Source organism: Stigmatopora argus, chromosome 4 (genome assembly GCF_051989625.1).
Source record: "Stigmatopora argus isolate UIUO_Sarg chromosome 4, RoL_Sarg_1.0, whole genome shotgun sequence".
Classification (NCBI taxonomy): domain Eukaryota; kingdom Metazoa; phylum Chordata; class Actinopteri; order Syngnathiformes; family Syngnathidae; genus Stigmatopora; species Stigmatopora argus.
Window position 1 is genome coordinate 6,141,705 of NC_135390.1, and position 144,179 is coordinate 6,285,883.

A 144,179-nucleotide genomic window follows, 5' to 3' on the forward strand; every position below is an offset into this window, starting at 1 on the left:
CGTGGCCCCCGCTTTCTCCTCGCGGGCTGCCTGCCCGAGCAACTCCTCCTTTCCGCCTTCTCTTTATACGCCTCCATCCTCTTCTGGGTGCTCCCACGGCGCCAAATGTTCCTGTCCTCCTCCTCCTCTCGTGCTTTCTGCCACTCGCCTGGCCTCTTCTTGCTGCCACCACCTGCTACTTTGCACACTTTAAACTTTGCGTTTTGGTTTTATCCAACCATTTCCTCATTGACAGCTCCCTTTGATGTTATACGTGAACGCTTCACCTCAAGTTGACAACTTAGCCGCAAGGGCACATCGATCTGGATGGATTTGTGGATTGATTGAGAACAATCAAATTAAATCAATTAAAATATGTTCAGATGTGCATCTAATTATAAAGAATGGCTTTCAATCAAAGGCCTAAAATGTTTTACCAACAACATTGTCAAAAACATCAAAATGTTTTTGTATTTTTTTTTTATTACTTATGGTACTAAAATGGAACTGAGTAAAATGTTTTGTTTGTACAGTGGTACCTCAAGATACGAGCTTAATTCGTTCCGGGACTGAGCTCGTATGTTGATTTTCTCGTAACTCAAACGAACGTTTCCCATTGAAATGAACTAAAAACAAATTAATTTGTTCCAACCCTCTGAGAAAACACCAAAAACAGGATATTGGATTGGAAAAAATGTTTAATTTGTTCTAATTCGCCATCTATTAACAAAGTAACACATAACTAGTGGTTTAATATTACTAAAATGTGTTTAATAGTTCTAAAATTATACGGATTTCGAAGGGGGAGAGAGAGAGAGACAGACAGAGAGGGGAGGAGCTTTGTGCAGGGCTACGCGCTGGTAAAATAACATAAACAAATTTAAATGAACTTGGATTACAATGCAGACACACTCAAAAATAAGTTTAATCGAACCTAACACTAAACTTAATTCCAATTTTGTTTGACATTTTGATACCTTTCTTCTCCCGGGTTGGCTCTTTTTGCCCCGCCTCCACACTGACTTTCAGTCAATATTGAGGGTTGTATGAGTTTGTATTCCCTTCAAAATATTCCCAAAATGATGCACACAAATGTCCTCACAATAGGATAACGCACGACCACTTGCCAACGAGAAGTAGTATATACGCCATTCGCACTGGCTAACGGGAAAAAAAAACACTGAAAGACATTACAAAGAGGGAGTTGCGACCAGAGACATTACACGAGGGAGTTGCGGGTAGAGAGACAGTGCCCATGATGTTCTTATGAGCTGCATCTCGTGTCCGCTGTCTGCTTGTATATCAAAATTTGTCTCCTATCTCAAGATAAATATTTGCCCGAAATTTTACTCGTATCTCAAATTGCTCATATGTCGGGGCACTCGTATGTCGAGGTACCACTGTAATGTGTAAACCTCATTCATTGACTTTCTAAGATATTTTATTGTTACGGTACAATATAGCTAATATTTTTTAATATAAATGTATTTTTTGGACAGAAAATTCAAACATTTGTTTCATGGCAACCTTATTCATTCCCAACTGATGTGCAAAAAACACACCTAATGTTATTATTATTATTATTATTTTATAACTACAATCAATGAAATATTTTCCCTCACTATTGGCAGATCAGCTGACTTGGAATAATACGTGATTGAAACATCTCAAGGTAAATGTGTACACAATATTGAATTAAATCAATCAAAGGCCCTTGAATAGACCCCAAATTGTAGCAGACTTTGTAAAATCGGCATATATCGCATCCTTCTCCTGATATTTCATTGTATTTCAATGTAATTGTGCTTTTATACCCCTATTTAGCTGACAAATATTATTGAAATAATAATTATCCTTTTGTTACAGTGCATGGATAAAAATGCACCCAAGAGACATATTTTTACCATGACAATGTTTTCAGTCAAGTCTCCTTTAAAAAAAAAGACTTAAAATTGTCATCGCTGTTTATTGACATTATCCAGTTGACCCATTTTATGACAATGCAGCCAGAGTTTGATCAATCAGTCTGCTCTACACAACATGGTACATTTTGGTCACACATACAATATTTACATGAAACAAGTAGAAGTGAGATGATATGAAACAATTTCATGATATTTTGGGAAATCTGGTCCAACTGAAGGAATGGTTTCAAGGGGTTAAACCACCACAACAAAATCGTTTTCCCCTTTTCTGTCAGTCCCTCTTTTGAAATGGATAAAATCTTAGTTAGTTCACCACCACACACAAAGCTTTTTGTTCAGTTTCAGTTTGACATTCCCCTCAATCCAACTCTATTGATGCTACAAGGCCGAGGTTAACATTAAATAAATTTTACAACTGCATAAAATGTACATGAATATTATAAAAAATCATTTTTTTGCGCCCATTAGCAACTGATTGCAATGCTGAGGGAGCTTAAACATGAAAGCAGTACTTGATCAAAACAGCAGAAGTTATGATCCTAAAAATGCTCGGAAGGATTCACGACCGACAATCAAGCCATGTGATGCTCACAGTCAATCATGGAGGAACAACTTAACAAAACAATGCAAACATATTGAGATGTTATCATGACGCATCATAATAATAATAATAAAATGATAGAATTCATGAACAACCATGAGTAACATTTTTAATTGTAAGATTTTGCAGTATTTCAAAGAGTACAGGGTTTATTTCCAATTAATTTGTTGTATTTAAAATGTGTTAAATCATCCTATATGCCCCCAAAATACAAATTAAAAATACAAAGCCGCACATTGACCCTTTTACTTCACATCTCAAATATTAGAAATATAGCCTAATGTAATATTCCCTAACAGATAATACATTGTTTTCACTATTACAGTCAGTGAGCATCCAGATTACTCTCAATGAAGATTATTTCCATCAATTGTTCACTTGATAACATTCACACATAATAGTAACATTCACCTCCCTACAAAATTAGCATATTGCGCTGCACAAATGCTATTAAAAAGTATTCCATAATTCAAATGAATACTTATTAGTACCAATTTATATAGCCTATTTCAACTCAAATAGAATCACCTACTTCAACCTTTCAGCTATACAAAAACAAGGTGAAAACAAAAATTCACAAGTGCAAAAATAACCTCTTTTCAGAGCTATAAATAAAACATTAATAAAAAATATATATATCTATTTGAAATATAAGTTCTTTTTCAAATAAAAATAAAGGTGCACTGTTGAAATAAACTGCAAACATTTGTTTGATTGAACTGTAGTTGCACTTGTTAGTGGTATGTATGCGAAGAAGAACCATTATTGGTTTGGGGCTATTGCCACCTAGTGGTCATTTTATTAACTACAGCCACGCTGTTCCTTTCATTTTGGCCAAATTCAACGCTCATAAAACATTCATTCATTTTCTGAACCGTTCACCCTCACAAGGATCGCGGGTGTGCTGGAGTCTAACCCAGCTAGCACAAGGCAGGGGGACACCCTGAATCGGTGGGCAGCCAGTCGCAGGGGCACAAGGAGACGGACAGCCAATGACCCTCACACTGACACCAAGGGGCAATTTAGAGGGTTCAACTAGTCTACGCTGCATGTTTTTGAGATGGGGGGAGGAAACCGGAGTGCCCGGAGAAAACCCACTCGAGCCCGGGGAGAACATGCAAAATCCACACAGTGAGGACCGACATGGGATCGAACCCTCGACTACAGAACTGTGAAGCCGACGCGCTAACCACTTGTCTACCGGCTCGCACTCATAAAACAATTCAATAAAAAACATTGTAGCTGGCAAAAAATATGCTGGATTTTCATCCGGCCATTATGGCAAGGATCATGATAGACGCGTACATGCATACATGTAATATGTAGACATCCATCTAGATAGCCTGAAAACAAATAACATGACAAAATGTGACCGCTAAATCTGCATAGCTGAGGCATAACAGCTATTCGTTTTAGCCACCTGATATATCGCAATTTGTTAGAATGGGATTCATCTTTAAGACAAATGGTAAAACGGAGCTTTGACCTGCACCTTCACGAGCTGTTTACTTGTTGCTCATCACACACAACTTCTTCTACCACACAAATAAGGCAGAGAAAAAAATGCCACTATGAACGTTGTGACATTTTGGGAAGGAACAAACCAGACAGTAAAATGTAGAGAGATTTTTTTTTCCTTACTGTTCCTTTCAATACCCACTTTGTCCAAAAGGAAGCTGTACCGTGTTGTGGATTCAAGACAGAGTTGGAACAGTAATTCTGTTGTTCCCTTTTGCATGGGTCGCTGTGACAGCTGTTCCACCCGCGAGTCATCCAGCATCCATCTGCCAGTTCTATTCACGTCAAACTTCCAGGTCGGGCATGGCTTCCTCCTTGAGCTGGGTTTCATTTTCCGACCCGGTGCCCACGTCCGAGTCAAAGAGCGAGTGGTCAGATTTGGGTGTATGTGTGTGCGTGTGTGCGGCTGAGTGACTGCTGATGTCGCTCTCGTCCAGTGTGTCAGTCCTGGAGAAGAAGTCCAGAAAAGCCGTGGGAGAAGCCGTACCGCCACTGCTCTCGCTGTCTCCGTCGTAGTAAAGGTCCTCCACCTCCACGAACCATTCGGGCCAGAACTTCCTGCGCATCCGCTCGCAGAACATGGCTAAGTTGATCAGCTCCCCTAGGAATACATGTAACAAAGTCACTCTGTGAAATATGGAATGTATTTCTAATGTATTCTTTAATTCTTTGAGCAACTAGAATAGAATTTTAGTGACACCTACTGGTCAAGGCCTGTCATCACTTTGTATATAGCGCCTCCACTTGTTGTTCCCGCCTAAAGTTTGTCTCCGCCTACCTTGAATAAAAGTGCTTGTGGCCCGCTTTCGGACGTGTATTTGGCAAAGCAGAGCTACCAGATCGACGTGGGCTATGTCCACTCGCCCCCTCCGCCTTCGAAGGAGCGAACAAGAGACAAAGAAGCGAGCGAGCCGCGTCCATCTTGGAAAGCGGCCTGCCATTCACCACTCCGGAAGGCCGACGGAGTCTAAAACTATTCCATGTTTGATGCCTCCTCTGCTTGAAGATTATTTTGATGTTGGGGATTTAGCCCTCACACACTCATTTATTCCCTGTACCGCTTATCTTCACAACGATCATGGGGGGTGCTGGAGTCTATCCCAGCCTGCTTTAGGCACCCTGAATGGGTGGCTAGCCAATCGCAGGGTACATGGAGACAGACAACCATTCATACGTAGGGGCAATTTAGAATGTTCAACCATGTTTTTGGGACATGGGAGGAAAACCAAAGTACCTGGAGAAAACCCACGCAGGCGAGGAAAGTCCAAACCTGGGATTGAACCTTCGATCTCTGAACTGTCAGGCCAACGTGCTAACCACACGCTCACCAAGGAGCCATAACAAGATCATATTAGTTTTAATCAGAGGTGAAGTAATGCAAGGTTGAAATCTGAACATTTATTCAATTTTGCTACTGTATATCATTGTCTGGTGCCACGGGGAAATTACCAGAAGTCATAAATTCATCAAAATCAACTTTTGGTGACATCAGATTGATGTGAAAAATTAGATTTCGGAATCATGTTGGGGTTTATTTGATTCCTGGTGATGAAACTTTGATGAAAATGACTGTATATTGTTAATGTATCTTAATGCAGCTGGTGCTGTGCGTTAAGATTTATTGAATGCAAATCATTGCAACTGTTTTATGTCATACAAACCTTTAATGAGCTGTTCTGGCCTCGTACCAGGCAGAGTCCACATGGCCTGAGCAAGATGTCCAAACACTGTGGCATCTAACGTGGATACTTTGGAGCCCATAAAGTATTTCTTCTCTCCTATTTGTTGCAGAAGATAAAAGACATTAGCTTACATTTGAAGAGTTTTTGTGCTTTAATGAAGAAAAGGGAAAAATAATATGCATTATCATTCCGGTATGATGTCACCGCGCAGACCAAATTAACAGTTTGTGCAGAACTTTAAACATTATTTTAAGGCTATAAGCTTATTTTTTAGAATAGGTCTCTTTTGAGGATTTCTCTGTTTTGAAGTCAGCCTCTAATGCCAATATCCGATACTGCAGTGTTTTTAAAACATATCTGGGTATTTAGCTCCCAACTCTGCTCCTTTTTACTGGTTTAAAAAGTTGTGGGTATCGGATTGGCAAAACATATCTTGAAAAAAATGGATCAAAACAAAAAAATCTGCATCTGGACATCACCACTTGTATAACAAAATATACGTGGGAAGCGAAAATGTTTAGTGCTTTTGAGATCAACATATTACCATCCGTTGGCCTTTAAAGGTGAAACGCTTGGTGTGTGATATCTATCCTAATAACTATCAAAAATTTCAGTGTATGGCAGGCATACAAAAAAACACTTTGCTTTGCTTTTGAACTAATTCTTCTTCATTTTACCTTTTAAAAGATAGCATTACTGCATCTGACCCACAAGAGAAAAAGTCCCTCCTACCCAGCAAGGTGGCGAGAGTCCTCATGTCCTTCTCCATCAATGTGTAGACTTCTTCCGTGGAGAAGCGACCGATACCATGGCCGTACATCTCCCTCCATACCATGCTACCATTCAGGCGAGTCAACAACCATTTTAGTGTGTCGCTAAGAGGGCCACTCATCGCTAGGAGCTTCTGGGTTTCTTCCAAGTTGTCCACCCACTGACAGTAGGCAATCGTCCTAGAAGAATTACAGTGTTATTTATTTTTGCAGGAATAGTTTGATACAGTTGTAAGATTATATCAGTTTTTGTGAGTATAAAAGCATCATTCTCATACAAACTGTGAATGGCTGACATGTCAGCATAAACACTCAACTGTCTGACTGATTAATCAATCATAGTCTTGTGATTGGGTTGACATGTCAGCACAAACACTCAACTGTCCGACACTGATCAATTACTTTTTGCCCTGCAAATGACTAAAACGTATCTGTTCAAAGTCCTGCTGACAACTGTCAGTTTTGCCTGTATATAAGACTAACTCACAGGTCATTCGGAGAGAGTTTCAGGACAACAGACTGTGAGCAGTTCACACTGTTCGAGCTCTCCCTGTTCTGCAGTCTGGTAATAAACTGAATCTCCTTTAAATTGGTCTCACTCTTTCTTAACCTGCCTCCTTACGTTGTTTTTCAGACCCATCAACAGTACACCATTAATTGTATACCATTTCCCGTGACCCTCGTGACCCTCGTGAAGATAAGCAACACTGAAAAAGCATGAATGAATGAATAGTATTGTAATGAATGAATAGCCTGACTTCCGTGCGGGTAGGTGCGGGCTCGATTCCCGATGGTGGCGGTATGATTGAGTGTGAATTGTCATATATGTCTTTCTGTGTGCCCTATGGCTGACTGGCGACCAGTCTAGGATGTAGTTTGCCTTTTGTTCCAGCAGCTCCTGCAGCCCTTATGAGGATGCGAGGTACGCAAGATGAATGAATGTATTAGGTTTGGTTGGGTTTTGTTATTCCTTTACCCTGCGTGTGCGTGTTTGGTTTTTGCCTCTTCTGTCCCTCCTGGCTTCCCTTTTCCCCTCGTTGACCAGGTGCGTGTGGTTGACAATCAGTTCCTCGTTCTGTCGATTTAAGCCTGTTGTGTTTGTCAGTTCATTGTCGGATCACCTTCATGCCACGCTGCTTTGATGCTCCATGTTTCCACGTTCCATGTTCCTCGCTTCCCCGTGTCTTCTGTTCAGATTTGATTTTGTTATTTAATTCTAAGTCGTTAAGTTTCATGAAACCACTCCTTCCTAAAGAATTAAAGTTTTTTTAGAGCACTCCATCCTTTGCCTGCTTCCCTGCATTTGGGTCCAACCACTCGACGTTTCCACTCTCGACGTCGCCAAAGACGTAACAGAATGAATTACTAATAGCATACCATCCACCCAACACACACGCACACACATTAACGAGCTTTATATATTCCACAAAATCGATCTGTTTATACAAAAAAATGACGGGCATACAGTTTAGGTACTGCTCAAAAAGCCTACAATGCATGTTTTTGGGACGTGGGAGGAAACCAGTGTACTTGGAGAAAACCCACGAAAGCCTGGCAAGAATATGGAAACTCCACACATTGAGGACCGAGCTGTAATCGAACCCTCAACCCCAGAACCTAACCCCTCGCCCACCGGCCCAACTTCCTTTCACCTTATCTATAATATTTCATTCTCATGCTGAGCATCCCGTCTTCTTTGTCTCCCTCTAGTGAAAATAAATCAGAGACTACAGCACCGTTCAACGACCCTTTCATTTCCTCATTTTGTACAATCGTTAAGTGCCATGACAATTATCACATGCTTCCAGAATTTAAGCAACATGCAACTCATTCTTATTCCCATTCAGCTCTTTGCACCCAGTAAACTGTTTTGCGTCCAGTCGGATTCACCCACGATCAAATCAATAAAAGAGCACTGTTTCCTCTGCCATTCTGCTCTGTGTGTTATCAACTTTCCACTTAAGCATATCGGCACAATCCATCATGCGCTGGGAACATGTTGGTTAGATTTGTTCAGCTTCAAAAATTGACCCAGACATTAGAAATAGTGTTATTATAATGCACTTGTCTGGCTTGCCGATTACGTGGAGACTTGGATGCTGTAAATCAGAATGACGGTTTGAAGGTTTCCATGATTGACATAGATAATAACAATAGAAACAGCTATTTTCAATTTCGTGCATTTATGTTGAAGTGAGAGTGTTTTAAACAAGGTTTGGGGCCCCCAAATTCGCTGAAGGTTGTCCTGTGTGCAGACACTAACAAGATTAAGTCTTAGACATTTATACTTCCTTCAAATAGCCTTTGCATAAACAGATTAGTGCGTGACCTCCCCGTTCAGTCCGCCTGTGAGGTTAGGACGTAGGATGACATAATTCTATAGCTAGTCAGGATAGCCACAATAACCGTGTTATCAAGAGCCTGCTCTTCTGCATCCTCGATGGAAATGGGATAAAAATCTCTGTCTTATCTGACGCCTCTGTCTGGTTGCTCGACAGGGCCAGGCACATCTGTCTGGTTATTATCTTTGGTCCTGAGAGCATGTGCTGTTTTTTGTTTGCAGATTTGAAAAGGCCATATGAGTGCAATTTAGACAACTAAAAGATCAAAAAGGGATTTTGCTGAAGGGGAAGTAGGTTGCTTTTCTACTCCTGGTTTACTTTGTACTTCATTAGACCTCTAAAAAGCTGTACCACTCTGATTTGAAATGGCAAATATTTTATTCCTTGATAAATGTGTTTTTAGCAATTAAATGGACTGCTTGGGTCCTTTTCCCATCTCTCCCCCCAAAAATTGTGAAAATCAATTAAATTGTGACATTGTATAATCCTGCTCCACAAAGAAACAAAAGCATTAATACAGTCGTACATCTACTTACAAAATTAATTGGTTCCAGAACTTTTTTCGTAACTTTAAAAATAAGTAGAGCAGTACTTTATATACACGCACATTTCCCTATGACCCGGCGGCGTCAGAAAACCGTCAACTTTGTAGTACAATGAATGAATGAATGAATGAACATGTGGTCTATTAGCACTGTGTGTGTATTTGTAAATATGTTCCGCGTTGCATTGTGTGGTTTTTATCGCTTAATAAGGGGAATTGCAATCATTAAAAAGAGGAACATTTAGCCGGGGTGGTTGTTGTGAGACAGCCAATGAGAGCCCAGTAGAGTGTAGTGAGGTTCAATAGCGAGAATCAATGCATCTGCACAATATTTTGAAAATAAAATAACGGATAAGGAAATGCATTTAGTTTAGCGGGGATTTCGTAACTTGGATCTTTTTCGTACCTCGAGACACTAATTTTCATATGAAAAGCTTTCTTAACCTGAAAATTTCGTACATGGAGACATTCGTAAGTAGAGGTATAGCTGTATACCCTTTTTGATAAATAATAGAAGCAATTTTCAAAATCGGAGGGATGTAAAACAGGAAATTGCTGTTTTATAAACATTGAGTTTTACTGTAAAAAATATTTTGTGCAATTTTTTTATACCACTAAACCAGGAATTTGAACATGGGTGTGTAGACTTTATAACTACAGTGGTACCTCCACATACGAGTGCCCCGACATAGAGCAATTTGAGATACGAGTAAAATTTTGAGCAAATATTTATCTTGAGATACGAGTAAAATTTTGATATACGAGCAGACAGCGGACGCGAGAGGCTGCTCATAAGAACATCATGGGCACTGTCTTTCTGGTCGCAACTCCCTAGTGTAATGTCTCTATGAGCACTGGGCAGATCGTTGCATTTTTTTCAGTGTTTTTTTCCCGTTAGTCAGTGAGAATGGCGTATATACTTCTCGTTGGCAAGTTGTCGTGCGTTATCCTATTGTGCAGACATTTGTGTGCATCATTTTGGGAATATTTTAAAGGGAAGACAAAAGCAAACAACCCTCGATAGGTTGCATCCGAAAGCCAGGGTGGAGGTGGGGCAAATAGAGCCAACCCGGCCGGGAGAAGAAAGGTATCAACATTTAAAACAAAATTAGAATTAAGTTTAGTGTAAGGTTAGATTAAACTTGTTTTTGAGTGTGTCTGCATCGTAATCCAAGTTCATTTAAAATTGTTTATTTTATGTTACGAGTGCGTTGCCGTGCAAAAAGTACCCCCCCTCTCTGTCCGTCTATCTCTCTCCCCCCTGCGAAACCCATATAATTCTAGTACTATTAAACACATTTTAGTAATATTAAACCACTAGTTATTAGTTACTTTGTTAGTAGATGTCGAATTAGAACAAATAAAAATGTTTTTCCAATCCAATATCCTGTTTTTGGTGTTTTTTCAGAGGGTTGGAATGAATTAATTAGTTTTTAGTTCATTTCTATGGAAAACGTTCGTTTGAGTTACGAGAAAATCGACATACGAGCTCAGTCCAGGAAGCTCGTATCTCGAGGTACCAATGTATTATATTTGTATCAATATTTAAAAGAACAGACAACACCCAGTATAATTATCTTTCATCTGAATGATGGATACTCAAAGTATTTAAATATGCAGATGGTGAACTTCTTAGACCTCTGATAATGTATAAAGTCTTTTTTTTTTTTAATGACACTGGCACAAGCACAGCCATTTTGTGATGTCAGCTAGACACATGCATACAAACTAATAGAGCACTGCAGTGGGGGTATTAATGATGTCACAAGGACAGGCGGCAATCTAGGAAACTCATTAGATTAGCTACAATAGTACCGACATTGATAAAAAGTCCACCTGCACTAAGGGTGGCCAGTTACTAAAAGTACTATGTTTTATACGTATGCATTTTTTCCACAATTGCGACTCAGACAAATGAAATTCCATTCTATTTTACATTTATATTTTTTCCACTGTGATGCACATACGAAAGGGGGCATCTGTCCCTCCATTATCTTTGCATTATTAATTTTCCTATATAAAGAAAGCCCTAGCAAATGTTTCATGTTGATTTTTGTGGGACGCTGTGGTGGCCAATTAGTCGAGTCTTTGTGTTTTTTCATTCACTTCTCCTAGAAACGAATCTAGCGACCAAACAGCACTGCCCTGCCCAGCTCTAAATATTTCATCGAGGAGGTGAGCATGTAAGTCTCAAGATGCCACAGGATTGACTAAAGAGAGCAAGGAAATATAAGACGAGCATCAACCATAGAGCAAAGTGGGTTCCGGTCAAAACATACTACTGTAAGTAAAATGGATGATCTAGGCACGTTACAATAAAATAGACAGTGGGAGTGGGTGCATGTTTGTGTGCACGATCACGTGTGTGTGTGTGTGTGTGTGTGTGTGTGTGTGTGTGTGTGTGTGTGTGTGTGTGTGTTGTAGCTTTTAAAGTAATGGAAAAATACTAAAGGCTTGGATGTGCAAAGTGATTTCTTCCTCACCCAGTGACTCACCACTGGAATGTTACTGAAGCATCCTTATTTCACTAGACTCTTTTGGTTATAATTTTGAGATTACAATTTAAAAAATGTGAGTCGGTACAGTGGGAGGAAAAATATGAACTTATATGAATTTCAACAATCATGGATGAATTGTTCATAAAATGTTGTATGAACTCCATCGAAGCCATAAGAATGAAGAAACATGGTCTGTTTAAACTAATACCACTTAAAAGGTTAAGACTGTAAAATGAATGTAAAAAAAGAGGTCAGGGAGGGAAACGAAAGTGACCCGAAGGACGTAATAACTGGTTGACCCTCTTTTCCTAGTAATAACCTCAAGCAAACGTTTTCAATTGTTGCAGATAAGACATGCGCGACCATCAATATCATTTCTGGACCAGTCGTATTCTAGGCTGTCTGGTATAAGGATCATGTTACAGCATCTTTTTTTAGTTCAGCTACGGACTTGGAATTTAAAAAAAAAGATGGAGAGGCGTATGAAAGTAATTGTATCTTTACGAATTTTAGTATTCATTTGTTTACATGAACAAATTAGTATGTTTATAAGTCTGAGACTTAATTTTTGAATAATTATCTTGGAAAGACGTGTTCTTCTTCTCCCGTGCAGTTGCACGGAATCTTATGACTGGGGATTAATTAACATCTCCAGTCAAAAGTCATATCCAAAGCTGTACCTTACCAGTATAGATGTTCTTCAACCATTTTGGTGACAGCTCGAGAGACGGCTCTCTCCTCCGGCGTGAGGTTGTGGTTGAGGTTGACTCCCAGTTTCTCTTCCAAAAAGTCTACGATGAACTCTGACCCTGAGACCTGCTCATAATTGTACTCCAGCCAAGGCATCTTGCCTTGTGGCGACAGCTTCCCATCAAAATAGTTCTATGGAAAAATGCATCGAATGCATAGAATGTCATTTTAAGGTAAATTATCTGGCATGAATACAGAAGATAGAACATCATTATGGTTTTCAGGCTATTTGTTTACTATGGTGCAAAGACAAAAACAAGCACCGACCTGATAGGGCAGATCCACCATTCTCAGATAGGTTTCTATTTTGAGGCAGAAAGGTGAGAGGCTGGGAACACCATTCTTTGGTCTGGAGAACTGATGAAGGATGATGGCATCTTTAGAGTCCAGCTCCTGCTCCTTTCTGCACACACATTGAATTTTGCATTTAAATTTGGTAACATTTGTCACTGTATAATATGGTGAGTCGCAATACAAAATGAGTTCATAATGTGATCTAATCAATACTTGAAAGACTGAGTCATCACTCTGTTTTCAAGAATGGCTGGACAGTTCCCGTACCCTGCCATGCAGTCATACAGTATGTGCTTAAAATCCCTATTGGCTATGGCGTCCTACTGTATTTCTAGATGTAAATGAGCCTGATATGATTTTGATTTTAGGTCAAAGTCATCATGGATGTCCTGTGCATCTTCCAACATGATATTCTACAATGACACTATCACGTAGAGGGCACTACATACAATATGAGGTATCTTTTTCAGATTTTTTTTTTTACCTCAAATAATACAAAAATCTCTTAATACAGGGGATTCAAAGAGCTGAAAATGCATTCATTCATTCATTCATTTTCTGAAACGCTTATCCTCACAAGGGTCGCAGGGATCCTGGACTCTAAACCAGCTAATTACGGGCACCCGACAGGGCACACCCTGAATCGGTGGCCAGCCAATCGCAGGGCACAACCATTCACGCTAGGGCAATTTAGGGTGTTCAACCAGCCTACCCTTCATGTTTTGGGATGTAGGAGAAAACTGGAGTACCCAGAGAAAACCCACGCAAGCAAACTCCACACAATGAGGACCCACCTTGGATCTAACTCTCAACCCCAGAACTGTGAGGCCGACGCGCTAACCACTCACTCACCGGGCTTATCCAGATGAAAATTTAAAATTATAATATGTGAGCAATTTTAATATTGGGCGGCCCGGTGGAGCGAGCGGTTAGCGTGTCGGCCTCACAGCTCTGGGCTCTTGGGTTCCAATCCAGGTCACGTCCACCTGTGTGGAATTTGCATGTTCTCCCCGGGCCTGTGTGGGTTTCCTCCGGGTGCTCCGGTTTCCTCCCACATTCCAAAAACATGCATGGTAGGCTGATTGAACGCTCTAAATTTCCCCTAGGTATGGGTGTGTCTGCATGGTTGTCCGTCTCCTCGTGCCCTGCGATCGGCTGGCCACCGATTCAGGGTGTCCCCCGCCTCTGGCCCGGAGACAGCTGGGATTGGCTCCAGCACCCCCCGCGACCCTAGTGAGGATAAAGCGGTTCACAAAATGAGATGAAATGAGAAAATATCTAATAATCTAATTGAGTTAAGCACCTCAAATACCACCTCAGCAACATTTCCCCCAATATTTAGTCTCAGCAATGTTACCCTAATGAGGATAAAGCGGTGCAGAAAATGAGAAAAAAAATGAGATGAGATTTTAATATTTCTATATATGTTCGAAAAGAAAAATCACCTGACAAACTTGTACCTTAAAGTTGTATTTGAACAGAACAAAATTGCCCTCCCAAGGTAATTTGTCTGAATAATGCCTTGTATTTGGAAAAATCTGAGTCGCTCCTACCTCAAGGCAAAATTATAAATAATAAAACTCCCCAAGTAGAAATATAACAATGATGTCAATGTCGATGGAAATCTACAGACTAAAAATCCAAATTTGCTTGCCTCGGTGATTGGTTCATTGACCGTGAACACAAATTCTCATCTCAGTACGAGCGTGCTGTGTTTGTGTCTCTGTCCAATGCCCTGTGGTGCTGAAACTGTTCCTCGAGCACTCACCAAAAAGTGCAAACGTACCGTTTCAAATCCAAATCCCCGACCTGTGATCATGGACACTACATGAGCGCCACCATCAACAAAAACAACAACAACTGCATTCCAGCAATATGAAATCACATGTCCCAAACAGATGATGCTGGTAGGCTGGCGTCAGCCTCTGTCGGCTGCACGTGATTCTGCGGCAGTGCTTTTACGAAATGCAAGGTTACGAAATTGCCATGGAGGAAGTGAAAACGCCACAATTTAGACGCAAGGTATTAACACCTGGACTCATAAAATCCCACCATTCCTAGCTGTGCACACTAACTATAGTCCATTAATCTGGTTGGCAAAGCAAGGACTAATCGTATCACATTACACAAGTAGAGGGATTTAAAAAAAGTGGAGTACTGTAAACAATACTGTGTGTGAGTGGCATTTAAAGGTCGGCTGAGGAGTATTTCCTTTCTGTCACGTTCAGGTGCCGACGGGGTGGGCACGTGAACTAGCAGGCGAGCGGACGCGTGACTTTAATATCATTTCGAGATATATTTTCGGCAGCACTCGTGGAGAGGAAGCAGACAGTGAAGCCTGTGTTTTCACAAGCCTACCTGATGGCGAGCAGCTCGTGCAGTAAGTAGGCTGCAGCGGCCAGGAGGGCCCCCCCGGTAATGTAGAGGGTCTTCTTCCACCAGGAGTCCGAGCCCAGAGCCGACATGATGCCGCCGTAGTCCTGCAAAGGGAAGGCGATGATGTATCCATACAACGACTGGGGCTGCTCGGACACACACAGCCCGATGGGGAGGCTGTGATTCCGCCCGAGATCCACCACGCACGGCCGGGAAGAGGCGAAGCCAGCAGCCCAGTACATCCTCCTTCCTTCCCTCCCTCCCTTCCCTCCGTCGGTCACAACCAGCCCTCTTCCTCCACGGCGCCGCGCTCCCTGCTAGGCTTCATGTGCGGGCCGCTCCAATCTACGACATTATGGCCTTTGGGGGGTGTTAGTGCTGTTCCGACGAACCAGATGGAGTAAACACCTCGATTCACCCTCCCCAGGAAGATGAGGATGCTCAGCCCCCCGGCCCCCAATTCCCTTTGCTCTGAAACGGCTGTCACAATCGGGCTCAAAGGAGGTGCAGCAGCTTCATTTCCCGATCCGGATTTTCAAAATAAATACCACCCATTTAGTCTAGCAACACTGGCCCAAGAACATTGCCTCACACTTTGTCTCTATTCCTTTGATTTGACCAGAGCAGTGTTTCCCCATGACAAACAACACATCATTTATAAACAATACATTATTTTCGATCTTAAGTAGCACGCGTTGACTTAATAATGACGATGCCAAATAAAAGAATATATTTGAAATTGACATCAAGCTGCAGGATAGGTTTTATGTGTTTTTCAATTCAGTGTTATCAACGCTAACTCTTAGAAAAATGCTTTAACATAAATGACTCAAATACACCGTCTTTTCGTCGTCAATTCCCACAGTTCTCATGAAAAATACAACCTATCATAGTTATTAAAATCCCTTGCCTTGCTCAAGAACACTTCAACAGAGGCAGCTAGATATTGCTGGGCGACTTTTTTTCTTTTTTAATTGGGAGTCTCGGGCCAAAAAAGTGCACATAACTATTTTCAAGCATATAGTCAACAGAGGCGACCCGGCGGCTTGAGTGGTTAGCACGTCGGCCTTAAAGCTCTGGGGTTCAAATCCAGGTCGGTCCACCTGTGTGGAGTTTGCATGTTCTCCTCGGGCCTGCGTGGGTTTTCTCCGGGTACTCCGTTTTTCTCCCACATTCCAAAGACATGCATGGTTGGCTGATTGGACACTAAATTGCCTCTAGGTATGAGTGTGAGTGTGAATTGTTGTTTGTCTCCTTGTGCCCTGCGATTGGCTAGCCAGAAATTCAGTGTGTTTCTCGCCCCGTGCCCAAAGTCAGCTGGGATAGGCTCCAGCACCCTCCACGACCCTAGTGAGGATAAAGTGGTTCAAAAAATGAATTAATGAATAGGCAACAGACAATGAAATATCAAAATAGACTGCATAAACATGAAGAATCTGCACGTGCACAGTAACAAATTATTATTTCCCTCAAGATGTGAATGTATTGCAATAGCAGTTAAATTAATCTTGTCTGTTTTATATATTTAGAGTCAAGTCAACTCTGAGGATCCTGTGTGCAGGATAAGCGTTGAACTGTGCGTATGTATTGAAGGATAAACGGCAATTATTTGACATTGCATTGCTTTTATTTTGCGAATCATAGCTGGAATCCGGTTGGAGTGTAGCAAATGCCGCCTACTTAGCAGAGACGGCCTATTGTGTGTTGGAGTGGAAGGGCCGGCTACCCCGCCCTAGCGAGTCACTTTATCCCATTGAGACCAGTGGGACAACAGAATCAACTCAAACCAGCGGTACAAATGAAGTTTTATGATGACCTACCTACACTTTTAAATTGTATTCGCCATAGAAAAGTGACAATCTAAAGACAGCCGATATTTGTGCAACTGCACTTAAAAACACATTTCTTCAAAATGTTTTGATTAAAATGTAATCATTTCACAACAATAACATTTGTTTTCCGTAAAATACGCATATTATATACGCTATTTGAACAAGTGGCTACTATTATTCAAGATCCTTTATTCTGAAACGTTTGACTTCAACATCGCTTAAACGGCGCCTGTAATAAATTATGTAATCATATCACGTTCATTATACATTTGATCTTCTGTTGGTCGACGCATTTGACAAGTGATAGCCTACTGCGAGAATATTGTCTACTACTCACTCTGGAACAAGCTCGGAAGTACAGGAGGAAATTCATGTTGAAGCCCCCGATCATTGCGTCTTGCTGGACAATGTTGGCCGGGCATGCCTACAGATGGCTGCGAACAACAAGCACTTGCACACTCAAAGAAGATATTGTCAAGATCCTTCCAACAGGTGGCAGCGTGTCCGGCTCAATCACAAAATCGCCTTTAATGGGAGCAGCGGGTTGTTTTGCTTTCGTGTGCCGGGAGTACGCACCGCAACTTACTTGCTCGCTCCCGCGACATGCGCGCGCGCGTACGCAGGATGGCAGCAGGACACCAACAAAGGGAGGGAGGAACGGGTCGCCTAAGGATGAGATTGCATTGTCAGGGCCTGCAAAGCCTTCTCTGCTGGCCTAAAAATATCTGAATGATATAGACTGATAGTAATTATATTTTGCCCATCAATACTTTTAAATTAATTAAATAATTCCAAATTGTCTGTTAGCTTCCTTTCATTGCTTTCCCGCTTGTTGTACTGCTTCCCAATGTGTGTTTTCATATTTAAGTATTTAACCAATCACATTTCAGCCATTATTTGTTGCCAGGGTCAGAAATCTACCTGGATGCTTTCACAATCAGCTCTGCAGGCCCTGCAGCATAAAATAAGCGTTGATAAAACTGCTGCTTTAACCAATCAGATCCGACGCCTTCTTGCAGGCGTAGAGATACGTCATCGCGTTCACAAAATATGATTGGCTAGTGCACATGTGTCAAAGTGGCGGCCCGGGGGCCAAATCTGGCCCGCCGCATCATTTTGTGTGGCCCGGGAAAGTAAATCATGAGTGCCGACTTTCTGTTTTAAGATCAAATTAAAATGATAGATATCGACTTATACTATATTTCCTGATTTCCCCCCTTTTAAATCAATAATTGTAATTTTTTAATCCATTTTTTTGTGTTTTTAGTTCAAAAACAATTTTGTAAAATCTAAAAATATATTCAAAAAAGCTAAAATAAACATTGTTTTAGATCTATAAAAAACTGAATATTCAGGGATTTTAATCCAGTTCTTTTAATCCATTTATTAAAAAAATATCTAAATATTATATCTAAAATGGTCCGACCCACTTGAAATCGAGTTGACGTTAAAGCGGCCCGCGAACCAGCCCGAGTCTGACACCATTGGGCTGGAGCGAGCTGCATAAGCAAATAGTATATTGTTCTGTTGATTTAATAGCGGTTTTGTCAACCCACAATGGCCGAAGGTGGAGAATAAGTGAATACGTTTAAAAAAGAAGGATGGATTTTTTGTACAAATAAAAATGATTTTGGGTGAGTAAAATGTGGCTATTTTCCTGAATAATATTGTATGAGGTTATTATTGATGCTTTTTTTGTGTCGCAGCTGTAGCAGCAGTATAGGTTTTATAGTCATAAAATAGTTGGTGAGGGTTGGATTGATGTGTATTAGACTAATACAAGTTATTATGAAAACAATGCATTTTTTGTGTCTATTTTTAATGCGCATGACCAAGGTCAGAGGTCAAATGGCGGATGAGCCAGATTTACCGAAGAAAGACCCGATAAAGTTCTTACAAGTTAATGCAGCGCATTTGGAACGTTGTCATTTGGGGATTTCGAAGCCCCAGTTCTCATTTTAAGAGTGCTTTTTTAGTGGAGCGTGCCTCGTTGGCGTGATGTAGCCCTATGTGGATGGACGCAGGCAAATGTTTGAAAACAAATTGGCGACATTGCGTTACCTATAACTCTTTATGTTCAAAAAGAAATCATTCCATTGTGTATTTCAGTTCCTCAACATCGAGAATGTGGCCAAAACGACCAAATAGGAGCAGCTTGTCGACGCCATAACGAGCTGTTTGTCAGCAAAGTGAGTCGTTTTTTTAAATATTAGTTTCTCCCTCCGTGTAATAATTAAATTTCAGCGTTCAAGGCTTTGCTCAATTAGCTTGTTTTTCATTATGATACATTTAAATTTTGAATGAAAACTGATCTGGTGTTGATTTTTAATAGCAAGAACCTGTGTAGATAACTCACACCTACATAAGTGCCATCAGTGGAGGTGTAGGAAATAAACAGTACGCTTATAGAATATATACCAGTGGTTCTTAAACTTGGAGCTACCGAACCCTACTATAGTGTGAAATAAAATATGATTTTTTTGGTTTTCAATTTCAAAATAGTATATAAATACTTGACAGCACTGATTGGCCAAGTAATTTCACGTGACCATCTGCAGCCAGTAATGGTCATGCAGGGCATGTTATCGTGGATAGACATGATGAATCGATGTGTCTTGACCTTCGTGTTAGAGGCTCCACCGAACCCAGGTTAAGAACCACTGATATATACGTTTACCCTGGGCTTGGACCTTTTCATTTTTAGTTTTAAATGTGGTTTTGACAAAACCTAAGTAAGACATTCATTCAACAATAGCACAGGGGTCAATTTTGATTCAAGTTTAAACAACTTAACTAACCATTTGTCCCCAGTATATGAAGAGAAAAACGGAAGCAATGATGACTTTGGAATATATATTTTTTAAAATGATTGCCTGAAAAACTCATCCAGGATAAAATAACATGGAAAATGAATGTGAATCATTTGTGCATCCAAATGGTTAATTGAGCAATTATATAATCACGCTGTGGTGTTTTGTAGATGTTTAAAGCTGCGGAGATGGTGGAGGAGGTAGGTGAAAGCTGTCAAAATCGACGAAGACCAAAGTCAAGGCAGAAGTTGTGGATGAGGTAAGACCCAAGTGTTTCAGGTTATTTATTTTATTTCTTATTTTCATGTCATGTGTACAAAACATACTCATTTTGTATCTTGCTTCTCTGAAGGGTCCAACCAAGTTTACCAAATCAACGCTAAAGAAAGGGTGACACTGTGAATGGCCGACTTTGACACCAACATCCCCTCACTGGTACTTATCGTTATAGCGCAGGGGTCTCCAACTCCAGTCCTCGAGGGCCCCTCTCCAGTATGGTTAACATATCTCCCACCACATCTGAATCAAATGATCAACTCATCAGCAAGCTATCCAGGGGCTTGATCACAATCACGATCATTTGATTTTGGTGTGTTGGAAGACATGGAAAATAGACTGGATAGGGGCACTCGAGGGCTCGGATTATTTTTGAGTCTCTCTGCCTATGCGGCGGACAAAAAAAAAAAGCAAACCAAGCCACTGAGCTTCAAAGGCATTAGAGGGGTATGTCTAATATTTCCATTTTTTCCCCCGTCCTGTGGCTTTAATGTTGTTTGACTTTTGCAGTGGGATGAAGGTCTGCTGACTGAGCAAAGGAGCGATGGCACTTGAGTGAAACCTACCATGCATGTCTTTGGAATGTGGGAGGAAACTGGAAAACCCACACAGGCCTGGGGAGAACATGCAAATTCCACACAGGTGGACCGACCTGGATTTGAACCCAGGTCCCACACTGAGGCTGACGCGCTGGCCACTCAATCGCCGGGCCACCCCTAGACTAATAAATGTCGACCATAAAAGTTGTATATTTTTCTAACGTTGAAAAATGTTTGCTAATGTGTAGAGAAATTATTATTAGCAAGCATACAAGATCTTTTCTTTTGGCGTTGTTGATTGGAATTTTAATTGGTGCAGACAGTTGTTCTGACAACTACAATAATCAATTTAAAAAAACTGGAAATTGTAGGTATTTTTTGGCATGAAACAAATACAGCAGGGCACTCGTCAATCCTTCCTCTTCCTTCCCAGAGAATAAATTGAGCGTTGTTGAAAACATACTCGCCTTTCCTGGAGACAAATGCGACTTATTCTTTGCCATTGCCTTTATTCCTATTACATAATAATCACACGTGAAACCCTTTCCAACCTCGGAACATGTGACTACCCCCATTTCCTCTCTTCGCGCTAAAAATACTTGAGCCCCGTGGCTCCAAACTCACAGAATATTTTACTGTTAGAATTCCCAACACACGTTTAGACTTCAAATTAGAAGCATGACAATTCGATCAATTACAATGTGGGGCTGCAAAATCTCCTTTAAATAATTGTTTGCTCTATTGACGAGCAAATAAGTGATTGGCTCAACTTTTTTGAGTATTCTCTCTATAATGTTCAGTGGCTGCGGAGTTGTCTGGGTTGCCAGTTTGGGGATCTGGCTCAGACTCTTCGGCCAGTTTGACACAATGCAGGGCATAATTGACAGCGGTGCTGTTGATCCAACTCCAGGCTCCTGATATTGGATTGTACATCATACCTTGGACCGACTGCACTGAGAAACCATCTGGTAGAAGAGAAAATAAAACATAGTGGGCTATTGACGGCGACCGACGACCACTCCATTTGAACTGGAATGTTCCCAGTTCAGATAGATTCGACAAAAACAAGTGAATCACCAATTTCAATTCACAGAGGAATCAAAAGAGCCACATGATTCGGCATCTATCATTGACATCTCCACTGAAAGACTTCATGAATAAATAATGATGGAATGGAATTTTGTATTTTTGCTTGGGTTGTCTTTGAAAAATATCAAAATTAACTAGAAGTTAAATACATATGTACAAAATATATAATCAGAAATCATTCATTGTTTACATGTTCTGTGGCCACAGATTTAAGTCACTAAGATTCTATTTGGTAACTTACTAGACTCTAGATGGCGCTCCAGTTCTACTGGGCTGATGAACTTTTCCCATTCATGTGTGCCTCTGGGAACGATCCTCAGAATCTGCTCAGCCGCTACGATGGCCAGCGCGTATGACAGGTTGGTTTGATTAATCGTGGTGATGAAGAGTGAGCCACCTGGCTACACAGAGAAATCACGATTATATATAAAAGGGTCAATACTGAAAACCCTTGATGCCGATTCGGGTACATGTAATACCATGGTTTTTGTCTTCCCTTGTAAGACAATTCAGCGCAATAATATTTCTTCCAATATTAGTGCCTGTTTTGGCCGATTGATATGACGCCAAATTGGTGATAAGGATATTGAAACAACTTTGATATCGTTGATCACAAATAACTACTCAAAATATTTGTTATTGATAAACCATAAATGATATATAAAGTTAGAATGACATCTAATTAGTCCAATATCCATCTTAAGATTTAATGATGTCCCATAAAAAGTTTTGCTAGGAGTACTAGAAGCACGCAGGCAACAACTGGTGAGTAGTTCTGGTGCAGAAATAGTACACAGTATTTTTTTTTCATTCATTCATACAACCCTTTTCTCCTCATTAGTGTCGTGGGGGGTGCTGGAGCCTATCCCAGCTGACTCCATGCCAGAGGCGGGGGACAAGGAGACAGACAACTATTCACACTCACACTCATACCTACGAAGGGGCAATTTAGAGTGTTCAATCAGCCTACCATGCATGTCTTTGGAATGCGGGAAGAACCCAGAGCACCCAGAGAAAACCCACACAGGGAGAACATGCAAACTACACAGGAAGGTACGAACCTGGGATTGAACCCTCGATCTAAGAACTGTGAGGCCGGCCCAACACAGTGACAATGAATGATAAACATGAATGAAGGTCGGGCAGACAGAGTTTTGCTTGAGTGCTAAATAAACCTAAAAATAATACTTTATGCTAACATATTCCCATTGAGGCTACCTAGCCAATGTCACCATATGCGCCTCAGAAGAGCACGCACACTGGGATACAGAAATGTAACAGAGTTGAGGGAGCAGCTGGAAGCAAGCACACACCTTCAGCACATGGCTGCAGCAGAAGATGAATGTTTCCAGGTCGGCCAGATGTTCCACAACCTCAGACGCTATAACGGCGTCGAACAGGACGTCTCCCTGGCCCTTTTGTCCTTCTGCCACATCTGCTGATAGGTCCTCCAGGGTGCATGTCCGATAGCTGACCTGCTCGGCAAGATCCGGGTCATACGACGAATGCAGCTGTGCAGTGCCAATACTTTCTTCTACTGGATCTATACCCAACACCGTGGCTCCCATGCGACCTAGAGGCTGGGGAAGGAATGAAAGAGGTGGGATGCAAGAGAGGATTGAGATGTACCTTTTATTATCATTGCATATGGACGTCAGAAAGAAACTATATGCCCAAAATGTTGTATACCACTGGAACTTAATTTGAATGCCACTATATAGCGGAGTGGGGGACCAATGAGCACATACACATTGTATCTACACTTGTGCCAGACAAATGTCAATCAAATGAGATTCTCCTAATAAAGGTTTTTCCACCATCATCATTTTTTCTCAACAGCTATGGAAGCCAGAATTAGAATATCGCAATGCTTAGTAGTATGTGGATCTAAATCTGTAATCTATATATATATTTTTAAATCAGACACATAAACAAGAATGGTTTGCTGTTATATAAACATCAGATTTTGAAATTTGCTTGCATCCTGTTTATTTTTTTTAATTGAATTGAATTGAATTGGTGTTATTGTCATGATACAAGTATAATGAGATTAAAAGCTGTCACCACATAGTGCACAAATAACAACAGCAAACAGACAAATAAGTATTATTTTATATTAATTAACTAAATATAAGATAAAATATTGCTTGAAATCTTTTTAGTTTTATTACTAAACTGGATAAACTTGTCTCCTCAGTCCCTACGCATTTGCAGATTATTATAAGGCGAGAAGATGATAATAACCCAACTTTTTGGAGATTTGTTGGCACCATAGAATTTAAAAATCAACAGTTTTTTTCCCAAGACAACATAAATATAAATAATTCTGAAGAGAATGTTAAAATTCGACACATGCACATCGTTGCTGTCCTTTTTTATTCACAATTTGCTCCCCAAATTTTGGGGAATTTGGATTGTAAGGAAATAAGTTTTGTCATTTACTTTTATTGTATTATATTTACTGGTCTAAAAATATGGGCATTGGGAAAAAAATATTTAAAAAATCAGATCGGAAGTGAGACAAAATTGGGATTTTCCTAGTTACTAACGAACAGTGCGTCAATTTTGAGATGATTATTATTTCAGTATCATGTACAGCAGTATACAGACGCTCCCCTACTTACGAACATTCAACTTACGAACAACGGTACATACGAACATGTCTGCAAATTGCGTTTAAGTCCAAAAATGTTCGCAAGTCCAATTTTGTATTTCGCGTCTTTTTCGGAGTAGTACTTCTTTCCGCCGCTAATACCGACGCCTGGCGCTGTGAGAGCTCAGCTCACCCAGCATCTACCTTCTTCGTTGCAATGCGGAAGTGCGTGAATGTATCTCCAGTGTGCAAAGAACCTTTTTCATTTGTATCATTAAATATCTCATGCATCCAATATTGAATATGGTTGGTAAAAAGCTAAAGGCTTCTATTGAGGGAGTTGCAAGGAAGAGGCAAGCCATTTCATTTGAAACGAGTGGCAATAATAACGAAGCTTGATGCGCGTCAGAAAGTGGTGAGCGTTGCACATTCAGTACCATTTATAAACAGAAAGATCGAGCAGCAGGACCCAAATATTGAACGTTGCACAAAGTTTGCAAATCAATTGAATGATGCCATACAGTGCTACTGCATCATTTATGATGAAAAAAAGAAGAAAACTGTGCAATCGTCATTAGGTCGCTTCTTTTGGCCAGTTTCTAATACATAAATCTATCTCTCTCTCTACAGTACTGTACATATTCTCTCCATTTTATTAATTTTTTTTTTTTTCAGTACAAACCAATGCGTGTTACTTATACAAGCCTTAAACATACAAATGCACTTATATAAACCTTCAATATACTTATATAGGCCTTAAACATAAATTATAATACAAAATATAGCACTAAATCAACTTACAAACAAATTCAACTTATGAACAATCGCTCGGAACCAATTGCGTTCGTAAGTTGAGGAGTGTCTGTATCTACTTAAGAAATTAATTGGTTCTAGAATGTTTCGTAAATTGGACTTTTCGCAAGTAGAGCAGCATTTGACATGAATTAGCATAATTTGTTCCACAATCTTTAATAGTAGCCATTATGAACCCTTTTGAAATGATAAAAGTATACCAATTTTGTATGAAATGCATGTATAAATGCAAGAACAGAGCTTTTTTTTTTTTTAAACTATTTATTAAGTCATTAAAATGACGACCCAACACCGAACCAAGCAAAAACAAGTCCATCTTTTTTGCAGTTGCTACTTCTTTCTCTCTTGCGCTCTCTCTCTCTCTTCCTCTTCCTTTCTCTCTGTCTCTCTCTCTCCCTAACTCTCTCCCTCGCTCTCGCTATCTATCTCTCTCTCCCTCTCTCAGTCTCTCTCTCTCCAGCTCTCTCTCGTCACTAATACAGAGTGGCAAGAACATTTAAATCAACATTAGAACCCAATTCTTTACAATATGTAAACAAATTATTTATATAATAAACAAACACCCCAATAATAAACCCACAACTTCAAATTATGTTAGGCACACTGAGGGAAAACTCATGAAACAACTCTTGTCCAATAGCTTATCCTCAAAAAGGTTGCAATAAGTGCTCGAGTAGCAGTGCCACTGTACTTCATTTCTGTTCCCTTGTGTGCGCTGAGATTTTGTTATGTTTAATGTGTGCCTTGATTGAATACAAATTGGGAGCATGTAATAAAAGTGATTGGAACAGCGTATTAGTGTCCCCTTGCGGAGTAGAACTAATAATGCATCGTAGTGTGAATGGCTTGCCCAAGGCCAGTGTCTTTCTCCCACAGATGATCCCCACTGATGGGAAAGATTCCCTTGACAAAAACCTCTAGAGACAGTTTCCCTGTTGCAATTCCCACAGACAGACTTTTTGGCTTACTCCCGTGTCGGCATCTTAATGACAGTCTTTTTGAGCTGCGTAAATACAGGACCTGATTTTGTCGTCCCAGATCACGCCGTGCAGCTCGTAAAGCTGTGGCTGCGGTGAAGGCTGAGACAGGCGCTCGGTCCCTACTGAGCAGCGGCAAACACATAAACAATTGTAAACGACCGACTGTCCACTCCACCAAACTGAGACCAGTCAAGTCAACAGAAACGCTGAATTGGACAAACGTTTCAATGTTTATTGGTACATGTGAGTGCTGGCACGGGGGGCTGAAAGTAACAGTCTTAAGAAAAGACAACCTGACATGAAAGACAGTCATTTAAAGAATTGTAGAAGATTGTGTTAAAGGGGGAGTTTTGTCTGCTTATTCTTTCTACATCAGTTCTGCACATGCAAAGATTACCTCCGTGAGTAAGCCACCTCCACAGCCAACATCCAGTAGTCTCAGTCCTGCAAGTGGTTTCCCGGGATGTTGTGCTTTGTGTGCATTCAGCAAATTATCTCTGTCCCCAGAAAACAAGCAAAAATTAAATAGAAAAATCCAATGGGAACATGCTGAATCAACCCACATTAGGAATTTTGTATGGGAGGATTTAGCCATTAACTTAAGTTATTAAGTTTAGTGTATCGTAGCAAAACAGCGAGAAGCTGTTTTGCATTGTGCAGTACCGACACATTTAAATAGAAATATCGTTAGTTTTAGCCTACGGAGAGGATCAAGGCAACTGAGTTCTCAGTCTCAGCTAATTCTATTTTTTCATCTCATTTTTCCTAATTTTCTGAAACGATTTATCCTCACTAGGGTCGCGGGGGGTGCTGGAGCCTATCCCAGCTGACTTCGGGCCAGAGGCGGGGGACACCCTGAATCGGTGGCCAGTCAATCGCAGGGCACAAGAAGACAAACAACCATTCACACACACTCATACCTAGGGGCAATTTAGAGTGTCCAATCAGCCTACCATTCATGTCTTTGGAATGTAGGAGGAAACTGGAGTACCGGGAGAAAACCCACTTAGGCCCGGAAAGAACATGCAAACTCCACACAGGTGGACCAACCTGGATTTGAACCCAGGTCCCCCACTGTCAGGCCGACACGCTAACCACTCATCCGCCGGGCCAATTAATTCAATTTTTTTTATTTAACATTTTTAAATGGTGGTTGTGAGCTGCAATTACATCAAATATTCCTGTTTTCAAAAGCAAAGGGCAATAGCAATGTATAGCTATTTTCCAGCCAAATTTAAGATGCAGATTATAGCCAAACTCATCACACCGTCTCCATCTTGACTTGCCTCACCATGTCAACACCTTCGTTTAAGCAGGGCGTCACGATTGCGTTGCGGTCTTTACAGCGACAGCTTGGAACCCTTTTGTGCCCAGAACGCAAATACCAAGTAGTTGACAGATGTGAGCTAGCTATCAGAGATGCTAATTATGTAATGTGCATTCTGATTAAAATTGTTGACTATCCCTAAACAATGGGGAGTCCCAATTGTGCATTATATTATTATAGAGGAAAGCACCAAAGCAGCAATAAGAATATCACAGTTGGAATGTCAGAAGGTGACAATCCAGCAGCAATAGTGCAAATGATGGTGAATCCTGTTCAGACATGTCCCCAGGGTAGAGATGCATCAGGCAAATAAGCTATAAACAAGACAGGGGAACTGGATCTGTCATTCTGTCACCCTAACGACACATCAATGGCACCAAAGGGACCTCGGTGGGGGTGGACGAGAACGACAACGGAATCCGCGCTGGATGGTTCAAGTAGCGATTACCATGCTCAGCCTACAGAGCAGATCTTATCAATCAAAGCAAGCACACATGCAGCACTGGGATGACTCAAATGCTACTGGCTGAAAATGTATCCATGTGTGCTGGAATCCTGCCAACTTCAATCAGAATCCTAGGATCTAAGAAACCACAAGAATACATGTCCCCAGGTTGTGCTTGCAATAAACTAGAGCAATATCTAGCATTGAAGCATTTAAAGACTATTTATTAGGGTTGTGGAATGATTAAACGTTTCAATTGAAATCAATAGCATTTAGATGCTTGTGGTTAATCACACTCAAATACGCAATCCAATAATAAATTGCAAAGGAGCTGGTACACATTGTTATATGGGTGTACTGCAATGTGGAAATATGATTTTTCTTGTTTTAATAATAATAAAGTTGCCTTTGTGGCTAGTACTGTTTGGAACAGCACTCCAATAGAAAGGTCTCTGAACAGAAACACAATGTTCTTAACTAAAACTGTACAGAACACAGACTCAGAAGTCTGAGAAAGGTCTTAATGTTTTCTTTGGCGGCTTTGACATTAACATGCAATTAATAGAATTAACTTTCTTAATGGGCGGCCCGGTGGCGCGAGTGGTTAGTACGTCAACCTCACAGCTCTGGGATCCTGGGTTCAAATCCAGGTCATGTCCCTCTGTGTGGAGTTTGCATGTTCCTGCGTGGGTTTCTTCCGGGTACTCCAGTTTCCTCCCACATTCCAAAAACATGCATGGTAGGCTGATTGGACACTCTAAATTGCCCCTAGGTATGGGTGCGAGAGTGCATGATTGTCTGTCTCCTTGTGCCCTGCAATTGGCTGGCCACCGATTCAGGCCCGGAGACAGCTGGGATAGGCTCCAGCACCCCCTGCAACCCTATGAAGATAAAGCGGTTCGGAAAATGAGAGAGAAGTTTCTTAATGAAGATAACGCAGTTACCTCCTCAATGTGTCCAAACAGTAGTACAAACACACACCTTATGAAAGGTACTCTGAGGTCATTCATGGCATGAAGGGCCTTGAACTCTCCATTTCCATTCCACCATTTGATGGCCAGCGATTGAAAACGTTTCAGCTCAGCAGGGTCCACTGTCGTGTGATGGACTGATCGTGTACTTAAGAAAGGGAAAAATGCACAGACATTACACATAGGAATAGTCATGAAAACCATTTCTTTAGTGAATATGTCCATCCTCTTATTCTCATTGGGAGTCACGGATGAGCTAAATTGGGAATCCCTGTCGAGTCATACACATCAATGGGGTACACCCTGGTCACCAGTCAGTCAAAGGGCAGATACAGAAAATTCAGGTGAACAAACAGTCAAGTTTTAGAAATGTGCGACATGACTGCGGAACTCTCGGAATAACAGAGAAAGCATGCAAAATGCAAAAACGAATGTCAGGACAATTCAGCGTATTGAAAATACTGTTATTTTGAATGTTTATGGCCTCCAGCACAGTGTATGTCTGCCTCACAGTTCCGAAACCAAGGGTTCGATTCCAGGGTCCGGCCTTCCTGAGTGGAGTTTGCATGTTTTACCCTTTGCCTGCATTCCTTTTACTCTTGGTACTCATGTTTCCTCCCAGAGCCCCAAAACACTCATGGTAGTTGAATCAATATATATTCTATGTGCCCTGTGATTGAGTGGCAACCAGTATAGGGTGTACATGTCGCTTCCTGCGAGTAGTTGTCTCAAGCAGGACCCCACCAACATTTTGAGAATAAGCAGTCCAGATGATGGATGCAAGACTTGGGCATTAGAATTTACTGTACAATTAGACCATTAAAAAATACAACATCGCAAATATTGCAAGCTCCATCTAAGACTAAGTAAATACACTTAGCAGGTTGGTTAACAGACAGATGGTGGTACTACACTTTATATCCACACTAGATCACCTTCAAAGACTAAATTCAACACCAGACAAAACTTAGTCGAGTTTTTCAAGAATCAAGACATAAGATCCTATGATTGCACACATATAACATGATACATGAGAGCAAATACATGATGTAATGAATTACTACAACATTTCTAGTAAATAGAGCACTTATTCTCTATTGAAAGTCTCAAGGTCCAGACACAAGATAAAATAAGAAAACCTTCATTGGTGGATGTCATGCGAATTGTTTTGCTCGCTCGCCCTTGACGACCATAAACGTCCACTTAATTGGGCAAGAAACAAAAATCATTCACTACTAAAACTAAGAGACTAATGTACACTTACATTCCTTGTTGTTCAAATGCATTCCCTCAACACCCAGGTAACGTACCTGACTTGATGGTTCGTGGCGTGCCGTTGTGTCCGCTCCTCTGTATTCATTTGGAGCCACAGTGATCGCTTTTTACAAGCCACGGCCCAGCTGATTTGGTTCCGACCCACGTTACTCGGGTCCACACCGCACGCGGGTACTATTATGCGGCTGTACAAGCCTAACGTAGCACGGCCAAACTTATTGACGAACATGTTTATGACAAACTACTTGACATTTGATATTAAATGATACTAGATGTCTAAAGGCGGATTCGGGCACGTAAGAGACTGGCATCCATCTTGGGTCGGAGTCTAGCGGGCTCTACGGTAGTGAATGTATGGTGAGGGATTTTCTCCACTAAAACAAGATTAGTCGCAGATTATTTTTAATTTACTTACAAGTGCATTCATAAACTGATTTATAACAACGCACGTTAGCGTGGTTGTGATTCAGGTTGGATAGATGAATAATATTTTATGATTAAGACATGTAAATCGGTAAAATGTCCCCCATGTGACGACGCTTGTACCCATTGACTCACAGAGCGCATAAGACATGTAGTTATATATAAATGATAGCCATAAGGACTGCCATGCAATGCGGTACTCAGGCCATCGCTGTGCGGCCAGAAACTGTTTTGCAGAAAGGTTCCTGGTGCTTGCATTTTTGATAGACGCCAAGTATACATATAAATTGATACCCCTGTCGCCCAAGAGAAGCATATATTTTAGCCTACTAGAAGTAAGCCCCCCCTTTAAACATCTGAATCATTGTTCGAACAAGAAACGCTAAAGTTTCAAGCTTCAATTACTTTCTAATAAATATCCTACAGCCACTTACTACAAATAATGAGATGATACCAATGAGATCAGACGAGGACGAATAATTTTATTGGACATCTTACAATGTTGTGTGGGAAAATCTGTGAATCCTGTTAAGATTTAAAACAATACATCTTCAGCACTTGGCATCAGTGGGCTTTGTCAATGACACAAGAAAAAAAATCTAAACCATTGTCTTCCTGCTCAGACAAACTTTAAAAAATAACATATTTACAATGAGAGAAGAAGGGTAAAGGGATGACCACCTACACAATTGCCTCTATAATGAGACAAGCCACTTGAACTCATGGAATTTAGTGTCGGGGGTGGCAAATCCTTAGTGTCTGCCATGACGATTAGGGGATGTTGACCTGAAAGAAATGCATGGAAACATTAATAGTGCAGATACATTCACTTGGACTTGAATTTAAATAGAAAAAACAATACACAATCCTAATGCTTCACCCATCATATATAAACAGAAAAAAAAACTTTATTTGCAATACATATAGTGGCATAAAAAAACTATTCTGTACAAGCATGCTGCGAGACCATATGCGTACATTCACTTTTGTCTTCAAAATTGCCCCCAAAGGCCCCTAGACTTTTCTTTAGAAGCACTATTTCAACATGGGCTCACTTCATAACTGAACATACACAACTGCAGTTGTGTATGTTAATAGCAAGCTTCTCAAATCATTTGTCCAACAATGGATTATTTCCTAAGATTTAAAACATGATGGTTAAAGGTAACCTGTGAGAAATGACAGTTAGACATACAATGAGAACACATAACAGGAATGAGTATAAGAGAAGAAAATGAATACTACCTTGATCGTGACTTAGACTTGTGTTTGCGGCTTGCCTTCTTACCAGACTTGTGCGATTTTTCCACTGATCGTGAGCGACTACGTTTGGATTTCTTAGATTTCTTTTCCTTATAATGATCCGGCGTAGGGGATATGCTTGAATCAGAGTTTGACAATCTCTTGCTGGCTTTGGCTGAGCCCTTATTGCTGGATTTGCTATCCTGCCTGGAGTACCTGTCAGCCTGCGAATCGGCATGAGAGTCCATTTCTTTCCGTTTCTTTAATTTACCATTTTCCTCATTAACGGAAGAAGTGGTCTTTTCTTTAGTCCTCAGTTTATCCTTCTTTCTTTCAAACTCTCGCTCCTTATCTCTATCCTTTTTTTTCTTGTCTTTCTCATGGCTACGGCTTCGATCTCGCTTCCTCTCTTCATCTTTGCCGGAGAATTTCTGCTTTTGTTTGCTGCTGTGACTACTGTCCCTGTGCTCCCTGCTCCTTTTCCTATCTTTGTCCTCCTCTCTGCCCTTGTCTCTGCTGCGACTGCGGCTCTCCCTGTCCCGGACCCTGCCCCGCTCTCTCGATTTGGATCTACTCCTGCGACTCCTTCTTTCTCTGGAATCGCTGTTGTCTTTCTTGTGGTGTCCCGCTCTTTGCTCCGCGCTGCTTCTCCTCCTGTCCCGAACCTTTTCGCTACGTCTACGAGAGCTGCCGCTGCGACTTCGCCGGCGGGCCTTGTGGGACGAAGATCGACTACGTCTCCGCTTCCTCCGAGGTGAGGAGGATCGCGAGGAACTATGAGAAGAGGATGTTGAAGATGAAGAGGACGATTGACTGCTGCTACGACTGGAAGAAGAAGGAGAGCTGCTGCTGTGACCATTGTTTGGTGAACCGCTAACACTTCTGCCTGACCTTTCCTTTCCCCTGCCCAAATGCCTTACCTCACTACTCTCAATCTCACTACGGGACCTACGCCTCTCTACCAAGAGTTCTGGCTCCCTCGCTTTTATTTCCTCTTTGTGATAATTTTCTGACTGGCCTTCATCATATTCAACCCTTTCTCTAATTAATCGTTCTTTGACGAAGTCCTCTGTGGAAACAAAAGGAGGAAAAGCCCATTGTGAGTGCGCGAGGCAGTGACGTTTTAGCAAATGTGAAATTAAACATTTGGAGGAATTCTCACCACGAGCAAGCAGAGCATCTTGCGCATGTTTTTCTTGGAGCTGTTGCATTTCTCGCTCCTTACGGTAGAAGGCATCCAGCTTCTCCCGGATACGGTGGCGCAACTCCTCCTCATCAGTGTCGGAGGATTCTGACCCACGGGCGCTGCGGTCATCCTCGTCTGCACTCTCCTCCGAACCATAATCCCCCAGCCCACCTGCCACCACAGAACCCCCAAGATTTAGATTGGGAAATGGTTCTTAGTATCCCTAACTGAACCACAAAATCTCATTTACAAACAATTTCCTTAACTAACCATAGTGTCTCGTGTATAGTATGCAGCCACACAATCTCCCTTCAAAAGCTAATTTTTTTATAGTGCTTCTATGGTTCTGCTGATAATAATGCAAAATTTTTAAGTATTTCTACAGTATTTTCATAAATTAAACTGAAATGTCTTGTCTTCATTTATTATTATTTTTGTTCTGAGGTCTCTTACCTTGCTAATAGTTCCAACACAAATGTTGCAGCAAATGAGCATTGCTGTGTGCCATTGCTGAGTACATGTGAGAATATGCACCCGAGTGATTTGGCACCAGTGATCACTCACTCTTTAAACCAGCAACCGAAATTTGCCATTTTGTGCTGTTCTCTAAAACACAAATTGGCGGTGGAGTCTTTTTTTTTGCCATCTAACTACCTCTAAAATGCTTACTCCCATGCCGTGCTATGTCAGCTGCACGGGGTAACAGAAATATGAAGTCACTATATAACTACTATTGTCAGTGAGAAGCTAAATTTATGCATTAGGGAAAAATATGTGTCCTATACACGAGAAATTATGGCAGGTTTATTATACAATTAGGAGCATATACAAAAAAAATAGGTAGTGTATTGCATGCTTCTATCATAAAAAGGGAGAAAACAAAAACCCTAGAAGTTCACTAACATCTTAGAGGTTAAATTGAATATTTGGGTGATATTTTTTCCCTACCACTTTACCAAACTATAGTAATAACTTAAAAGATATATTCCAAGCCTCCCACCCACTGTAAAAAAATGGATACTCACTGAGACCAGTCAGAGAAGCCAGTGCACTTGACTGTGCCAGCTGTTTTGCAGGAGCTTTGATTCACATCAACAACAGGAACAACATGTTAAAACACATATTGCCATTCTCTCAAAGGCAAGAGTCGCTAGAGAAGGGATGGGGGAGAGGAGGGAGGGTCGGGTCACAGATAAAGCACTATTCACATGAGCTGCCGTTGGTAACAGGAAACAAATAAAAAAATAATAAAAAAATTGGGAGAAAAGAGAGAGTGTTAAAAAACTTCCAGACATTCCAAATCAAAACTGTGTGAGAGGAGGGAAAGAACCAGACTTTACTAGTGCATCACATGGTTCCAGTCCTAACCTTTTGGAACTGCTGGGAAAGAGGACCTTAAGCACCATGTATAACACCACTGGGTTTAATTGCTCAGCTCTCACTGATGCATTAGCAGAGAATGGTTGTAGATGCCAATTATATCAAATACTCCCTTTTTTGCAGCCAGTGCTGCTACACCAGATATGAAGATAGAGCACTTCTTAGATTTTCTTTTGACGTTTACATAAAAATAATGCGTTAGCTGGACTAGACAAGAGCAGAGCAGACCTCGTGTTGCTTTGCGGTGGACTTCTTTTGAAATGTGCTGGATCTCTTCATTGGTGACCTCCAGAAGGATCTCTGTGAGAATGGTTTTTGTGATGACCATCTAAAACAACAACGACAAAAAACAGATTAGCAGTCAGTCACCCACAACCTAAGATGTTACATTATTTGAAATGCACGACAGACCAGTTGGAATTCCTTTTCCTCCTCAGTCATTTCAGGCTCGCTATCTTCTGCTGGAGGCGATGGGCTCCGCATGAAAAACTCTTTTTTTACCGGAGGCTTTTCTTCATTCTCTTCGTTAGCTTCGTCATCGCTGTCCTGATAATGACAAGTACCACAAACTTTATTTATGACCGCCAACATACTTAGCAAACACACGACAAAAAGTTTTTACAAGAAAATTTTAACTTATTTAAAATAATAATTATGTTCAACGCTGGCCACACAATGGTGCAGTGGTTCTTCCGCCTGACTCCGGTGCGGCCAATCTGTGTTTGATTCCAATTCACGCTTGGCTGGGATAAGCTCCAGCATCCCCGCGATCCTTATGAGGATAAGCAGAATGGAAGATGAATGAATAAATGTTAAATACTTACAAATTTACTCTTGCGGGGCACACGAGGCCCATCAACCCCATCATCAACCTCATGGTGTCTGTCATCATCCTTTGACATTTCTGCACGCTCTTTTTCCATCCGCTCTTGCTCCAATCTTTTCTGATTTTCTCTGTCCCGCTTTTCAAGTCCCTCTCGGATCCAGGCGGGTAGTGTACGCCTTTTCACTGCATCTGGAAATGGTAAAAGGTCCAAATAAGCATGCAACATATTACTACTGTATTTTAAGGACTATAAATCAGACTTTTATTCATAGTTTGGCTGGGCCTGTGACAAAAACTCAAGTGTGACTTACTAGATTGATTCCTGGTTGTAAAACTTTGATTTGAACAACTTTATATTTTTAATGTAGGTGACAGTTTAAATTTTGAAGATTTTCAGCTAGTGCTGTGCCTTGAGATTTTTTTCAATGTAAAAGTGTACAGCAGCTCACAAAGGTTGGGAAACACTGTAATAATAAACATTTCGTTCAAAGAATGATAATCAGGAAATAAAAATGAGAACATTTACCTTTAACTCATTGGCTATGATTGAAGGTAACAGACGTCCAAGCCATTTGAACTGGGAGTGTTGGCAGAGTGTGGCAGCTCAAATGGATTGGACGTCTACTAGTGGCAGACCAATTTAATTCACAGCAGCAGGAGGAAATGGGCCACAATATTGGATGTTTATATTACCGTCAAAGCCAGTGTAAGAATTTAGGTGAGAATGGGCTTACCAAGTGGTGCTGGGACTTCCTGTTTCATAGGAAGCTGCATAGGCGATCTAGGCCGGTCTCTGAAGCCAGGTGGTCGGGCATCTCGTCTGTTCTGAGGGGGACCCTGCCAGTATGAGGGATGGAAGCCAGAGGGCGGCGGACCAAAAGATGAAGCAGCTCCATGCTGTGTAAAAGACAGTACAAATTTAAAGTTATTTTAAGCAGTCATATCTCTGAATTGCTAAAAGTGTCCTCCTCTTGAATGGCGGGAGCCAAAATGGCTTATGTTTTTTTGGCCCAAAAGCTATAAAACGAAAACCAAACCATGCTGGATCCTCAACATGCCAATAGATTCCTTCAAGTGCCTCAAGGAGGCAATGAGTGACACACCTAGGTGATTGGACCTGGCAAAGATTCTATGGAAAACCCAAATGCTTCAACATTCTTTACTGCATCATCTGCATACCTGATAATCAAACTGGTTTATGGCCATGGGGGCCATGGCGTAGCTGTCGGGCTGTGCCCCATACCCATGGCTGTTCTGGGGGAAAACCCCACGCCGCGCTTCAGAGCTGAACTCTGGACTGTCTGTGCTGTTGCCTTCTTCGCTGGGGTTCACGACATCCATCTGGGCTGAGCCAGGAGGAATCCACGTTTGTTCAGGAGGTGGTGGAGGAGGCGGTGGCGGTTGGCCATGCATTCCCCATTCTGTTTATGACAAAATACTGAATGAAAGGCTGGTATTGCTTGGCGTACCATAAATAACTAAGTGCATGCATATTGGATTTGACGCCACAGATTTTAATCAATAACCTGTTATCGCTACTTGAGTGATAGGGCAAATTAACCCTGTCGTCAGAATACACTAAACTTGGCTAAAAATCCCCATATTGTGTGGGACAGAACCACATAGATCAGAGCTGCCAAACTCCGCCGCCCCCATTTCAGGAGTACCCTTGTCCCATTTTTGGAGTTTTATGTTTTCCCCATGAGTGAATGCAATTCGCGCTAAATCGATATAAAATGTAAAAAAAAAACATTTTATATACAATTTAAATAAAACTATTATCATGTTTTTACATTAATTGAAATATTGTGTTAATGCAAATTATTGAAAAAGTATAAAAAGTGAACAAAGTATAATTTGTTCATCATTGCAAATTCAAATTTCCACAACATTAACACAAGTTTTTCAGCTGGTCCCTAACCTGCACTTGCATGTTGTGCAATGTGCAAATGTCAGTCCATTTGGAGACGGCTTCAACATGGGATATTTCGTCGAATACATACCAATAAACTTCTGCTATTGTCTGGGTTTTTTTATTAGAAGTTTCATCCAAATTGCCATCAATTTTGCGCTTATCCCGAGAAGGCATATTGGTAAGACTTACCAGTGCTGAGTGATCCTATTCCCTTTAGAACAACCCCGGAAATGATAGAATTTGTTTCAAAACAAAAGACTGGTGGTTTAGTCAGTCTTAATAATACTTACTTATGAAAAAACGAAAATGTTAAAGTGATAGAGGCTACCTATGCAATCGATTCCAAATCGATTGCCACACTGAAGTCGGACAAGACGAATCATTCGTCAGAACTTGTACTTCGGATAATTCACACTGCACTCGCGTTACCGAATTCATCCGGTTTACGGAGCAGTTGAATCAAGATGGCAGCAGCCGTAGCGAAGGAGTGAATTTCCAGATATTTAAATTGGAAATTTGGTACTTTTCCAAAATGGTTGCTTGAAAAGAAATTTAAGTGGCAATTTTTTGGATTTCCGGAGTTTAGGGGGGTTGTCAGGAGTCCCGGAGTTTACGTTACTTGTCCAGAGTAAATTCCGGAGAAGTTGGCAACTCTGGTAATACATACATATAGGACAATGACATTTCCTCTCATTTCAGTGGGGAAGTAGAATTTGATATAAAAGTATTTTGACTTACAAGAATGGCTGCGGAATAAAATAAAAGTGAATCTCAGTCATAAGCATATTATTGAAATTAGCACACTAGCTTGATGCACAGTATATTTTGTATATATTCTATTCAGTTTCAAGTTCGGGCCCTTTTTCCTTTTGAATTTTACACCAGCAGATTCTTTCTGCCTGAGCTGACTGCGGTCAACTGTCACATCTGTTCGATTAAGGGTTCAAACAGGGCTCCAAATTGCTTCCTTGGGGAGTTTCTGGTAATATCTCAAATGAGTAAATACATTAACAAACTGTATTAGGATTTTGTCATATTAATAAGCAGGTTGGAGAATTTGGGATACCCTTAAAAGATATTTCATGATTTCCCTTCTCAAATACCATCAATGGCCAAAGACATCCAATCCATTTTGACTAGGAGAAACTATCACTGACAGCCTGCCAGTCAAAATGTACAGAATGTCGATCCGCAACAATGGCACTGAAACATGATTGTTAAATGCCACCCATTCCAGTTAAAACGAATTTGACGTCTATCAATGGTACTCAATGAGTTAAGCATAAGCGCTTAACAAATTCAGAGCAATGTTATCGCTTTCAAAGACGCACCGGGAGCTCCAGCCAAATTATATCTCTGTTAATTTAAATACCCTGGTCCTTACACTCCGTACATTATTTAGTACTTATTGTGTCAGGATAGTGTGTAGGGGCAAACTCCACACAGGTGGACCGACCTTGATTTGAACCCAGGACCCCAGAGCTGTGAGGCCAACACGCTAAACACTCGCTCCACCGGGCCGCCCGTGTCTTCCAATTAGGCTGCCAAAATTAATCCATTAAAGAATTGACAGCTTTGTAAAAAAACACTTCTGTGTGGTGTGCCAAATTTAAGACATTTTCTTTGCACTCAACAGGTTTTCTAAAAATGGTAATTATGGAACAAAAACAGTTGATCAGTCAAACAAGTAACCCTCACTTGGCTAACATACCCTATAAAGAAAAATATACTGGGCATCGTAAAAATTATACTACACAAAGCCAATATTTTAATTGCTCTAATGTTTACAAATTGGTACCTGGCTGCCACATTCTGCCAAAAGAAGAATCACTCTGGAAGGACCCATGGTTGCCCTGTGTAGGCGGTTCATGACCTTGGATGTCCGGCCCATTTGGTTGAATGTTAGGCTCTGATCCAGTCGTTTCCTTATGAGCAATCCAAGCTTGTGCAAGGGCAGCCCAATCCACTTGACCTATGCAAAGACAAAAAAATAAGTATTAAAGGCAAAAACCTGGTGGCACGGCAGTCATTACCTGGCAGTCCGGGTCCAGACCCAGAACCAGGCCCATGTGGACTTGCATCTAAAGCCAAGAAAAAAAGGGTTATGATTTTCATACCTAAAGTGCAAGCATATTAGCTTTACTAATCGCATAGACCATTGCATGTGAGGCAAGCCATCCAATGTGACTTGACTCTGCTAACCGGGTCTGCATTTACAACAGTACTCACTGGCTGCATGCAGAGCTGACAGAAAGATAAAGAAAACAGCGGAGAGAAAAATATCTCGCTGAAAACTGAGTTTAAGACGGAGAAAATATGAAACTTCAGAAAATGACTACTGTAAAATGGCCAGGAGGTGTAAAATGCGAATGGTTCCGAGTGGCCTGACAAGAAATGAGGAGCATCGGCAGTTTTTAAAATGGTATGGAATTAATTTGATTTCCGTAAGGTATGAATCACACGCAGCTAAATACACTACGACCTTCCGGACCTTTCCGCCGAGAAATATTCTCAATCATTACCGATTTTAAATTTTAGTTGGATACCAGTGCTTTTGCTTACCTGGATCTTGCTGGTGCTGGAAGGACTGCATCCACTGCTGCTGGCTCAGAGGCCACTGCGGCCAGGGCTGGCCTCCCTGATCCCACATTCCTTTCGGAGTTCGAACCTGCAAACAGACGGACTCGATTTCACCGTTCTCCCTATCCAAAAATATTGCTGGATTGAGCGAAAATGGCTAAAATGTTCAACGGAGTCGTATGGAAAGAACGTTAGCATCTTGCTAAAGTTAGCTGGCTTGCGATGTAAGGGTAGCCTGCGCAAAGTGAATATGTTTATTATGCAACGATCCGATGCACCAAACGCACAGCACAGCAAAGTAACAAATTGAGTAGAGTGAATATTTTAAAATGGCCATACAATTTGAGCTAAGAGACTCGGACATGCTAACAAGAGTTCGAGCTAAGCTACGCTAAGAATGACGGCAAAGTAAGTCGCTGCACTTACATCAACCTGGAGGGCCAATTTGTACTTCTCATTTACATGATGTCTTAAAGGCTGCGATGACACCGGCACAAATGATAGTATTTAGTGAAAATGTAGTCTTACCTTTTCCCAACAATTGAGCTCTGGCGTTGGTGGTGCAAAATGGCTGCCGCGGGAGAGAAAGCTAGTGTGAGCAAATGCGAATGACACTCCGTTTCCTGTCAACTATCCACAGTACTGTTTGACACAAGCCTTTGGATTTAGGCATGTCTTTTTCTACTTTAAGATCTCATGCTTAAATTATGACAGCCTTCAACAACCCTATCAATAAGGTCAATACAGACATATATTAGTGAAGAAGGTTTAATTTATATCCCTAAATACCCTTGATCAGGGGTGTCAAACTCATTTTTTTGTCGGGGGCAACGTTGTAGTTTCTCTTTCATCCAGATCCAGGGGGCCGTTATGTCTTCCAATTATCTAATCTCATCGCATTTTCTGAACCGCTTTATCCTCATTACGGTCGCGGGGGGTGCTGGAGCCTATCCCAGCTGACTACGGGCCAGAGGAGGGTGACACCCTGAATCGGTGGCCTGCTGAACGCAGGCACAAGCCAAGGAGACGGACAACCATTCACACTCATACCCATACCTAGGCTCAGGAGAACATGCAAACTCCACACAGGTGGACAAACCTGGATTTGAACCCAGGACCCCAGAGCTGTGAGGCCGACACGCTACACACTCGCGCCACCGGGGCCCCTGTGTCTTCCAATTAGGCTGCCACAATTAATCCATTAAAGAATTGACAGCTTTTCTGATCATGGAGAGATTATTTTTGGACATTAAAGTTTGTAGAAATCTTCTCTTTGAGCCTCTTAAAAGCAAATATTCTCTTGTAGTGGATTTTTAAAATGTATAAAAAATGATCCCAAAAGAGGTTCAAATATTAAATCTATTATATGTTTTAACCTGGGCGGCCCGGTGGGGCGAGTGGTTAGCGCGTCGGCCTCACAGCTCTGGGGTCCTGGGTTCAAATCCAGGTTTGTCCACCTGTGTGGAGTTAGCATGTTCTCCCTGGGCCTGCGTGGTTTTCCCTCGGGTACTCCGGTTTCCTCCCACATTCCAAAATCATGCAAGGTATGCTGATTGGACACTCTAAATTGCCCCTAGGTATGAGTGTGAGTGTGCATGGTTGTCCGTCTCCTCGTGACCTGCGATCGGTTGGCCACCGTTTCAGGGTATCCGCCGCCTCTGGCCCGGAGACAGCTGGGATTGGCTCCAGCACCCCCATGACCCTAATGAGGATAAAGTGGTTCAGAAAATGAGATGAGAGATGTTTTAACCTATTGTTTTTTATTTAAAAATGAAAAAGTAAATATTGCTTTTTGAAAATTCTGTTTATGCACAGTAAAAAATAAAAGGGATAGATGAAACATTTTGGATATATTTGGATATTTAAAAAAAATGATTAAAATAACTAGATCGAAATCCCTAAATATTAGGTTTGTTATAGATCTAAAACAGGTTTTAAAAAATGCTTTCTGAACTAAAAACAACACAAAAAGAAAGAAAAATATTTTTTTGTATTTAAAAAGTTGCAATTATTGATTTAAAAAGGGGAAAACAGGAACTATTCCCTATACATCTATAATTTGCATTTGATCATTAAACAGAAAGTCGGATGAACCACTACAATGGAGTGGCCTCCATTAGTAAGTGTATTTCAAAGTATACCCTATCGTTTTCTTCCTTTTTTTTTAATCAATGCGTCCAATTATTTTTGGTGGGCTTACTACCTGGACCCTTAAATCTCCACATGAGCAAAATTTGAATTTTTACTATTGTCAATAGTGGTGTTAATTGCAGTTGATGACACGTGGAGTGTGCATGTGTGCCCATTGCTTGATTTCCAATGCTTAATACGTTGACATTTTACCATGCTAATTAATATTAGCTACATTTCATACATCATTTAAATCGTATTGTTGACATGATGTATACATGCTGTGGTAAAACCAACACGCAAGGCTTTACATGAAGTGATTTGTATCTTATCAATTTAGGTATTTAAATGAGATGTGGCGTTAAACTGGGTGAGGCTTGCAGACAGGATGGCATGGGGTGAGAGCAGCAACGTTTAACCTGCACAGCTGGATGGCAGTGATGAGCCCTGGAGCACCAACCAGTTTATTTCTTATAACCTTCTCAAAGGAGGTGGGGAGCATTTTTGTTAACTGAGATTAACTCATGTCTAATGCATCAGCACCATGTCCATCAGCCAAAGGCCATGCCAGCCACCCTCATATTTTAAAAATAGCCAAACACATTTCAGAAAAAATAGCTTTCCCATTGTTGGCAGTTTGACAATCTGTTTTTATGTTCCAGCAGTGTGACTTGTGTGTCACAGTTTGTAGTAAGAAGAGGATGCACAAGGCAATGTTTGTAGACATTGCCCTTTTCCTGATTCCACACCCACCTCCTCTTTACCAGCTCTCGACATGTTGTGGAGCAGTGCTGCTTTGCACCTGTCAGGCTACATCAGCAGGGAAGATGGCTTGAATGTAGCACCATTGGATACACACTGACAGTCAAGAGATTTTTTGTTGCCACAATTTCAGAGGAAAAACAGAATGACAACAACTGCAGCGCCCAGACAAAGCATCCTTTTCATTAAGCCCAGCTTTTACTCAAGGCTATTGAGGATTAAAAAAAACAGACAGGCTTTGATAAATATTCAGTACATAAATGTAATTTATTCACATGTATGTATAAATCCATATTTTCAATGTATGTATGTCATATGTGAAATATTTTAACATGATACATTATCTTCGACAAAACAAATAATAGCATTCTCTTTAAGGAAAACCTTGCATGCCTTGCATGCCATAAGCACCATTATCTTGCTTGATTTTTGTAAAATTTGTATATATCTGTATACAATTCCATTACAGTATTACAAACTACAATGTACAGTACCAGAATGTCACATTCATTCATCGTCGAATATATTAATTCATTCATCTTCCATACCACCCATCTTCGAAAGGGTTGCGGGGGTTGCTGGAGCGTAACCCAGCTGTCATCAGGCGAAAGGCAGACAACACCATAGATTGGTCGCCAGACAGTCGTAGGGCACAGAGAGACAAATGACCATCCGCACCGAAGTCAGGTGAGTGAACCTCTATACCACGAGGGGGCTGATCAGAGAATATACAACCCCAACTCAAATTAATTTGGGACATTGTTTTAAACATAAAAACACAAGCGATTATTTACAAATCATGTTCAACCTATATTTAAATGGATGGACTACAAAGGAAATATATTTACAGGTCAAACTGGCATACGTTAGTTTGTAGCAAATAACCAAAAGCCTGTTCATCACTGTATCACTTCACTTATTTTATTTAAACAACATTCATGAAAACGACATTGCTTGGATGGTGTTAGAATTATTATGAATATTCTATATGTGTTGTAAGCATTTTTCAATAAGTAATAAGGCTATAAACCAATTCATGGAACCATGGACACTTTTCCTCCACATCGTCTCCTCAAGGCCCCACAGCTCGAGGACACATTGTTTTCACACACGCTTTTCGGCAGAACACAACGGGACTGTTTTGACGGGACTCCAGCAGAAGATGGCGATAATCGCATTATTGTTTGAAAATACGGCTTTGCTTTGTTTACCTTGAAAGCATTCCTCACACTGTTGTTTTTCTAACCAGCGAGGGTGTTATTGTACTGATTACATAACCATGTTTTTCGAGTGTCGCGATTAAATACAATGATTCAGTTACTGCAATTCAGAATGCACTGGGGGCTAAGACGACGCCACATTGTATCTCCTTGCAAGTTCGCCGCAGAGTTTGTTGAAAGATGTTTTTCCTTTTTTAATTAAATATTACTAATAATGATTTAAAAGGTTTGAATCATTATTCCAACATTTGGTCCTTCGAGTAGCCGGGGTCAACAAACCGATAGGGAATCCAGACGCTGCGGTTTAATATCTGGAGTGACCGTGCACGGCGAGAATCCCTTTTCCAGGCTGGACTATTTCTCAGCAGCGCCTGTTTTCTAATCGGTTGACGACTATCCTCTTGGTAAGCATCTTTCGACATTTCTGCCGAGTCCGCGTGTGATGGCTGCATATTGTTGACGGGTTCCGAGTGCGTGAAGGGCATCACACGCGAAGGCCTTATTTTGAGAAGTAAGGCTCGCATCCTGGGGATAGCGATTTTAAAAAACCCTGTGGATACTAGTCACTAGCAGGTAGACACGGTGTGGTCTATAAACGTCTGCCGTGTACAAAAAAAAAGGTACTACGGGGGCACACAAATCCGCTCCAAAAATGGGTAGTGGAGACAGTAAAGCGGCTATTGACGATCCAAAGATGCGTCTGCCGTGTAAAGATTGGAAATTTGTTGAAAATCAAAGCGCTACAAGGGTTAAACACCTAAACTTATGGATAAATAAATATGGATTTGCTGGCCAGCTTAATATGCATAAGATATTGATACTGCAGGATAAAATACGTGCTAAGCATGGGGGAAACCTTAGCAAAATGGAGCAGGAGGGATATAAAATGATACCTATTATTGGTTTATGATGGCAAGGGAACGGAGTGATGGATGCGTTAAATCGGTTGATAACGGTGGGACTGGAAACACAGAGGCTGTGTTATTCCACAGAAAAGAGGACATTAGATTTTATCACCTGAATGGGGTGGAAACGCAGCAAATTTGGATGATAGACAGGCCTACGGGCACGCTTGAACAATACGTAAATCAGGCGGTCCAGGCTGAAGAGGTTTTAAAAAAGAAAGGGAAAAGAAAGGGGGGGGCACCCTCTAACGAGGACGGGATTTTTGACCAAAATAAGGGGTGTGAACGTAAACCTTTTAACAGGGATAATGAAAAAAAATACGCAGGGAAGTTCAACAGAAATCGAGGTAACAGAGAGAAAATCTGTTGGATCTGTGGGAAAATAGGTCATATATCCCGCGATTGCCCAAATAACAGGGCCTCTAAAAGTGAAGGCAAATCGGCATGACTAGTCGGGGGGCCTGCTCAAAACGAGAAATGGATTTGAGCAGAGGGAAGTGGAACTAAATTTAGCGGAGATATTGGCACTTGATACAATTAAACCTGAAAGTTGTAAAATGGCAATTAAAATGGTTATTTCAAAGAATGAAATGGCTTATTGTGGCTTATCCTGGTGTCGTCCCCGTCTGCTAGCGGGAATATTTTGGTTAACAGAAATACAAAACAGCAAATTAAATGTTTAGCGGGGTTGCCAAAACTGCGTTTTGGTCAGACTCTAAACTTGCCGAATAAATGCTTTGATTGCGGGGGGAGCGCTCTGTTTTGATGCGGCTGAATATTACAATAATTGGCCTTGGGGGTGCTGAAGCAAACTTGAGGGCAGAAATGGGTTTTGCTATGATATAGTTGTGCTTGCAGCATATTGTGAGTATGGGGCTTGGCAAACTACGATGATATGATGATATAGTTGGATATCGGGAGAGTAATTAATTTAGTTTATTAATTTAGTCTTCTCTAAAAAATAATTGCTCACAGGAGGCACAGGAGGGGAAGCAGTGGACACAAATAAAAAGAGAGCACTTTGGAATTTGTAAACAAAAGATAAGGCTGCTGCTTCTGCAGCGAGCGTGAAGGTCACAGTCAGCGGGTAAGGGCGCGCTTCCGTTTAAACATTTCAGAATAAGAACAAAACATGGTCTGCAAGGGATGCAGTGTTCCGCGATTATCTTCGCATTTATTTTTGGGATTTAATCAGAAATGTCTTTCGAGGTGATAGAAAATCTGTTTGGCAAAGATTGATTTGGGGAAAGCTTTGGAATTGGGAATAATACTATTATTATTATTTTATTTTCTTTTTTGTGAAGTTCAAAGGGCTCTTAATTGAAGAGAGCTAGTTTTGGAGGATAAAACGATATTATTACTGTTTTTGAATGGTTGGCTGGTTAAAGAAAAATGAATGGATTTTTTTACAATATTATGGCATATTGGTTACAATTTGTGGGTCCTTTATTAAGCATTGAAAATTGTAATTAGGAAATGCCTAGTAAAAGGTGGATTTCACTAATTTAATTATTGTAGATTTTTCTTGTGGTAACAGGGAGCTATAAGAAATGGCTCTTATCTTAAGTAAACATAGTATGGGGTGATTTGCAATTTATGTCTTAGGTATTAAGGGTTATTTGGTTGTTAAAGAAATCAGACATGAAATTAACAATGCGGAAATGAGAAATTTCATGGCATTCGTCCAAATTGTTAGGTAAATTGAACCTGGCTGGGGTAGATAAGATAATTGGTTAAGGATAGGCATAGTTTCCCTAGAAGAAACATGGAGCGTCTTTAGGTGCACAAAAGACTTTCCTTGTTTGACCTGAAGGGGGCGTATGCTTTGGTAGGTCATATTGATGACTATTGGGACGTTATTACTGTCTATTGCTTTAGGGGCATACAAATTAAGAATTTAGCCAAAACTTACTGCATTGCAATTATGGGGTTAATACAACTGAATGTTACGGTGATAACGATGGGCAATAACAAGCTTAGATAAAGGGGAATATCTACAAACAAACAAAAAAATCTAAATTCAGGTAGGGCCTTCCATGGTGTGAAACAAGTGATGAAATAATGTCTATGTTTTAAAAATAACATCTCCAAATTATAAAATATCAACCTTGGGGAAATGCTTTAAGTAGATGGGTTGATTAGAATGGGCAAAATTCGATAACATTGAAAGGGGGTGAGATAAAGTTTTTACAAACGGTTAAAATACAAAAAGGGGGTGTGTGTGTGTTTCAATGTGTCACAACTTTTCCGTTATTGCCTTATTGGCGAATAGAATGGGGTAAGGGGCGGTGGCAATTGAACAAATTTCTATTTTTAGATATGTGGCATGTGAATCTAATACATTAATTATCTAGTTTCTTCAGGCATCAATCTTGATGATTGGGGGAGCACTCTAAATTTCTTGATTATGAGTGCCAGCATGGATGAGTGTCTGTCTTTTGTGTTTCAATTGGCTAGCCACCAAGATATATCAATATTCTAATATCAAGGTGGAATATTTCTGAAATCGCTGATAAGCCTTTCAAGGACGGCGGTGGCAGAGTAGGACAGAAACAAAAAGAAAAGAATTTCGCCAAATGAAATTTTTAATTTCTGTAATGGGAAATTTTGGGAACCTGGGGGACTAAACAAAAACAAAAGACTTATCTGGGAGGGCTGCCATTTTGAGTCATGGTAAATTTCATGCCTCAAAAAAGGGGGAGGTTATATATTCAATCTATATGCAGATATATGGCAAAAACACGGGCGATTCCCCCTTATGTCAAGCTACAAAAGCTACGTATCCATTTCAAAGGATACACATGGAATATGTGTGGTACATAACAGTCCTAAAACAGATTGGGGAAACCTTGTTGCAGAAACTGGTCTAGATTGGCATGCTTGGATGACACACGTGTGCGAAAAACCATCAGGCCTTCGATAAAATTAACCCATACGGTGGGGGCATTACAAATCATAATTCAGACTGACAAATTAACTTGTGGATCTTTGTCTGACGTTTTTCCTAAGTCCATGGGTAAGAAGGTCGTCGGAGATGGAAACACCCGGATCCGCCATAGTAAAATTAAAATCTGAGATGACCAGAGAATTCATTTCTGCAACGGGGAGTTCCCAAACGGGAGGCGGTAAGAAATAATTGGTTATTGTTGATGGAAAATGCAGCTATTATAAATCAAACCTGTATCAAACCTGTATAACATGTATGGGGGGGCCGACCTCTCTTAAGAGTGGTACCCGCGCAAATTACCCCTGATTGTGTAAAGGAGATAATGCAAAATTTTTAGTGTTATATAAAGGTCTCATACTACAAGTTCTGTTTAGAAGTGTTACACAAAAGAGGAAATAATTTATAATTAGAATTATACCAATATTTATTACAATAATTTATACCAATTATTGTGGCATAAAGGCTCATTGAACTGTACTCATATATTGATCTTGGATTGAATCGAATTTTGCCAGACTGTAATATCTGTACATACTGTATCGTTTTTCAAAGAATTGATATTGACAAAAGATGTAAGCCCAAAATGTATGAAATGGAATAATGTCTACCCAGTTACAACGGCAGCAAAGGACAAGCCTAACTTTTCAACACATGTCGCGTTTAATCATTTTACCTGCTTAGTCCTCACAGGGCACGGACCGGCACTGGGAGCGATAAATGTGACGTGGTGTGCCCACGTCCTAAAACAGACTACACCCCTGATTCCACGTTCTGACCTATGGTGGTGGTGGGGTCAAAACAAATTATACGACTCCTGCCAAAATGACAGCAGGACTTTGTGCCTTGGTCTCACTGCTATTACCAGTGTCTGTTTTTCCATCTACAGTAGAGGAGATACAATTGGCTGCACAGAAATCCGGTATGATGGCGGGCCCCTCGCGACGGCGTCGCATGGAGAGGGTGATACATTGATGCGATTGGCATCCACGAGGATGAGTATAAGTTGGCTAATCAGATCGCAGCAGGTTAGGAGTATATTTTTCTTTTAATTACTCCAAACAAAAATGTTGATTGGATAAATTACCTGCATCACAATGTCCAAGAACTTGGAAATTATACTGAACAGGGATTTGTGGCGATAAAGGAACAACTGGCAGCCACTAGTCTGACGGCGTTCCAGGATCGTGCAGCGGTTGAAATGCTTCTTGAAGGAGCAGGGGGCGTATGCAACGTTTGAAAATGTTGCACTCAACAACACGCCCCCCACTGGGTCCCACACCAGGGCCAACGATGGCCTGCAGACCCTAAACCGCAAGATGAAAAAGCATCCTGGAGTAGAATAATGTCCGCTGACAGATTTGTGGCCTCACTAATAATGATTTGGCCTAATTTGTGGTAGCCCTTTTTGCTACGATTTTGACATTATGTGGGTGTTGTATTATTCCCTGCTTAAGATCTTTGATGAGCCGACTTATAACCACTGCGATTGCCCCTACAAATTCCAAATTGCATGAATTATATCTCCTACTGAAGTGCTGACACTAACAGTGAATTCCAAGAGCATGGTAATTACGAGGATGGATTGGACGAAAATGATCTTATTTTCTGCCGAACGAGTAGAGCCTAAGCGGGTAAAATTAAAACAGCCAACGGTGATATCCCTCTTATTTTGAATTTGTCATAAAATGAATAACAAACATATAGTAAAAGGAGGGAATGTTAGAATTATTATGAATATTCTATATGTGTTGTAAGCATTTTTCAATAAGTAATAAGGCTATAAACCAATTCATGGAACCATGGACACTTTTCCTCCACATCGTCTCCTCAAGGCCCCACAGCTCGAGGACACATTGTTTTCACACACGCTTTTCGGCAGAACACAACGGGACTGTTTTGACGGGACTCCAGCAGAAGATGGCGATAATCGCATTATTGTTTGAAAATACGGCTTTGCTTTGTTTACCTTGAAAGCATTCCTCACACTGTTGTTTTTCTAACCAGCGAGGGTGTTATTGTACTGATTACATAACCATGTTTTTCGAGTGTCGCGATTAAATACAATGATTCAGTTACTGCAATTCAGAATGCACTGGGGGCTAAGACGACGCCACATTGTATCTCCTTGCAAGTTCGCCGCAGAGTTTGTTGAAAGATGTTTTTCCTTTTTTAATTAAATATTACTAATAATGATTTAAAAGGTTTGAATCATTATTCCAACAGATGGCAACATGTTTTCTCAGATGTGTGCGCTCATCATAAGACTACCCCGTCTTTGGAAAGAAAGACTTTAATCAATTAACACAAGAACAGCTTTTACAATTTTAACATCTGAGTTTTATACAATGGTTGCTTGACCCGTACCATGAAACTTAGTGGATAGAACCTTGAACATTAACAATTTTATGAAAACTAGTTTGTGCAAAAGAGAATACACTCCTATTAAAACCAGCAATACCGAGTTCATTTGTTTGACCTTGACTTTTAAAGACATCAGCAGGTCTCCACGTGATTGAATGATGTTACTGACAGAATACAGAATCCCCCCCATTCGTCAATGATGATCGGTTTTAAAGTCTTGAGGCTGGATGGACAATGAGGCATCCCTTGTCTTTTCAGAATTCCCCGCAGGTGCTCAGTCAGGTTCAGATTTTAATCCATACAGTCTGGGTGGTTCTTTTCCTCTTTGGACACGGCATCCACAATTTAGCTCCAAAATTGAAATGTGCACTTGTCAGATCATGGCATCAAATTAGCCTTTGCACTTCACAAACAGGTGTTTGACGAGCATTCCTCAATTTTATGTTTCCCCCCCCACTTTTCACAGCTTTTTTGGAACGAGTGTTAGCCACAAAATTTACTTAAGTTAATGACTATTTACAAAAAAATGTTCATCAGTTTGAACATTAAATATCTTGTCTTTTTAATGTATTCAATTATATAAAGGTTGAACATGAATTGCATATCATTGTTTTCTGTTTTTAGGGTAATTTGACATCCCAACTTCATTGGAATTGGGGTTGTATTTCTGTACATGGTCCCTTTCACTGTGCGTGTTTGATAACAAGAAGCATTTAGGCACTGAAGCAGTCTAATCTATTTTGAAATGGAAAAATTCCCAACCTCTTTATTTTGAGCACAACCAATACCTTTTGGAAAATGTTCAAATCCATACAACAAAAATACATAAAAGTTTAAATTTTAGAAAGTCTCATTGGATGATGAGAGTAAAAAAATCGATTATTTAGAGCATTAACCACCTTGCATGCAAATTTCACAACTTTTACTGTGAAAAACCTTAACAATAGTAGTAGCATTGTAGACAAGTTATAAGAGTCCAGCTTTTGCAAACACTAAAAGCGTAGAGCTCGAATACTGTGGGTACATTTAGGGCAAATTCAGTTTGCATGAACTAATTGAATTTGATGAATATCTTTGGGAAAAAAATAAATGACAATATTTTCAAGGCGGGTTAAAAATTAGTATTTGGTTTTCTGTTTGGATTTTATCTTTTGCAAATGTGAAATAGATACAGGTACTATATCCTTATGTAAAAGAGGATTTATGATTCATACTAAAGTCCTTTAATTTGCCAAGGGGAGGTAAGTCAAACCAGTACGTATTTTAATGTGGACTTTCAATATTAGCATGGCTATTAATTGCCAATGATCAAATAGCTAAAAGTATTTTTCCAATGCTGATATTTGATCATAATGACTCCCAAAGGAAACATAGGCAATTGTGCTCACGCTGCTGGATAAGCCCAAAATTCCTTTCTGAGATTACATACTGTATACTAGAGGTGTGGCAAAATGGTGATATACAGTGGTACCTCGACATGCGAGCGTAATCCGTTCCGAGACTGAGATCGTATGACAAGATTCTCGTAACTCGAGCGGACGTTTCCCATTGAAATGAATGGAAAACAAATTAATTCGTTCCAACCCGCTGAAAAAACACCAAAAACAGGATATTGGATTGGAAAAAATGTTTTATTTCTTCTAATTCGCCATATATTGACAAAGTAATAAATAGAGTGGTTTAATAGTAATAAAATGTGTTTAATAGAAGTAAAATTAGACACATTTCGCGGAGGGGAAGGGAACGACATACACACGGAGGCGGAGGGGGGGGGGGCCTGTTCGGGGGGACTTTATCCACGACAACGCCGCACTCGTGTAAAACATGTTTTATTTCTTCTAATTCGCCATGTATTGACAAAGTAATAAATAACGAGTGGTTTAATAGTAATAAAATGTGTTTAATAGAAGTAAAATTAGACGCATTTCGCGGAGGGGAAGGGAACGACATACACACGGAGGCGGAGGGGGGGGGGTGCTGTTCGGGGGGACTTTATCCACGGCACTCGTAAACGAACAAACAAATTTAAATTAACTTGGATTAATATATACAGACACTCAACGTTTAATGTAACTTCACACAAAACTGAATTCTAATTTAGTTTTAATCTTTTTTACCTTTGTAACGGGTTGGCCCCACCCCGACGTTCCGCCGGAGCCTTCAAAACGAACGCATCAAGAGTTGTTTGGAACTTGCCGCTTCCCCGTGTCTGATTACCGAGTGTACATATATTCCAGATCTTTTCTTTGCAAAACTCTGCCGATCCATTGTTGTTTACCTGTATGTAAATGTAGACCAAAGTGGGGGGAAAACGGGTATGGAAATGCAAAGTCCGCCCAGTGCTCGTAGAAAGATTTTATACACGAAAGAGATGCAAAAAAAAGACAGTGCCATGGCTACCTGGCTTGGTCGCATCACGAAATTTTGACCGCATCACGGGCGAATTATTCAATCGGAATTCCCCCCGTAAGACGAGCATTTTGTATGATGAGCGGTCGTATGACGAGGTACCACTGTATTGCAATGTGGTACTTCTACCGCCAGATGCTTCTACATAAGAATTTTTTAGGTTACAAAATCCCCCAAAACCTCAATAGATTTCCTGTATACATTATTTTGTCATAATTATTTCTATTTATTTTTTATTATATTGTCACGGTAGGGTTGCATCCTGCTTGATAACCTCGCTACACCCCGCTGTCAAGCATGGTTAGAGCATTTTTTTTCTTTATTTAAAATAACTGGTGTGAATGCAATGAATAAGAAATGCATTTGATCAATTAAAGTCAAATTATGTTATAGAAGAAAAAATGTCTACTATTGTTTCGGTAAGATTTATGCACGTCATAAATTTTTCAGATCATATCAGTTCCTCATAAAAGAGCAGATAAGCCTGAGAGAGCAGAACTCTGGACTCTGGTACCATTTGGACAGTAGTGTCACTGATGTAAAACCACTGGCCCTGGGAACTGCTGCTGGAGGCTTTAGGACCTGAAAGACACAAAATACACTATAGTAATACCTTGACATATGAGTGTCCCAAGATACGAGAAATTTAAGTTACGAGCAAAATTCGGAGCAAATTTTTGCCTTGAGATACGAGACAAATTTGAGATACGAGTATATGAGACGGTTGAGTATGCAAGAGGCTGCTTATGAGAACAGCATCGCTTTGTCTTTCTCGCTGCATCTCCCTCGCATAGATATCCATGAGCCATATCCATTTTTTTTACATGCTTTTTGCGTTAATCAGTGCAGAATTAAGGGAAAAAATGGGTCCAAAGCAAGCCGGTGCAATGAAGGGTAGTGAGAAGAAAAAGCGTATGATGACAATCGATATTAAGCACAAAATAATAGAAAATCATGAGAGTGGTGTACGCGTAACTGAGCTGGCTCGCCAGTACAAGGAGTACAGTTAGCAGGAGATAGCGTGACTGAGTCAATAATCTGCGGAAAAGCCAGCGGAATCTGCATGGACTTGAAAGCAAAGCAAGCATCTGAAAAAGGGGAGTCTTCGACACCAGCTGAACAATTCAAAGCGAGCGGTGGCTGGTTCAATAATTTTAAAAAGTGAACTGAGATACACTCGGTTCTGAGGCATGGAGAAGCAGCAAGTTCCGTCTCAAGAGCCGCGGTGGAATACATTAACACCTTTGCCTCGGTTATCGCACAAGAAGGTTTAAGTTCAGAGTAATGTAAGATTAAAACTTATTTTTAAGTGTGTTTTGTAATCTAAGTTCATTTAAGTTAAATTAAAAGGTTGTCATGCTACAAGCGCGTTGCCGTCGTCAAGTCTCTTTCTTATCCTTTCTCTCTCTCGTCCGCGCACTCCGTGGTAAGACGCTATCGTCTGTCTGTACTGAATAATGTCACATTTTAGTATTGAAGATTATAACCACTTGATAGATATTTGTTACTTTGTGAGTAGGTGGTGAATTAGAACAAATAAAAATGTTTTTCTATTGTAATATCTTGTTTTTGGTATATTTTCAGAGGGTGGGAACGGATTAATTTGTATTTAGTTATTTTCTATCGGAAAAATTGATCTCAGATACAAGTAAATTGACATACAAGCTCAGTCCCGAAATGCATTAAGCTGGTATCCAAAGTATTACTGTATTAATGATACATACAGCATGTGCACATACAACATACAACTAGTGCACAAAAGCATTCATGAAGTATTTGCTATGTGAGGAGCAAAGTTTAAATGGTGTCTTCCATTCTGTACAACTTTAAAAAGTGTGCAGATCCCTGACCTGACAAGTTCCTGTGATGTTTCATTTTCCTCTGGGGAGTGCGAACTTTCACATATGCAGTGTAGTGTCCACCACGCATTGAGCCACTATGTTCTACAATCCCATACAAGCTGTAAAGGACACGGTCACCATGCACCAGGTTCTGCTAAAGTGAAAGAAATACAATAAGCAAAAAGGAAAACAATGAGGGGGAAAGTTTAATACCCCCAACAACTATACAATAGAGAAATGATAAACTATAAAGAAACCTGGAAATATAAAGTTGCAGCTAATGTTAAAGAACACTTCTACCTTGCATGATGCTGCACAAAAGGGGGTCAGATCTAAGATCAGAGGAAAGTCGACATGGCGGTTCACCTTTCGTAGATTCATTCCAGCCTTTGACGACACAATGACAGTAGTCAGATATTAGCTATTCACACTGACATTTTAAAAAATGTTGAATGTTTAAATTAGGTACGTGAAAAAAACTATACTTAAAAAACAAAAACAAAAAAACAACAACATACCTGGTGGAACCGTTTCAGATGCAATGTCATTACAGGAGGAAGCGAGGAAATGAGCATTTGTTTTCTTGCACTAGTGTAGATCTTCTCTACCTTTTTATCTACAACAGCAATACAAAAATACAACAATGGGCAAATTGACGATAAAGATCCTTTCAGCATGGGCACTGTGAAAAAGTATTTGTCTCCTTCTCAAGTTCATTCTTAGGTTATATTCATCTGATACAAAAATGTGTTTTACGGTCTTAAATTTGATTTCAAAGTGCATAAAACAATCATTTGAGCAATGAAGTATTTGCAAAGGTACCACTGTAGAAGGTGCAAAAGACATTGGCCCACCTGTTGAGCTGCTCTTGCGCATCTGCTTATGTCTGTGTTCAGTGCAGCTCTCACAAAGCAATTTGTTGTTGCCCATCAGTAGTTCCACAGAGGTAAACTGGTGAAGGCAGGACTGGATGGAGCACTCCTTGGAGCTAGGATTATAACTGTGAGAGAGTGCCTGGAATGCCCCGTGGTGGTACTGATGGTGGTGATTATCCTGTGATTTGGCATCCCCTGGCAGTTCAGTAGAGCATTGTAAGGGGGCAGAGTTTTCCCCTGAACTGAGGCCAAGGCTGACTTTTGAAAGACTGCATATCAGCGGTTCTGCGTATTGCTTGGAAGATGGTGATGGTGAGGTAGGAACAGACACAGCAGATGAATTGACATTGGGTGTGGAGTGAGACTGGACATGACTGGAGCAGGAAATGTGTGGCGCCCACTCGTTTTCTGAAGCCTCACTGTCAGCATCATTACTGCTGTCCTGAGGAGCAGCACCTCCCTTGCTGCCATCCGAGAGGCTTCCACAATTGGGCATCTTGTTTGCAGAGACACACTGGGTGGATCCGCCTGCAAGCCCCTCTTCTTCGGGTTGTTCAATACCATAGCATGGCACCTTTCCATTGTCAGAACTGGAAGACTTCCTCCTATATTTTTTCTGTAGGATTTTTTTTTTTTAATGGTAGACCATTTAGTCAGCACAGTAAAATTAATCTGAAGTTCCCATAATTAATTACTACCAGTAGCCCCCACCCTTCCACTCCAAAGTAACAGCATGTACGGTCCCGCATTGACAACAATAGCAGATTTAAAAAATATGAATTTCTAATTAAATTAACCACCCAAGATAAAATATTTTTTCTATTGTGTTTTCTTCAGAAACTACATTAAGATAATACTGTCTCTTTAACTTTGGGACAGGTGGGAAGGGGGCAGGTGGTTAAAGCTTGAAACATTCCATATTTCTTAGTAGCTGCACCAACTTTACCCAAGTCATAAAAGGCTGCATGAAAATATTACTTATTTTAGAAGAAAAAGTTTAAAAAAACACAGATATGCAAGAAGACACAAAAGCAATGTCTCTTCCATCCCTCATATTTGAATGTTTATAGGTAAAGACAACTATAGTAGTGTGACCTACCTGTCCACTCAGCTTCCTTGAGTTTCTGTTGACTGTGTTTACAGTTGAAAGGACCGACGTGTTGGTATCCTGCTCACGATTTTCTTTCGTTGGCCTGATGATATTAGATGGCTTTGATACCTGTGGCATCAGTGTGTATCGGTTGGCATGCAGGAAAACACAGAAGAGTGGATCACAGGCACAAGCAAAATTATTGATTCATACGTATACCTAGGTATATATCTATTATTAATCTAAAGTGATATTCTATGAACTTACCCTTTCTTCTATGATGGGTAAAGAGATGTCAATAAAAGCTTCCCTGACTGTTGAGATCTGAGAGACAAATCAGTGTGCCAGAGTCAAAATGTGTGACACCACAGCAAAAGACTCCCTTTTCCAATTTTACTAATGCTCTCCGAGGGGTTGATGAATTATGTTTGCCAACCCATCCTTACATTTTCACACTCTTCACACATAATTGTGTTGGTGAGCTCTCCTACAAAGATGCGGTCAATGAAGTTCATCTTTACACCTTCCTTTCCATATGCTGGTATGGAGAAACAAAGTTCAATTCATTTAAAACTGCATGATTAGGATTTTATTAGACAAAAATTGCATATAAAATCCACATTCTACCAAAAATAATAGGGGTTGTCTTTTCTACACCATTGTTTTAGCTCTACAGGGAAGACAATTTTACATTGTGAACTGTTTAGAAATGGTATTTCCATAAACAGCCACAAGATGGGACTATGGTTGTTAGCCTGCTGAAGAGTTCTGTATAAAAGGACCTTTGACTTGGCGCCTGGTTTCCTCATTTGCTGTCTTCTCAGTGGGATTGTTGAACGCCTTAAGGATTCCAGCTTTCACCCTCTGGAAAACAAATAAACTCATCACAAAAAATAAACAATTCTGATTTCACATTTTTAATTTAAATAGATAAATCCAGCACTACTGGCAGATCCCTTTTGTTTCTTACATTCTTTTAATTAGATCCATTACAAAAATATAATCAGATTGACAGTTGTATATATTATAAGCATCATTAGTGAAATAATTATTGTCCTTGTCCTAAACTGTTAAAATGGGGTTATCTTCATCATTTGTGTGTGTGTGTGGGGCGGAGGTGGTGGGGAGGGTGCATGTGCGTGCGTGCAGTCCTTTTTTGGGGGGGGTGCTCTGATTAAAGGTGACATGGTCAGCGAGTTGTTGGTAAGAGAGCTGTGAAGAGGCACAGCCACAGTAAAGCACCAATCAATACATAATTGGTCATGGTCTGTGTCTGTATTTGAGACCAGTCACCCCCATTGTGCCAGGACCTACGCACTGGACTGGATATTTGGGTCAAAAAGCCTGGTTAATCCTAGTCCAGCCAGTCTCTTGTTCCACTTAGTCAGCACAGTAAAATGAATCTGAAGTTCCCATAATTAATTACTACCAGTAGCCCCCACCCTTCCACTCCAAAGTAACAGCATGTACGGTCCCACATTGGTAAGAAGAGGGGGGTCTTAAAGGGGGGTGAGGGGTCCTAGGGGTTGCTGGTGCAAGGGTGCAGAAGTGGAAACAAAACTGAAGATGGGGTGAAGAAGGACAGTCCATGCCCTGAGAGAGTAAAAACTACCATCTCAGTTAATTGCTGATAATTGACCAGTTTAGCATATTTAGATCTCTGATACTAATAGCTAATGAACACAAACACTTAGGGCCTCTAAAAGGATGGTCACATGCATTTCCCTTCTTCTCATGCTCTGCTACACAAAAAGAAATATGCATGAAAAACTGTACTTCAATATTTGTTTAAAATATTCAAAATGTTAAGTAAATACAAAGTTCAAAAAGGAATGATTTTTCAATGTTTTTTTCATGTCGGGCAGAACTGTTGATTTGATGTTCTAATTCCACTAAAACATTTTACTCCACAAATGTGTGATCAAATTCATTTAAAACACAGAAGATTAGCCATTATGCCTGTGTACTTGTGAGCACGCCTGGTTGATTAAACGAATAAAGGCTGTACCTCAGCCTCTATGCTTCCTTGATTAAATTGGAAAATGGCTGATGAGAGTGCGTGTAGGGAGGGGGTGATGGGTGACCCTCAAGCACAATGCGGCAGCCCCTGTGTTCATTCAGCAGCTGTGGGTTTCCCAAGATCACACAATGATGTCGGTTATACCACTTGCAAGTCCGTGAAGTGGCACAACTGTCAATGTTCACAAGTTTGAATGGGAGCCGAGACTGTGAAGCCTGGGGCTGACCACTAAACACACCCGCTAACTTCCCCTGCTAGGTTCACGAAACCACTGGTGGGGCAACTGGGAACATCTCCGCCTTCCAAAAGGAGGCAGTGGGTTTGCTAATTGCTCTGTGAAGGGTTGGAGGGTGGATGACCGCCACCGGCAAACACGCACTTTGATGATAAGCACTCACAAGAAAGAAAACTTCAAATCAAGGATCTCGTTGACAAAATTGTGATAAAGTGAGACTGGCAAATCAATGCATATATTTAAAACAAGAACCATATATTAGGCAATGCTACAGAAAGGACAAAATTGGAAAAATGCATTATTAAATATGATACTTGGAGCAAGGAAATGAGAATGGAATAATGGTATTTACTCACTTTAGTTTCCTCTACTCGAATGGAGTCCAGCAAATAGTGAAGAAGCTCTTGGCTGTCCTGTTGTTGATACCCTTTGAAGCGTGAAGCCCTAGTTAAGAGAATTTAATTTCATTTAAACAATTACAGAAATGAATTGTGTATAAATAAAATAAAACTAAATACTCATGTTAGTACATTGTTTTTGTTTGCCAGTGTGTGAAGCTGTCTGTTTACGTACACCCTATGGAACAGCTCACATTTGAAGAGATATGATTATTATATAATTGATTTTATTTGAAGAGACAGAGGATTGCCAATTCAATCTTAAGCACACCAAAAGATGAGGAAGTCTTTTAAATCGGCTTTAAGAGACGAACTCTGAATGTTTATGTACGAACATCATAACTTACGCAACCATCAATATTTTCTGTAAATGAAGATTTAATATACAACTAATGCAATAGGTTTGATTCAGATAAGGTGCATATTGAAGTGTTTTTTCTTTGTTGGATGGTCATTCAAACTAAGCAATAACATCTATTTGCAGAGAGGAAAGGCTGTTTTCACGTCCGTCCTCTGGCTGTCCACATTGAACAGATGTGAGGACAGATGTCAGCTGCAGATGGGAGGTAAAGGACAGAGCCACATCAACCTGTTGGGCCAAAGTAACCACATAACCACAAGACAGGTTGGATTCACATGCAGGGCACAAAGTCTGAAGTATGTTTTTGGTATAAACGTCCAAAAGGCCAAGTGCCAGGCTTGTTTGTTAAATCAACTGTATAAGTCAATCAAAATTCATGTAACATAGTACTGGTACTTAATCGATGGTCAACAATCCGTCTTTAGCATTGGTCACAGGCAAAGGCGCCCTAAGTCAACTGCCTCCTCCCTGAAATACTGAATTAGTATTGCTGTATATTTGCATTCAAAAGTGAGGTGGAGTGAAGTAGGTGGAGTGATGAAAATTGTGGAGAACACATACGCCATTACTAGAAAAGGTCAACAGCAGGGCAATGGAATGTTTCATCTCTTGTAGATAAACTATACAGTGGTTCCTCGAGATACGAGCTTAATCCGTTCCGGAATTGAGCTCGTATGACGAGATTCTCGTAACTCGAGCGGACGTTTTCCATTGAAATGAATGGAAAACAAATTAATTCATTCCAGCCCTCTGAAAAAACACCAAAAACAGGATATTGGATTGGAAATGTTTTTTATTTCTTCTAATTCGCCATCTATTAACAAAGTAACACATAACTAGTGGTTTAATAGTAATAAAATGTGTTTAATCTAACTAAAAATGGGCAGATTTCGCCGACGGGAGACAGAGACGTTTGGGGGCGTGGGCGGGGGGTTCCTTTTTTTTCCCACGACAACGCACTCGTAAACGGAACAAACAAATTTAAATTAACTTGGATTAATATATACAGACACTCAAACATACGTTTAATGTAACTTTACACAAAACGGAATTCTAATTTTGTTGTAATCTTTTGTTACCTTTGTTTTTCGGGTTGGCGGTTTGCCACGGCTCCGCCCTCACGTTCGCTATCGATGGACAGTTTGCTGTTGTATTGCCTTCAAAATATTCCCAAAATGATGCACACAAATGTCCTCACAATAGGATAACGCACGACCACTTGCCAACGAGAAATAGTCTTTAAGGAACGATCGCGGGACCTTTCCTAAGAAAGAATAACAGGAAATGACATAGCTGAGCATCCCATGTAGTGATTGTGGGTAAAGGTTGCTGAGAAAGGTTGCCATTGCCTATGGGTAATGTGTGCAGGAGTATACTTCATTACCCAGAAAGCCCTCTTTTTGCATGCGCGTTGTGCGTTTCCTGGTCGTATGAGAAACTCGTCTGAATTGATTAGTTCCGTGCTCGTAAATATTGTTATACACGAAAGATATGCAAAAAAGACCTGGCTTGGTCGCATCACGAAATTTTGACCGCATAACGGGCGAATTATTCGATCGAAATTTCCCCCGTAAGACGAGCATTTTGTATGACGAGCGGTCGTATGACGAGGTACCACTGTACTCCCGAGGGTCAATCCATTGTAAATGACATACAATCTCAGTCAGAGAGAGGAAATAAATAAAATGGGGTGAAATATAAAAGTTGAAAATTGGTTGGAATTAGTGAGAAAGAGAAGGTCTGGAAGCTTGTCCCAGTGGAGGGAAGCAGAAGGGCCCTGTAGCGTTGCTCTCAATCTGCCCAATGCAAACAGCTGCGGTGCTAACACAATTAATAGCCGGATGAGTTAGTACCAGACACAAGGCCACACAAGCTCATGCCACAAACACACACGTATGAGCACCACAATGCACCCGTAAACAACTGACTATAATTAAGTATTCCTGTATTTACTCGCATTAGGACACAAACACTTGATAATTTACAGTATGGTGTACAATCTATGCATAAAGCACATATAAAGACAGATAGCACAATTGCATTGTATTGTATCAGTAGTAAACCACTTTTTATTTCTGGCAAACTTGAGTTTAAATTTCAATGACTGCTTGACTGCTTCTTTAGATTAGCAATTTTAACGTAGTCTTAAAACACTCGGGATAAAAAAAATGTATAAAAAAATGAAACTAAAACATTAGCTCAAAATAAATAGGTTTTTGCCAGGCAGCACACAGTGGCATATGATTGGTTCCTTTGTGACTTTGAGGCTCTCTTCAAGCCCATATCTGGCAGCATTTTGGCATCCCAAAAGCATTTAAAAAATGTTTATTATTTTATTTTCTTTAAACTAATTGAAGATCTAAAATATGGTATAGGCATCAATGTCGCATTTATAGTGATTTGTCTATATCACATGTGTCAAAGTGGCGGCCCAGGGGCCAAATCTGGCCCGCCGCATCATTTTGTGTGGCCCGGGAAAGTAAATCATGAGTGCTGACTTTTATGTTTTAGGATCAAATTAAAATGAAGAGTATAGATGTATATTACATTTCCTGATTTTCCCCCTTTTAAATCAATAATTGTAAATTTTTAATCCATTTTTCTGTGTTTTTAGTTCAAAAATCATTTTGTAAAATCTAAAAATATATATAAAAAAAGCTAAAATAAACATGGTTTCAGATCTATAAAAAACTGAATATTCATGGCTTTTAATCAGGTTCTTTTAATCCATTTATTAAAAAAATCTAAATATTATATCTAAAATGGTCCGGCCCACATGAAATCGAGTTGACGTTAACGTGGCCCGCGAACCAACCCGAGTCTGACACCCCTGGTCTATATGTTGCCGCTGCTTTGCAACTTGCAAGACCAGTCAGAGGTTTTTTTTCTTGACCCAATTTTGATATATAGTATATTATGTACTGTTCATTTACAGGTGTTTTTAATACAAATTTGAAACATGACTATGGCAAAAAGCGAGATCTCAATTTAAAGACATTTTTGACTATACCTTCATGCTTAGCAAAAGAACACAAGGCATTTTTTATTCCAAAGAACTGTGAATAGAATTAATATTATAGCTGAATGATGCCTGTCCTCTTGTGGAGGCAAACATGTCCAACCGGCCTCATGTTGTTTGTACTGTATGTGTGGGATTGTGTACATGTGTCACAGCAATAGATAGAACCCATTGTTACCCTTGGCTGTTTCCATTAGGGATTATAAGGCTTTTCATGAAGGTTTCTAAATATCTTTCAAAGACGTGGATATGCTGACATTTACACAAAAGTAAATTGAAAGGAATGAAAGTGGTCTTTTTTTTTTCCATCTAACAGTATTATGTGCACAGTCGCCATCGAACAATTTCAATCAATCCAAGAAGCAAGTGAAGATGAATGTTCCTTGGTGACGTTATTGTCCATCTTGTGCATTAAACATACACAAAGTGCACAAGCATCAAGTATAATTTATCTTCAACTTCAAAAACTATTTATGATTGCAGATTTAATATAAGAAAAGTCTTCCAAATTCTCTATAACAGATGTGTTTGAAATTTTATGCATATTAAATTGTGGGCGAGTATTCCAGATTATGTGCCGTCAAGAAAGAACACACTTATGGAATGGAATGGTCTTGTTAATGTATTTCGTTCTTTATACTATTAAGTCGATGGTGTAATAATGACAATTATTAACAAGCTCATAAAGTTGGTGGTGCTACATTGACAAGTTTGAAAGCTTGTGTGAATGAATGTGATTTAAGCAAGTGCCTGCTAACTATATTGATGTTAAATAATTAAGTACAAAACGAAAACAACTACAACAAAAAGAATTGGAGCATACTGCAAAGGCCAGATCAGTGATGTGTGTTTAATTGTTAAATTTCGAATGAGACAATGACAAATTGGCTTGAAATTCCTATGAAATAGTGGTTGTATCTTTTTTTTAATGTGCCCACTTCATTAAATAATTTATTTATTAATTTTGCATATATAATAGAAAACAAATTTGACATGCAAATATCACTATCTTTTACCATTTCAAAGTTATTCCATTCCATCAAAAATGCCTACTTTATTATTGTTTTTATTTGGGGACTTGGATGTGTGTCAAACTGGGAGATCTGCTTGGACCAAATTTGTATTTGGCTTTCCAAATCTAATTAAAACAAAAACAAAAACATCATTGAATGGTTTTCACCACCTTAAATTCCTCATCAGATTCAACTGAAAATTATTCAAGGTGTGAACTGTCATTTTCGTACTCATTGTTGTCTGATAACGAGTCTGATTAGGGAATAGAGAGAGTAAGATTCAAGACTGCTAGTTCCTCACTAGCAGAAAACCTTTATCGTGCTCAGGAATTTGAAGAAAACTGTTGAAAACAATCTCTGGTAAGTCCAGTTAGTTTCACGTTTCCAGTAAATTATGGTATTCTTAACAATATTTAATTTTATAAAGAGGTTTTTGCCCAAAAGTTAAACTATACAGTGTACCTAACATAATGCATCATCAGCCAAATAACGAGATATTAGGCAAAACAAAAGCAAAAATGTGCAAAAAGAGGTGAGCTTGACTATAATCTTTACATCTGTATCTTAGTCTAAGTACTATTCCAGACTTTGATTTAATTTAAGGGATAATGATAACCTTTTGTTTTATTTGTGTCTCAAAAAATGTGGCACAGAATAAATAAATACTGGCAATTAACACAATACCTTTCATTTCAAATGCATGCGACTGGAATGGAACATTAGTTACGTTACACTTGATTACATACAGGTGGTTGCAATTCTTACTGTCTGAATGCACATTGGCTGCATGAGTGCTGTGGGCTGAAAAGGTACCAGGTGAGGTTGCTACGTGTGCACATACGCACACGAACACACAGGCCTGCTTGATAAAAGCTAGGTACCAGAATAAATGTCAAAGCCGCACCAGAGATGTACCTAGTCACCCAGCATCAAATATCCTGGTCACCCACCTGCACAACAGTGAAATACCAAACTGCTGCAATGTATCATGCTTAAACCAGAATTCAGTTCAGGCAACAGTCCCACAATATCAAAATAAAATCGTCATACTGGTGGAGCTGCCGCCATTATATAATATGACTTTACATTGGAATGGTTCTCTTTACGTTTGATGTATTTCTGTACCTAGTATACAGGAAATGTAAATTTGTTGAAAACCTTGTTTTTTGACGAAAGTATTGCAGCTGCTATGGTCAAAGTATGTGCAGTGCCTTGCGAAAGTATTCATCCCCCTTTTGAACTTTTCAACCTTTTGCCACATTTTGGGCTTCAAACAGATATAAAATTATTATTTTTGTCATGAATTAACAATAAGTGGAACACAATCATGAAGTTGAACGAAATTGATTGGATATTTTAAACTTTTTTTTACAAATAAAAACCCAAAAAGCGGGCCATGCAATATTATTTGGCTATTATCTGCAAATACAGCTGCAAGTCACTGGGGGTTTGTCTATCAGCTTGTCTATCAGTTTTGCACAAAGAGGGACTGAAATTCTTGCCCATTCTTCATTGCAAAACAGCTCAAGCTCAGTGAGGTTTGATGGAAAGCGAGGAAATCTTTTTGCATCTAAATCCGGCTTTAAACTTCTCTACAACAGTATCTCGACCTGCCTGGTGTGTTCCTTGGTCTTCATGATGCTCTCTACACTTTAAACAGAACACACAGGTATATTCTATTTATCATAATCTGTCAACATTGGATCATTCAGAGATCCTCAATGAACTTCTGGAGTGAGTTTGCTGCACTGAAAGTAAAGGGGCCGGATAATATTACACGCCCCATTTTTCATTTTTTTATTTGTTAAAAAGGTAGAAAATATCCAATAGATTTCATTCCACTTCACGACTGTGTCACACTCGTTGATTCTTGAAAAAAAAATCATATCTTTATGATTGAAACCTTCTCTAAACAAGCCATCATCTGTGATGCACCCAAATTGTTGGCAATTTATATTTTAATGGTAAGTGTAACTTAGAGATGCTAAAATGATGGTCACACTATTACTACAACTACTGCTAATGCTACTATCCCTACAAATAAGAACAATAAGGATAATAATTAATGCCTTACTTTTGGCATAGCTGATTAAATAGGATCTTTGGATTCACTGGACCTTTTCCAGGTTCTTTCATGCACTGAAGGAAGAGAAGCATGGCTGCCGTCAAGGGCTCTGGACTGGGCAGCATTGCTACTAATGGAGCCTGCAAAAATAGAATTAAATTACATTTTCACAGGACTTTTGAAGTAACAAAGTTGAAGGTCTTCCAATCATTAGAAAATAAAATTTTATCAAGGAACTCCCAATAATATTGGTTAACAAATGCTCTCATTTGTATAATAAAATCCGCTTGATAACATTTATACTTAAATTATACTCAGTACTTGTTCATGACTTTGCCATGTGCATTAACCATCCACAACACTCTTTTTCAAATGTTGTGTGAAATAATTCCTACTTTCTCGTGACTGAGTATGGCGGTCTCTATTTCATTCATCTTTCATACCACGCATGCTCGTAAGGGTTGCAGGGGTTGCTGGAGCCTAACCCAGCTGACTTCACACGTAAGGCTGACTACACCCTAGACTGGTCGTCAGTCAGCCGTAGGACGCATGCAGAAAGACGACCATCCACACCAGTGGTCTCCAAACTATTCCACAAAGGGCCGCAGTGGGTGCGGGTTTTCATTCCAACCCATAAAGAGGACACCTTTTCACCAATCTGGTGTCCTACAAGTGCAATCAGTGGATTGCAGTCAGGTGCTTATTGTTTTCTGCTGAAATCTCATTGGTCAAACTGTTTATGCTAGACCGGTTGGAACAAAAACCTAAAACCTCAATAACAAGTGAAATGACAATATGCCCTGTCACACAGTGTCTTTCTCTAAACCTGTTATGAACTGAAAGTTTGACGACAAGCGCATCTAGTTTCAAAACCAGGGAAGCGTGGATTTGTCATCAGGATTTTAACTTTTTCATAATTAACATTCTCCGTAATACAATCACACAACTTGTTAAACATGCATCAAGTAACTTCACAATAAGTAATAGAAAAATGAAGCATCCAAAAGTCAAGAAAAGAAAATGGAAGTTGTACCAGATGGCTCTCAACTGGGGGGCAGATCTTTAGTCTATACCCTTTCTCCTTCACTTCCTGGATGAGGTCAATGAGCATGTGTGTTTGGGAAAGATTCTGGAAGAAAATAGTTTTTTGATATCATTTATGTTTGAATCGCATGATAATATCCAAAGCTCCTAGGCATCTAAACATCCTTGCTGCAATTCCATGTGGTCATTTTTAATATTTTCATGAACTTCTATTCCAATTTAGAAGGATTTATGGTCACTTTCTCACGTGTTCCTTTAAAATGAAGCAAGATATATTAGGAGTAGTCCTATGAGGGAAACGTATCTTTTCTTTTGCTCACAAGAGATTTGTTTGGTCACATCTTGGCAATGAAGACAGTTGCTATGGAAAAGGCACAATGGAGCTGGCATTGTGAAGACAGACACAGCTCATCCTCTAACAATTACATGTTTTGACCAAGAAGATTGCAGTTTTCAAGGAGACAATACAAAAGAAAAAAAAGAGTAAGTGAAAGAGGGAATAGCAAGTAAAGCCCGCTCACTCGAATTTCAATCAAAGAGGAAGGTCGCAGGGGTGATTAACAAAATGGCAGAAAAAAACAGGTTTATTGTTAAAGGAGCATGTCAGTTTACAGTGACCATGACACAACCAGAGAGAGACTAGGGCGTCTTTATGGTTGAATTGTATTGTGATCATGCTTTACACCAACCGAAAGACACACGTGTGGGCAGGTAAACATGACCACGTTTGCATTGTATTTTTCACTGCATTGAATATATTTTAGTACAGCCTCAAAAGCTGGCCTGTATACATACAAAGTCAATATATGCTTCGTAAAAGCCAACACAGTCAACACAGGAAAAAAAAGGGTTTTATTATAGTTGGTAACTACCACCACTTACGTTATGATACTCAACCCCCCAAAAATATTTCAAAATTAACCATCAATAACTTTCTTAACCATTGGTTTGACTATGAGAGGCAGGGGTCTTCAAACTATTTTACAGTGGGTGCAGGATTTCATTCCAACCACACAAGTGGACTGTATACCAAAGCTGCACGTAAATTTGCAATCAAGCAGGCTTGGAAAATTGATCAGCGACTCTATATTTTCAGTCTTGTTTAAGATGTAAATTATTATTGTTGCGTTGAGGGAGGTCTACATGCCTACTGTGAACATGTGTGAAACACAGTGGTTTGAAAGAGTATTTCTCTCATTCTCAAATTTTGCATTTTTTTTTAGTTTCCCGGTTTTAGTGTTAAAATTCATCAACGGTTCTTTTCCCTTGATGGGGAAAAAATAAAAACTTTATTTTACGTGTATATTTGGGTTATTCCCCACAAATATTTGCATGTGTAGGATGATTTGACAGATTATAGCTGGAAAAATGCCAAAAAAGGAGTTTGTGAAGGAGGAAAAGAATTATGACAGGACTGTAGAATGCATAAATATTGTGTGGTGCCACAGAGACATATTACACATCTATGACACTTTTCTTTTTAGGGTGCTTTCAGACCTTTACTGTTGACATCTCGACGCAAACCTTTCGTTATACTCCTGGTTGAAATTCATATTATGGGTAAATTGGAAATATCAAACTATGGGGTCCAAAGTATTTAGAACCTTTAACAAAGCATAAATGATTTAGAAATGTACCAACCTGCATGACAGCATTGAAGAAGCAGGTATTGCCGAGATTATTGATGCCTTTAACAGGAGTTAAGGCACTGGTGACGACTGAGCTTTTGCCTCTTGGGAGGTCATGATCATCAGAGAGTTCCTCTCTTAACTTCATTATCTTGGGGGATGTTGCTAAAATATGAAAACAACAAGAATACAAAATGAAATGATTCTAGAAATTGGTGATAGATTGGGTTGTTTAACGTGTTGATTTAAAACCTTTCCATAAGCCATGCTTTTCCCTGTGACTCCCAGCCACTTAATTATCTCCAATACCACTGCACAAAAAGTGGTAATATTTCTTGTATTGTCAAATGTAGAGAAAATTACTTCCAAAGAGTTATAGCTTTAGAATTTTTGAAACTGTCCCAAATGTTATGCTGAAAATTAAGTTTTATTTTCTATCTTGAAAGTGTTCAATGTGCCCACAAACTGTGGTGCGGACAACAGGAGAATTCTTCCCAGATGTGTATTAGCACATCACAATCCAGGCAAGATCATTATAATGAGTCAATCACTGTTGTTATTCAATGTTTTTGCTATCAATGTTAGATGATAGTGATGGAACATTAATACCATCTTTACATAACCCCCCATTAAAGAATTGACAAGCATGAAGTCTGGGTATCTCGCGGGCCAAACAAAAAGTAATTGACTCATTCACTTATAATGCTTGAGAGCTGAAGTAATGCACCACAAATCACAAATTGTTTTTTTCTTTCTCATCTGCATTGCACTCCTAAATATTGACGTTCCTTGATATGTTAAACGCGTGGCACGCCATTGCGGCATAATTGGTGTTCTTTTGTACCAGCTGGTAGGAGCTTTATTATTTAAATTAAGCAGAGTGGAACTATTTTCATTGTGATTTTTAATTTATAGATTACATTTAGATGTTATACATTATAGTCTTTTCATATGCCTGTAACTGTGTTATAATACACTCATTCATTCATTTTCTGAACTGCTTTATCCTCATTAGGGTCGCAGTGGGTGCTGGAGCCTATCCCAGCTGACTCCGGGCCAAAAGCGGGGGACACCCTGAATTGGTGACCAGCCGATCGCAGGGCACAATCTGATGCCAGACAACCATGCACATTGGGGCAATTTAGAGTGTCCAATCAGACTAAAGTGCATGATTTTTTTAATGTGGGAGGAAACCGGGGAGAACATGTAAACTCCACAGAGGTGGACCGACCTGGATTTGAACCCAGGACAAGTCACCCCAAAGTAGATTTCTTTCAAAGAGATGTGGACTTATAATCATATATTGTCCGTCAAAATGAAACGTTGACGACAGAGGAGGGCGTGTGGTGGCGCCCATATCACACGCCGGGGCAGGGATTGTGATAATCGTTGTCGGCCTTTGCATAAATCCTGGTCCATTCTCGGGCTGTCTCGATGGCTGTGCTTTCGCACTTTTTCCACTGCTCGGCGACGTCGTTTGCCAGGGGGTCGTCGGGATTGGGGGCACTTAATAATGCCTGGATGGATAGCAACACTGTGCGGATCTGCAGGGCTGGAGACCACTTTTCTTTCAAAATGTCTAAACATATTCTTCCCAGTCGGTCAACATTGGGGTGGTAGATTTTGGTCATGAATCGCACTTTGGGGGCTGCCATGGGGTACTCTTCCGGGAGAAATAGTTCCAGTTTAAACGTGCCTCCTTCAAACGGAAGCTGTGAGGCCGATGTAATAACCACTCACCCAACGGGCCACCTTAATAAAGACACTTCTTGATAATTCTACTTGTGTACTTGTATTTTTGTATAATTTATTCAGTTTGAAAAAGGAAATAAGTATCTTGATGAGAACCTGATGCTTTTTAATGACAGAAATTACAATTTTCTTACCAGAAGCTTAAGATGTTGTGGCGGCCAAATAGCTTCTAATTTTTTCGATGGTTCATATTACTGCAATTTTTGTTACTTTCGAAAAAGAAATAAAAATTAAAATATAACAATATTTTAAATCATTTTCATCAAGAGGCTCACGTCCTTCTAATGTGTAACTTCCAGGTAATTCTTAATGGTATCTAATATTATTGTCCATTAAACAATGCGGCTTGAATGATACATGTTAATTGGAGGTTAAGCTTGTTGGGATGACAATCTGTTAAAGTATATCACTTAGTAGTGCTAAGTACATCTGGCCTACTGTGTTGACAACATCTGGGGTTTGCAGATAACCCATGAAGCCATAAGGGAGCTCCCATATGTCAGAACACACAAGGTTGAAGCAGGGAAACTGTAACCTTAGTCAGAAAAACAAAGTGCATTTCCACACTGTCATTAACACAATATGTGGAAGTGAAAATGCAAGTATGACCTTTCCTTAAAAAAAGACAGCATGTCTAGTTGCTGTAGTGTGTGTGAGGATCTAGGGAATATAGTCAACAACCATGATGCTGCTTGAGTGTGAGAGTTGAAACTGGCACTAGCTAAGAGGGAGAGGGACTAGGAAACTAACTGGGCGGAATGGGGATGCCTATGGACACACACTGCATCTGGGACCGCCACCCAAGGTAAACAATGTTCACGGAGCCATCTGGTTGAGACTGGGGGTGGGAGGGTAGAGGACAGTTGTGGGGTGTAGTGGGTGGAGGGAAGGGTTGCAATGAGCACAAGCATATGGAAAAGCAGATTTATTCTTTCCCTGCAGCGATCAACGATGGCAAATGTCAGCATGCGCTATGTCCACGCTTGACTGTGCCGCACTATGCACCACCACCTGGCCCTTCTTACTCAGCCAACGAGTATAGGCAACAGTAACACCGAGAGTGGAGCCTTTCCCCAGGGTGAATAAAAGCACCACAGTGCTCAGACTCATCCACATGCATGCATGTAAACCAACAAAACCAACACCTAATGCACTCCCTGCTCATTTTCACGAGAGACATCCAAAGAAACAGGAATTGTAAACTTTTAGACATCTACACACACACAAACTCATATATATATATATATATATATATATATATATATATATATATATATATATATATATATATATATATATATATATATATATATATATATATATATATATATAAATATTGTGCTGAGATGGGTGGGTGGCACTCAACAAAATTTCATTGTAGAAGAATGATGCGCCGAATAATACAAACAGACGAGCTTTCCTTTTCTTCGGATTACATTTCACATCCTGCACAGAAAGACTACGCCGAGCATATTCCAGCATCGTTTGGATTTTCAATCCCCGTTTAAAATGCCTCCTAAACATCCTGCGTCATCCAAGGCAACACAAATGAATCAACCGTACTGCAACGAGAGTGGTAACCACTAGGAATAAAATAAAGCCATCGTTAAGATCCTGGACTTTCTTATTCAAAGATGAGGTGAAATTGCTAGAGTTCACAGTTCACAGGGATCATCATTAAGTGTGGGAATGCTGCTGGCTTCATGGTAAAGCCAGCCTTAATCTACCAGTTGGACCATCCTCATGCTTTACAAAACAAGAACAAAGCCTTTCTGTCTGTCAACTGGATGAGCAACAGGAAGGACTGGATCACGAAAGCCCTCTCAAAAGACTGGTTCTTAAACTGATTTATCCCGAACACAAAGCTGTACCTCGCCAAAAGGGGTCTGCCCTTGAAGATCTGGACGGTGCAGGAGGATTTGGACTAAAACTCCCATTAACCTGTTTTTTATTTATTTATTTATATCAAGCGGCGAGGAAGTATTTTCACTGTGAGTACAGTATTTCAAGTACTTAAATTTTTTATATATAGATTATATTAAGATATTAATACATACATTACAGTCTTTTCATATGCTTATAACTGTAACATTTAAAAAATAAATACATGACTTGATAATTGTACTTGTGTACTTGTATTTTTGTATAGGCGCAAAAACATGTAGTATGGTAGTAATAAAAGGGGTGATCCCACTTCGCGGTTTTTCAATTACCGCGGCTATGTCTGGCCTATATTTTCCCTGAAATTCAAGGGATTACTGTACCATCATTTGGCAAGTGAGGCTTCTGCTTCCTTGTTTGCTTACAGTGCAGCAAAGCAAAGCCATCTCCCTTCATGCAGAGCAAGCAGTCATGAGGAAAGACGAGCAACACCAAATGTCTTATTAATTCACTAATTTGTTGTGACTACAGGGCATAAAAAGCTTGCTTCCTTGCCATCTGAGGCTGGGCAAGCTCAGCGTTATTTTACTAAAACATACACATGCAAATATTATGTGCACCAAGTGAATTTAATTCTATGTAAAACGATTTGTCTTGATTTTTTTTAAAGATACCAAGTTGATGTAGTATTTGGAGAATAACTATACAAGAGGAGATATTGATAGATTCTTTTATACAGACAAACATAAATGGACGTGAACACACGCTGGCCTACTTTCATGCACAGTGGTGGGAATTAAGATACATAAGATCACCCTTGATTACCTCAATGAAAGCACCACCAGGGGACAGGCATTTTACTGGCCACTGACCCGTCTAGACAAGTGAGAAAAACAGCTTGGTGCACATTTCATATTTTAACTTTTGGTGGTAGAAGCTATCGGACAAAGTCATCTGTCAGAGAATCGACACCACAATAATAGAAACTTGATAGACACACATTAAATCCTGAAATGTGCCACCAGAAATACAATTTGAAAAATACATTCAATTAATATAGCTAAACTTGAATTCTCTTTCCCACCTAATCCAACGAAAAATTCCACACAACATTGTTTGTTGAACTTAATTATACCCCTGAGATCATATTCTCTCATTTTTGTGGTAGTTCAAGCACTAGAGCAGGGGTGTCAAACCGGTCCTCAAAGGGTCGCAGTGGGTGCAGGTTTTCATTCCAACTCAACAAGAGGATACCTTTTGCAAGTGTAATCAGTTAATTAAAGTCAGGTGCTAATTATTTTAGAAGACACCTGATTGGTTAAAATATGGCACTGGATCGGTTGGAACAAAGACCAGGACCCACTGCGGCCCTCGGCGGAATCGGTTTGGCACGTGCACTAGAGGATTCTGTTACAGTAATTCCTCGAATTTCGCAGACAATGTACATGGCCGACCGTCATCATTGAAAAACCGCAAAGTAGGATCACCCCTATTATTAGTACTAGTATTAATACAAAGATACAAGTGCACTAGTACAATAATCAAGAAGTGCATTTATTAAATAGTACAGTTACAAAAAATTTTTTTTAGAGAAAGTGACTTCATCCTAACATGCCTAATTCATTTTCAAGTTTATTTAACTTCAGTTCCAAACTGTGAAGTTATACTACTCGGAATCAGGTTATCATTTCAATGAAACAATTTTCATTTACTCATGCTGAGAAATTCAAATTCAAATGTGAATGAATAAAAAAATAAAATAACAATGAAGGCGCATATTTCAGCCAAACTCCTAAGGATTAATAAAGATCACGTGATATTTAAAAGATTTATGGTTAATCGGTCCAGTTTCTGACAAAATGCAAATACAATGTTCACTAATTGTAAAAATTAAAACAATTATAATAACTGGTTGAACATTTTTAACATATAGATAATGTAATAGTTTACCAATTCGGAAGGGTACAATGGACCATCTGTATGTATAGTTTATATCGAAGGTGGGGAAATCCATGCACAAAATGTCGAAATATTTATTGTTTTATTATGATTTGGCAGTCAGTATTTTTTTTAATGTAATAAGAGATGCTAAGAGTGCAGAAGTATAATGAATCAAAAATATATTTACACAGGAGCGTAATTAAACAGCTCGAAAGCATAATAAAACAATAAGGAATTACGGCATTCTAATTAAAAGGGTTTTATATCGATTAAAAGGGGGGTGAACCTTTTCATTTACTTCACAAAGACACCCCAGCTGTATCGTAGGACAGTCTAGCACCCTGACAAAAACCATAAATCGCCTTTATACTGGGACTCCGGTACTTGAGCCAAGGACCTTGATGGTGAGAGAGCATAGTTAATCGACTTTTAGTGTTATTATTGTAGATTCTGAAGAAAAAAAAATTGTGTTAGGGGCCCTTTGTGATTGGGAAGCCTAGGAAGAGAGCAACATAACTCTATCAAAAAAATAAAACAAACAAAAAAACATAACAAAAAAAAAAAAAAACCTGGCCTTCAGACCAAATGCAATTTTACAAGCACCTCAACAAAAATGGCCTATTCTGTACTGTAATGGCTGCCTATTTCTATAGTGATTTGCTCAACGGGTGTGGGACAATTGGGTGGTAGGAAAGGGGACAGGTAAGTTATACAATAGAAAGAGACGGTAGGATGATCCAGCTCCGATATAGATTGTCCACACGTATTGGTGGTTTAGTAAAGCTGCATTAGGGACTACAAATCAAACCTACATGTGGGAACATGCTGTGTGCTCTTCCAAAAAGCTTAAATTCCCGTATAAATTTACTGTGGTGGCTTGTATAATAATCATCTATGGAAACATCATCATAGAACCCACATCAATAACAAGTTATATTTTATGTTGTTTTATTAAGGAAGCAAAAATTCCCACAAACAGCTCCCATTTCTCTAAAAATACATAGTGCTAGTTTGTTTAGACAAATGGTTCTCGGTACCTCAGAATTAAAAAGAAAACAATATATACACATTTACACTCATCTAAATTACATCAGGCATATATTTAGGCAATAACATTTAATTTTCAATTATTTTTTCATTAGCCTGTACTTGTTTTGATGTTAGGGGTTAGGTTAAGTAAATTTTCCAGTCTACTAGGAAAAATATAACATCATTTTAAAATGTTAGGGATGTTTGGTTAAATGTTCTTCCCAACATTTTCTTCAATTAAGTGCTCATAATAGAAGTAAGCGCACTCCAGCTGCGGAGAGTGATCCAGTTTTTGTAACTACATCAGGACCGTGTCTCCCACTAGTGCTGCACACAGGCCCAGAGGTGGCAAGAAAAATAGAGGAACCAGGGAGAAACGATAGGGAGGGAAAGACAATGGATAACAGAGTGGGGTCTGAGCCCCTCACAGCTGCTCATGTTCTTCAGGGAACCCAGCCGGGAAAGCATCATTCAAGCCCCTAATTTCACTAATGTGTGCAGTCATGTGACATGCACAGAGAGGGTGGGTGACCACAAGAGCATCATTCCTGTAACTCTTCAGCTGTGGCTGTGAGACTGGCTCAAGACCAGCATCAATGTGCATTCCTACCCTGTGGCCTATTGCGTCGGAACAGTAAGAAGGCCCATGTTATAAAATATACTCAAACTAAGTCATGTTTGAAATATATTGATAATTATTTGAGTTGCATTAAATGTGATATTACTCATGGATACGTTTTTTTAGTGACATAAGAAAGAAGAATGATACAGCTAACCGAGTTTCTTCTAATTACTGAAGCAGACAAGTGACATTAAGGAATCATGATAACTTTAACCACTGGGGGGAGCAACAATACTGAAGTACAGTATACTATAGTGAACTATAAAGCAGAATCTTATAAATTAAAACATTTGATGAAGCTTTTTAATATATAATTCAGTTTGTGCTTGACAACAAATACACAATGAAGTGTGAGGACTATTTATAATTACGTCAAAACATGTTGATTCTTGTTAATATTTGGTAAGGATTAGATTAGATTAGATAACTTTATTCATCGGGAAATTCGGGAAATTTCACTGTCACACTAGCAAGAGGGTGAGAATACAGACACAGGAAAACACATTTTAGACATAAATAAATATATATATATATATATATATATATATATATATATATATATATATATATATATATATATATGTAAACATATTTACAATATTCATTCACTTTCTGAAGCTTTATCCTCATTAGGGTTGCGGGGGGTGCTGGAGCCTATCCCAGCTGACTTTGGGGCAGCGGCAGGGGGGCAACCTGAATCGCTGGCCAACCGATCGCAGGGCACGAGGAGACGGACAACAATTCACACTCGCAGTCATACATGGAGGCAATTTTAGAGCGTTCAATCAGCCTACCATGCATGTTTTTGGAATGTGGGAGGTAACTGGAGTACCCGGAGAAAAACCACACAGGCCCAGCGAGAACATGCAAACTACACACAGGTGGACCGACCTGGATTTGAACCCAGGACCCCAGAGGTGTGAGGCAGACGCGCTAACCACTCATCGGCCGGGCCGCAGTATTTACAATAGCTCATCTCATCTCAATTTCTGAACCGCTTTATCCTCACTAGGGTGGCGGGTATTTACTATACCTATATAATAAAGTTTTGCTCCTTGACAAATAATAAAAAAACGTACTTCACTATGACCTTTTCCTTGTCATTGTTAAAACCTCAGTGACGTTAATTTTGTGGATTGGTTTTGTGTTGGGCTTCTATGAATAATTATATTTTCCATCACTCAATTTGCAGCAAATAAGTGCAGGACTTGTGAGATAAACGCCTTACCTGATGTTGCCTTGAGAGAGTGCTTTTGTAAAAAATCGAGGGCCTGTGCCAGGATTTTTCTGTTACATTGAGTGGAGAGCTCTTCATTACATTCAAAACACCTAAAAAGAGTAGCGACACAGAAAAAACAATCTTGGAGTGTCAATGTAAAATTCAATAACCCTCAAATATTATTTTTTCAAAAGGATTCCGTCAGAACCATGTAAGATGACCTTACTGGTAAATCCTTGTAAAGACATTCTAACAAGAAGATATAAAGTGTTTTGAATTTCATAATTTTCAGATTTTCTCAGTTTAGAATGAATTTCATTGGCATCCTGCATGTGCATTTTGTATGAATATGAAAAGGTGTCTCACCAGGCTTTCCAGGAGCTCAAGCTTATGGTGATGCAATGAGACTCGGGATGGAAAGCTTGATGGTGCTTGGTAGCATGTTCAATCCCTGAGTGGTTACAGCCCTGTAAAAAATATACAATCCATGTTATTTGCCTGACCAACAAAAAAAATTACAGAAATGAGAAAAATGTGAATGTGACATTATCAACTATATGAAGTTCTGCTTGGCAATGAGGGAAAGAAAGAAATAACAGAATTAGAATGAGTAAAAGACAGTAGAAAGTCAATCAAGTCCAATAACTTGACATGGTAATTTTTTGGGGACAATTTATAGTTACAATATTTTTAAGACAATAAGATAAATGTAATAAATATGATAGTATTTATGCATGTTTCCTTGTGGAACAAACTCTTTCATTATGCGCTGTTCTTAATCATGGACATTTTCAGAAACACTGAATAAAAAGAAAGCTTTTTTGGTTATGTCTTTGAATGTATAATATAATATGCAATTAGCTTTATTGCTGAGCTCTTACTTGGAAACCACACTTGAGGCAGACTAAGATGTCTTGAAATGCTGTTGGCTCACTGTTGATCATAGTGCGTTCCTTCAGACAGTCACAACATACCCACCATAAACTGGACAACACAGATTTTTTCATTGAGTTCAATTCCACTGCCTTTGTCACATGCTGGCAAGTCAACCCTGTTTAGGAAACAAAACCATTAACCTCCTAACACCCAAACTCTTGCAAGGCATGCAATTTTATTTTGTCATTGATATTTAGGCTAATTGGGACCTGATGAGTGTAAAAACAAATAATTATCCTTTTACATGATGTAGTTTCTGAGAAAAATGATGTCCACATCATAAGCGGACGCCAGGCCATTGTAGTCCAAAATTTAACATTGAGGTCTTTGACAAAAAGTGATGTCCACACATGTCGAGGCCAGGTTTAAAATATATTTTGCAAAACACATGTAATTTCAAGTATCATCAAAGCTATATGAGTGCAAGTTGCATGATTGAATTCTTTTTTTGGGGGGGATAATGCCTTACCCCAAAAAAGTACAATGGTTCCTGTGGTATAAAACCATGTACAGTATTCAATTCCAGACTTTTGGCATGTGGAATTATCTGACAATTTGAATGGAATTCGCATGCTCATTTGCAGTGAGCATAAAGTTGACATAGATAGTTTTACAGTTTGATGTTCTAACCTCACCTACTTTATGTCTGTGACTTAAATATGTGTTTCCCTAGTGTTACTCCAAAAGACCTCAGTATAGTTCATTGATTCATTTTTGTAATTATTTTCATGTATTAAATATTTGGTTGTTTAATACCTATTTCTTTACATCTCCAAGAATTATTAACTTCATGCCATTTTATGACTGAGTAACCAGCATCAATATATTTAAAATGTAAATTTCTTCAATTCAAACAAAGACAATTTAAGTTTTGCATTGATTTGAATAGCATTGTCCTTGCAGGTAAAATACTACACTCCACTAAAGTGTTTAATATTATTATTGCTCAAACATATATATATATATATATATATATATATATATATATATATATATATATATATATATATATACATATATATATATATACATATACATATATAAAGCAAACAATAAATAAATGGATAAACTCTATTTGGGGGGTGGGGGTTGAATACGCATTTGGGTAAAGCAGAATAAACGTCTCAGGCAATAGCCATTGTGGGTGGTTTCAGTTCAGCATTGAGGTCCCGGTACAACATCAGTATGTTGAGGCTGAAGGGTTAAAGTAATGATTTGTGTTAAAAGCAAGTCTGTAAACAGTACTTTGATCACTCAGATTGTGTGCCATTTGCTCTTTTTGCACTCTGATTTGTTATTCCCAAATCCTTGTTTCAAACTAATATACCTCTACTTACGAATGCCTCTAGGTTCAAAATTTCCAGGTTGCAAAAGCTTTTTATATGCAAATGAACGCCTCGAGATAAGAAAAATATCCAAGTTACGAAACCCCCCCAAAAATACATGCATTCCTTATCTGTTATTATATTTTGAAAATATTGTCGCGGATGCAATGATTCTCGCTTTAGAAGCTCACTCTACCATATACTGGGCTCTCATTGGCTTTCTCACAACAACCCTCCATTTTCTTTAACCCATTGTCTGCTTAAACTTATTTATGCTTGGAGAAGCTGTGGCCGAGTGCCACTACCTGAACCGCAGCCTTTGTTGGGCGAAATTGTGTCAGGGGGCAGGCGATGGGCATATTTTAAGGTAAAAAAGTGCAACTTTGGCCTAATTTTTTTTTGGTACGTGCGACACTTTTAGACAAAAAATACTTTGTTTATTTAAAGCACAATGAAGACGCAAACATTTTAAGCCTACCTTTTTCCAGGTCAATGGCTGCATGTAGCTAAGAATCGATAAAAACCGCCCCGGCTGCTTCGAAAGTGGAGGCTTTGTCGCCCTACCATGTGGGACCGGTGAAGCCCGGCCCCTCTGCTTGTGCTCACTAAAAACAAACAGGGATGCATGCTGACTTAACTTCTAATTGAAAAGATAATTTGGCACATACATCTACAAGATTTTGACCTTGTACCGGGATAATGCGGAGGAATTCATTTGAATGATTTCCTTTTCAGATCAAAAGTAGGTAGTGAGCGTGCATACAAATAATCTGCCAATTTGCTCAAAAGAGTGATTCGGAAGTGGTCATGACAGATAAAGAAGATGATCCAAGATGGCGGCGCGCACGGACGGGTGCAGCAGCTCTTTGCTCTCCAGTTTGGTGTTTTGTTTTCTCAATCTTATCGTTATTTACTAACATCTACGAGGCAAACTTTTTCTACAGTCGCCAGGATTTAATTACTCTCGGGAGGAGATGCGATATATCCATCACAACAGATTACCAACTAACCTACAATATCCCCGAGGACATCTCGAGACCACCGGGATCTCCGTGGATAGTCAGCCCACTCAGAGTACGACGGAGGCGGCGAAGGAAAAGAAAGCAAAGGCGCGGATGCCGGGCGGGCCTAGCTGCTAAGCTAAGGAAACAACCGCACAAAGCACCGCTTCCGAGTATCTTCTTGACCAACGCCAGATCCATTACCCACAAAATGGACGATTTGGAACTTCAGCTTGCTACCAACAGCTTTGTCAGGAACTGCAACATTATTTTCATCACGGAAACGTGGCTACACCCGCAAATCCCTGACGCCGCGGTATCGCTAGCTAGCCGCACGCTACACCGACATGATCGTTCGAAAGAATCAGGGAAAAGCAAGGAGGGGGGGGGGGACTTTGCGTGTACATACACACCGACTGGTGCTGCAACAGTAGGATCATTAACACTCACTGCTCCCCTGATTTGGAGCTCTTGGCAGTACGGTGCAGGCCCTTCTATCTACCTAGAGAGCTAATGATTGTCATTGTAATGGCTGTTTACATCCCACCGGATGCTAACGTTAGCACGGCACTTAGCCTCCTGCTAGCGACTGTAAACAAACAGCATCTTGACCACCTCGATGGAGTCTTTATTGTCGCTGGTGACTTCAACAAAGCATGTTTAAAGACTGTTCTGCCTAAGTTTATCCAGTACGTGAAGTGTCACACCAGAGGAGATAAAACTCTAGACCATGTTTATTCTAACATCAAACATGTTTATAGAGAGAGCCACACCCCTCCCTCACCTTGCTGGATCCGACCATCTCTGCCTGTCCTTCACCACCCCTCATACACCCCACTCCGGAGGCTAACAAGGCCACAAATAAAGATAATAAAAAATGGCCCAAGGACGCCCTTTCTCAGCTGCAGGACTGTTTTTCCCGCACCATTTGGGAACTTTTTGAACACCACAACCTCCAGGGCTACACCAACACTGTACTTTCCTACATCAAAAACTACACCGACAACGTCACTGTTAATAAACGGATACAGGTTTTTCTTAAACAAAAACCCTGGATGACCAGTGAGACACAGGCACTCATCAAATGCCGTAACACCGCCTTCAGGTCAGGGGACAAGGTACAACACAGCGCTGCCAGAGCATACCTGAAGAGAGGCATTAAAAAGGTCAAGCCAGCATATACAAGGAAAATTGAGGAGCACTTCACAGAAAATAACCCAAAGAAGATGTGGCAGGGAATACGACACATTACCAATTACAATGACAATAACGTGTCTTAACGCAGATGCCTCACTAGCAGAGGAACTGAACCGTTTCTTTGTCGGCTTTGAGACTGACAAATCAGACCCAGTCTCAACACATCCACCACCACCCTGCAGCACTGAAGCTTCAGGAACATGAAGTGAGACAGGTACTGCGGACTGTGAACACCAGGAAGGCTGCTGGCCCTGACGGAGTACCTGGGAAGGTGCTCAAAGCTTGTGCTGACCAGCTGACTGGTGTTTTCACAAAGATTCTCAATTGTTCCCTGCAATAATCCATCATCCCATCCTGCCTGAAATGTCCCCCCATTATCCCTGTCCTTAAAAAGCCAACCATTGACAGCCTGAATGATTATAGACCTGTTGCACTTACGCCTGCCTGTGATCATGAAGTGGTTTGAAAAGTTGGTCGCCCGCCACATCAGGGATACAATCCCTCCCTCAGTTGACCCATAGAGCAAATAGGTCCACTGAGGATGCCATCGCCGTAGCTCTACACACAGCACTGAGCCACCTGGAGCACCATGGGAACTACGTGAGGATACTTTTCATTGACTATAGCTCAGCCTTCAACACTTAAAGACCGGACATTCTGGCTGACAAACTCTCCCACCTTGGACTATCCTCTTCAATCTGCTGCTGGATTAAGAACTTCTTAAACAATCGTCCACAAACTGTTAGATTTGGTCCCCACCTCTCTTCCTCCATTACACTGAGCACTGGCTCCCCTCAAGGCTGTGTACTGAGTCCTCTTCTGTACTCCCGGTACACATACGGCTGTACACCGACCCACCAGTCTAACTCCATCATCGAATTTGCCGATGACACCACTGTGGTCGGACTCATCTCAGGGGGGATCAGTCTGCCTACAGAAATGAGGTCAACAAACTCTTCGTGGTGTTTGGTGACCAATCTCAAACTAAACACCACGAAAAATAAAGAAATAATCCTGGACTTTCGCAAACGCAGCACAGATCTGGCCCCCCTCCTCATAAATGGAGTATGCGTAGACAGGGTCCAGTCCTTCAAATTCCTGGGGGTCCACGTCACGGACAAGCTCTCCTGGTCTACCAACACCACGGCAGTGGTGAAGAAGGCCCAGAAACGACTCAATTTCATGAGGGTACTCAGGAGGAAAAAGTTGGACAATAAGCTTCTAGTAACCTTCTATAGAGCCACTATGGAGAGCATACTGCATTAGTGTGGTACGCTGGAAGCACGGCAGCAGACAGAAAGGCCATGCAGAGAGTGATCAACACTGCCTAGAAAATCATCGGCTGCTCTCTGCTCTCATTGGAAGACATTGCCAGCCCTCGCTACCTCAGCAGAACATTGTCAGGGACCCATACCACCCTGGTCACAACCTGTTCCAGCTGCTGCCCTCTGGCAGACGCTACAGGTCTCACAAAGCACTGACAAATAGACTTAAGGACATTTTTTTCCACAGCCATCAGGACACTAAACTTGCGTTAGCACGACACACAATCCCTTCTGTGAAATAACTTCGGGGTGTGCAATAATATCTTAGATTGTGCAATATTTTAGAATTTACCTTAACAGGATGTGACTCTTTATATTTTTATATTACCCTATTTTCACTACTATAAGGCACACTAAAAAGTCTTAAATTTTCTCCAAAATAGACAGAGCGCCTTATAATGCGGAGCGCCGTGTGTAAGCTCTAAAGCCTGACTGAGAGAACTTCTTGCCGACACGCTTCTTATATAAAAAGAAGGCGGACGTGGGTGGGGTCAGACGCTAAAGGCACGCCCCTACAAGGTACCCGTATATAGTGTGGGCATGTGTTTATTGAAAAACAATTTTGGTTTGGTTCCTAAGGCCCCCCGAAAATGAATATAATACAAATAGACACGCTTACGAAGCTCAGTTCAAACTTCAAGCCATCAATTATGCAGGGGGACATGGGAATAGAGCAGCCGCGGGGGAATTTTAGATCAACGAATCCATGGTTAGCAAATGGAGGAAGCAGGAGAACGAGCTTCGCCAAGTCAAGAAGAAGAAGCTGAGTTGATTTGCGACTCCAAGCGTGCCCATCTCACAGCAGCGGTGAAAAAACAAGTCACGAAAATGAACTCTGAGCTTGCCGTCATTCCCAGAGGCTTAACTAAAGAACTCCAACCGCATCGGCATCAACCGGGCGTTCAAAACAAAGTTGCGAGCAGCATGGGAACAATGGATGATAAGTGGCAAACACAGCTTTACGAAGGGTGGCAGGCAGCGCCGGGCTAGTTACGCCAATATTTTCAAATGGATAGTGGCCACTTGGACTAACGTGTCTGCTTGCACTGTTGTTCGAGCTTTTGCCAAAGACGGCATTTCTGTGGAGCCACATGGCAATGACAGTGACTCTGACAACGAAGAGAGGAAACCCAGCGTTTTTGATGAATCATTTGGACAATTGTTCAATTCGGACACAGAAAATGAGGACTTTGATGGATTTGTGGGTGATGATTCATCAAAAAACGTGAGTACATTGTAAAATGGCTAAATAAAGTACAACCGAACTCATTTTTGCTTCCGTTGCCTTTTTAAAAACGTGTTTTTAGCGTGTGTCCGTATGTTTAAGCTGGTGTATGTTTTGCCATGCTTGGCTGCGCCTTTAAATGTGGTGCGTCTTGTGTGTGTCAAATACAGAAATAGCACTCGTTACTGACACTGCGCCTTTAAATGCGGTGCGCCATATAGTCATAAAAATACGGTACTTATTTATGTTCTTTTACTGGGAAAACGCACTTTGTGGAGTAGCACCACCAATTTCGTTATACAGCAGCTGTGTATGATGACAATAAAGGCTTTGGATGATTTGATGATGATGATAAAGCCTATGTCTGAAGTGAAGCCAGTCGTTGCTGTTTGCTGATCAATTTGGTTTTCTCGTCATGTTGAGAAATACAACTCAAGTCACTATAACAAACCGGAAATCTCCGCCTATCTATTAAATCTTCCCCAGCATAGATCACGTTTGATAGAGAAAGACCTCTTTTCAGGAAAGTTATTCCATATTTACAAGTAGGATATCAGAACCCAATACTGGATTGGATCAACCCCGTCGCTAATGCAAATCATTGCTTTTTGTTCCGTATTTATTTTTGCAACTATCACATTTCACAAAATAAAATGCAAACTCAACACAGGGGGACCATCCTGGATTTGAACTGAGGACCACAAAACTGTGAGGTCGACGGCCTAACCACTCAGTTGCCGGAACGCCAACAATAAAATAAGAAAATTGGTACAAATGTATATTTGCCGAGCTTGATCTGATTAGAATTTCTTTATCTATTATTATTGGGGTTTTTTTGCTTTATACGTACGTATTTGCAGAATGGTGATGTTGTTTATGTGACTTACCGCTGACTTCATCTGAAGATTCTTCATTTCGAGGTTTCCGTGGTTTATTTGTCCGCTTAGTCATGCTGGCGGCTGGCGTGGACAGGGGGTCCTTAAGACGCATTTGGAGCTCTGTAGGTTTAAATGGGGGGATGGTGTTAATATTTTTCTGGAATATAGTACAATTCTGAAGACCATTCAAGCAACAATTTTACTTTGAGTTTATTTTTTTGGGACGCTACCAATTTCATAGATGACTAACAGAAAAATTGACATAGCGTCATTGCTGTCTGAAATGGCTGAAAATGGTAATCTGTCTCTTAAAGAAGCTCCTTTCTTCCCTTGTCATCGCTACCATCCAAAACATCTGGTTCACAAATTTGTTTTCGGAAGGATATTTTTAGCAAATTAAAGAGAGTTAAATTTTACAATTGTGTATTTGTCTAGGATTATAGCTAAACTTAAGTTTGGTGAAGACTGAAATATACACACCTACTTAATGTTATGTGGGTTGAGAAAGCGACAATAGCTAAACACATGCCAGTAACAACAATCATCAGAGTTATCATAGGTGACTGGAAATAATTATCTCAAATTTCATCAAAGTTTTTATTATTATTGTTGTTGACAACAATTATTTGACGGTAATGATCTTTACCGTTTTATCACCCAGGTCTAGTTTATAGTGTGATATTTGATTTTTTAAATATTATTCTATTTTTTAGCACCTCTTATTGTTACGATTGCGCCAAGACGTCGTGGCGCGATCGGGGTGATTCGGACCCAGTAGCAGGGAAGCAGGAGGGAACGAGACGGGCTGTTCTCATGACAGTAACTTTTAATGACTCAACAAGGCTTTACAAAACAACAAGGGCTTGAAACAAAACGGGAGCATGGGGAATAGTACCTTGTAGCGATGTGTGCTGTAACACGTAGGGTGTCACGCAGGACGATCCGACAATCACTAACTACTTCCGTGGTACTTAAATACCCACACCAGGAAGTAATCAAGGATCGTTTGCAACTGCTCTATCCTGACGGCAAGCCAGGAGGGACAAACGGGCCACTCCTGACACTTATAGTCCCAAGTAAGTCGCCTTTGGCATACACTGTGTAAATTTATGCCATAATGAAAGCAGAGTGGATAGTCAGTGTGAAGAAATGTGTGACTATATTTAGTGACTTTACCAAACCATTTGAAAAACAAAAAACAAACCAAAAAAATAACACATCGAACCTAATTTCTACTTAGAAACATGCTAAAAGCACAGAAACATTTTTCAATTGGGTTACATATGAGAGCCAATAAAAATGAACATGAGAAAAGGCCAAACCAGAGCTGGACAAGAAGTACTAATATGCTTCAAACAAAATTTGATTATGTTAAAATGTTTAATATTTCTTAAGGACAGGTGGCATGGTGGAAGAATTTTCAGCACATCCACCTCACAATTCTCAGATCTTGGATTCAATCCCTGGTGGAGTTGGCATGTTCTCCCTGTGCCTGGGTGGGTTTACCTCGGGTACTCCGGTTTCCTCCCACATCCCAAAAACATGCATGGTAGGCTGATTGATCACTGAAAATTGTCCCTAAATTTGATTGTGTGCATGCATGGTTGTTAGTCTCCTTAGGCCCTGCGATTGGGTGGCAACCAAATCAGGGTCTACCTTGGCAACAGCCCGTTGTTGACTCATACAGGTTCCAGCCCCCCCACGACCCTCGCAAGGGTGAATTTCAAAAGGTGTGTAATAATAGGCAACAAGAGGAAATGTTATAACAATATGTAAAACGCAAAATCGCATTGCTCAACCCTACTTGTCAGACAACAGAATCAAGTGGAACTTGCAAATAGAATGCACCATGTAACAAAACATATTGTACTCATTTGGTGAATTCAATTCAAATAATTTGATCTATTAACAATGGTTGTTAATATTCCATCTAATATATATCAGACTTTCTAAGTGAAATTAATTTACAATAGTCTACTGTGACCTTTGATTAGATTGCAGATGAACCAACAATCACTGCTTATATCGGGATATTGAAGGTACCATTCTCCATTTAATGATAATTTCGGATAAGATAGGTTTCAATATAAAATGTCTGGCAATAACCAAGGGATGACTTTAAAAATGCTTAAGTTTCACGCGATACTAAAACGACTGAACAACATATATTGGCGTAGAAGACGCAGAAGAGGCAAAAAGGCATTTTGTTCGACCAATTCTATAGTGATGAACAGGGAAGTTGGGGAACTCACCTTAATTTTGGGGGGTTCCAGGGAATGACAATTTCAGCCTAAATCAGTGATGCTAACTCGACTAGCCACAGGTTGTTTTTTTACCACCAGACAAAACACCGCATTTATCAGGACTGTGTTCTACCTGTACACTGAAATGCAATTGCATCGCTAACAAACTTAAAACATGCAAATAACATTAAATATCACCCAGAGTAGACAGTCTAAACTAGCAAAATATCAACATAAACACGTGACGCACCCGGAAGCAATATGGCAAACTGCAGCGTTGCGTTCAAGTTTCATGGGAAACTAGAAAGCTCTAAAGTCCTGTTGTTGAAAAATGTTCGAGAAATTCGAATCATTCCTGAATGGTTGCAAAATTTAGTTGAATGCATAATAAATGAGTTATGCGTATGAAAGAAGTTTAGCGAGGAGCCAAATACAACGTTAATTTCACATTGCGAAGCACAACTCTAACAATAATATCAAAAATAATAATAAATACTAAAATAAAATAACAAATAGTTAATAACAAATCTTAGTAATATTGTGATTCATTAATTGTATATCTATGAATGCATTTAATGATTTATATTATATACTTGGATACTCCCAATCATCATTGCCTCTGTCAAAAGAAATCAACAAGTATTGTGTGCCTTTTGCCCCCAGTCAGCGTGACTCGTACTATGCGTGGCGCGCATGCTCCGTTTGCAGCTAGTGGACATGTTTGATAGTGAGTGCATAGTTTATATATAGGTAGCTTCTTTCAGAAGATTCGATTTTTTTAGACGCAATTCATTAATTTAGTTCATGGCTCTCCGGATGTTTAGTAGATTGTCCAGAGTTGCTCCACGACTGTTGTGGGAAAGTCGTGTCCTTCATAGTGTCTTTGTGCCTCATGGGACAATCCATTTCGCAGGACTTATCAGCACTGGACGTGTCTGCACAAGTGAGTTTTAATTTCTCAACTCATCTTTCATCTCATTTTCTGAACTGCTTTATCCTCACTAGGGTTGCGGGGGGGGGGTCGGGGGGGGGGCGGAGCCTTTCCCAGCTGAATTCGGGCCAGAGGCGGGGACACTCTTAATTGGGGGCCAGCCAATCGCAGGGCACATGGAGACAAACAACCTTTCACGATCACACTCATACCTATTTAGAGTGTCCAATAAGCCTACCATGCATGTCTTTGGAATGTGGGGGTAACCCGGAGTACCCAGAGAAAACCCATGCAGGTCCGGGGAGAACATGCAAACTCCACACAGGTGGAGCCACCTGGATTTGAACCCAGGTTCCCCTACTGTGAGGCCGACGCGCTAACCACTCAGCCGCCAGGCCGCCCGAGTTTTAATTTTTGCATTGTAATTTGACCCAATTTTGTGCACTTGTATGCATACAGATGTCTCCCACAGGTTAAATTTGTGGCAAATTGCCTGTTGTCTTTCAGCTCCAGAGTTGTGGTGCAGCCAGTTCAGTTCTATGCCACCAAACATCGATGTGAGTTACGAGCAGTTAAGGAAGCTTTTGGCTGCGGGCAAATCTTTCGTTATAGACGTCAGAGAACCATTGGAGCTCCGAGAAGATGGCCCCATCCCTGGCGCAATTAATCTCCCCCGTAAGTGTCGTTTGCCCTTTACTTGAAAATATTGGTTACAGGGGCGTGGAGTCGTACAGTCAGGTATCTAAGTTTTAGAAACTGGTACAATTTTGAATTCTATGGCACCTTGCAAAAGCATTTATCCCCCTATGGCTTTTATCTATTCTGTTAGATTCTAACCTGTAGCTTCAATAGTTTTATCTGAATATTTCATGGGATGGTCTGCAAAAGGAAACTAAGTTTATGAAGTTAAATTTGAATGAAATACTATATAAAAGAATATTTTACAGACAAAAATCTTGAAAATTGGGATGTGCATTGCTTTTCACCTCCTTTGCCTTGAAGGCCCTAAAAAGTGCTATTTAGAGTGTCCAATTAGCCTACGATGCATGTTTTTTTGGAATGTGGGAGGAAACCGGAGTTCCCGGAGAAAAAGGGTTCGATCCCAGGTGGGTCCTCCCTGTGTGGAGTTCGCATGTTCTCCCTGGGCTTGTGTGGGTTTTCTCTGGGTACTCCAGTTTCCTCCCACATTCCACAAAGATGCATGGTAGGCTGATTGAACACACTCAAAATTGCCCCTAGGTATGAGCGCAAGCATGAATGGTTGTCGTTCTACCTGTGCCCTGCAAATGGCTGGCCATCGAGTCAGGGAGTCTCCCACCTGGTCCCCATAGGTCGCTGGGATAGGCTCCAGCACTTACACAGGTGCCTCTCTTTAGTTAAAAATATGAGCTGCTACAGCAGTGGTTCTTAACCTGGGTTCGATCGAACCCTAAGGGTTCGGTGAGTCGGTCTTAGGGGTTCGGTGGAGCCTGTGCCGCGGAGGTCAAGACATATCGACTCATCATGTCTATTCACGATAACATGCCCCGCTTGACCATCACTGGCTGCAGATGATCACGTGACATTGATTGGCAAATCAATGCTGCAAGGAATTTATATATCTTGAGTTTGAAAAAAATCATATTTTATTTCACACTAAAGTAGGGTTCGGTGAATGCGCATGTGAAACTGGTGGGGTTCGGTAGCTCCAACAAGGTTATTAACCACTGTGCTACAGATTCTAGAAGCTTCCTATACTTGTTGTTTTTTTGTTTTGGCCTAAAACAAAATATAAGGTAAAGTTTACCATTTCACCTTCATTGATAATTTTGAAATCTTTATTAACTGTACTGAAAATGAAATTTGCTCCAAATATCTGCCTCAATATTAGCTTCCTCGACTACCAATTATGATTATCAATCCAGGAACAAACTATCAGTCTTTCACTACTTCTAGGCCCCCAAAAATTGGAAAAAGGAGTATATTTTGGAACCATCCAAAAGAGTAGTAGTTAATTCGAAACCAACTCATTATATTTTATTTTATTCTCTGTCTACCCGCCACCCATACATATAATATGTTCACAAGCCACTTCTGGTGGTTCGGCCCACCACTTTACTTCACTATCATTGGGTTAATAATTTGTGTTATTTTTTTCTTTGCAGTGGGTGAGTTGACTACAGCTCTGCAATTAAGTCCAGAAGAGTTCACTGAAAAGTATGGGAGTAAGATGCCTCAGCAAGTAGACAACATTGTGTTCACCTGCCGGCGAGGCATCAGGAGCAAGAGCGCAATTAATATAGCCTCTGAGCTGGGATACAAAGAGTAAGACTTATTGACACACATTTTACAACATGGAATATTTACAACAAACATCATTAGCCTCTAAAATGCATATAGAAGCCACAGGGGAGTGTAAGTCATTTCCAGATGGTGGCGGAGGGCAGTGGGGGGGCTCCTTTCGTCAAAAAAATAATGGTAATTTATTTTGCGGGATAATCTTGCACCACAAACTTGGCTAACATCCTATCTATGCACTTCTTAGCTATCTTGCTCATGAGTAAGATTCTTCTCAAATTTCTGATTATATTACTCAAATACTTACTTTGTATATTAAATTTCCTAATTTTAATGATAAATTGTAATTTTTTTAAATCATTTTTTTCCTGTGTTTTTAGTTTTTAGTTGTAAAATCTAAAAATATATTTAAAAAAAGCTAAAATAAATGTTTTAGATCTATAAAAAAACTGAATATTCAGGGCTTTTAATCCAGTTCTTTTATTCCATTTATAAAAAATAAAAAAATATATTATATCTAAAATGGTCCAGCCCATGTGAAATCAAGTTGACGTTAAAGCGGCCCGCGAACCATCCCAAGTCTGACACCCCTGATTTAAGGTATGGATATGCTGATTTAATTATCTTGGGGTCTTGTTCACGGATGAGGGAAAAATGGAGCGGGAGATCGACAGGCGTCTGCAGTGATGTAGACTTTGCATCGGTCCATCGTGGTAAAAAAGGAGCTGAGCCGAATGGCGAAGCCCTCTATTTACCGGTTGATCTACGTTCCTAGCCTCATTTATGTTCACGAATTGTGAGTCATGACCAAAAGAACAAGATCCAAGCGGCTGAAATAAGTATCCTCCACAGGATGTCCGGACTCCTCTTGAGAAACTCATCTACTAATCCGATTCATTTATTGGAAAGAGGCCAGATGGAACAACAACTCATTCTCAAACATTCTTTAAAAATATCTCGTCTTTTGGACTTTAGTGCCTTTGATTTAATAGTTAACAGTCTCTACCTGAGACCAGCGAACTGTTTTGACAACTAGTTTGCCATTTATATGGTTAATCATTTCCTTTGCCTGTATGAAAAACTTAATGTTCCGACTTTTTGCTTCAGGAAACTTTCACATGGTCATGGGGGCTGAGGTCGATCTTGAGCCCGTATGTGTATGCGGTAGTTTAAAGAAAAAATAGTCTATCACCTTAATTATACCACGCTGATGGGGAGATGTGCCGTGTTATTCCAGTACTCACTCATATATATGTGTAATGTATGTTGTGAAATCCAATACAAATTTGAGGTCATAACTTCATTTGTATTTCATAGCTTTTTTAACAAGGTACTCCATACACAAAATGTATACTTAATGATTTAAATATACTGAAGTGAAGTAGTCGCAAAATCTTGCACATTAATTGTGTAAATTCTTTATTTTTGTTGTTGTTGTTTTTTAATAGTGTAAGAAATACACTATAAAAAACCTAAGCTCATTAGGACTTTAAAAAAAAAAGAAACATGGTTAACGCTTCAATTACTAGCTCCCATTTCACAATTTCATTGTGTCCCATTTCAGTGTTCAGCATTACCCGGGTGGATGGCAAGACTGGGCAGAACGTGAGCATCACAAATGAAGATTTAGCGAGAAGTCCGGCTCTTTCTTACTATGTTATTGAATATGAACATTACCTGTAATTCACCATTTAATAAGAGGTACTATGAACTCTGTCAAAATCTATTTTTCTTATAACTTTCTTTGTATCTTTCAGGATCTTTTTAATTTGTGATTCAAAAATCAAGATGTATTGGTTGAATTCAATTAGGACTGTTTGCAAATAATAGCATAAATACTGCTGCAATAATACTTGATATTTGAATAAAAAGCATATATTACAATTGTGTTCAAACTTCTTCACTTCAAATTATTAAATGAAGCCACATTTTTTTCCACAGACAAATACGTATTTGAGTTACCTGACATGTTTCTATCGTCACCCGTCTTAATCACGAGGGATTCCATCGAAACATGCCAGCTAACTAAAATACCTGTGCCTGAGGCAAAGGCAAGAGTTGGTTTGATTTAAATGAAAAAGGAGAAAATTTACTTCATCTATGTTAATATTTTTTGTTATTGTTGTATTATATGTAGTACTATGTTTTAACTTGCAAAACTCTTTTTTATTAACTAAATAAATAAATAATCTAAACATGTTTATTAGCTATTTATTTATGTCTAAAATGTATTTTTCTGTGTCTGTATTCTCACCCTCTTGCTACTGTGACAATGATATTTCCTGAATACAGGATGAATATATGAATCTAATATATATATATTATATATATATATATATATATATATATATATATATATATATATATATATATATATATATATATATATATATATACATACATATATATGCTTGCTATTCTTAGTGCCATTGCTAGTGTTTTTTTTTTACATAGTTTGGATCTAATATTATCTATGATATTGTGACCCTTTCGCTGATGCAGTACTGTCCTTTATGCAAAGGACAGCTTGCGAAGACTGCGTGCTGTATGCAGTAAATGTTTGATCAAGTAATGCTTTAGGTGACAATAGATAATCCCCCTTAGCAGGCCTGACCACTATTTTCTCCCCTCATATCAATGTGCCATGTCAACTGTAAAATTCAGACTACATGCCCACCCCCATCTTTTGCATCCGTTTTCCCCTCAATAGCAGTTAATTCCATTTTTCCCTGCATTTGTGCATTCTCTTCATTTTAATGCGCTGAAAACAGACTAGACTAATAAGTACTAATTTGTGTCAAATCTTGCAAAGGCTCTTTGTTCCTCCACTGCCCTCATCAGGTCACCCTCCAGCTTCTGCTTGGCATTCAATTAAAGTCCCTCGTCCCATCAAAGCAGATCACATCAGTTTTACATCTACGCCCTGCTCTGACTCCCCGAGTCTTGGTTTTCATGTATGTCTAACACCCAGTACCGTAGTGGCAACTTCAGTGGTAGTGTGAACATGGTGAAACCTTAGTGTTGATGAATGTAATGACGTCTTATTCATTTTTGAAGATGTAGCTTCTTTCAAGCTGTAAAAAGCAACTCTAGAGGTCCTACAGCATCGATGTAATTTAGTGACCCACATCTCATCACATGAAAGTGTTAACCCTACTTTGGTTCAAAAGTTTAAGATTCCACAGGTGTGAAATCAGAAATAGCCAAATTTGTGTTGGAATAGTGGGGCTGGTTTGGAGAGAAGTAGGGGATTGAGGCGGTGGGGTGAGATTGAAAAATGAAAATGAGAGGTATAGTTATCTCATCTCATCTCATTTTCTGAACCGCTTTATCCTCATCAGGGTTGCGGGGGGTCCTGGAGCCAATCCCAGCTGCCTCCGGGCCAGTGATGGGGGGACAACACCCTGAATCGGTGGCCAGCCGATCACAGGGCACAAGGAGACGGACAACCATGCACACTCACACCGATACCTAGGGACAATTTAGAGTGTCCAATCAGCCTGGGTATAGGTATATAAGATATAAAAATAATAGTGAATAATAATTGTTTTATTACTTTATCTGGATCTAAAGTACAACTTTGAGTGTAGCAAAATACTAGACTAAATATAAAAGGTAATGTAGAATAAATTTATTTTCTTAAAATGTCCTTTTGTTTCAAATTCCTCTGCATAAGGTTGAATGCTTGGTAAAATTAAAGGAAAAAACTATTGAACAATATTATTTATGAAACATTTTAAACATTTAACATTTTGTCTGTAATAAAAGAGATCTAATGTGCATCAATTGTTTTTGTTGCTTATGTTTGTTAATGACGGTGTACAGTTTATTGCTTAGTAGTGTGATTGGAATGTAATGTCTTTAAATGACATCCAAATTTATTTGGCTTTCTACTGTCTGCTGCCAGCTCTCTTTGGCACAGCAAACACACAAGTCATTCATCATCTCTCACCAAAATAACAGTAAAGCCAAGTGCAACATACGCTTTGTCATATTTCGTTCTCTTGGCTTTCAGGTGACTTATGTTTTACTGACTATCTGTGTTGCTCTCCGCCTTTCCTTCCGTCCCTGGCTGTCAAATACTTTGCCATGGTGTTTTGCTGTGTCAACCCCTGAAAGGAAAAAATGTTAACTCGCTGGATAATTGTGTTCTGAATTGTTTGTTCTTTGTTGTTGTAGTCCCTGCACGAACTCTGACACTGAGCGCACCACTGCCATTCACTGAGTCAATGTGCAATTACACATTATTCTAGTTATAAAAAAAAAGAAGTATGTTTTTCTAAGTTAGATGCTGTCAGGACTTGTATCGGCCACCTTTATCTACAATGATCATAGTTGAGGGCAGGGATTTGATTAAACAGTAAATCAAAAGCTTTGCGTTTGGGCTCAACTCCTTTTACACCCTGACAGACTGATTCACTTCATGTCTGCTAATACTAATTGTGTAAGACTATTTTAGAACTCGACCCAACAACAAAGCACCCAGGGTGCACCGAATGGCCACCAGAGACGCACTCGGGCCTCTTCTAAAAATAAAGGTTACCAGTGATTGGACATTATGATTTCTTAGGGATGTTATAGAAGTGTGAACACCTATAGATACATCTAGGACACAGGTGTCAAAGTGGCGGCCTGGGGGCCAAATCTGGCCCGCCGCATCATTTTGTGTGGCCCGGGAAAGTAAATCATGAGTACCGACTTTCTGTTTTAGGATCAAATTAAAATGAAGATTATAGATGTATATTACATTTCCTGATTTTCCCCCTTTTAAATCAATAATTGTAATTTTTTAATCAAATTTTTCTGTGTTTTTAGTTCAAAAATCATTTTGTAAAATCTAAAAATATATATAAAAAGCTAAAATAAACATTGTTTTAGATCTATAAAAAGTGAATATTCAGGGCTTTTAATCCAGTTCTTTTAATCCATTTATTTAAAAAAATCGAAATATTATATCTAAAATGGTCTGGCCCACATAAACTCGAGTTGACGTTAATGTGGCCCGCGAACCAACCCAAGTCTGACAACCTTGATCTAGGACCAAAGTGAGCCATATTGGTGTTTATCTATTGCCTACCTTTTAAAACCACTGTTGAATAAAATCGTTAACATCAACTATGTTTGCGTTGATGAATATAAAGTATATTCTTCCATTCTCTACTATATGGACGCACTATGGTTATAGTTATGCTGGACTGGCCACTAACCAATTGCAGGTAGGGGTATATATCTGTAATTATAACTAGTGCACCTATACCAAGCTGTGGGCACAGTCACACCCTCACGGCTGAAAACATTACGAACTACCACAAAAATAATCTTTACTTATTTAAAGTTAAATTGTGCAAGTTTGTTTATTCAGCGGCCCGGCGGTTTGAGTGGTTAGCATGTCAGCCTCACAGCTCTGGGGTCCTGGGTTCAAATCCAGGTCAGTTCACCTGTGTGGAGTTTGCGTGTCCTCCCCGGGCCTGGGTGGGTTTTCTCTGGGTACTCCGGTTTCCTCCCACATTCTAAAAACAATGCATGGTAGGCTGATTGGACATTCTAAATTGGTATGAGCGTGAGTGTGAATGGTTGTCCATCTCCTCGTGCCCTGCGATTGGCTGGCCACCGATTCACAGGGTGTCCCCCGCCTCTGGCCTGAAGTCAGCTGGGATACCCTCCGGCATCCCTCATGACCGAAGTAAGGATGAAGCGGTGCAGAAAATGAATGAATGAAAAAAGTTAGTTTATTGCAAAATTATATATTAAAAGTGTAGCGGTTCAAACTCATAGCACCAAATCGCTCTAACCCTGAAGCGCTTATCCTCACACGGGTTGTGAGGGGTTCTGGAGCCTATCCCAGCTGACTCCAGGCATGAGGCGGGGGACACCCTGAATTGGTGGCCCGCCAATCGCAGGGCACGAGGAGACGGACAACCACTCACGCTCACATTCATACCCCGGGGCAATTTAGAGTGTTCAACCAGCCTACCATGCATGTTTTTGGAATGTGGGAGGATATCGGAGTACCCTAATAAAACCCAAGCAAGTTCGGAGAGAATTTTAAATAAAAAACAGTAAATTACCATTTTACTTTCCTTAGGTTAGTAAATATTAATGTAAAGTAATCAATTTCTGCATGTTCAGTGATTTAGTGCCCAAAAAATCCAGTATTTAGTCTATAAATTTGCTTCCTTATAAAGTCAGGGTTGGTAAATGTAATAAATATTTACAATTCAGTAAAAGGCCGATAGCTGATGTTAATGGAGCCCAAGATGCTTCTCTGTCAGGCTCTTCTGTGTCTGTTTTTTTTTTCACTCATATGTGCATGTTATGGTGATTCTCAGTTTGAACCTGTATGGTCAAATCTCTCCGGAATTGTTTTCCTCAGGATTTACTTCCTCCTCTGGTCCACTTTTAATTTCGTATTACAACTCGTTGCAGAATAAAGACAACGAGTCTTCTTGTCTACCAAACGTTTTCCAGTGAGTCACACTCCCTTTGCCGGTTCCTTCCCTTCTCTTACGTCATTGGTTTCAACTGCGTGGAGGCACGTGACATGAACTATTTTTGCTTTTATTGTATAATTTCAATAGTTGTGGATCTGTGAGGGTCTTGATAATATATTTTTAATACTCTTTGACAATATTTTAACATTTAATAAGTGTAGAAAAATTTGTCGTAGTGGGACTTTAAAATGGCAAGCATAGATCGTCCTGTGAAGTCAGTCGTTGTTGCACTTACATCCTGCTTCTCTTTGAGAACTTTCCCTTCTGCTTTTCATAATTGTAATAGATAAGAAGATCATGGCGACGGCTGACAATTGAGAATAAGCAATGCCCTTAGTGCAATTCATGACTGACCAAATAGCTAGACATCCAAAGTGACCCTTTCTTCCACCCTTTATCCGCCTCCAACTGCTGGGTTGTCTGGACCGTGAGCTTTGACCTTTGCTCCTGAACCAAAGAGCATGGCCTTTGCTATGGCGTCAGACCTTGACCCACAAGAGTTAGAAATGGATTTGTCTGTAACAGTGATCTCATTATTGATCTCTCAACATTTGTGTAATTTACACCCCTATTTTAGCCACAAATAAAGTCATCAAGTATTTCTTCTACCAGGATATAGATACAGACAGGAAGACAGTTATGTGTGTCTTTAAATGTTAAATGAATTTTCATTTTATTCACAAGATCCAACTGCGGGAGCACAGGGAGGCAAAGCAAGTAAAAGAGAAATGCACAACTCAGAAAGAGTCACCTGAGGGATGAAACAGTTGACCTGACACTTTCTGGAGGGCCCAAGATTCCATCGGTCAAATTCTATCCTTGTAACCAAATGACAGCATACAGCCGTTTCCTGTCCTCATTCCATCCACTTCCACACCTTTTCCTTCTGTGGTTGATTGAGAGCGATCACATTTGGCCAGCAGATGCCAAACATGCTCAATATCTTATTTTGTGGCTTGCAGCAGAGAAATGGAACAAACCGAATCTATTTGAGCTGAGAAAGGGAATGAAAGGCATTAATGTTATTTTCCCCTCGTTTTGACCATTTGAAAAATTCTGCATCCTACCATGCATTGTTCCTGCTCATCACAGTGACTTGCATAATTGATGAAAACAAAAAACGGTTTCTATAATATGACAATGCCATGACACATCTGACACATTTAAAAATGACAAAACTAAAACGTAACATCTCATCCATGGCCATGCACTGAACAAAAAATAAAAGGTAAAAACAAAGGTTCAGCCTCCCTGCTCCTGCAAAAGCATGTAAAAAAAGGCAGTTGTTGATCTAATATTATGTACCACCTGGTACAATATGTAGTACAAATTTTACATTAAATATACAGTTCATAACAAAACTGTCAAGAGCTCAGTGTTGCTTATAGATATTCATACTTGCAGGCGACAATTAATTCAACCCCAGAAATGTCAATCGTGCTCATAATGAGGGGAAGCTCATGTCATTAGATCACATTTTGTTATAACAATTTAATGAATGTGCATCCAATCTGAAGGGTGCATAATTGAACATATATGCTTATAGGCTTGACTTAAGGAAATTATAGACACTAGTTTTAAATGAACGAACAATGGAATTCATCATTGTTATAATTACCAGTTTTCATAGTGTGTGCGTGCATGCGTTTGTGCCTGAGCCGAGAGGGAGCTCTCCATGGTTCCTTCTCATCTTCAATGCCATTGCTGCAACAGATCTAAAGAGAGAAATAAAATGAAATTATATTCCTATAAAACTTAGACAAAATGAGTAGTCGATCCTTTTAAAATACACCAGTAGCTGTAGCTTTAAGTACTGCATTATTTAATCATAACACTTTATCATTTGGGTGAGAAACATCTCATATTTAAAATAATTAATGTTAGGGCTACTACAATATACAAGTGGCGCTCCATTATAGAATCTGATTAGTTAATTTTATGTTATTTATATTTTTTCTTGTTTAAATGAAGTAAAATCTTGGTAATGAGCAAAAAAACTTGTTAATTTTGAAGTGTGTCAATAAATAAATATCTAATTCATCTCACTTCTGACTCAGATCGTCTATGGATGTAATGCTCAAGGTGTGATGGAAATTTAGGAAATTTAACAACAGCAACAATTAAAATCTTCAGATAAAAGCCAGAAAACATGAGGTGCTTGATAGGCCAATGGGTTACATGTTTAAAACAAGATCTTTGCCATTAGCTGTTTTTTTCTCAGACATTTGCTTTGCAGAAACACGCCGCACTTTCAACTGGGTCACTAACCTTCATCCTGTGGCTAAAATGCAGCTTTTACCCTGAGAAGAGAGAACTAACTGCGCGTATTCATCAAGGAGGGCAAAGTTGTGACTCTCTTAGAAACTGGTGATCTTCAGTCACTTTGTGCGTATGCTTTGGTGGCTAAATCCCAATTAGAGTCGGCTGACACGCTGCTCTATTCATCCGCAGCCCTGCCTGCATATATTTGCCGAGGAATGAACGGCTTAAATGGATGTGGCGCTAAATGCGTCGGACACCAGAGAGAATCGGCCTGAGTGACACTTTCTTTCTGAGGCGCTCGAGTGAGAAAAGGTATGAATTTATAAGGTACACCGAAACACATCAATTCACACGCCTTTGTCCATGTCTCCTCATGCGAGACAAAGTGAGTTTGAACCCGGGAAATGCGAATGAAAAAACCCGGCGAGAAAACTTTCCAGAGACTTTTGATAGCCAAAACTTTTGAATAGAAATCACACATGAACAGTGCTGTGTAATTTATTTGCATACTCTTTAATACGATTTGGAATATTAGTCCGGGTTAAAATCCCAATCGTGTCACCTGGTGGGAGTCCCATACAAGCTCAATTACTATACGTGGGGGGCTCTAATGTCCCACCCGTGTTAAGCAGCTGGTTGGGTATGAGGCACCTTGCATCTTTCCCTGGACTCGTAGGGAAACAAGCAGTGTGGGCGTATAAATAGAAGAATAAATAACACTTCCTCTAAACAAAAGTATTTGAAGTCATGCGTCGTCATGTCAGAAAAATGACATTCAATTCAACGCAGTGAGTAAGTTGTTGCCCATTGAAGGGTGTGACTGATGTATGTGAAGATGTTCTCTTCCATGAAGAGAAATAATTAATTTCTTTCATTTTTTTTTACAAAGCCTCTTCTACAACGTGGGAATCTTTGAGAAATGGACCGCATTGCAAGTTGGACAATGATTGGGCTCTCTTGAATGGAGCCAAACAAAGTTTTATGGGTCGACATAAAAAATGTGTTTTCTTGTGAGCTCGGAGAGGTCTTAAATAGTGGGCCATTGAAACCAGTCCAGGAGAGGTGGTGGTGAACCCTTGGCACGGCTCAAGTAGTCAGTTAAGCATGAATGGAGATCCCTGGTGGGGCATTGCTCTCACTATTTACGCCTTGCTTTGGAAACAGGTTGTTCCTCTATATTCATGGCTCATCAATGGCCAACCAGTTAAATCAGAGGCCCACCGCTTAGAGTCAAACATTCAAAAAGGGACTGGCAAGAGCCAGGCTTAGGCACCAATAAAACCTTCTTCTCGCCTTCAAATATTCCAACTCTTCCCAGGTCGTAATTAAATAGCTTTACACAGTTGATTGACTCCACAATATTGTTACAGAATAAAGATCCAACTTTATAATTAATGTTTCTTTTTCACATAAAAAACAAAAGACATTATCACCTGTCAAACCATATATACATTCATTTAGTTTTCCATCTCCTCTACTTTTAGGTTGGATACTTGGATTTTTCATGTTGTCTTATGAAGTCCTTCCCTAAACAATACAACAGAGTACAATGGGATACTGTATAGAAGTGAGGGGCTTTACAACAGGACACGACGCGGATGAAAACAAGTGGGGAAAGTGGTGTGTTAATAAATAACACACATACACAGAGCCAGGCGCAAACATTTCGTCTATTGATGAAATTGTTCGCGTGTCTTTGAGTGGAGGCGCGCACAAAAGGAAGGAGCAACACTGGCAGGCCCAGGCTGCACATTCACCCACACATCAAGATCAATGTTTTTCCCCCCATTGTCTAAGTCACCTCGACCACTAAAGTCACAAACATTTAATGCTTAACATTTCTATTGTAATTTGTGAAAAAAAATGTAATGCATTTTTTATATTTTTATAATTTTATCATCTATATATATTTTTTAAATTTTATAATTATATACATAATTTCATTCTGCACTCATTTTGATAGTAGGGGAAGATATTTATTATATTATTATCCTGCATGATTTTGCATTGAATTTCCAAGTGGGCCGGTTAAATGTCAACATTTTCCTGGCCTTGTTGCACTGGTTACTAAATTACCAAACGATCGTTGTCATTTTTGAAAGCATTCCAGAGGCAACCATTTTTAGTTTATGTTTGCTTTGATTTCCATGCAATAATAAACACACGTGGCACACGTCGAAAAAATATTGTCCTAGCAACAATATGTTCCAGCTAACACAAAATATGTCATTCTATCTTGTGCAGCTTTTCTCTATATATAGGTTATAACATTTACTGAACCTATAGACTAAGTGACAAATGCACATTGTTCAATGGAAAATACAAGAGCGATAATTTGTGTGAGTCAAAATGATGAAGACGCTGCGATTGGTTTCAGTTATCCCCCCACCTCCTTTCCTCCGCTTCTCCTCCTGCTGCTGGTCCTTCCTTTTCAGTACCTGTCTGATCTCAAGCCGGCACACGCCGAGAGTCAATAGAAGTTAACAAGTCCTCGAAACTTCCCTGATCCTTTTGTCTAACTGAGGACACAAAGGAGGGGGAGAATACTTTGCTTTGAAGTACATAAAAGCCTAAAGAATGCCGCCAGAGTAGATTTAAAGTAGCCATTGATTCCTAAAAACTGGCCTGAATGGAAAGAATAGAAGGGGATGACGATTTATGGATAAATTATACAGGGGATTTGTCAGTTAAAATATCGCAACTGTCTGGAGGACAAAGCCACATGCTGAGGATTAATGGTTGCTCTGGACCTTTGATTATGCACCCCCTTTTCTCTGCCCTTGACAAATTGGATTTTGGGGATGGGAAGGTCGCCTGGCCCTTTGTGTCCCTTGACCAGTTTGGAGCAATTCATTATGCAGCGGGGTGAGGGAAAGTCTCCATGTGACCACGCAGGCCGCTGTGTTTTCCACTGTCCTCACAGCTGCTGGAATTGCCCAGCTCTCTCACACTCACTCACACACGAAGCGCAAACTCAGGACCACTCTCCTCCTATTCGAGCCACACTCGCATCCCAGGCTGGGGAGGGGATGGCCAAAGGGGTGGATGGTGGGCGGTGGAGGGGGGTTACCTTGCATGCACCCATCACTAGAAAAGAGGGGTGCATAACGCCAGCGCGTCACTTTGAGGGCCGGTCCTCCTCCTCCTCCACTCTCCTCTCTTCTTCCTCCTTGAACCCTCTTCCCTGCACTCTCTCATCTCACTCGGCTTCCATCAGCCTTCATGGTTCTGATCTCACCCCACGCCATGCAAGCCACCCGGGCGTCCACCACCATCAGTGTGGTTTCAGACTGCGGAATCCCAGCTGGACTCCGAATAGGTCCTGTACCTGGCGTCTTGAAATTGGGAAAGTACCTGTCAGACCGCAAAGAAGTTGGGCCCAAGAAAAAGGTAACTTTTTTTTACTTTATTTTATTTAAATAAATGGATTTGTTTCTGTAATTTAAAAAAAATGCTACACTTGCTCGCTCAAAAAAAAGGTCACGTCAAAATTGCTGTAACCTATTTTTCCTTTAAAAAAATGATGCACATCCTTGCTCGTGTGTTATTTTATGCAACTTTTTTGTTGCTTTTAACATTTATGTCCAATTTTAAAATACATTATTTTTACAAAATGTGCATCGATTTCATTCATAATTATAATGAGAGTTTTTTTTTTTAGTAACACTGTCGAGAACAATCTCTCTTATTAATCGCTTTGGCCTGTCAGGGTGGAAATAATTGCGTCCAATAAGTGACCAACTTGTCAGTCTGGACGTCTACTTAACCGTTCTAATGGGCAAGCCGGCCTGCTGTGTGCGGGTTTCATGCCCTCAGCAGCCTCACATTTCCCTGCCTAGCGGGCCTGTTAACCCGATGAGTTGTTTAATTTTAATGGAATCTGGCCACTGAAAGATGTCACCTAGGCTCGGGGTGTTGAAAAAAAAATCCAGGAATTAAATATAAAGTAATATATTTGTGGAGAGGGATTCACTTTGCTCTTGCATCTTTTAAGCCAATTAAAATTGCTAATTGCCCCTGTCTTATTATTGAGAAACAATAGATAACAATTTACCACAATAAATGCATCCAGAATCTCACCCAGTTATTGTTGAGGCTGTCAGTGGTGGTGATTGATGCATCTAAATGCGTGGCCCCGGGCTTTGGGTGTTCATCAGGTGCAATCTCCGTGTCAAATGTCACGCTTGAATCTTTAATATCCTTGAACAGTTTAAAAACGCTTTGACACTTTTCAAATCCGTTTCCCATATCAACTCAATTAGGCCCGTGTGTCATTCACTTTAGGAAATTATCAGCAGAGCGGATAAACACGCATTAAGGCTCATGCGTGAGCGCAGCACCCCAAGGTGCCAAATAACACACGCTTAGAATTGATTATTTTGATATATTATTGCAACAGATAGAAATAGTAAAGTATACGAAAAAATGCTTGTTTGAATGAGAGTATTTAAAAAAAAATATATATCACAATGTATTCTATATAATGATGATAAAGCGGTTCAGAAAATAAATGAATGAAGGATATTCTCTCTCCCTCAGATTCGTTTGGTCCGAGACGAGTTTGTGGATGAATCTGGCTGTCCTGTGTCGGACTGGATCGGATTTATCCGAGCGGCCAGAAACAGTCAAGAACAAAATCTAGAGGCCGTTTCTGACCTACCAGGCGGGCAGGTAAATATTCAACCGCCTTTTTCTACATCGCCCATGTTAATTCTAGGCTTTTCGATTAACTTTCCCCTCCTGTTTGCTTATTAAAGATATTTTACCGCGTGATGAGGGAAATTCCAGCAGGGGAAGAACTCAATGTTTGGTACTCGAATGCTTTAGCGCAATGGTACGACGTGCCCACGACGGCCACCCCCACGCACGACGAGAAAGGTAAGCAAAACTCGTGCTTACAAACCCGAATTTTGTATAAATCACGGCAACTCATAAATTAAATATTATCATTTCCCCTCAGCAGCCTGTTCAAACATTGATTGGAATGTTTATCCTATTTATTTATTCATTTGCTTAAAAGTTATTTACATTTAAACGTTTATGTTCATCTTTTCTGTCATTTGAGACAGCGTTTTGGGAAAATGACACACAAACTCTATTTTAGGGATATTAGTCCGATCAAATTAATTAAAACGGAATATGCTTTTTTTAAAACGATGTTCAATGGTACACGCGTAATTAATTATGTTTATTAAAACGCATCACTAATTAGGCTATATACTTCTACTCCACTATTGTGATGTTGGTATTAGTGTTAAGGGGATTAGTGTGAATCCCTTTAATCAGGACAAAACACCAGCTCGTTTGGAGTAAATCCGTTTAAAAAAATAATCAAAAGATTCTCAAGATTTCCCCGTTGCAATATCTCATCTCGTTTTGAAAACGAGGTCAAAATATTTTTATGATATAGTAAAAAAAAACAATGTGACGGGTAATAAACCACACAAATTACCGTCTTTGAAATTTCGCAATAAAAATTTCAAAACACAAACTGGAAAGTTTTTGCAGTGCTGAAAAAAAGAAGAGGCCGATGATTCCGTTGGGGGTTAACAAATGTCACTGTGCCATTAAAATTCATTTATTCAAAAAGAAAATAAATTGGGGGAAAAAACAAGTGCTTCACGGTAAATTAGGTGGGTGCGCTAAGGTATTGTGACCCAATGAATGCTAACTTTTATGTGGGGTGTATATTGCCCTGATTCCCGGGCCCAGCACAACGTGCATTGGCTCCCGGACATACGCTGGCTCCCATTATTAGGCGTCAACAGATGGGCCAGCGTCATTGTTTAAGCAGACTTGCGATTTCAAGCCACAGCTGCTGTCACTTCCACGGGAAAGAGCCTAAAGAGGAAAAGTAGAGCCTTCAATGCATCGCCAGATTGGGCTGGGCGTTTGCTCTTTTGATGGGGTCCGTTAACAATGGTCCGGGTGAGGATTACAAAATCATTACATCTATATCAACCACTGAATACTCGCCTGGGAGTCATTAAAAAGATGACTGGCTGTCAGCGTTTGCACCTCCCGAAAGCTGAGGCCACAGCCTTGAATTGTTAAAAAGTTATTTTCAAGAAAAAGTGCCTTTTCATAACAAAAAAAAACAATATAACAAATCAACTTTTTTGATTTTATTTATTTTTATATAAAGGCCCACACTGAATGTTTGTTCTGGCCCCACGTTGGGATTAAATTAGGCCAAACAGATAATATTGATCCATTAAAGATCACACTGTTAGACTATTATCGATTGCTTATAATTGCTATTGTACATTTTAGTTTCGTAGAACTACACTAATTCAGCATATTATTATTATTATTATTTTAATTACACGTTATCATAATATTTGAAGAATGTTTGCAATGCAATTCTAAATGTTCAGCACCGTATTATTATATTAAAATGATTAATATAATATTCATGTTATTGTTATTTATATAATAGTTGAATCAATAAATATATTCTCGTACATATCATATAAAAACATATATTTTTTAATTGTTTATCACTTTAAAACTGCATTTTAGGATGAGTGTGAGTGTCCGTGTCTGTGACTTGTGAACATTTTGCAAGAGACAAACCCAAGTTTACCAATTTTGTTCTTTTTCTTTGGTGCAGGCGAGGAGCGTTACATATGTTGGTACTGCTGGAGAATCTTTAAATACCCCAATACACTTAAAGCCCACGTCCACTTCCACTGCGCCCTGAGCAACGGACGCGGGTTCGTGAGCAGCCAGCAAGCCAGAGGCACGGAGACCTTCAGCAGGTCTCCAAAATCCGGAGACATCCCCAACACGTCTTCTTCCCCCAGGATCTCTCAGAATATCTCCTCTATCTCGGAATCCGGCAGGAGGTCATTAACCTCCCCCTTCTTAGGGAGAACCGGACTAGTCAAGAAAATCGGCTCCGATGAGCAGGACAGAGCCCTTGACATGAGCGTCCCCACGTCCCGGAACCAAGGACACGCGCTCGGCCTCGGCACGGCGTCCTCCATGCTGACTTCCATGGGCTTCCACCCGGGCGTGCGCTCGGCATTCAAGCCCACGGGCGTCGCCAAGGTCCCGGTGGGCAACGCGCACCGAGAAGACGCCGCCTCTAAGATGGGCGCTTCTTTGGCCTTCGGCAAACTCATCGGAAACATGAAGCCGACGCTGAGCGCAAATCCGGCGGCGACAAAGTGCGCGCCTCCCGGGATAGTCGACTCGAACATGGTCCCGTGTAGCAACGCCCTACGAAGCTTCCCTCTGCTCCCTCACGTGGAGGAAACGTCGGCTTTCAAACACGTCGAGAGTCGCGTGCACGCCGGCCTGTCCCCGTCCCGCTACCCTCACATGCACCCGGGACTCCACTTTGAAAGGTTTTCCCTTCCCAACTTCGACGGCGTGAAGACTTACGGCGGGGACTGCAACATCCCGTTGATGCCCTTCACGGTTTATAACGGAGAACTCCTCTACAGCTCGCCCTATTACCCCCTTAAATTTCACTTCAGCAATCTCCTCAAGTACCCGGAGTCCATGCCATACTTTGGGCCGCCCTCCCTAAACCAAGACATGGGCACCATCACTAACATTGACCGGGAGATCGCCATGCACACGCAACAGCTGTCCGAAATCGCCACGGAGAAGAGCCGAACCAGGCTCGATCCCTTACCCGCGGGCAGTGCCAGCAACGCGGGCACGGGAAAACCCAAAAAGGGGCACTTATGTCTGTACTGTGGTAAATTATACTCCAGGAAATATGGCTTGAAAATCCACATGAGGACACACACGGGCTACAAGCCGCTCAAGTGCAAAGTGTGCTTCAGGCCCTTCGGGGACCCCAGCAACCTCAATAAGCACATTCGACTCCACGCGGAGGGCAACACCCCGTATAGGTGCGATTTCTGTGGGAAGGTGCTTGTCCGGAGGAGGGATCTGGAGCGCCACGTTAAGTCCAGACACCCCGGCCAGAGCGTCAAGAAGTTGGACGACAAGGCGGGCCTGTTCGAGGACGCCGAGCTCAAGAGCGACAATGACAGCGACGTGGACGTCTGCTTTACTGACGACCAAAGTGAGCCCGAATCCAGCAAGAATAACGACTGAGACATTCTTGAAAAAGAAGAAGAAAAGACAACAATCCTATTTTACACCAACATTTATTTATAAGACTTTGGACCGTGCCAGTCAATTGAATTACCAGTTGTTTGTGTATTATTATTATTTTTGTTCCGGAAGAGAGTAAAATCTAAAACATATTGAAAGTCCAAAAGTTGTGCAGTGCCGGTTTTCTGAATTAATAATTTGGGCCTAAAATGTCTTTTTTATTTATGTATATTTTTTGCAGTGATAAAAAAGGTGTTTTTTAAATGTATTCCCATTTTTAAACATTTTAATATTTCTTGATTTGTAAAAGCCTGCTTTTGTATGGATATATTACATTCAAATTCTCCAGCCAAAACTTACTTTTTTTTTTACTTTACGCATATAAAATAAACCTATCAAATATCACACTTCCTTGAAAACGATTTCAACTGCACTTTAAGGGAAAAAAAATCGTTGGAACCAAAACGCTGCCAGGTAATTATTATGACAACAAAATCTGTTTCCTTTTACTTCATTTCAGACCAAGCTCCTTCCTTGCGCTTTTTAAAAATGATTTCAATACTTCCAATTGCACTTTCTTGCCGAGACACGCTGTTCTTAAAGAAGCAAACAGTGGTGTTTATTTATTTCTGAGTAAAAATGTATTGATATATGTAAAGATGTGTATAGTATGATATATCACATTACAGTGTTGTATGCGCTTGTTTATAAGTTCATATTGTCATTGAAAACAATACTTTATTCTTGTCCAAAATGTTGATGTCTTTTTAAAATAAAAAAAAATCTGACCGAAATGCATGTTTTTTTTTTGTACACACTATATAAACTAAATATATTTGCAATATTGGATTTTTAAACGGTTTAAACAGGCAATAATAATAATATAATAATAATAATAATAATAATAATAATAATAATAATAATAATAATAATAATAATAATAATCGTAACGTATAGTGTTAGTATTTCATTTTGAAGCACTTAGGATAGCACTACAAATAAAAATATTGTCATGCTGATTACTTGTCAAATTGAGTATATTACATATTAGATGACAATAAAAAATATAATAATATACAATATCGTCACCTTCTTAAAATGATTGCCAATAAGCAGTTGTCTTACAAAAACTATTAAATTCAATAGGAAATATAAGAAATCTACAAACAATCTAATTTTAAGAATATGATAACATGAGTCAAAGCAGTCTTTTCATGTTTAAGTGTTGCTATCACTTTAGTCATGTTTGCTATTGATTGGCCAGCTGCCTTTTTTATTTTAGCTCGCAAATGAAGACAAGATCATTGCCGTGTGCTTGCCAATGCAGGTGCACATGATGCAAAGATGTGACCTTGATAAGTATTCAAAAACCATTTGTTTCCTTTTCCAAGACAGTCGACAGGTTGCCTTCACTCAAGCATTGCTATGGTAACACAACACACATGCAAATCAATATTTGTTATGATATCCCAAAATTATGTGATGGTTTGATTAAATTAACACTATATATTTTTATGTTCCACAAAAAAATTCATCATGGTAAAAATTACATTTAAAAATAACTATACATCATCATCAAACAATATAATAGGTGATACCATGAGCACTTTAAATTTAACAGGACAACGCCACAAATGCTGGTAAATTATGCACACCAAAGTTATGATAGGTTGTGCCATCCGTGATTCTTTTCATATGTTATATTAGTTCTCCGGTAGCCCAGTAACAGCTGTTATCAATAGAGTTGCTGTTATAAAATAAAAAAATAAAAAATAATACGCTGCATATTTTAAATGTGACTCTAGTTGTCCCACTTCCACAATCATACCAAATCTGCGCACTACAAACCAAATCATCTTGAGGCAAATAATGGATTTCTGCTGCCTTATCTCCTTGCGCCATGCAGTCAAGTCTGATATGATGTGAGGTGATGTAAGTTGCACAAGGATACAGAGTTATGACGATGATGTTATGATAAAGGCACAGCAAGACTGACGTTGTTGCCTGCCAAGGAGACCTCGGGTAAAAAATAAACAGAAAAAAAATAACCCCACATTGCTTACATAGCAGGCTGTACAACCAGCTAATACTACCAGAAAGCACAATATTATAATGCTGTTGTTTTCTAAATTCTCTGCAGCTGAATCCAAACAAACCTTCAATTAAAATATATATAGCACAGTTTAAATGATATTATTTTTTCCCTGTCAGACATTTTAATCTTCAGAATAAAAAACAAAGAACTATATAAAATGACTGAGAAATGGAATTAGAATCGAATTTCGATACATCTCTCAGGTTGTACCTTGCCCTGTGATTGCATGGCGTAGACGTGCGGCCTCCGGGTGGCAGATGGAGGATTACACACGCGGACCAATGCATCTAAGGGAATGATGGCTGCGGGTGAAATCCTAGGGGAAGTTCAGCACCCAGCAGCGTCCATTGTGAGCCTTAAATACTGACTGAACGGTATTCGGTCTTTTGGTCGCCGGTCTTTTGGTCGCCCGGAAGGTTATTGATAATTACCATTTAGATCGTTGCTCAAATTCCCTAAATACAAACTGCGAATTATTATTTGGTCATACTTAATGCCCTATTAATTATTAGGCTAAAGAAAAGCTCCAAATTTCCCTGACTTTTATTGTGTTTTGTTGGAGAACTTGTTAAGACCCTGACTGACGTCCCTTCCTAAGGGGACAACTCATGTACATACAAACTCTTATACACTCACACGTCCGCTCAGTGAAACTACTCAGGGCCATTGTTGGCTTTTATTGATGCGTAGACCGTGTTGTTTTACCTTGTTTTGTCTCCGGTCTTTTGGTCGCCCGTTGTTTGGGTCCGGGCGACCAAAAGACCGGCGACCAAACGACCGCACACGGACTGAACATGTGGGATGTCAGGACCATGTTCAGAGAAGGAGAAGTAGCACAGATAGCAATCTTTTCCATTGCTCTCTGAAGCTTTTGGGGCACAGCACGTCGTGTTTCGGCAGACTAACACCAATGTCGATTGAAGCCAATGTCGTAGATTTTTTCTGGCACATAGGGAATTAAGATCAACAGTAAAATGTTCTAAAGTAGAAAGACATTTCTTGCCATCAAAGCTGAGTTGAATTGAGTTGGCGAGGGAAGTTCCAGGCAAAATAGTGGAAAAATTGGCAAATCACATACCGTGTTAGAAAATGTTATTGTAATGAAGAATAACACCCTTTTTGAGCAACGTATTAACTATATGCTCACCACTTGGATCCAATATTTTGGATTGGACTGCAGTCAGTCGCAATCAAATTCAGTGGCTTCTACATATGAAATATCCAGGTTAGGAAAAACTTCCATGGGGGAAAAAAACCCCAAGATACAAAAAAAGTTACAAAATATCAGAGGAAATCAAAAATCCCCGAAACGAAAATTCACAACCTGTACGTTTGGTTTTTTGTGTGTGTTTGATTTAATTTTATGGTAGGTTGCATCTACATTGGCTATCTCCCCAAAGCTAGGAATAAATCTCTTTTAAAAATTGTCCTTCAGCTAAGCAATTCATTTGAACTGTTTTATACACGAAGTTGTCCTCAGACATTAAATGAAAAACAGAATGTACATTTTTGTTGTAATCTAAAATATTCCTTTCCCCCTGCTGATTTTCATTGGGTTTATGTGTGAACAATCTGGTTTTCATGAGAAAACACAATGACTGTAGTCGATGAGGAAAAATGTCGGTGTTGTGTATAGATTGTGTGAAACGATGGACAGTGAGAGAGTTCAGGGCTGCTGATACATTCAGTTTGATTATTTGGTTGTGACCTGCAAATGTTAGGCTTTTGTTGCTGCAAAGAAATGTTCATACCTGCCTTGTGGTGAATAAATGCAGTATCGACAACAAATGTCACAGACACATACCTCTGAACATATCTGCAGTATTTATTGTGTAGTGCACTGAGGCTCAAGACTAAAGGACATCTTTAGCCTAGATCGACATATATTTTCTTGTGCTTAACTGGGTAAGTATTTGTTTTCTTAAAACACGACAATGCCACAATTCCAAAATGTCACCACTATTTAGCTACTGGACAACAGCAAAACATTATCGTTTCTACCATGTTTACTTTTGGTATTAACATGGAAATGAATCTACAACCATTTGTGGATGATATGATTTGTTTTGAAGAAGTGTAATCTGTATGCAAACCAACTATATATTTTAGTGCTGTACAGTTTTCCTGGATAAAGCTATATTCACACAAACTTATATACTATGGTTTACCAATGTTGTTTTGGTTCCATTACAACTAACAATATATGCATACATGTGTGCTCAGTTCATTCATTCATTTTCTGAACATCTTATCCTCACAAGGTTCACGGGGGGTGCTGGAGCCTATCCCAGTTGACTTCGGGCCACAGGCAGTGGACACCCTGAATCGGTCGTGTGCGGTCGATTGGTCGCCGGTCTTTTGGTCGCGTTTTTTTGGTCGCCCGGACCGTGACAACAGGCGACCAAAAGACCGGCGACCAAAAGACCGACGACCAAATGACCGGCGACAAAACAAGGTAAAACAACACGGTCTACGCATCAATAAAAGCCAACAATGGCCCTGAGCAGTTTCACTGAGCCGACGTGTGAGTGTATAAGAGTTTGTATGTACATGAGTTGTCCCCTTAGGAAGGTACGTCAGTCAGGGTCTTAACAAGTTCTCCAACAAAAAACAATAAAAGTACGGGAAATTTGGAGCTTTTCTTTAGCCTAATAATTAATAGGGCATTAAGTATGACTAAATAGTAATTCGCTGTTTGTATGTAGGGAATTTGAGCAACGATTTAAATGGTAATTATCAATGACCTTCCGGGCGACCAAAAGACCAGCGACCAAAAGATCGGCGACCAAAAGACCGGCGACCAATCGACCGTGTACCGAATCGGTGGCCAGACGATCGCAGGGCAAAAGGAGACGGACAACCATTCACTCACACTCATACCTAGGGGCAATTTAGAGTGTCCAATCAGCCTGTCATGCATGTCACACAGGCCCAGGGACAACATGCAAACTCCACATAGGTGGACCGACCTGGATATGAACCCAGGAACTGTGAGGCTGTCAGTTCTGAATTGTTTCGGTATAATATTCGACCCATTTTCCCCATTCCATTTGTTTGGATGTTTTGGGCATGGATAAAACCAAGTGTCATCTACCCCCAGTTGTAAATTAAATGATAGACATAATTCCATCAGTGGGAAAATGATACATTTGCCTATTTTACCACAACAAGGTATACTTAGCAAATCAGAAACAAAAATGAAAACTGATGTCAAGATGTCAAAAAGTATTATGTGAAACATGATTACATTTAAGTATAACATAAAACAATTCTTCATAGGGCATTTCTAGGTTGCCCATGCCAGTCATGACAAAGTATTTCTGACAGAAAGACAGTATATGCCTATCTCTTTAGCAGGCTGCTGATGCTGACTGACTGCTCTGCTGCAGGTATTTCTGGATGTAAACACAGGTAGAGTCATCACGCACAACTGGTCAGACAATTTTTGAGAGATATGGAACAAATGACATGACAACCACACAACATACAAGCCGGCTGACAGGATAAATGGGGACTGATATTGCCACTGCTGCCAGGCTGTTCTCCTGGAGCAGGTAAACCAGGTAGAGTAAACACACTGCTGGTTTCTCGGAGTTGCAGAGAGGGAAGAAAATAAGTGTGTATCTGGAATAACACAGAAGGCCATCATGAAGATAAAGTAATACATGTTGACATGCATGCACAACTAACTGGAGGGAGACCAAGAGAAGAACATGGGAAGAAAAATAGACAACTGTGCATCATTAAACATTTACTGCCTTTGGAACTGACCCTGCCCTGCTTCAAAGGTCAGAAATCCGCATATCTTATGTGTTCCACTGAATGTTCTCTTTTTGAAAAGAGGATTAGGAGGGTTGGAATTGGGAAGCAGCAAGAGAAAACAAACTGACAAGTTAGACTTGAAGTTATAAAAAAAGAAGCAGTTGATGGATGAACAACAACTTCAGTGAGATTACCCCCTGATTTGGCCTCAGTGTGTCAGTTGTGATAGCAGCAGGTAGAAGGTTGGGACTGTGACACACCAGCTGTGGCCCACTGGTACTCACTCCTCCTCCATCCCTCCACCACCTCTGCAACACATACACATGCTAAACAGGCCACTGTCTCCACAGCCTTTCGCACATTCAGCTGCAAATGAGCCCGCTTTGGGCCCCAGCCCCGTTTGTTTGATGTCATGAATAATGAAGGATGGATTTTCATCTGCCCAGGTTTGTGAAAACTATAATAGCTATTGTTTAGGTCCCTCACATAAAGCAGTCAGGTCTGAGAGCACAGGAGTCTATTCATGCCCAACTTGCAAATATCTGCATTTCAAATCCAAACATTAGCAGACTTAATTAGTGAAATAGGGGAATTGGACATTGTGGCGATGTTTGACTGCACATGCACTTCTACGAACAAAATCACACTATAACCTATAAAACTATGGCATCATTTAATAGACACTCATGTGATTTAACCGTGATCTGCTTATTGTTCAATGTACACAATGAAACAAAAATGCTTTATATAAGGTTTGACACCAATAGAACGACAAGCATCAATGATTTCAACACTTAAGAGTTAAACAGTAAAAGACGTAAGACAACAGACAAAAAATAGGATAAATTACCTTTATGTGAAAGATAATTGCTAAATATGCAAATCACAAATCTCATAGAAACATGATAACAGAGAAAATCATGTTTAAACTGAATTTCAAACAGCTCATGGGCGCTGCCATTTTGGGACAAATGCGACATCTGTTAAGTAAACCCACAGACTCCTTTGTGTTGGAGGATACTAACACACTGCCTAACCAGAATGTGTAATTATAGCAGAGAAGACCATGGGCGTATTTTTGCGAGGAAAATGAAAATGCAGATCAAGTTCCTAGCACAGAAAGGAAAAGGGATTTTGAAAAGCTGGAGACTAACAGAGTGAGCCGAGTCGACCATTGGATTTATAGTCTTCATTGGAAGAAGAATCAGCATGTCAATCTGAACAATGCAACAAAGAACTCAATGTGAGGAGGAATTGATTATCGTACTTACATATTTATATTACACACTCTTACATATAAATAACAAATGTTCTGATGGGTAGACATTCTTCGCAATAGGCCGCATTGTTACTATGCACTGTTCATGAATAGCACGTAAACGCTGACGTTTTTGACCCCGTTTTTGTCTAGCATGTCCCAAATCTTGTACTACTTGTCCATGTACACAACAGGTGTCAAACTGATTCCAGAAAGGGGCAAGTGCGTGCAGATGGTTCGTTCCAACCCACCAAGATGAAACCTTTTCACCAATCTGTTCTCAACACAGACCAACCTACAGCAAAATGAGTAGGACAAAATACATTCTTGTTTTCTCAAGATCCACTTAATTGACAACTTGCATGTTAGCAACAAGCGAGTCGCAATAGCTTTGGAAATGCTGGTCTTATCTGACATCACGAGCAATGGCAGAAAATCTGAAATGCTTTCATTTGATTGGCTGAAACATTTCTGTTTCGTTTCACAGCAACTTCATCTACTTTCTGTAAAGATGTTTTTCATCCACAATTACACAGCAGAAAAATGAATGAAATGAATTTTTTTTGTCCCCAGATTGTTGAACAAGATTCTTCCCGCAAGGATGCACTTGATCAAACATTAAACTCAGACGACTATTGTGATTATGGATGTGTTGTTACAAAGCATATTGATATTACTCTTTTTGATTGTAGTGTGCTGTATTTTGTTATAGTTCTCATTGACAGTCATAAATCACAACATTAGAAATACACAAATGCAATTAAATAGAGAAAAGTGCAACAAAAATTACACGACACTGGGGGAGAGGTAATAATTTAACAATTGTCAGACTCATGAGGGCTTTGTATGGTAAGAAATAAAGTACTACAATGATTTTTTTAATAATACTATGATCATGATTTGGTTATCTCATTTAGCATTAAGAGTGGCTAAATATTTGAATAGTACTTTCATTTAACAGTATGAGTGTTGCTGGAAATGGATAATAACAAAAAAACACTAGTAACAAGAACGATCATCCTGTATTTCAGCATTCAGATGATGATGTGGTCTTGATGTTACAGGACGGTGAATCTAGCAGGTTCAGGTCCAGTAGTTACTAGTGTCTGATTGGTGTGCTAGAAGTTGTATTTAATTGAGGCCCACGGGCAGCTACAAGCTACTATTGAACACTAAAAGAGAGAAACATTTAGCTCATCAATTTCCCCACATTGTTGACATTGCTAGGAAATGCCATTTCCAACATGTTTGGATTCATTCTCTTATACAGATTGGGCTCCTGGAAAGGTTGTAATAGTACTTAAAATGAATGAGTGCTTCTCCTGGAGATTATTTTGTTAGTAAGTATGGTTAATGCCAAAAAGCATATAGGTTGTGGTTCATTGATTTCTCCATTACCACAGCCTACTAAACAACAAGGCGAGTGACTGCTAATGCACTTGTCATTTCCATTCAACTTGCTAAACAAGGTCTCCGCTCTCAATTATCCCCAAGGACAAATAGATGTTCACAATTTTCTATAGACTACGTTTAAAAATAAGCATTAAGATATGAATTTATGATAGACATTTGACCATTTCAGTGAATCAGCTACTTCTCTATAGAAAATAAAAGGTAATTTGGGTTATGTACTTTATTTCACTTATCTGCCAGAGGTAAGGACACCACTTAACATAACATATTGCATATTGGACAAGCTTTGACAAGACACAAAGGGTTTTACTCTATGGGGAACAGTATTCAGTATTTGTATTTTTTTCCTTCCTGGTTATCAGGAAGGGTCAAGTTACAAGGGCAACAACCTACACAGAAAAATTTAGTCTTCCTTATCCCTAGCCACTTGTTTCAGATTTTGGGTGGCACTACCAAGGCATCTTTATCCAACTAGGTAGACATAGTCCTCTGTTTCCTCAGCCTTGCCCTGAAGTACCCAGAACGCCTCCAGGAGGCAATCAAGCTAATTTCTTCAGCCACCTCCCCTCAATAATGAGGGGCAGCAACCATACCTGTCAACTTATACATTTCCCCCGTATTTTATAAGTTTTTGATTGTTTCAAATTGTGTATGCTGTATAACAATTTTTGGATGGGAAAAAATGTTTTAAAAAAGTACATTTTTTTGTAAAACTGATCTCGTCTTCCCCATTTCGGCTCTAATCACTGGTAGCAGACGAAAATGTCATCGTCGATTGCTAATGTTGTCATGCTTGGAGCATGATATGTGCACACGTGCCGGTCACTTCTGCCCTTTTCACTATATAAATATAGCACGTTAGCAAGCAATCTAACCAGACAATCAAGCTGTCAGCGACATAAAGTGACATACAGTGACATCTACAGAATCTTGAATTTAGTGCATATAAAAGGTGCACTGACTAATTGGGCACCCCATTCACCTTGGGGAATTTTTTTAGACTTTTAAGTTTAATTTGTACGGTTTATTATCACTTAATCAGGGGAATTGCAAAGAGTAATAATGGGAGCGATTGGCTGAGGTTGACAGGTTATGAGCAACTCTACTCCTTGCTCCTTCCAGATAACCAGTCAACCCACCCTATCTCCATGAAGAATAAGGCTATTTTGGATCACAAGTATCAATGATTTTATTATTTTATTCATCCTTACAGTGGTGACCATTGTAGAAACATAGATTTACAATTAATTTGACCATGATAATCAAGGGGTCCACAGCATTGCAGACATACCGATCCGTTTGTAGTTCTATCACTCTGTACTACCGCAATTGTGAACAAAACAACAAGATATTTAAACTTAAATTTAAATCTAATCTCAACTTATCTCATTTTCTGAACCGCTTTATCCTCATTAGGGTCGCGGGGGTGCTGGAGTCTATCCCAGCTGACTCCGGGCCAAGGGCTGGGGACATCCTGAATTGGTGCACAGCCAATTGCATGGCTTAAATTTAAATAACATTTAATTTTATTTAAGTTTTTGTGAGAAGTATGGCCTCACGGTCATGTTGGATGACTTTGACACCTTGGCTGAACCTAAAAATGATCGATAAAGAGCAGTCTTGTGCAATATCACATAAACAAATCCAACTTACTGATGGCAATGTAGACTAGACTTCTACTGGTAATCAGCCATTTTTTTGTTTTTAATAAATGCTGACAAGGTTTCCGGTTTATTTTTCGACTTAACTTTTTCACAAGACTCATGCAAAAGGAATGGTTGAACAGGATTTAGGTGGTGTGTGAATACCTATTATTTCCTAGAGAAAATGCAAGACCACATGATATAGAGCAGTGTTTCCCAATGACTCAGGCGCAGTGTACTGGTGTGCCATGAGCGATGGTCAAGTGTGGCGCTGGCAATTACCTGCCAAGAAGTCATACATTGTCATATTTACAGAGAAGCTTAGTGTAAAAAATTAGATATTAAAATACGTTTTTGGATTCCTGTTGAGAAAAATTTGATGAGAATGACTTTATATTGTAAATATAGGTGAGAGAGTTTAAATTTGAAGATTCTCATATGGTGGTGTGCCTTGAAATTTTTGCAATCAAGTTGGGAAACATAAATATAGAGGAGGATGAATGTGTCAAAGTAAAAAAATATGTTTTTTGTTTTTTTTCTCCCAAGGGGACAATCATTAGCAAACACTACAAAGGCTGACTATTTAAATCCTTGCTCCTATTGAAGGCTGACTGATATTGACTGAAGATGAGAGGTAAAAAAAAAAGAAAGAATGGCAGGAGAAAAAAAAGGAAACAAAAGCCAAGATAGACGCTGGGAGAAAACGGAGAGAAGAATAAGAGGACAGATAGACAGAAAGAGGGTGACAGAAAGAACAAGACGTGTATTGAGAAAGATGGAGAAGAGGAGGTTCTTTTGGGGTGCATTGGGCTGTGAGACAGGCCCATTCACTGTGATCTAAACACTACGTCCCACTGCGCATCGGCGCTCTCACCCAGGCAGCCAACACTGGCCACAGACTCAAAGTTAAGCAGTCAACTTCATTACAGTGCAGGGGGCGTGTACAGACCTGCCACACCAAAGCGATCTTGCCAGCCAGCCAAGAATATTAATTGCTTTTAAATGAAGTGGAAGTCTCTTTATTGGGTGTCTGGTGTTGGTTGTTATCTGTGGGGCTGCAAAAGCCCCGTTGCTCTTTGGTGATGCCGCCTTTGAAAGCAAAACTGACTCTTGATGAGGTCATTGATCAGCATGGGCTGTATACTCCCAGTGGGTTTTTGTGTGTCCTGCCCCTTTAACTACCCCTTTTGTGTTTTGTCCATTGAGTCTTCAATGCACACCGGTCAATAAACATATTTGTTAATGATGTTTCCTCCCAAGAGTCGATTTAGTTCAAAGCATTTGGTCTCACTGTGTACTATGATGCAGTTAACATGCAATTTTGAATAAGTGCTGCTCAAGTATGAAGACAAAAATCTTAACTACACAACAAATTTATTATATTTTAGCATAAATTAATTGCAAACTGTTGATAGCCCTCTATTTATTAAATAAAAAGACAACTTGGGAAAATATTTTTTTGCAGCTCATCTCATCTCATTATCTGAACTGCTTTATCCTCACTAGGGTTGCGGGGGGTGCTGGAGCCTATCCCAGCTGACTTCTGGCCAAAGGTGGGGGACACCCTGAATCGGTGGCCAGCTGATCGCAGTTTTTTTGCAGCTGTTGCCTCTAAAGACTTTTCAGGTCAATATTAATGTAAGCATATCTTTATTTTTGTTGAGGGCTATTTTTGAATTTTTTTAAACACTTGTTTAATTAACACCCAATTTAAGAACAATGTATGATTTTAATGGAAGAATTCTAGGAATCCTTTTGATATTTTGGTAATTTTTCTAGTGATTCCAAGAGGTGGTTACCCTCAATGATTCTGTAGTATGAAAATAAATCTAGTGTATTCCAAATTCCCAATAGTGAAGGGTGTTGTTAAGAACATTCAAAATTCTGCTCCAACTATTTAAAGTGAATTAAATAACATTGTCGCATATTGGAAATGGGGAAAATACTTTGAGTACTACAATTATAGGTATTAGCTAAACATAATTTTTGAGCCAAATTTTCCACAATCAGTTCCTCATACTAATTATTAGTGTTTTTTGGCTTTTTCAAGCCAGAAAAAAAAATTAAGTTGTAAATGTGCATCATTATTCATTCATTCTACAAAACCGTTTATCCTCACAAGGGTCATGAAGGTTGTGGGAGCCCATCCCAGCCAACTATGGGCACCAGGTGGGGGATTCCATGAATCGGTGTCCAGCCAATCACAGGGCACAAGGAGACGGACAACCGTTCACACTCACACTCAAACCTACGGCCAATTTAGAGTGTTCAACAAACATACCCTGCATGTTTTTGCATAGGGCTCAGTAGTTAGACTGTCACGTTAAGGGGCGAACCACTTGTGACCCTGAGATACCTGCTCACGATGCGGAAGGGTTTCCATAAAAGTTTGCAGCCCAAGTAAGATCATCTGTGTTCTGCATTCCCTAAGTTTTAGTAGTTCCGAATGGTTACAGCTTGGATGTTGGCTTGCATCATGGATGTTTACTTTTCCCTGATGTGGGAGGAAAATTGAATACCCAGAAAAAAAAAACATGCAAGCCTGGGGAAAACATGCAAACTCCACACAGTAAGGACAGACCTGGGATCGAAACATCGACCCCAGAACTGTGAGGCTGATGCGCTAACCACTTGTTTACCGGGCCGCCCTGTCCGACATTATCCAAGGGAAAAAAGCCACTAAGAATTTTTCTATTCAATAGGGGGTGAAAAGCAATGTGTTTCTCACTCGCTTGTTATTTCATTATTTGAACTCATTCATTCATTTTCCACCATCACAGTTCTGGAGCTGAATCCCAGGTGTTTTCTTACGCTGTGAATTTTGCATGTTCTCCCAGGCTTAGTGGGTTTTCTTCAGGTATTACAGCCCCCCCCTCCCCACATCCCAAAAACATGCAGGGTATGCTTTTTGAAGACTTTAAATTGCCCCTAGATGTGAGTGTGAGCATGAATGGTTGTCCGTGTCCTTAATGCCCTGCAATTTGGGGGATACAGGGTGTCCCCTGCCTGGTGCCTATGGTTAGCTGGGATAGGCACCCGCACACCCCAGCACTGACTTTGAGCGGAAGGTGAAATACACCCAAGGCTAGTCGCCAGTTAGTTATAGGGCACAAACGGAAACAGACAACCATTCAAACTCACAATCAAACTGAGCGGAAATCCCACGCTGTTCACACCTAAGTCAGGTGAAAGAACCACTGCACCATCGGTTACTGTATTTATGATTATTAATTTCAATAGTTTCTATGCAGTGATGCATTTATTGACAAAAGGTGAGTCCTCGGAAAACTTTTCAAAAAAAGTATATTATCTGACAAAGAACCTGCACTACATGTACCAGAATAATACATTGAGTTTTTTGCAATATCTTCAATGTTACATGGTATAATGAAAAAAAAAGTATGAATCTCCAAAATCTCATAACAGGATTAATAAAACTTATAAAAACCTCAGGGGATCCAGACCATAACAGCATATATGAGCAATTGATAAATTAGATCAAATGTAGGTCTTGTGATATATACCTACTATAATAAAGTATACTAAACAATTGGCGGTTGACCAAATACTTATTTGCCCCACTGTATAAACGAATATATATATATATATATATATATATATATATATATATATATATATATATATATATATATATATATATATATATATATATATATATATATATATATATGTGACTCCCTATTCATTCAAGTCTGAAGTGTCCTCTCAGTAACTATGGATTCTTCTCATCTCCAGTACCTGCGAATTACACAAAATGATGCATTCGCCATTTATTTCATCAGTCCATTGCACTCGCCAGTAATCCCATTATAACATGTCTCTTAGTACAATAGCAGATATGTTCTGAATAAAGCCTGCCTTTCTTTGCCTTGTCAAAGGTAGGCTGTCTTTCAAATTACTTCTTCACAAGTTAAAAGGACCACTGCCTAATCAGTCTATTATACCAGGCTAATAGATGACCAGTAATTGCAACTAATAACTTGTTACTCATCTGCGCAAATATTCTAATAGCTTGTATTTACAAGCCAATTTTTTTCAATAGACATAGTGGAAAAGGGGATGGGCGATTCTATTCACAAGCAGGAGACACTGCAACACAAAGAAATACTCCCACAAAAGAAGCTTAGAAAGCAACCTGTAGAATGTTTTTTTCCTTCTATTTGCTGGATTAATGTCTAACCTTATTCACAGGGATGGGAAATCTTACTCTTCATTTTCAAAGATGCAGCGGGCCATGGCTTTGTTTGGGACCTGGGCCCCTTTCTGAGAGCCAGGCAGCTCACAGAATGATACTTAATTTTCTTCTTACAGCCTGCAAGGGCCAAGACATTGGACTCAGTGGAGAGAGCATAGGTGGGCTTGAGTTTGGTCCCTACGACAAATGTAGACTGGAGCATTGTTAGATCACATGAAGAGGCGTTTAGACTGGATGTTGGCGATTTGGTGGACACGCGCACACAGATGCGTTTAAAAAAACTGGTATGGGTGTGAAACATTGGAAACAATTCAACCTTTGACAGGGATGTTTAAAATTCAAATGCACTCAGCATGGATCTGTCTGCAAAGAGGAAAACATAGATCCATGCTTGGCTGGTGTATTGCCACCGCACAGAAGGATAATGTTAGAGAGAACCTCTCTTTAAGCGACCTTGTACATCATTCGCGACTTAAATCCAAGTAATATTGTCTCGAATACTTCTTCTACGAATGCACCGTCAGAAGAGACTCAGTTCTCAGTATTTGCTCAAGGACATATCGGACACATGATCAAACCCACAACTTTTATACGACTACTCTACCACCTGGGCTCTGCTCAATTGGGCAGTTGTGACCATGGTTCTTAGTGTGTTATATTCATCTTAAATTGACTCAGAATCTTGGTATTGACACTTCTTTGGCACCTTTGTGTAAATGGGAATTAGTGTAAAGGTCAGGTTTTACCTCGCGCTTTGAGCTTGAACTATTTGTAATATATTTATCGGGTGTATACAAGTAATCCCACTTCACGAGGAGTTCATCATTACCTTTCCACCCTCAGTTAGTGGCTCAAGCTCTCCTTTCCTTTGACAGCAGACACAAGTGTATCGCTTTCTTCCCTAGCCACTTGTCTCCCCTCTTAATATCCCTGATCCTACATTGCATGTTGTTTATTTTATCATGGTCCCGATGGAGCAGCTGGTAGTGACACAGGGTTGATTATGCTGTTCCCACAGTGACATATTGAAAAGAAGCCAAGGAAAACGCTTTTGTCCTTTCAGTCTGTCGTTGTCAGTCCTGCCTGTTGCACCAGTTCCACACTGGCGAACTCCTGTTGAGAAGGGAGAAGGGCAAGCATGCACAGACACATCCTGCTCTCTTTAATGCTCAACTTTAGATGAACCAAATTTAAATACCCCTCCTTTCATTAGACGAACCCTGTAAAACTGTTGAGGTCTACAACCAGATTTGGAACAGCTCAAACCCTCGCTTTCAATGGTAAATAATTAGCTGCATGTCATTTGTTTGAACTAAAATTCCACTTGTGAAAGTGTTAAACATTGAACACCCCAGCAGTCTTACAATTACAAAATCTAGTGATTACTTGGGAAAAGTGTGTTTGTATTTGTCTTTAATTGGTTATGTTCTTTTTACATATGAGAAATTTGATTTAAAAAATAATTACGATGTCTACAAAATTGTCACCAAAATTTAAGATGACAGTCCTAAATGGAGAAAGTACACAAACAATTACTCAATGTTTAGACTGCGTATGTGGACCTGTGACTGTGGCAGGATTTATTCAAACCCAGTTAAAATATTTGTTAGTATCACTTGTGTAACAGCATACTCTACCTACCTTTATAGATAATTTAGTCTGTGAGGCTTTAATTATGTAATCTCCCCCCTACCTACGGTTTTGGAATCTGGGAGGAAACCGGAGTACCCGGAGGAATCCTACGCAGGCATGGGGAGAACATGCAAAGGCCACACAGGTGGACTGACCACTCAGCCGCCAGGCCGCCTTATCTTCATCATTATTATTATAATTATTATTATGATTATTGGCGGCCCGGTGGAGAGAGTGGTTAGCGCGTCGGCCTCACGGCTCTGAGGTCCTGGGTTCAAATCCAGGTCACGTCCATCTGTGTGGAGTTTGCATGTTCTCCCCCTGCGTGGGTTTCCTCCGGGTACTCCGGTCTCCGCCCATGTTCCAAAAACATGCATGGTAGGCTGATTGGACACTCAAAATTGCCCCTAGGTATGGGTATGGGTGTGAGTGTGCATGGTAGTTCGTCTCCTTGTGCCCTGCGATCAGCTGGTCACCGATTCAGGGTGTCCCCCGCCTCTGGCCCGGAGACAGCTGGGATTGGTTTCAGCACCCCCCGCTCAGGAGGATAAAGCGGTTCAGAAAATGAGATGTATTGAGACTTGAGATTTAATGAATATTTAGTCTGTCATGATTGATATTTCATAATTGCCAACAAATGTGAACAAGCTATACTGTACGTATCAGTAATCATGATTTCCTAATCTACAATTAACACATATTTCATAATTTTCCTACCAAAACATTCTTGAATCGATAAAAAGTGTTCAGTAAATATATAAATATCATCTTTTAATTTTAAGATCATAGAGCAGAAGATAAATAGTTAATTTAGGTGTTAAGTTTCATCCATCTTTATGCAGAAATGCAACATTCTTCAGTGCCAATCTTGCCCTGTTCCACTATAGAACATGGTGAAATTCCGAGTACACAATGAAAGAAAACTAGAAGAGCTATAGTCACTCAGTCAATCCAGCTATTTCATCCCAAGGCCCAGTTTGGATCATTTGGTCTGTAATTGCTGCCCACAAGTGAGCCACTCCACATAAATGCAAGCGCAGTAAAGCGTCAGTGGCCGTGTTCAGTGTCAGCCCTCAGGTAATAGCCCCCTCCTGCTCTCTTATCCCAATTTTATTCCTTCTATTCTCTCATAGGCTGGTTCTCCTGTTGAAATAATAGTAGACAGCGAGCAGCAGGAGAAATGGGAGGACTGGGGCCATGGAGGTAGTCCATAATTACATGTAATGAGACTTTTGTCTTGGTGCATTGTGAGGATGTTCTTGAAGTCACGATGGAGGTGGTTTTCAGATGGAGGAAGAGCCACATGCACCTCAAGTCCTCTCGTCGGCAATCTCATCCATATGTGCGGTAATAAGTAATTACTGAAGTCTCATTGAAGTCCATGTAGAGTATTCTGCCTAGCTCTCTCAGGACAGATGAATACCCGCCTCTCACCTATTACACAGAGTGAGACTCCTAGAGATCCAACGTGTCATCTCAATCTTTCTCTTCAGCCCCCCCAAACAGGCCCCTTATTTCTTCCAATTGAAAAACAGCTGGCACTCTTTGATGTGTGACTGGCCTGTGTTTGGTCACTTCAACTGCATCTGCCAAGGTATCTATTTGTGTCATTTCATGAGCATTAATTCTTCTATATGGCACCATGCCCTTAAAAAAGAGAAATAAAAAACAAATGAAATAGAAAAAAACCCTACAGTAGCACAAAGCACAGAAAAATGTTTACTGGATCATACAAATAATGCCATTGTCCACTAGGTTGACATACAGAATATATAGAAAATCACATTCTTCATGGTTAGAACGTAAATTCAAGTCTTCTCTACTCCAAATTTTTACCACTTGATGAAAGCTCAACAATTCATAACCTTGAAACAGAACAGAACACAATACAACATAAATGTCCTTTCATTCTACTGATGACTGAGTAGCAGAAACAACCTGCATTTCAGTACCTTGCTAAACCGTGACCCAAAAAATTGGGAATTTTTGTAGTAGGTTTTAGTAGACATAAGCAAGTCACTGCACTGCAAGACAGCGGCCTTGAGCCAGTAATCACTCTGCCATGTTAGTAAGCATGGTGAATTCAGGATGAAATTCACAGTATCCCAGCTGAGATGTTGCGGCAGTCAATGAGGAATCTTAAAAGTAGATAATAAGAATGCATTCGTACAGGAAGATGCTGTCTAAGCAAACAAAATACATACAAACATCAAAATTCCATCATTGTTTCTAAAATGACGTGTTAAAAAATGCTCAAAATAAAATAGAACACCTTTGGGTTGTGCGGCAGCTACTCCATCATTGAGACAGGCTAGTATTGTCGTTCTCTGATTGGATGACGACCATTCCAAGGGCTATCCCCCTCAATGAATTAGAATCTTACTGCATACCATTCTGAAACAAGTCAAACCCTTTTCAACACACAATTTCAATGTTATATTAAATAACGGCACATTCATTGATGGGTGCCCTGCCGTCCGAGTGGTTAGCACATTGGCCACACAGTTCTGGGTTTGAGGGTTTGACCCCAGGTCGGTCCTCACTGTGTGGATTTTGCGTGTTCTCCCTGGGCTTGTGTGGGTTTTTTCCCCACATAAACATGCAGGTTAGGCTGGTTGAAAACTCTTAATTGCTCTTAGGTATGAGTGTGAGAGCAAATGGTTGTATGTCTCTTTGTGCCCTGCGATTGGCTGACCACCGATTCAGGGTGCCCTCCACCTGGTGCCCATTGTTAGATGAAATAGGCTCCAGCAGCCCCCGCAACCCGTTTGAGGATACGCGGTTCAGAAAATGAATGAACAAACGAACATTCATTGACTGGCTACAAAATATACACGTCAGCCTCAAAGATCTGGGGTCCTGGGTTCCAATCCAGGTCGGTCCACCTGTGTGGAGTTTGCATGCTCTCCCCGGGCCTGCGAGGGTTTCCTCCCACATTCCAAAAGCATGCACGGTAGGCTGATTGGACACTCTAAAATTGCTCCTAGGTATGGGTGTGAGAGTCCATGGTTGTCCGTCTCCTTGTGCCCTGCGATCGGCTGGCCACCTATTCGGGGTGTCCCCCGCCTCTGGCCCGGAGTCAGCTGGGATAGGCTCCAGCACCCCCCGCGACCCTAATGAGGATAAAGTGGTTCAGAAAATGATATAAGATGAGATGAGAAATGTTCTTCTGATTCAATTGTTTAAATATTATTTCTGTGCATTTGTCATATCTTGCAAATTGCAAAATTAGCCTGGGTGAAGTTCCATGCTGAGACTCACACTAACAAGAACAAGTGCACACATGCACTCTATCACACAAACTATGAACAGCGGTGCGGGTGGGTCTCATCATGAGTACGCATTGTTTCTCTTTTGATTTGAGGAAGTTACATTGTGGTACAACCCTCAATGTATGTTTCAGAGTGAATGTGTGCCATGTGGATCTGTTCTCAGTGTCCACTCGGCACAAGGACTAATTTGCATTCCTTTGTGCATGAATAATGGACACCTATTCGGAGGACAGATTTTACCAGCTGCCATCCAGGACTAGTCCTTATTAGAGCCCTGCTGTTCCCCAGAGAACGCCAGCACATGTTCAACACGTGCTGCTGCTCACACACAAACACACGCACACACTCAAGGACACGTGCAGCCCCATAGTCATAACAGAGTCATCTTTTCATACACAAATGAAAACACACTAACACCACGCACAAAAAGGACTTGGAAGCGGAAGAATGACATGCAAATTTGTGAAGACTTATTCATTTTGTTGCATCAAGTTTTGAACAGGGAAAGGTCATTCCACTTATAGGTACCACAACCCCGACCAAAAGTAAAAAAAACACAAAGTAAGATTTGCTCCCATCGCCATAAAAAACAAAAAAACAAAATGGACATTAACAGTGGTTACTTAAAGTGATTTACACACACTTAATATGAACTCTATAGCACTGTATCTTTATCTATTGGGAGTAATAGCAGTTATAAGACTCAAATTTAGAGAAATATGGTGATGTGTAGTCGTTGTATTTTCTTGCCAAATGTATTGCCCTGTACAAGGACATAATTGAATTGAATTGAATGCTTTTATTGTCAATATTCAAGTATAATGAGATTTAAAGCTTTCACCACATAGTGCACAAATAACAACTTTCAGACAAATAAATAATCAATACATAAGAAATTAATATATAAGTAGTCCAAGTGAGGTCAGCAGAGTGAAGCGGGCTTGTTCCGCTTGAAATCCAGGATGAGTTCTATGGTTTTTGTGAACATTCAGCGCCAAGTTGGACCACTCGCTGAGTCTATGGTCTATTATAACCCGCAGATGCTAAGGGCCTCTGTGAAGTTTGCACCCATCAGATGCAAATGTATGTTTCAATGTATGTTCATGATTTGTGCTGTAAAATGTTTATAATTTTTGGATATTTACAATTCTTTTATAGCTCAATTGGAGCGTCCCTACCACACACAATTTGTTTAAAAATGGTCAAAATAGGCTAAAAACGATTGATCGGGCCCCACTTGTGCGGGTGAGTAGGCGTCGCCTGAATGGTGGGCAGGCACATAGCTCCTGTGCAGGACAGGCACCCTAACAGGAGGGGGAATGCTGCTTGACCAGGTGAGGAGGTGGTCGACCGTCACCTGCGCGGATCAGCCGATGTGCTAACCACTCAGTCCACCAGGCCTCAGATAAATATTTCATCTCATTTCCTGAACCGCTTTATCCTCATTAGGGTCACGGGGGGTGCTGGAGCCTATCCCGACCGACTCCAGGCCAGAAGCGGGGATACCCGTCTGCAGGGCACAAGGAGATGCACACTCACACCCATACCTAGGAGCAATTTAGTGTCCAATCAGCCTACCATGCATGTTTTTGGAATGTGAGAGGAAACCAGAGCACCCAGCGGAAACCCACACAGGCACAACATGCAAACTCCACACAGGTGGACCGACCTGGATTTGAACCCAGGACCCCAGAGCTGTGAGGCTGACGCTCTAACCACTCGCTCCAATGGGCCGTCTAAGATAAATATTTCTTGAGTTTAATTCGTATGTGCAGGTAATGTATATTACAGTCATACTCCTTTTGTGTTTGAACATTTTAAATGTTTACTTAATGCAAAATGGACCAGATCCTGCCACAATTAAAAGCTACACATTTCAACTTGTCTATTTTGTATCCAGTCTCATCAGCAAGCTGTCCAGAAGCTTCATCCCAATCTTGATTCAGGTGTGTTGGTGGATGGAGACATGGAAAACAGACTGGATAGGGACCCCTGCTTTAGACTTTTTTCATTTTTACCCAGGCCTTAAACACGTTTTTACCACCACGCAGGCTGTCAATCCTGCCACATATTTGCCCTGATAGGGGAGGGTCATAACGGAAGAAGAATTCTTTTGTCTGGACCAATAGCGTCTTGCTGATTTGCATAACATTCATGGCAGCCAATCAGAGGGCCGCATGAATTTTTATGTTTCGCTCACAGTTCTGCAAATAACAGCATATAAGTAAGACACAGATTGTTTAAAGAGGAAATTTTGGGTATAATACGATGAAAGATTGTACTGGTACTTAAATGTTAATATGGACTTTGATAAAACCTGAACACTAATGTATCTTGAATTCATCTACCTACATATACGTCTACGGACCATTCGTCTATTGCGTTGCTTCGGCTTCGCATATACTAAAATTGGAACGATACAGAGAAGATTAGCATGGCCCCTGCGCAAGGATGACACGCAAATTCGTGAAGCGTTCCTCATTTTGTATGGTGAAATTCTAAACACGGAAAAGTCACGAGTAATTTTCAAGCATTGAATTATATATGTGCTCGAGTTCTGCACCTAAGAGGACCCAATTAAGACCAATTTCTTATCTTGCACTTCCACTTAGGTAAACTCCATAGGCTGCTAACCACTTTTTGTACCTACGTACTTGTTTATGTGACCACTTATTCATTTTGACGTACTTATCTATGTTGACTACTACTTATTTATTATGTTTACTACTTATTTATGATAATATTATTTATTGATTACTCATCTGTACATTTTTTCTGCACTTACCTCTTATTTATGTTGTTGACTACTTATTATGTTGAATAATAATGATTATTTGTTATTATTATTATTATTATTTATTAATAGTTTGTTTGTTTTGTTATTTGTACACTTCATGGTGACACTTTAAATCTCATGATACTTGTATAATGACAATGAAAGCATTCAATTCAATTCGGTGTCTTCAGGGAGTAAATATACGTGTTTTCAATATTAATTGTTATGTCGTCATTCACCCCAACCAGAAAAGAGCTTTTTGTTGGTAGGTAGATAGCTTCTTGTTTCGCCGATAATTTATCCCCACATGAGAGGTTTGCACCACTGTGTAAAAACCTAATTTTTCGCAGTTAATGGGGACCAGAATACATGCCAAAATTAAAAACTAGCATCAAGCAATCAAGAATTTGATAGTTCGGCATCTAATTTTGGTGACTATGTAGCAGAAAATCTGAAAATTAAGGTTCATATTACAACAGTTTTGAGGCAAAATCTTTTCAGATTCAAGAATGCCCCAATTAGCAAACGAATGGGCATTCTGCTTATAGGGAAGGAAACCACATCATGAGATAAACAATTTCTGCCGAGCTACTTAAAACAAAGGAGTCAAATACACAACAAGTCATTTTCTTTTAGATCAATGACCCTTAATTTCAATACGTGTGATTGACTACTCCATTTTATTATTTTCTTCTTTAAAGAAAACAACTAAATGTTTCTTTCGGGGATCATTTAAAAATAATGAAAACGGTGAGCAATGCGGCCTCTTCATGCCTAATTACAATTTGGTAAAATTACCTAACTCTGTCTACAATGAGAAAGAGATTAAAACAGAACTCTCATTGGGGATAGACAGAATATACATTTGCATATTTTATGTTGATGATTTCAAACATTTTAATCCTGTGTCCATGCTTCTGAAGTGGATATTCAGGGTCATATAATATGTTTTTCTTCCAATTAAACTCTGCTATTGTTCCTGTTTTCTTTATCATGCTATTCACCAGTTCTCTCTTATCTATTTTGCATTAATTGCACCTCACCCAATTGTTCATCCGTGAAATAGTGAGTTAGTGAGGTGCACAACAAGTGGATTGCTACAAAGGTACTTAAAAATGTTGCACACTAGTTAACACTCAAGTCCACTCCAGAGGGGCGACAGAATCTAGTTTTTAGTGCTTAATTAAAACAGGTTTAAAACAGAATTATATGCTCATTATGTCTGTCATTGTATATTGAGCAATTGGCTTGGACATTTTACTTCTAAGAAGAAGATTGGATCACCCTGACCAAACAGCAAAACCCACATGTAATCAATAATTTCTGTAGGTGCCACAGCTGCTTTCAGATCTTAAAAAAACGGGGGCATAACCGGTTAACGTGATCACATTCAGACAATGGGAAATGCACCAGTACTTTAGCAGTATGGTTGTGTTCAGTCTAATTCTAGAAAAGAAATGCAGCAATCTTTAAACGGCATGGCATTTTTCTCACTTTTTATTTATATTATTCTTCCCAATGAATACAATTATATCTACATATATATATCTATATATATATATAAATATATATATATTAGGCTGAGCAGCTGTAAAACTAAGCATATGCGCGGGCATCACATCATGCTTTTTTACATTTTCCAATTCCCTATGAGGAATTAAAGTTAATTCACCGACCTGAGCCATTAGTTTGTAAGACTCCATATTAAACAATGATACGTTCTCAATTATACCATTTATTTTAAACAAATAAATAACTAAATAAATATAGGCGGCCCGGTGGAGTGAGTGGATAGCGCTTCGGCCTCAGAGCTCTGGGGTCCTGGGTTCAAATCCAAGTCACGTCCATCTGTGTGGAGTTTGCATGTTCTCCCTGAGCCTGCGTGGGTTTCCTCTGAGCACTCCGGTTTCCTCCCACATTCCAAAAACATGCATGGTAGGCTGATTGGACACTCTAATTTGCCCCTAAGTATGAGTTTGTGCGTGAATGGTTGTCTGTCTCCTTGTGCCCTGCGATCGATCGGCTGGCCACCGATTCAGGGTGCCCCCCACCTCTGGCCGGAAGTCAGTCATTCTGAAACAAAAGAACTATTTTTAACGGATTGATACCCATAGTTTGCTGCGACGAGAGAATGCAAGCCGCTTTCAACCAGCACCCAGAGAACGCCATTGCCCAGGAAGGCTCCAGAAGACTCGTTCAAGGAGTTGGTTTTCTACAAGCCCCCCTTTTCATTTTTTATTGGTGAAAAAAAGTATTAAATATTTGACAAATTTATATCCACTTTGAGATTGTGTTGCACTTGTTGATTCTTGACAAAAAAAAAATATTTCAAATGTTGAAGCCTGAAATGTGGCCAAAGGTTGAAAAGTTCAAGGGGGCCGAATTCTTTCATAAGGCACTGTAACTATCCCATATTAAAGTATGGATACCTGTGGCTTAGAGTGAGGTGCGCTCTGTAGTCCTTAAATTATAGTGATTAATAATCATTTTCTAAGTCCCACCCTATTTTTTTAACCTTTTGTGGTATGCAGTTTCCAGCCTTAAAATGCCTATTCAGATGAATAAAGTTCCGCCAAGGTTTTCATGAACAACATGTCAGGGTATTAGCCTTGAAGAAGCAATGTTTCTCTGTGCAAAGCATCAAAGAGTTTTTTTTACTATGCAAAAGGGCTGAAAAGACATGGTGGAAATGAAATGACGGTCAGCCCGCTGATTTGCACAGATGTTTCCCCTCATATCTACAAGCGTGTGACCACAGTCACTGGTTTGTCCTTGCCTGCTGCCCACTTATGCAGCTTGCCTCACGGTCCCTCCACATTACGCACAGCCCTGTTTGACTCTGATGGGTCCTGAAAGCCAGGAGACATACGAAGCAGTAACAACATCAATGCGCTTCACCAGGTTTTCAACTTAGGGATACGTCTTACTTAAATTACTACCTTTGTGTTACTTATTTATTCCAAAGAGACACATCCTCATGGTGCTTCATGCTGAGTATTGTGGTTCCCTTTTCCTCCCCCGCCAACAGTACTTCATTTTTGTCCTCCTTTCCCATCTTTGGGGGGAAAAAACACAGTTTGGGGACGAGGGCTTTGGTGAGAGTGGGGGAATTGGCGGGGGCAGCAGTGATCTGCAAATCATTTATTTACATTTGGCATCTGCATAATGAGACGGGGAGCCAATGGCAGCCTCGGCTGGCTGTAGACAGGGTGGCATGCCTTCAGTTTTAATGGGCACACGGAAGAAACTTCCGATCCTTCTTGACATTTCTCATAGCGAAATAAACGTGCTCTGGGTCAGAATGTCTATTAGGAAGATAAGAGACGAACAAGTCAATTATACTTCAATGACTATATAGCCAGGGGACCTCATTAACATGATCAGGAAGGTCCTTGCTGCAGCAGCCTTCTCTTGTGTGTAACTCCTGATTAAGTTATGGAAGAATGACGTTGCCATTTCTTTTTTTTTGATTTATGTAGAAGAAGCATGACAAAAACACAAAGACAAATACATTCAAAGATACAAAGCCACAACATGTGCACACGCAGGAGGATACTGTACATAGCCAGAATGAAGTGTCTGGCCAACGAGCCAGAAATTGTTGACACGTTCAAAAAGAGCGAGGAGCCCCCCATCAGGGATTTTGGGGCGATTCTTTCTACTGATAGGGACACGGAAGTGGATGCTTGGGGAAAACATTTGTGGCAGGGCATGTTGTGAGCTGTCATGCACAGGCAGGGTGCATGGCCTTGGGTTGCAAGGGTGGCGGCGGTGTGGGTGTGCGTGTCTTGGTGTGTGTGTGGGGGGTGGGGGGTAGTGTGCAGACGGGGCACAGGCGGAGGCGTGGGTTAAAAAAAGCAGAGCCTGGGGTTTGGTGGGCTTAGTGGTGCATGTTTTTTCCTCATTTCCTCTCTGCTAACTCGGTTTCTCTGTAAGGATGCTGCGATTTGTTGACGTTGATGGGATGAGTGCAGACAGGGCACAGGGACAACGGCTTGTCTTTTCTAGTGCTTGCATAGTGTGCATCATATCCTGCCGCTGCTCGGATAAAGCCTCTAATTAATTTGTTTGCATGCCTATCTGGATCAATGCCAATTGATCATTGTTCATCTTATCAGTGACAAAACTGCGAGGTGCTCACGGGAGGGGAAAACATTCTTACAAACTATTTTTTATACTCTGCCTATGCCTTTTGGATTCATTCTATTTTATCTTAGGTAAAACGTGTACACTTGATATGTTGTCATACATGGTGCACTATGTTATACGGCTATATGCTTTTAAAAAGAACACAAGAAAAATGTCCTATAATCAAAAACTAAGACAAGATGTGCATATTTTACCCAGCATTAATCTGTTTTAATATGTCCTCATGGTGTATAGAAATGCATCTTGCCTATTTTTCAAGAAATTTCAATATGCTGATTTTTTTTACGGCATTACTTTTCTCCCATACAATTTTTTTTTGCACAATTTTCTGCATTTTTGGGTGGGTTTATGAAATAGACATTTGAAAGTTTCTTGTACACAAAATTCAAGCCTTTTTGGTCAAAGGCACGTTTATGTATGTTTTATGTTATTATTTTTCTCGTTCATTGTCAGGTGGATTGGTTTTTAAATGTTGTGATGAACGATAAGGGTAGGAGGACAGATGCAGTAACAAGTCTTTGTCTGCGGGCAGGCCAAGCCCACACAAAGAGATCCCACTAGAGAGGATTCCGGCCACATACCTCTGCTCACGTTCCTCCATTTATTGCTCCCTGAAACATGAATAATTTGATTATTTGATGACAGCTTATTTCCTCTATCTGTTTCGGCACCATATGTGTCTAATATGCACTCGGGCCCCTTATATGAATGACTCGCCTGGGGTCTTAAGTGAGGCTCGAGCCATTTTCGAACCTGGAGGGAACATTTGGTCGTGGATTCGTGAAGGAATAACACTCTGGAAAAGTGCATCGGACTGGATATAAGTGCATATTCAATGGAAAATCCTGTCATGTGCTCTCATTTTAAGTCAGTTTACGGTTGAATGTTGATCGATTTAAAAATCATAGCAATAAACTCACTCGGAATACAGACGCTCCCCTACTTACGAACATTCAACTTACGAACAACGGTACATACGAACATGTCTGCAAATTGCGTTTAAGTCCAAAAATGTTCGCAAGTCCAATTTTGTATTTCGCGTCTTTTTCGGAGTAGTACTTCTTTCCGCCGCTAATACCGACGCCTGGCGCTGTGAGAGCTCAGCTCACCCAGCATCTACCTTCTTCGTTGCAATGCGGAAGTGCGTGAATGTATCTCCAGTGTGCAAAGAACCTTTTTCATTTGTATCATTAAATATCTCATGCATCCAATATTGAATATGGTTGGTAAAAAGCTAAAGGCTTCTATTGAGGGAGTTGCAAGGAAGAGGCAAGCCATTTCATTTGAAACGAGTGGCAATAATAACGAAGCTTGATGCGCGTCAGAAAGTGGTGAGCGTTGCACATTCAGTACCATTTATAAACAGAAAGATCGAGCAGCAGGACCCAAATATTGAACGTTGCACAAAGTTTGCAAATCAATTGAATGATGCCATACAGTGCTACTGCATCATTTATGATGAAAAAAAGAAGAAAACTGTGCAATCGTCATTAGGTCGCTTCTTTTGGCCAGTTTCTAATACATAAATCTATCTCTCTCTCTACAGTACTGTACATATTCTCTCCATTTTATTAAATGTTTTTTTTTTCCAGTACAAACCAATGCGTGTTACTTATACAAGCCTTAAACATACAAATGCACTTATATAAACCTTCAATATACTTATATAGGCCTTAAACATAAATTATAATACAAAATATAGCACTAAATCAAACAAATTCAACTTATGAACAATCGCTCGGAACCAATTGCGTTCGTAAGTTGAGGAGTGTCTGTATTAACAAAAGTCCTGTTTATTGCCTCTATAACAATTTTCATTAATTTCAAACTTTAAAACCAAAAGACTGAAGTATCTGTCTTTCTCACAAATTGTCTCTTTAATCTCATGACTGACTGACATTCAAGGGTAGTTAGTAAACTAGGGGAGATTGTCCTTGATACAAATTTAATGAGGTCATTCCTTCTTCTTAAAATTTTTAATAAATAAGTCAATGTCATCTTTTCAGCTCCCATCCAGAGGACCAAACAGTAATAATTTTCTGCCAGTGAATTTCAAGTATCTATTGATGATATTTTGGTGATTTTAATGATTTTCAAGTACAACCTAGCAAAGAAAAATAATAATATCTGGAAGATATTCAATTGATTTGTATAAAATTATTTATTTTTTTACAAGACAGAAAAATAGTCTTTTTTTAAAAAAGAAAAAATACTTCTAATTCGCGTTATAACCAGCCTGAATGTAACCAACACCCATTCAAAAAGAGAAACAACTTTAAATGTAATTTAAAAATTTTCACCCGAATAAATGTGCATTTGAGTATTTGTGCACTGTGCTAATAATACGCATGTTTGTGTTGTATTTGTTTGTTGCCTGGGGCTTTAGGAGCCCATGCTTATTATTGCATGTGTGGGTTACAAAGGTCAAAGCATCGAGGCCCCTCTCCCATTCTAATGAGGAAAGTACGTGAAGCAGCTGTCCTATGTGCCTCTCTCATTCACACCTCATAAAAAGAAGAACCTGATGGCTCACCATTAGAAACGATTCGATTGTGAGAATAAGAGTCCTGTCAAAAGAAATAACCACTATCGGTGAACTGAATGTTGAAGGCTTTGCCTTCAACTAAATACACTATATATATAAATATATTTCTTCAGGAGCCACAAGGCTACGTCAAGACCATGAACGCTTTCTGATTTCTTGCTGTTGACATAGAGGTGACTGATGACTGCCCTTGCTTAGGTTGCTAACAGGTTAACAAGTAGGGACTCATCAATCCTGTGTTATGTTTGTTTCTGCATCCACTATGCATAAAGAACGTAGCTGATACACGTCATCAAAGTTTCAGCTAAGATTTGGCTATTTTATAAAGTGTCATTTTTGCAATCCCTTCTCCTCTTGTTCACTTTGCCTGAGCAAGAAAGAGCCTAAAAGAAGTTCTAATATTACTTTCAATTCAAAATTTTATCCAACGACAGAGAAATTGTAGCCTTGACAAAACTATTTTACCCCGCATATTTGATTTTGCTTTGTGTGTGTGTGCATTAAAACCGATTCTACTATGAACAAAGGTCTTTTTCAGGAACAAATTGTTCTTTATCTAGAAATAAAGTAGTGCTGTTTCAAGGTTTGTTCTACAGCACAAATCTCAATAGAAAATACATCTACAAGGGCAATTTAAATCTTATGACATCGGCCAAAATATGTTTCTGTGAACCAGAGAGCATTTGTATGATACAGTTCTGCTCCACCAGATAGAAATTATAACAGGCATGTTTGGAAAAAATAGGGCTCCTGCCTTGGATGATTTTTTGTTTGTTTTACTTTTGTTACATCTTTTTCAGTGCATTTTTGATGCATACATTCTTTTGCTCATTTTCCATGCTAATTGTCCTAAATTAATTTGCAAAGGAAAGTAGGAAGTCAACGATGTAGAACAGAAGAAGCAACAAAGAAATATTTGGCTTCTCTTAAGTGGCTAAGCTTCCAAAGGCCGTTTCTTTATCAGTAAATATAAATAAATGTGCAATTTCTAGATATATAAGTGTATATATAAGTGTATATATATATATATATATATACTTATATATATATATATATATATATATATATATATATATATATATATATATATATATATATATATATATATATATATATATATATATATATATATATTCACCAGCAAGAATTTAGGCTGGCTTTTTAGTCACAGGATTTTTTTGAGTTATTGACTTGTGTACGGTAACAGTGCATTGCTTATTACTGTGGGGAAGTGAGGCATATAACATTTCTCCCTTCCATAACCTCTGAGCCATACGAAAGCTGTTATGTCTGGAACAGAGCACAGCACGAGTGACACAACGCGTTCACACGGCAGGTTGTTTTGCTCTGCTGCTCATTTGGAAATTTTTGAAACGATGGGGGATTTGGAAACTTAGAAAAGAGCTGCTTAGCGCAATGTTGGCATTGTTGCCCTATAGAGCCATCAATTATTACGAGAAGTTTTCCTTTTGAATGAAATGAAATGAGCTTTTGTACTTTTGATTGTTCAAGATGTGACTAATCACAAACATAAGAATGATACGTAACACCCAATTTTTTAGATACTTATAGATTTTAGAGGCAAAAAACGTCAGAAAGGTTTTCTCCAGGTACTCCAGTTTCCTCCCACATCCCAAAAACATGCAGAATAGGCTGGTTAAGACGTTAAATTGGCCCTATGTATGAATGAGTGTGAATAGTTGTCTGTCCCCTTGTGCCCTGCGATTGGCTGTGAGGCCAACGCACTAACCAATCGCCCCATCGGACCGCCCTTCCAAAGTGTGTCTTCAAAAAATAATTTCACTAACCCATTGTGATGTTACTTGTTGATGTATACAAGTGGGAGCCTGTGAGCCAGTTTTCCGCTTTTGGAATATGATTTTCTGCATATAGTGATTGATTCGGGGTCCTATCTCAGCTATACATTGTGAAATAAATGAGAAATGACTCAATTTTAACGAAAGCTTACTGTCTTTATTTAGTTGACCACTTATGGCATTATGTGAGATATCAGATCTACTTCAGTTATCATCAACTTTTATTTCAATTTTTAATTTGTCTTTTTAGAATTTAGGGTAGCACCCTGGAACTCCTCCATTGACCCGCCACTGATTGTAAAAGCAAACAGTATGTATTTTTATTTTGTTTCTATCAAATCAAATGGCCATAATGATGATAAGATAACAGAAGATTTTATTATTTATAACATATATTACAGTAGTAGTTTAGGCGGTGTGTCCCAGTGTTTACCGTGTCTGCCTCACAATTCTGAGAGTTCAATCCCAAGTCCAGATCTTTCTGTACGGAGCTTGTTTGTCCTCACCGGGGTTGCCTGGGTTTTCCCTGGGTATTCCAGTTTCCTTCCCCCTTCTCAAAACATACAGGGTAGATGTTTGAACACTGAATTACCCCTATAAATTAGCGTGAATGGTTGTCCTTGTGCCTTGCGATTGACAGGCCAACAATTCAGGGTGTCTCCCGTCTGGTGCTCGTAGTTGGCTAGGATAGGCTCCAGTACCCTTGTGGGGATAAGCGGTATGGAAATTGAATGAATGATTAATAGTTCATAATTAACGCGTTTGTGGTTGCTATACTATATGTATGAGAAGATACATGCATCTATGAATAGTAAAATGACATTTTGCGCTACCCCACCTTAGTAATTCTTTGTCCCCAGAAGGCAAAAGCAGGTCACAGTGTCAAAATGTTCATTTTGAGACTAAAGCCCTGGTACAATCATCACATTTTCCCAGTGCTGAGTAATTGCCCATAATTGTCAAATTGACTGGTCATTAATTTATTTTTAATTATTCATATTTTTTTCCTTAGTATCATCCCCTCACTCTTCTCCATATTGTCCAGCATAAAAGAGCAGGCTTGTTAGGTGTGTCATCTTTAATAAAGAAAGCAGGCTTTGGATCCAATTAATTTCATGAGCTGAACTCTCCAAGAAAAAAAACTGAAGGGCGAAAAAAAAATCTAACAAGGCCATTTCTACTGGACGTAATTGAATCTGATTACATCGGTTTTAATCTGAGAAATGCTGCCCGCAGGCTATGCATTTGTCATAAAAGTGACTGTCCTAAATAACTGATCTCACTCTGATAAGCTCTTGTACACACCTGTTAATGCTTGCCATTCAATAACTCAAGGGTTTTAGTTGTAATATTTCCTTACTGCTTGAAGATGTACTGTGGATTGACAGAAATAAAGTCATCATTGTAAAAAAGAAGCCCAGCCCAAAAAAAGGAAAAGGGGGGTTGAGTGGTCTAAAGTGATTAAAAAATGTGCTTTCCCCTTTTAGCTTGACCCTCCCACAGCCTGTATCACATTTTCTTGGCAGGACGGCCTACTAGGATCTCTGCATGATGAGCGCTTGAATCAAATGGCCCATTACTTTTGCAGACTCTTAAAATTGTAACCTTATGATCCTCGAGGCCAAATTCTAAAGGGACACCAGAGTCACAACCCGCCCCAACCAGTTCGGCGGATTAGATCTCCTCCAATTCCATCATATTTCGAGCCATCATCGCGGCCCTTCAGACCAACTAACTGCAAATCAGATGCGGCACCTCAGGCCCAAGACCTGCCCGAGTTTATCCATAGCCTTGAGCCACAGCACTTGACTGACCGGTCTTGATGCCCTCAGACCTTAAAAAGTACAATCGCAGCAAGAGAGTGAGACCGGTCGACCCAAAAAGACCAGCATGAGCAGACAATTGAGGGTCACATGATGATTGCTTCCTAGTTCCTGGTGATGAAGATCCCACATAATGAACATCTGGATGCCATTGCAGCATTCAGCAAGAGATATGACTTTTGCAGGATAGAGCTGGTTAACAATGGCCAAACACCTACATACAGTATAGTATACTTACTGAAGGGTGTAACTGTGTTAATAAACAGAGCTTATTCAGAGAAAAATATAGTATATAAAACGTGTATAAAATATTTTCTGAACTATAAGTTGTACTTCGCCTGGCCGGACAAGTGGATAGCTTGTCAGCCTCACAGCCCTTGAGTGTACATGTGAATGGTTGTCTGCCAACAACTTGTTATGCTGTGTATTTTAGGCTATTCATATATAAATAATCTGTTCATATTTTACATTAACAGATGAACAGAACAAAACTATAACTGAAGGGACGTCTAATCTCCATCGAAGGCCGGTTATTGTGTGACTTACTTATACAATTAATACTGATAGGTGTTTCTAATGTTCTACTTAAGGTTGCCAATGTTATTCAGGTGCCAACTCGTGGTCTATAGGTTACTCGCCTGACATCAGTACGGTGATATGCGTGCTCGATTCCTGCTGTTGGCGGTATGATTGGTCGTTTGTCTCTCTGTGTGGCCTACGACTGACTGGTGACCAGTCTAGGGCAATGTACTCTCTAAGCTGCATGCATGCACAATTTTGCACTTATCTCATGTTCTCCGCACACAGCAAACATAAAATCCAACCTGAAATGTAAAAAAATTAACACATTCCAGTTTTTTCTGTCCCAGCAACGCAAATCAGAGTGGCAGCCTGTCACTGACAAACGACAACAAACGGTAATTACTGATAAAATTATGATTAACACTGTGTCCAGCCAATGATTTAATGCGGTTCACGTCACGTGTGTTTATTTCCACGACATGAGTAAATGTTAACGATATTGATTAGCTGCATTAGTTACGCGTTATGCCTGTGGTTTGCAGGTTAGGTGGTGGTGCTGCTGAGCCTTTATCATGGCGAAACAACCAGGCTGTGGCAGTCACTCAACAAGCCAAAGTAAAAAAGAAATGCAGTTCTTTTAAGATGGAATGGCTGTCAGAGTATGAGCAAGTAGAAGAACAAGCGGTGAAAATGGTTGAGAAAGTCTCCTCTGTAAAACATACAGAGAAGCGAAAGTTCTAAGTGAGTTTTCCAATGGAAAAATATTGCATATAAATGGGACCTTGACTATCTCAAGTGACACATTCAACAGAAAAATAGTTGAATGAGAATGAGAAGTGAGAAGGACAGATGTGAAAAATAAGGTAAAATTTAAGTCAGATTTGTGCATATTCTAGTGACATTTATTAAGATGTTTTATTCAAAGATGTCAATCATTAAACCTTATTATGACTAGATCATTTATGGGTAGTAGACATGCACCTGCTCAAGGCAGGTGTGATACTGGTGTTTGCCCATAGTGAGCACTTATGATGTTGCTCACACTGGTCCTCTGTCTGCCGAGGGAGGTTGTCTGTATGCCCAGACATATAAAAAAATAGAGGGAACATTGGTCTAGGGCAGGGGCAGGGGTAGGGAACCCATAGCTCAGGAGCCATATGTGGCTCTTTCCATGGGTGCATATGGCTCTCCACTAACCTGAGAGGTAAAATATGGAAATCACTGGTGAGAGAGCCGAGTCCCGAATGCACTAATAAAAACGTCACTGTGGTGTTGACACTACCGCTACTGCCACTTTAATCATAATTTTGTTCTTTATTACTCTTCTGCATGCATGATATCATTGATACTGATTCATTAGCAACAGCATAACAAATGTTGAATAATTCAGAGACTTTTTGTACTTTAAAAATGGTGAATTGACAACAACAACAAAATCACACATTTTCATGTATTTTTACTTTTCAATTCTGAGAATGGCTCTCAAGAAAAAACATTAGAAAATATGAATTGTTGATGGCTCTCTCTGTCAAAAAGGTTCCTGACCCCTGGTCTAGGGTGTAGTCTACCTTTCCCCCGAAGTCAACTCGATTCCCGCTGGTGATGGTATGATTCGGAGTGCGGATGGTCTCTCTGTGTGCCCTATGACTGACTGGCGACCAGTCTAGGGTGTAATCTGCCTTTCCCCCAATGATAGCTGGGTTAGGCTCCAGCAACCCATGCAACCCTTTCGAGGATGTGAGGTATGGAAGATGAATGAATGAACGAATGTTATTAAGGTACTCACTACTGCAAACAAGAACCAGAGCAAACATACAGTGCTGTTAAGTACATCTTTAACACTTGCAATAATTATTGCCATTTTGAAATGCAGATTATTCTAATTTAAGGGTCTGATTCGGTTGTGTAATGTTTCGACCTGTCGGAATATCCGGTATGTTCTACAAACTCACTTAAAGGAAGGTGTCCAAAGAATTAGGTCCACAATATCAGAGTCTAGCATAACGGAAACCAGCAAGTTGACAGCAGACTAGCGCATTTGTGGTGCACAGGGTCTGAGATAGCCAGCAAATCATGCATGTTGACCAGTCTTTTATCTAATTGGATTACTGTTAGCCCATGTATATTTTCCCAAAGCATGAGAAATATCGGGCTGCTTCTTCTATTTTTCTGTGTGTGTGCTTTCACCGCCTACATTTTGTACGAGCTCTTGGTGGGTGGAAGTGACGGATGAATGTAGACTGAGTGACCTATATGAAGAAAATTACCACAGATGCCATTCCAGTGTATATATGCCTCATTTGGAATGTTCAAGACAACTCATACATTTACGATTTCATTGCTTCCGGACAGACATACTGTTGTGTATACGTGCCAGATTAGAAACATTCAGAATGAGGGGTTAATACATTAGTGGGACAAAGGAATCACATTATAAATACTATCAAACAATTTAACTTATTTGTGTAATGCATACCAACATCTACCAGTGATAAATAAAAGTCTACAAGCAACTAAAAAACAGAATCAGTTTTGATGTACTTAACATAAGGAAACACATACAGGCATTTATGCAGATGATACTTTTCTCCTGCAAAATCTATCTTTATTCTCTTTTTGAGACAATATTTGATGTTGTTGAAGGCAGACTGCGATTTAATTAGGTGACTCGCTGTTTACAGGTATTGTGCAGTGGGCTGTCAGGCCAGCATGAGCTGGCCTTCAGGCCATTGTCCCTGTTCAAAAAAACTGTAGATAATGAGCTATATGCAGACAAATAACTGGCGACATTTATACAAGTACACATCGACACAGATGCAATATCACAAAGAGTATGATTTCCCTGTAACAAGGAGACATCCATTTTCTGGCATACATCTAGTGCTTGCTTACCTGTATTATTAAGCATTTTCTGTCATTCCAGTCCTTGAATTTTACCTATGCGGTGTGTGGTTAGCACATCTGTCATACAGTTCTGGCGTAGAAGGTTTGATCCAAGGTGGGTCGCCGCTGTGGGGAGTTTGTATTTTCTCCCCTTGCCCAGATGGGTTTTCTCCCAGTACTCCGGTTTCCTCCCACATCCCAAAAACATGTAGGGTAGGCTAGTTGGACATGCTAAATTGCCCCAAGGTTTGAGTGTGAGTGTGAATGGTTGTCTGTATCCTTGTGCCCTGCGATTGGCTGGTCACCAATTTAGGGTTTCCCCCGCCTGGTGCACATATTTAGTTGGGATAGGCTCCGACACCCCCCGCAACCCTTGATAAGGGATTTGGAAAATGAATATTACTATACTAATGCTACAGACAATTATATTCTTCACCTCTTCTTGAATTCCTTTCAAGCTACTGGTTGGCTTCATGGAGCACATCTACTTTACATTAAAAAAGGTTTTGAATGTCAGCTCGGACCTTTGTCTCTACACAGTACATGCACGTATGTGCTCTGAGGCTGAATGAGACTACCCGATGGTGTAGCCTACGTCTCACTGCAAATCAGCTAGGCCTGCATATTTCCATTACAACAAACACTATTACGTTATACAATGCTGGATCTAGGAATTTTCCAAACCAAAGAACTCACAGGGACAGGAAATGATTATTGACTTCCAGCCATTCCAGTAAAAATTGACTGGATTTACAAAAAAAAACAAAACAAAAGAAAAAAAAGATTCAAGAGGAAAATAAAGACACTTTTTATTGTTATTCTTTTTTCCCAATTGATTACAATTTTTTTTTATAAGAATACGTTTTGCAAAACTTTGTTTTTATTCAGAATTATTCATATTTTATTACTCATGTTTCATGTATTTTATTTATTTTTATTTGGTATTCACTTTTTTATTCATTACTAATTAAATTATTGTCCCCATTATAAATGCACATTTAAATTAGTTAACTCATTTGATTGATTATATATAGTTTTTATTACCCTTTGCTAAATATGTACGTGAGACACTAACGTTAAAACTGGATCTCAAATGTGGGTCCCAAAATACTGTTCCCTGTTGTCAATGGACCCCGGGCCGCAAGTTTGAGAATGAATTTATAAAACCATTTCAGATAAAGAAAATTAGAATTAGCGCATGAAAGGAGTAAATACTTTGAGCAACAGTCTTTTAAATAATAGTCTGTATGTCCCTTTAAAAGTAAAATCCGTGCAAATCTTCCAATGTTGAGTCACAATTTTTTTTGAGACTGGCTTGCTTTCATGTTGGAGCAGAAGTGAGGGATTTAGGTCAGATGCAAATCTCTTCCTTGTAATAATTTCAGCATGTGTTGATCCATCTGGAGCCCACAGCAGAATAATAAGCACAAGCCATGCTAGCATGTGCCGACATTCAAAAGGCGGCAAAGACATGCTCAGCAGCTGAAGGCGATGTCGTGTGCAGCTTAGCCTAACTAAAATAAAACACGGCAAAATCAACTTCACAAATATGAGCTAAACATGGAGAGGCCAATATCAAACATACATTTTCCTAATGTGATTTAATTTGACGATTCTTTGAAATAGGAAGCTGTAGCAACTCATGGCTGGTTCCTTTT

The 144,179-nt window shown here is 39.9% G+C and overlaps 6 protein-coding genes, 1 long non-coding RNA gene and 1 other non-coding gene across 17 annotated transcripts; 4 read left to right on the forward strand and 4 right to left on the reverse strand.

Moving 5' to 3' along the window:
* Window positions 1-1,931: 1,931 nt before the first annotated feature.
* On the reverse strand, window positions 1,932-17,707 carry faxcb (failed axon connections homolog, metaxin like GST domain containing b). 2 transcript variants are annotated; one of them, XM_077598707.1, is made up of 7 exons: window positions 17,449-17,707; window positions 15,262-15,383; window positions 12,877-13,012; window positions 12,545-12,741; window positions 6,438-6,655; window positions 5,685-5,801; window positions 1,932-4,624 (listed from the first exon to the last, which is right to left on the reverse strand). In XM_077598707.1, the coding sequence occupies exons 1-7, from the start codon at window positions 17,500-17,502 to the stop codon at window positions 4,308-4,310; spliced, it is 1,161 nt and encodes a 386-aa protein (XP_077454833.1). In that variant the 5' UTR covers window positions 17,503-17,707; the 3' UTR covers window positions 1,932-4,307. The 2 variants fall into 2 exon arrangements, with proteins under 2 accessions (XP_077454833.1, XP_077454832.1); XM_077598706.1 differs by lacking the exon at window positions 17,449-17,707 and having other exon boundaries at window positions 15,262-15,746.
* A 2,469-nt stretch (window positions 17,708-20,176) lies between these two features.
* Window positions 20,177-30,570, reverse strand: coq3 (coenzyme Q3 methyltransferase). Of its 2 annotated transcripts, XM_077598708.1 has the most exons (6): window positions 30,265-30,567; window positions 28,965-29,102; window positions 26,609-26,708; window positions 23,139-23,405; window positions 22,067-22,226; window positions 20,177-21,701 (listed from the first exon to the last, which is right to left on the reverse strand). In XM_077598708.1, the coding sequence occupies exons 1-6, from the start codon at window positions 30,456-30,458 to the stop codon at window positions 21,502-21,504; spliced, it is 1,059 nt and encodes a 352-aa protein (XP_077454834.1). In that variant the 5' UTR covers window positions 30,459-30,567; the 3' UTR covers window positions 20,177-21,501. The 2 variants fall into 2 exon arrangements, with proteins under 2 accessions (XP_077454834.1, XP_077454837.1); XM_077598711.1 differs by lacking the exon at window positions 28,965-29,102 and having other exon boundaries at window positions 30,265-30,570.
* A 544-nt stretch (window positions 30,571-31,114) lies between these two features.
* Window positions 31,115-40,450, reverse strand: pnisr (PNN-interacting serine/arginine-rich protein). The gene is made up of 13 exons (XM_077599253.1): window positions 40,310-40,450; window positions 39,764-39,869; window positions 39,235-39,282; window positions 39,000-39,173; window positions 36,466-36,707; window positions 36,021-36,183; window positions 35,285-35,475; window positions 34,872-35,006; window positions 34,689-34,788; window positions 34,106-34,159; window positions 33,057-33,251; window positions 31,898-32,963; window positions 31,115-31,438 (listed from the first exon to the last, which is right to left on the reverse strand). Exons 2-13 carry the CDS (start codon window positions 39,849-39,851, stop codon window positions 31,405-31,407), a joined length of 2,490 nt encoding a protein of 829 aa, XP_077455379.1. The 5' UTR covers window positions 39,852-39,869; window positions 40,310-40,450; the 3' UTR covers window positions 31,115-31,404.
* LOC144073441 (uncharacterized) lies at window positions 39,250-43,199 on the forward strand. 2 transcript variants are annotated; one of them, XR_013300080.1, is made up of 4 exons: window positions 39,250-39,650; window positions 39,740-40,420; window positions 42,252-42,402; window positions 42,574-43,199. It is a non-coding gene; the product is annotated as an uncharacterized LOC144073441 (long non-coding RNA). The 2 variants fall into 2 exon arrangements; XR_013300081.1 differs by having other exon boundaries at window positions 39,740-40,189.
* A 7,358-nt stretch (window positions 43,200-50,557) lies between these two features.
* Window positions 50,558-87,329, reverse strand: usp45 (ubiquitin specific peptidase 45). Of its 7 annotated transcripts, none has more exons than XM_077599256.1 (18): window positions 86,929-87,328; window positions 84,445-84,555; window positions 77,430-77,599; window positions 76,915-77,015; window positions 76,558-76,658; window positions 68,118-68,269; window positions 66,466-66,561; window positions 65,442-65,572; window positions 58,933-59,020; window positions 57,104-57,185; window positions 56,768-56,859; window positions 56,589-56,645; window positions 56,331-56,450; window positions 55,211-55,847; window positions 54,875-54,972; window positions 54,657-54,743; window positions 54,366-54,510; window positions 50,558-53,097 (listed from the first exon to the last, which is right to left on the reverse strand). In XM_077599256.1, the coding sequence occupies exons 2-18, from the start codon at window positions 84,545-84,547 to the stop codon at window positions 52,967-52,969; spliced, it is 2,391 nt and encodes a 796-aa protein (XP_077455382.1). In that variant the 5' UTR covers window positions 84,548-84,555; window positions 86,929-87,328; the 3' UTR covers window positions 50,558-52,966. The 7 variants fall into 7 exon arrangements, with proteins under 7 accessions (XP_077455382.1, XP_077455383.1, XP_077455380.1 ...); XM_077599257.1 differs by having other exon boundaries at window positions 54,366-54,507; window positions 86,688-87,328; XM_077599254.1 differs by having other exon boundaries at window positions 86,688-87,327.
* Window positions 87,330-87,336: 7 nt separating this feature from the next.
* tstd3 (thiosulfate sulfurtransferase like domain containing 3) lies at window positions 87,337-92,085 on the forward strand. The gene is made up of 4 exons (XM_077599262.1): window positions 87,337-87,621; window positions 88,117-88,284; window positions 89,754-89,913; window positions 91,451-92,085. Exons 1-4 carry the CDS (start codon window positions 87,483-87,485, stop codon window positions 91,506-91,508), a joined length of 525 nt encoding a protein of 174 aa, XP_077455388.1. The 5' UTR covers window positions 87,337-87,482; the 3' UTR covers window positions 91,509-92,085.
* A 9,662-nt stretch (window positions 92,086-101,747) lies between these two features.
* Window positions 101,748-107,464, forward strand: prdm13 (PR domain containing 13). The gene is made up of 4 exons (XM_077598914.1): window positions 101,748-102,029; window positions 103,179-103,310; window positions 103,397-103,517; window positions 105,253-107,464. The coding sequence occupies exons 1-4, from the start codon at window positions 101,862-101,864 to the stop codon at window positions 106,713-106,715; spliced, it is 1,884 nt and encodes a 627-aa protein (XP_077455040.1). The 5' UTR covers window positions 101,748-101,861; the 3' UTR covers window positions 106,716-107,464.
* Window positions 107,465-128,386: 20,922 nt separating this feature from the next.
* LOC144073747 (U6 spliceosomal RNA) lies at window positions 128,387-128,492 on the forward strand. The gene has a single exon (XR_013300176.1). It is a non-coding gene; the product is annotated as a U6 spliceosomal RNA (small nuclear RNA).
* Window positions 128,493-144,179: the final 15,687 nt, after the last annotated feature.

Bases quoted from the DNA above. Each gene is read 5' to 3' on its own strand.
- faxcb (XM_077598706.1), bottom strand. From the start codon at position 15,521: ATGTACTGGGCTGCTGGCTTCGCCTCTTCCCGGCCGTGCGTGGTGGAT. The intron at 12,742-12,876 runs GTCGGTGCTTGT...ATTTTTCCATAG, and splicing joins TGGTGGATCTGCCCTATCAG to AACTATTTTGATGGGAAGCT. The intron at 6,656-12,544 runs GTAAGGTACAGC...TAATTCTTCTAG, and splicing joins GTTGAAGAACATCTATACTG to GACGATTGCCTACTGTCAGT.
- coq3 (XM_077598708.1), bottom strand. From the start codon at position 30,458: ATGTTCGTCAATAAGTTTGGCCGTGCTACGTTAGGCTTGTACAGCCGC. The intron at 29,103-30,264 runs GTACGTTACCTG...CCCTTTCTTAAG, and splicing joins GCCACGAACCATCAAGTCAG to TACACGATCAGTCCATCACA. The intron at 21,702-22,066 runs GTAAGTTACCAA...CTCTTCTACCAG, and splicing joins GGAGCGCCATCTAGAGTCTA to ATGGTTTCTCAGTGCAGTCG.
- pnisr (XM_077599253.1), bottom strand. From the start codon at position 39,851: ATGTGGGATCAGGGAGGCCAGCCCTGGCCGCAGTGGCCTCTGAGCCAG. The intron at 36,184-36,465 runs GTATGCAGATGA...TCTTTTACACAG, and splicing joins TAAACCAGTTTGATTATCAG to CATGGAGCTGCTTCATCTTT. The intron at 33,252-34,105 runs GTGAGTATCCAT...CTGTGGTGGCAG, and splicing joins GGCTTCTCTGACTGGTCTCA to GTGGGCTGGGGGATTATGGT.
- usp45 (XM_077599256.1), bottom strand. From the start codon at position 84,547: ATGCGTCTTAAGGACCCCCTGTCCACGCCAGCCGCCAGCATGACTAAG. The intron at 77,016-77,429 runs GTAAGAGCTCAG...TATTTTTTACAG, and splicing joins GCCTCAAGTGTGGTTTCCAA to GGCTGTAACCACTCAGGGAT. The intron at 54,744-54,874 runs GTATGTTGTTGT...GTGTCGTCAAAG, and splicing joins ATCTGAAACGGTTCCACCAG to GCTGGAATGAATCTACGAAA.
- tstd3 (XM_077599262.1), top strand. From the start codon at position 87,483: ATGGCTCTCCGGATGTTTAGTAGATTGTCCAGAGTTGCTCCACGACTG. The intron at 87,622-88,116 runs GTGAGTTTTAAT...GTTGTCTTTCAG, and splicing joins CACTGGACGTGTCTGCACAA to CTCCAGAGTTGTGGTGCAGC. The intron at 89,914-91,450 runs GTAAGACTTATT...GTCCCATTTCAG, and splicing joins TCTGAGCTGGGATACAAAGA to TGTTCAGCATTACCCGGGTG.
- prdm13 (XM_077598914.1), top strand. From the start codon at position 101,862: ATGGTTCTGATCTCACCCCACGCCATGCAAGCCACCCGGGCGTCCACC. The intron at 102,030-103,178 runs GTAACTTTTTTT...TCTCTCCCTCAG, and splicing joins AAGTTGGGCCCAAGAAAAAG to ATTCGTTTGGTCCGAGACGA. The intron at 103,311-103,396 runs GTAAATATTCAA...TGCTTATTAAAG, and splicing joins CTGACCTACCAGGCGGGCAG to ATATTTTACCGCGTGATGAG.